Genomic DNA, 109,195 nt, shown 5'->3' with positions numbered 1-109,195 from the left:
TGCTTGAAAATATGGAGAGTGGTACTCAGTAATGTGTTGTATTGGATTTGCTCCAGACATAACACTTTGTTCAGGACAAAACGTTAACTGCTTTGCCACATTTTTGCATTACTTTAGTGCCTTGTTGCAAACAGGTTGCATGTTTTGGAATATTTGTATTCTGTACAGGTTTCCTTCTTTTAAATCTGTCAATTAGGTTAATATTGTGGAGTTTTCTCCTATCACAGCCATTAAACTCTGTAACTGTTTTAAAGTCACTATTGGCCTCATGGGGCATTGAAAAACCTCGCTGGTCTTTGAGGTTGAATCTGTATTTGAAATTCACTGCTCGACTGAGGGACCTTACAGATAATTGTATGGGTGGAGCAGTGACGATTTTAGAATGTAAATCTTGGTGGAGAAAACAAACAATAAAAATGTTGGGAATGCATACGAGCAAAGACACTACACTACACAACACTAAACAATACATTTTTGCACTATAACGGTGACAAACGGTGTCCACAAACTGTTAGGGCGTACAGCAGTCCCAACACCTTACCCCTGCTACACCTGGCTATCAGAGGAGCCTTGTCTGGAAGTGAAACAGTTAATTCAGCCTCATTTACTGCCTTTAAAAAAAACATAGCTGATAATTGAGATGTACAAATTATGGTATAAGGGGACGACAAGCGCATTAGAGGCAATCTGTGAGCGAGCTAGGACGAGCGTAGTCAATATAACTATTTGTTAAGCACTTTTGAGCGACAGAATTCAGAACATGGGCCATTCTTCAGGTATTCTCTCTGTACACCAAGTCAGAACTGTAGGATAAATATAGGGAGCATATAAGCAGACAGTGAAAGCTCTTACAATATTTGATGATGACATTTCTCTAAAACAAGTTATAGGCTAAATGTGCACCACCAAGTCAGAACAGTTGGCGGAATTAAGAGGGGAAAATATACCTAATTATTAGGGTGAGGAAAATGGGCTAATAACAGCTTACTACACAACATACACTTAATTTTACTTTCACAGCTACAGTATACTGTACATATATCCCTGGCATATTACATCATTATGCAGCTGCAGCATAAAATACATTTTTGGACTCACCTAGCTGTGCTGTGCTCACTTGAACAGGAAGGTGGCGCGACAGTCCTCCATGGGCAAATTTTGTCATCCAACTTGGTCATCAAAGTCTGACATTCTCTGGATTTATGGTGCTTTCAAGACAACCGAGAGCTCGGATAAAAACAAGTTTGAATCATGATGACGTCAGTGATCTTCACGTCGTATCTCTAGAAAGAGGCCCGAGTTCCCAACTTAGAATTGCGAGTTGGATGATCGTTCAAAGCATATTTTCCCAGTCTGAGATCTTTTTTTCCCAAGTTCCCAGTTGTCTTGAACTCACTAAAGTCAGATTTCCCAGTTCGGAGTTAACAGTTGTTTTGAGCGCGGCAGAAATCATACTGGAATGACAGCATGGCCTATGTCAAATGTTTATCATTTTAAGCTTGGAAAAGAGACTCTTAAACCAAGAATTGGGACCACACACCCACTCCCCTGAATACAAGCTAGTGATTGCTTTGTGATGCTTGCAGTTAGCCACTGATTCGTTCCAATCCACTCATTGTTGAATTTGCGATTTCCAACTTGTTGTGTAATGTTTATGGCCAATGAGCACGATACGTTTTATCTAGAATTTCTCTTCATTATTTCTCTTCTTATGACAAGGATTTGCCAGTAGATTGTTGACTTGATTCATGATGATGACTGCTGCTAAGATTTAGAAAGTACGATGCTGATCAAAGCTAGTGTATATATAATGTGATTAGATGTAATTTTATCTGTGGCCAATGACCTTGAGCCTTCTTGGATGGGCACTTCTAATGTAACTCTATGGCAGCACCCAAGGGTCTTGAATTTTAGAACTCTTCCCTTAGATTTGGCAGTGACATTGCGTCCCCATGAGTGACAGAACACTGAGCCAATCACGGCGCAACTAGAGAACATTACCAACCGCTACATTTTTCGCTGGCTGCCCCACCATCACAGAAAGCACTGAGCTAGGCTGAAACACCTGCATTTTGGAGCTGCCTCCCGGGTGGCGCAGTGGTTAAGGGCGCTGTACTGCAGCGCCAGCTGTGCCATCAGAGTCCCTGGGTTCGCACCCAGGCTCTGTCGTAACCGGCCACGACCAGGAGGTCCGTGGGGCGACGCACAATTGGCCTAGCGTCGCCCGGGTTAGGGTTGGTAGGGATGTCCTTGTCTCATCGCGCACCAGCGACTCCTGTGGCGGGCTGGGCGCAGTGTGCGCTAGCCAAGGTGGCCAGGTGCACGGTGGTTCCTCCGGCACATTGGTGCGGCTGGCTTCCGGGTTGGATGCACACTGTGTTAAGAAGCAGTGCGGCTTGGTTGGGTTGTGTATCGGAGGACGCATGACTTTCAACCTTCGTCTCCCGAGCCCGTACGGGAGTTGTAGCGATGAGACAAGATAGTAGCTACTACAACAATTGGATACCACGAAATTGGGGAGAAAAAGGGGTAAAAATTCTAAAAAATAAAAATAAAAATAAATAAATAACATGCAAATCAGCAAAAATTGCCCTGAATGATGGGTCGCCACTGGTGTGGAGTAGAGAGATGAGGTAGTCATACATGTAATCGATTTTAAATGCAAACTGTAACACAACAAGATGTGGTAAAGGTTGTGAATACTTCCTGAAGGCACTGTATGTATAGTGTAATTGTTGTTAATTGATGTGCTGTTTATTGATGCTTTACAGGTCATCATTGTAAATAATAATTTGTTCTTAAATTGACTTAACTTTATAAATAAAGGTGAAATCAAATGGCTCTCACTACACAGATTCATATCTGTTCAGTATTATTTCACTTTTACTGTACCCTTTATGATGAACACACTCTGCATCCTTTGAGAGGTTTAAGAGCAGCAACTCCATATTTCAATGGAAGGAAACCCAGTTTACATAATTCAGAGGCTCTGCAGGAACTGCTCAATAGTGTGTCAGCCAGTAAATCATGGGAACTGTCGCAGAGCGTTAGAGAGCCTGTTTATCACACACCCTGCCCACGTCAAGGGAATGTTTTCTTCATTACTATGGAAACTTTTACCATGATCAAATTAGTTAGTGCTCTCACACAACTGGTGTGTGTCTGTTCTTAGATGATTTACTAAAGTGGCCAATGGCAATGGATAAAAAATATTGTAAAGCAGATTAGAAACCTGGGAAGAAAAGAGATTTTCATGAATTCATGAATATGACATTTTCTAGGCTTCCATGTGCTTGACTCAAGTTTGAGTGAGTCTTATGTTGCAACTAGATTAACGAGACATGTGCTTGTCGGCATGTTGTTGTCTTTTACTGAAAAGGATATTTCGTCATACAGCTGGAGAAGCCAAAGAAAATAAAAAGGGGTATTTTCATACATGTAAAATCTGATGTAAATGTAGTTATGGTATTCTGGGGTGTATATCAGGCAATGCAGGTGTCCTAAAACATGAAACTGACGTTTCCAGTTGTGCTTATTTCTCAGGGAGACACCACCCCAAAGGCCTACAGGGAGGCTTTAGGCTTAAACTCAGTCAAACAAAAATGAAATTGAAATCACGTCATATAACGGATTCAGTATGAACAAATTGGCCAATAGGGGGTAAAGTTTGTTATTCTTCATATGTCCAATTTATTATATCAAATTCCATCAGTTCACCATAAATTAAAAAGTAATCCCACTGTAGGGATTCATGTAATCCCACTAGCAGGGTTGGGCAACTCCAGTCCTCGAGGACCTGATTGGTGTCACACTTTTTCTCCATCCCTAGCAAACACAGCTGATTAATCAAATTACATTCTAAACTGAAGATCAAGATTAGGTGATTATTGGAGTCAGGTGTATTAGCTGGGGCTGGGGCAAAACTGTGACACCAACCAGGCCCTCGAGGACTGGAATTCCCACCTCTGCTTGACTATAGAGATTCCCATTGGTTCAAAGACAGGCTTGATTTATCCAGGACAATCCTTCCGCAATTCTCGAATGTCGTGACTTTGCTGTTTATCTGAAGTTTACAAGTTTGTTTGATTGTTTTTTTAACAGGAAATTCTCCATTAGCATGAGAAGCTAATCAAGACAACAGCCGGGAAAGAGGAAACTGCTACTGCAAAACAGTCTGACCCTCCCACCCTGATCTGACTACCACATCGGAGGCCTCACCATTTATCTGCCATGATCAGAGCATAATAACACGGTCTTTGCACCACCAACAGAGATACAACAATAATTCTCTGTGACATATGTCTGTATGGTCCCGTTTAACCTGACGTTTAACCTGACGATTCTGGGAAGAAAATGTTTCATAAATGCTGACTACTTACGTAACTTAGATTTGAACAGCATGGTTATTGTTGGGTTCATTGGACCATGGAGTTCTGATAACCACCAAAATGCATACATATGTTTTCATGTTTATTTATTCTTTATTTAACTAGGTAAGTCAGTTAAGAACAAATTCTTATTTACAATGGCGGCCTACCCTGGCCAAACCCTAACCCGGATGACGCTGGGCCAATTGTGAGCCGCCCTATGGGACTCCCAATCACAGCCGGTTGTGATACAGCCTGGAAGCAGGGTCTGTAGTGACGCCTCTAGCACTGAGATGCAGTGCCTTAAACTGCAGCGCCATCCGAGAGCCCTAGTTTCTCTCTGGATCATACAGGTGTAGGACCTTAGTTGAGACAGTTTGCTACAGTAGGAAAATCATCCTACAGCAACAGGAAATGTGAATTATTACGTGGATTATAATTCATGAACATTTTGTAGGGGTCGATAAATGTTTTTTTAGAGCAAATCAAGTCTAAAATTTCAAAGTGTAAATTATAAACTCAAATGCGTTACAAGTTTGTATTTCCTGCTGTGCAGGAAAATTCTCAGTAACAAAAGAGTGATTCAATTACATGTTGAAGTAGGGTGTTCCTGTTATTTTAAAGAAGAATCAAATAAGAAAAACATCATTTGACCACAGTGTATGCTTGTGTTGGACTGTGCATGTGTGTTTCTGTGCATGCATGTATTTATGTGCATGCATGGACTGCATGTTTCTGCACAGTATGTATGTGGAGGAGGGCTAACCACCTGCTAATGAGCTGGGAAGTTGCTGTCAATCAAGTTGTAATCAACTCTAGAAAGCCCTCCTCCACAGTTTGACTCCCTTACCTTGTAATTAGATCTATAATACGTGGGGAGCTGAGCTTATATTTTTCTTGGGAGTAACAAGGTATGACAGGCTTCCACAGCTTCCAAGTCCAAAAGAGGCCCATGGGCAGTGCATATTAGACATAGAGCCAGTAAACACAGTCATCATCAGGAGGAAATAAGAGAATGCTTCTACTCTAGTTTCAAAAGAAAACACATTGCCACATGTCATTAAAAACACCCAATGTGGGCAGTATTATTTGGCAAACAATGCAACATTGACCTGTAATGCACTGTGATATAATCTATTGATATGTATGTGCTACATGTTTTAATTTCACCCATCCAATACAAGCATTTACCCCAAAACTAACTCAAGGACAGCTTCAAAGGCTATAGTCGATAAAACTGCAAAGATACTACAATTAACTGTGGTTATTAAAATGTTATATTGTAAACACGGGTGAACGTAGATTTCATTATTCCCAGTAATAATAATTCATTCATTATACAAGAAATCTTATGATGGTAAATGTTATGTTGGTGCTTTTCTATTTACCAATTCTGGCGTTCTATGTTAGTGCTTTTCTAATAACTGTTTTCTGTGTTCATGCAACTGATTGAACAAACCCTCACTATCAGTATCTGCAATTTGTCAGTATGCCCAGACCCTTGTTTTGAGAATGAAAGATATCTCTGTTTCAATGTCTCAGTTTAGAGAGAAGAAGCCTTGTGAGGTACTGGTCTGTCACATGCATGATCCAGTATAGGTTGGTCACATGAATGAAGCAAACGTGAATGATTAATTAATTTTAAATAAGCTAAATCATGCAAATATGACTTGTCTGCAATATAAACTCAGCAAAAAAACAAATTTTTCAGGTCCCTGTCTTTCAAAGATGATTCGTAAAAATCCAAATAACTTCACAGATCTTCATTGTAAAGGGTTTAAATGAACCATAAACAATAATGAACATGCACCTGTGGAACGGTTGTTTAGACACTAACAGCTTACAGACGGTAGGCAATTAAGGTCACAGTTATGAAAACTTAGGACACTAAAGAGGCTTTTCTACTGACTCTGAAAAACACCAAAAGAAAGATGCCCAGGGTCCCTGCTCATCTGCGTGAACGTGCCTTACGCATGCTGTAAGGAGGCATGAGGACTGCAGATGTGGCCAAGGCAATAAATTGTAATGTCCGTACTATGAGACGCTTAAGACAGTGCTACAGGGAGACAGGCCGGACAGCTGAATGTCCTTGCAGTGGCAGACCACATGTAACAACACCTGCACAGGATCGGTACATCTGAACATCACACCTGCGGGACAGGTACAGGATGGCAACAACAACTACCCGACATACACCAGGAACGCACAATCCCTCCATCAGTGCTCAGACTGTCCGCAATAGGCTGAGAGAGGCTGTCCTGAAGGCTTGTAGGCCTGTTGTAAGGCAGGTCCTCACCAGACATCACCGACAACAACGTCGCCTATGGGCACAAACCCACCATCGCTGGACCAGACAGGACTGGCAAAAATTGCTCTTCACTGACGACTCACGGTTTTGTCTCACCAGGGGTGATGGTTGGATTCGCGTTTATCGCAGTTGACAGTGAGAGGACATTTCTTTTTTTGCATGATGTTTATAAGAGATCTAAGGGGACTGCCCCGTGAGGGCTCCTGACAGACGTTCACTATGGTGCATCAAGTTTGTTGGAACATATCCAGTGCGCTGACAATAAACAATGATTAATTTAAGATTGACTTTGAGTGGCCCTGTGTAAGAATCTCCACAACAATCTCAAAGAAAATTAAATAAAAGTTTAAAAAAAAATAGTTGTATGAAAACAATTTGTTGGAAAAAACAATTGTTGGAAAAATGACTTGTGTCATGCACAAAGTAGATGTCCTAACCGACTTGCCAAAACTATAGTTTGTTTACAAGAAATTTGTGGAGTGGATGAAAAACGAGTTTTGATGACTCCAACCTAAGTGTATGTAAACTTCCGACTTCAACTGTAATTCATATTCTGTCAAAAAGAGCACATGCTCAACTTCATAAACATGTTTTCCCATCTCAAGAGGTTAAATATGTATATATTTTAAATACTGTAGTAAGTGACAAATAAAGTAACAGGGTTGATGAAATTTCCTCTTAAATCAGCCATAAATCCCTTTGTGACAGGGGGAATGGAAGCTTGTTGCGTGGAACAGGGAGTGGCAATGGAATGCAAGCTTCACAAAAACAATTAATACAAAAATGTCCGTGTTCACATCGAACCACACTGCAATTTAGAGACATTTTTATTTCACCTTTATTTAACTAGGCAAGTCAGTTAAGAACAAATACTTATTTACAATGACGGCCTACCCTGGCCAAACCCTCCCCTAACCCGGACAATGCTGGGACAATTGTGCATGTACCACCCGGCTCATGTTTTACCGGTAAGGCGTACCCCTACTATTTATTTTGCCAGTACTCCATACCAGACTGTACCGGCTTGCTTTCACCCCTGTAAATCACCTGTACAGTAAATATTTGTTTTGTTCTCATCTATTTTAGTGCCTGGTTGAAGGCAGTAGAAAAGCTGGCTCAAAGGTGGGATATAGAACCACCACTTTAAGAGAGTCATGTCCCCCCTGCACTTCTGCTGAACACGTGAATGTGTCATAGAACAGAGGACAGGCTAAGAGGCCAGGGTTTGCTTGTTCTGGAGAAGCAGAGAAAGAAGAGAAAAAGAGGTGCTTCAGTTCATCATTGTGTCCTCTGGGATAGATCAGTGGGGATAGTGTCAGTACCCTGCTGACCGGCTGCAGTCACACTGACTTTAGTACACGTTCATCATTGTAATTGCTTATTAACATCCATGATCTAGCTGAATTATGGCAAGCAATCTGAGTCAAGGTGAGATCCAGGAGCAATACATCTGCATCAGGGGAAGATGACAACCTAATAAGTAAGTAAAAATGTCCATTTGGAAAATGAAGTTACCATGACACAAGATGACTGCAATGTACACGTGAGGAGAATTCTAATGTCAACATGAAGTAAGGAGGGGCTGAGCTGAAGAAAAACATTTTTAATTGAGCGGGGAATAGCCTAAAATAGGCAACAATAATGGCATTAAAGTAATGCTGGCAGTGTTGTATGTGGGAGTTAACGTATGATGGGAGTTAACGTACAATGTCAGTGTTGTTTTCAACAGTATTTCACAACCCACTGGTGTAACAGACAGTTGATGTGATCAAGACTATGAAGAGGTTAGTTGGGTTCAGTTGAGGTTACAGTATTGAGAATCCAATGTATTGCAGAAGAGAAAGCTCAGTGTTCTCTTCTACATGAGATCCAACTTGGTTTATTGTTTAACACAGTGGTCACTGAAAGGAAACTCGGGGGATCTTGAGGATTTTCTGGCTCTTGCATGAGAAGGGTGGAATGGATTTTGTCCATATTCCCAAAGGCCTGACAGTTTGCTCAAAACATCACTACAGTGCCCTAGTTCACAAATAGCTACTTCCCTATACTGTAGCAGTTTAAATGGTTTTCCTCTTAGAACACATCTGTAAATCCATTGAACTGAGATGATCAATCCATAAGGTATTTAGTCACAAAGTGATCAGATATGCCAGAGCAGTGAAGTGTCAGTTTAAGAATCTTAGACAGGTTCAAACAGACATGTTCAAGATGTCCAGATAAGTGGAAAGTTCTAGGAATTGTCTTGTAAACACTTCATTCTTCCTCCTCCAGTGTTCCAGATCTCCAGATAGCCGTCATATTGTGTTCAACTGCAGTTGTTCATTATCAGGTGTGTATCTTACTCTATCACGCTGTTCGGTTCTAGACCAGTTCAATGTTTTAGTGACTTAAGCAGGGAACCACACCCAATTCATGTATTTCTAGCTCTCTAAAAATTAAATATGATGTGTTGACATGCTCCTCTACAAAATGCAATGAGAGAGACTTAGACATAATGTATTTTCCAGTCCAATGTCAGTCCTCAATATAGTCAAAGCCTACAGTACATTACAGTCTGAAATCACAATTATTCACTGATTCCTATTAAGACTGGCCACACCTTTAAATCCACCCCCACCCCTTCCTGTTTCAATGACCCCCCCCCTTCACTTTCAGCTGAAGTAATATGTGGGAAGCCCCTAGATGTTTATACAAAACAGCAACAAAGTCCCTTTATTCAAGCCTCCAAAGATCCTTTTAACTGGCCTCGGTCCTTATTGACCATACTCTCCAGGGTTGTATGTGTGTCTGTGTGTCAGGGCCGCCGACAAACGTGTGGCGAGCACTCATTTGACACAGCACTGGAATTATTTGTAGTTTGGTTGTTTTCAGTTTTTTAAATCCCCTGCCCAATTGGACAACCACAGAGCAGGCCCGACTGCCTAGTTCACTTGCCCCAGGCAATAGGGCAACCCATAGCCCTTTACACTTGTACCCATATTTGGGTTGAAAATGGAAAATTTGGACACTGATAAGAGCTTAAATTGGAACACAGTAGCTGTACAGTAACATGTTAATACATGATGTCTGGGCCGCCTCTTTACAGCGCTGTATGGGTTTTGACTGACAGCCATTCTGAACTTGAGTACCACGAACGACAAGAAGCTGCCCCCATCCCGCCAGCTGACTGGGAAACTTTTGCATTTTTTTGTTGTCTGAGTGAGGGAAATGCTGTAAATTACGAGGACTCTATGTATTTTGAAAGATGAGACGTTGAGGATTATAATAAATACCGCTTTGATGTCATACATGCAAGCCAAACACCAGTGAGTCCAAATGTGTATATCACATTTCCATATCATAAAACACATGTAATATACAGTGTCAACGTTTATGATCACTGTTTGATGTACAGTTCCAAAATGACATGGCGTTATACCCTGGGTTGTCCTGAATAGAAGTTGCCGATTTTTGTTGTATTGTGAAAAACATTGCAGCTGACCACGCATCTAAATGCACTCAAGACTCCATTCTATGCGCACCGAAATGATCTATTTTCTCTGAATTGCCTAGTGAAATCTTAACATAGTAAGATCGTATTTTATAATTTTGTCTTGTCATGTTGGCATTCAAATTATGCCCACCTGATCCAGATTGTGATTTACTGTGTAATGGACTGTTTTTGGACTGTGTAAACAACCACCGTAATTGTGTAGATCAGATTACTTTCAGTTACTTTTCCCTTAAGAGTCATTAGAAGAAGACAAAAAGGATCCATCAAACACATTTGGTGTGTCATCATAGTGGTCTCTGACTTGTGGTCAGACTCTCTCAGGTTGAACAAACTTAAACATGCACCTTTTTTCAACGTTGAATGTTATAGACAAAACAAAAAGATGTCATAATGTATTTATTTTTTCTTTCTAAATGTAAAAGTAATCCAAGAAGTAATCATGTAGTCTTTCAAATGTATCTATAATCTGGTTACAATATTTTTGCTGGTAACGTAACAGATTACAGTTTTTTGGTAATTAGAGTACATATAAGCGATTACATGTAATCAGTTACTCCCCTACGTGCATGTCATGGGGATCACCAAGGTGGGGCATTGTAGTTTCTTTACCCAGCAGAGCAACACACCTCCCCCATTAAGTGGCCCAGCAAGTTATTTATAATCATTGCATTTAAAGAGGCCAATGCAGAGTAACTACAAATAACCAACTCAGATGGGATGCCAGGGCTAACCCTAACCCTGCTAATGCAATGTCATATGAAAGGAGAGATCATATGTGGTTGATACAGGGACTCTATGTAAGAGTCATATAAATCACACTTGTTCTACATACATAGTCATATGAATTACAGTTCTACATAGGTTAACCTGACAGCAGGTACAATTAATGAATCACAGCACAGATCTCTATGTATTGATATAGATATTGTGGTGGAGATAAGTAACTAGCGTAGTATAACCACTGTGTACCTCATCATTCTTAACCGCCTGTAACCCAAATCTGGCAGTAAACCCTGTCCAGCCAGTGGAGCATGCTTGTCCTTAGTCGGCCTCCTCCACCCACCCGGTCCTATCTACCTTTCCATCGCCACGCCAGAGCCTTCCTGAATGCCCTGTCTCTGTCTGCCCCCGTGGGCTCATACCACTCCAGGGATAGGAAATTCACAGGGCGGCTTCTCACAAAAACTAGTTCAGACAGTCAATAGTGTGTATTTACGACATAGTTTCTGTGAGACTGGGTGTAGGTAGTGTGTGGATGTGTTTGTGTGAGGTGTATATAGTTTGTGGGTTGCGTAGTAGTTATGTGTATCAGATATGGAGATACTGGATAAGGCTTTGGCGTGACCTCTGACCCTGAGTCACTGGCTTACTAGTGCTCTTCCATGCCGTCCCTAGGAGGACTGCGTCACGTCGTGCCAGGCTTTTTTAGTAGCTATACTCGACTTGAGCGGGTTGAGTCACTGACGTGATCTTCCTGTCGGGTTTTCCACCCCCTCGGGCTCATGCGGTTGAGGACATCTTTGTGGGCTATACGGTAGTAAGTTGGTGGTTTGTTGATATACCCATCTAGTGGTGTGGAGGCTGTGTTTTGGCAAAGTGGGTGGGGTTATATCCTGCCTGGTTGGCCTTGTCGTTGAACAGTGTCCCCCACTAAATAACTATTGATTTAGAACCACGGAGAGTTACCTCAAGTCACAAAGAAAACAGGAGCTGCCTTTACTATTCCAGCAACATTTCAACATCATCAAATCACCTCTGCTTATTCTAATACAGTGACAACTAAAAGATAACAAAACAATTTAGTCCAATCAACCAGCTAAATATGATGTGGCTGTCCATGGTTCTGATTTCTGTGTGCATGTGTGCGTTTGCGTGCGCGTTCGTGCAAGTAGAAAATGTTGACTCCCCCTACTTGTAGAGAAACGCCAATGCCATCCTCCTCGATTTCATGTTAACGAAACAGTCCATCCCTGTCATACAGTAAACACGTGTATTTTTCTGTCATCCGGGGGCTGGGATTAAAAATATAAGACAAAACACACATCATGGCGAGAGAGACCACAACACTACGAAAGGAGAGATAACAACACAGCATGGTAGCAACACAGGATTGTAGCAACACAACATGGCAGCAGCACAACATGGTAGCAGCACAAAACATAGTACAAACATTATTGGGCACAGACAACAGCACAAAGGGCAAGAAGGTAGTGACAACAATGGGTGGGCCAGAGCAGCGAACAGTTTTGACTGGGCTGAGCGGGAACTGTACTTCCTCAGTGGTAGGGAGGCGAGCAGGCCAGAGGTGGATGAACGCAGTGCCCTTGTTTGGGTGTAGGGCCTGATCAGAGCCTGGAGGTACTGAGGTGCCGTTCCCCTCACAGCTCCGTAGGCAAGCACCATGGTCTTGTAGCGGATGCGAGCTTCAACTGGAAGCCAGTGGAGAGAGCGGAGGAGCGGGGCGACGTGAGAGAACTTGGGAAGGTTGAACACCAGACGGGCTGCGGCGTTCTGGATGAGTTGTAGGGGTTTAATGGCACAGGCAGGGAGCCCAGCCAACAGCGAGTTGCAGTAATCCAGACGGGAGATGACAAGTGCCTGGATTAGGACCTGCGCCGCTTCCTGTGTGAGGCAGCCACAACTGTCAATAAGAGTGTCCATGATTGAGTCTTTGAATGAAGAGATGGAGATAAAACTATCCAGTTTGAGATTTTTTACAGCTCATTCCAGTCGCTAGCTGGAGCGAACCAGGGATGTGTGTGCTTTGGGGACCTTAACAGAATGTGACTGGCAGAACGGGTGTTGTATGTGGAGGATGAGGGCTGCAGTAGATATCTAAGATACAGAGGAGTGAGGCCTAAGAGGGTTTTATAAGTATCAACCAGCTGGTCTTGCGATGGGTATACAGAGATTTTACAGAGGAGTATAGAGTGCAGTGATGTGTCCTATAAGGAGCATTGTTGGCAAAACCGATGGCCGAATGGTAAAGAACATCTAGTGGCACGTGAGAACCCTTACCTGCAGATCTATAAATTACATATCCATAATCTGGCATGGGTAGGATGGTCATCTGAATCAGGGTTAGTTTAGCAGCTGGGGTGAAAGAGGAGCGATTACGATAATGGAAGCCAAGTCTAGATTTAACCTTAGCCTGAAGCTGAGAGAAGGACAGTGTGCCATCAAACCATACTCCCAAGTACTTGTATGAGGTCACTACCTCAAGTCAATAAAAATAGCAGCACAACATTTCTTAGAATCAAGGGCAATAGTGCCATCATTTAAGGTTGCAGTGACACATCCATAACCTGAGTGGAAACCAGACTGCATACCAAAGAGAATACCATAAACATCAAGAAAGCCAGTCAGTTGATTATTGTCAAGTGTTTCCAACACTTTTGATAAACAGAGTGAAATAGAAATTGGCCTATGACAGTTAGGATCCGCTTGATCTCCCCCTTTTAAATAAAGGATGCACTGTGGCTGCTTTCCAAGTAATGGGAACCTCCCAAGAGAGGAGAGACGGGTTAAACAGGTCAGAGATATGCTTGGCGACGATAGGGACAGCAATCTTAAAGAAGAAAGGGTCTAAACCATCTGACCCAGAAGTTTAAGGAGCTCCTTTAGCACCTCAGACTCAGTGACCGCCTGCAGGGAGAAACTTTGTAGCGGGGCAGGGTGAAAAGGAGAAGCATTGGGTCTAGTTGCATTAGAAGGGGTGGGAGATGGGGATATGTTGGATGGGCAAGGAGGCATGACTGAGTCAAATAGGAATCCTGGCTTAATGAAGTGGTGATTAAAGAGCTCAGTCATGTGCTCCTTGTCAGTTACAACCATATCATCAACATTAAGGGACATGGGCAGCTGTGAGGAGGAGGGTTTATTCTCCAGGTCTTTAACCGCTTTCCAGAACTTCTTGGGGTTAGAGAGAACTGCTCCTTAAAGTAACTAACTTTGACGTTCCGGATAGCTTGAGTGCACTTATTTCTCATTTGCCTGAACGAGAACCAGTCAGCCTGAGTATGCGTGTGCCGAGCGATTTTCCAAATGTAATTCTTGAGGTGGAGTAACTCTGCCAGATTACGGTCGAACCAGGGGCTGAACCTCTTTTTAATTCAAATTTTCTTTATGGGCACGTATTAGTAATACTTCTGACAATATCAAAAAAGAAGGTCCAAGCGTTTTCGACAGAGGGGATCAAGCTGATTCTATACCAATTTACAGAGGCCAGATCATGAAGGAAGGCTTGCTCATTAAAGTTTTTTAGCAAGCGTCTATGACAAGACAGGACAGGTCGTTTCACTGAGCAGCCATTATGAACACAGGCTGTAAAACAGTGATCACTAAGGTCATTACAGAAAACACCAGACTGATACCTATCAGGAATAATTATGAGGATAACATCAAGGAGAGTAGCCTTTTCTGGGTGTTTGTAGTCATACCTTGTGGGATTGGTAATAATCTGAAAAAGATGTAGGGATTCCCATTGCTTTGTCCAAACTCAGGTTGTAGGTTTGGAGTTTTGATTTGGAGTGAAGGTTATGTTGTGGAGGGTAGAATCCTGTATATGTCCTTGCGGAAAAATCCAAGTTTATCTAACTCTAAATCTACCTTTTTGTAAAAACGTGGAAATGCAGGATCTGTTCATGATCTCTCTCTCTCTCTCTCTTTTTCCCCACATCTAGCTAATGTACATACTGAACTTCCATCCTCTCAGGCCAGGGGCTCAGCATTGCTTTCTGTTTGGGCTTTAGGCTGCGTTTCTGTACACTGTAAAAAATTACAAAAAAATGATTCAGCTGGTTAGTAAATTATACTTGAAAATATTATTATTCTGACATAAAAAATATAAATGTAACATGCAACAATTTCAATGATTTTACTGAGTTCACAGTTCAAAAAAGGAAATCAGTCAATTGAAATAGATTCATTAGGCCCTAATCGATTGATTTTCACATGACTGGGCAGGAGCGCAGCCGTGGGTGAGACAAATACATCAAGCTACAATGCTTGCAGCTTTATCTCCAGTTCGTGCTAGTGAAATGAGCACCGCGCTCAACAATTCCTGCTAAAGTGGATCAAAATGTCAAGAGATGAAATATATAAAGCCATGTATAGAAATGTTTTTATGCTGGACTTAATATATTAGTGTTTGTGAAACACTACATGTCAAGTATATTATAAGTAAAAATACATCATGTTGGAAATACCCAAAAAACAAATAGTTGCCTCAATTTTTTGAAGTGGAACGAGCACAATATTTTTTACAGTGTATAAGCACTTTGTGACATCTGCCGGTGTAAAAAAGGGCTTTATAAATACATTTGATTGATATGTGTCCTATGTATGTACTATAGTGAAATCCCTTTTACAGGCTGTCTTCATAAGAATGCTACAAATGTTTGCATATTATTACTACAGGTAACACTTGGGTTGTTGTTCAAAATGTCCTTTACTGATGCTGTATGTTTCTGCTGTAATAGAACTTGAGGCCATGTGGCTAGGAAGGGGCTCGGAGGGGGCCTTATCTCTCCACACTATGTGCACTCGGATTATCAGGCCGTCTGAGACACTGTCAGGCCTCTCCTCTCACAGCAACAATGCCTCTGGTGGTACTCATGGTGATCCAAGGAGGGCTTCGAGATAACGGGAGAGGAGAAGGGCTGGAAGACTTCCAGACATCTGCCTTCTTTTGTTGCTGAATGCTTTCACTACACGCAAGTCCCTGAACATACTCACCTTCTTAACATATTAAAACAAAAAAAAGAGCAAAATAATATTTGTCCAGCCTTTGCTGCTATGCTTGCAGATGTGCATAATATGCTGCGACCCTAATCAAAAAGTATTTAATAACTCCAAATAACAAAAACGTAGCTATAGGTTTGTTGTAACAAACTTAAAACATGTTTTTTTTGCACTATATGGATCACCGTTGCGGTTGAATGCAGCATTGCTGTATGGTGCACTCAAGATGTATTGTAGTTTAGTAGCCACTCTGCTGTAATAGGCCTACATGTTTCTCCTTTGCACAGTGTTTTTTTGCAGGTTTAGTTGTTTTCGTTATTCATTGTCAAGCTTTAAAAACCGAAGCCAGACTGCAACATTTTAGTAGCCTAGCTAGGACTGTGTCAGTGCACTTTCCCTCCGCTGAGTGCTGTAAACGGGACACACGAAAGCAGCGCAATTGAAGTTGAATTCACCAATGTGAACGCATCAGGCTGTAATGTCATAAAGTAGCTGACTCAACTGGTGACTCATTTATACTCGCTTGTGTATCCTATTCAGCCCACGGGCCTTGTGTTTGACACATGTGGGCTAGCCTATTAGCCACGTTATGACTGACTTGTGATCATTGCCCTTGCTAGTTTGATTGTATTGACATTCCCAGCCTTAGTTATAGTCATCTGTTTCTTTCAAAATATTGAGTCATAGAAACTGAAACAATGCATCCGGAATGGGTGGAGGCAGCAAACAATGTACCAGGCCAGCTGTGATTTACATACAACCTGATAGCAATAGTTTTGGGACTACCAAGAAATGTATTGATTAATTATATTAATCATGCATTGAACTGCATCCATTGATTCTGGCAACAATGTCTTACTGTACTTCATGGAATTTTGAGTAAAATATAACCTATTTTTAAAACCTCTTTTTAAAGTTGGTTTTGAAGCATAAACTGGGAATTTTATATTTTGACTGATATTGTCTGTTTTATATCCGCAAAGTAGTTAAAACCCTGTCAGTTCAACTTTAATTATTTAACATTACAGTCCACAAAAACCATACAAACCTAAAACATGAAAAGATTGACATTCAATTGCTAGATGTTGTGATATTGATATTTGATCAATTAGCTCTCCTCAATTTTTATTTTTATTTATTTCACCTTTATTTAACCAGGTAGGCTAGTTGAGAACAAGTTCTCATTTGCAACTGCGACCTGGCCAAGATAAAGCATAGCAGTGTGAACAGACAACACAGAGTTACACATGGAGTAAACAATTAACAAGTCAATAACACAGTAGAAAAAAAGGGGAGTCTATATACATTGTGTGCAAAAGGCATGAGGAGGTAGGCGAATAATTACAATTTTGCAGATTAACACTGGAGTGATAAATGATCAGATGGTCATGTACAGGTAGAGATATTGGTGTGCAAAAGAGCAGAAAAGTAAATAAATAAAAACAGTATGGGGATGAGGTAGGTAAAAATGGGTGGGCTATTTACCGATAGACTATGTACAGCTGCAGCGATCGGTTAGCTGCTCAGATAGCAGATGTTTGAAGTTGGTGAGGGAGATAAAAGTCTCCAACTTCAGCAATTTTTGCAATTCGTTCCAGTCACAGGCAGCAGAGAACTGGAACGAAAGGCGGCCAAATGAGGTGTTGGCTTTAGGGATGATCAGTGAGATGCACCTGCTGGAGCGCGTGCTACGGATGGGTGTTGCCTTCGTGACCAGTGAACTGAGGCGGAGCTTTACCTAGCATGGACTTGTAGATGACCTGGAGCCAGTGGGTCTGGCAACGAATATGTAGCGAGGGCCAGCCGACTAGAGCATACAAGTCGCAGTGGTGGGTGGTATAAGGTGCTTTAGTAACAAAACGGATGGCACTGTGATAAACTGCATCCAGTTTGCTGAGTAGAGTGTTGGAAGCAATTTTGTAGATGACATCGCCGAAGTCGAGGATCGGTAGGATAGTCAGTTTTACTAGGGTAAGTTTGGCGGCGTGAGTGAAGGAGGCTTTGTTGCGGAATAGAAAGCCGACTCTTGATTTGATTTTCGATTGGAGATGTTTGATATGAGTCTGGAAGGAGAGTTTACAGTTTAGCCAGACACCTAGGTACTTATAGATGTCCACATATTCAAGGTCGGAACCATCCAGGGTGGTGATGCTGGTCAGGCGTGCGGGTGCAGGCAGCGAACGGTTGAAAAGCATGCATTTGGTTTTACTAGCGTTTAAGAGCAGTTGGAGGCCACGGAAGGAGTGCTGTATGGCATTGAAGCTCGTTTGGAGGTTAGATAGCACAGTGTCCAAGGACGGGCCGGAAGTATATAGAATGGTGTCGTCTGCGTAGAGGTGGATCAGGGAATCGCACGCAGCAAGAGCAACATCATTGATATACACAGAGAAAAGAGTCGGCCCGAGGATTGAACCCTGTGGCACCCCCATAGAGACTGCCAGAGGACCGGACAGCATGCCCTCCGATTTGACACACTGAACTCTGTCTGCAAAGTAATTGGTGAACCAGGCAAGGCAGTCATCCGAAAATCCGAGGCTACTGAGTATGCCGATACACATAGTTATTTTTCTGTTTGTCTGGTAGGTATTTTAGTTCTGATTTTGACTTATTTGCCTTGAACAACAAGAAAAGTTTCTCTCCTGAGCCATCATGATGCCAGTCTCCTGCAGCCAAACTCCCAAGACAATATATAGTCCTCCCAGCTAACACATAACGTTCTGAGAACCTTGTGTTTTTTAGAGCTTGGTGAGATCGTGGTTGTCCTATGTTGTTGTTTTGCATACAACCTTCCCACAAAGTTCTGGGAATGGTGCAGGACAGTTGCTTGACTTTGGAACATTCTCAGGACATTTAAGGACATGACAAAAAAACATTATTTTCTTGGTATTTCATTACTTTAACAGAACGTTTCCTTAAAGTTCAAACATGGTTACATTTAATTAAAATGTAATATTCTAGGAACGCTCTCCAACTAGTTTGACATTGGGAATGTTCTCAAATAGTTCAGAGAATGTTAAGAAACAAAGTTCTTCAGTGGGAACTTCAGTACTTCAGCATAATGTTTCCTACATGTTTCTTAATAGTTCTATTTAAAGTCATGTTCTCAAATTGTTCTGAGAATGTTAAGAAAACTTTCCATAAAAAAACACAATAAAACATTAGTAAAGTCCAAAGAACATTCTATGAATGTTATTTAAAAATATATACATTCCGTTCTCAGTATCAACAAAACGCTTTCTATCCTCTATCTTGTTAAGTATGTTCAAGTGTGTTGGTCGCGCCGAGTAAATGGCTACACCTCATCTTAATGAGTGCTTGTTTCCTTTGAAATTGGGTTTGTTTGAAAAGACTAAAAGGAACATCTTTTTATGAGTAAAAAATACATGGCATTCTAGCTCCATCCTGGTGGCGCATTGGACTAATTCAATGGATAGAGAACAGAATCAGAAGATTATAGGTTTGAATCTAACTGATGACGTGTCACACACACAAAAATAGTTTCATGTGATTAATGCCTAAGCAAATTAATTTCCATGTGTCCTATCTGTGGTTGGAGTTTAAAAAAACAGTTAACCTAAGCTACCAGCAGTGTTATTAAAAGTTCTCAGAACATTATTTAATTACCTTCAAATAACCTCAAATTTCTGTTAATAAAACCTCCCAGGAAAACTTTCAGGGAACCTTAGTAAAACGTTCTCAGAACTAATGGGAAACCAAAAACATACATTCCCACAACTTCTAAGGAACCAAATGTGCTAGCTGGGCTCCTTCAGTACACTGTAATGGTTGGTGCACTGGTCTCATCACCTCATTGTGGCTAAGTGGTCTACAACAAAGGTGCAGCATAATATAATCGTTTTAATTTAATCTGCAGTGCCTCTGTTCCTGGGTGGGAGGTATTGGCTTGGAAACTCGCACAATGGCATACTAAACCTGGAGATTAGACCCCGAGACATACCTCCCCATCGCTCCCTCACTCCCTCTTCCTCCTCATCTCCATGCACGTCTCAAGTTTTCCAATTCATGGCTAGGCAACTGTAACTGAAGATGGAAAAGTGGCCAGTGGACAAATATTGGTTTTCACTTTCTCTGCTTGTATCCCAAACTTTGTCCACATCCACACACATGAAATCACACTGCATAAGTCCTCACTACAAAACCAATTCTGCAGATGTGGCTTTTAGCACACACACCTATGCATACCCACACATGTACACACACATACAGACCCACGTGCATGGTTGCACTCTTATGTCCGGCTGAGGCCAAGAAGGTGAGCTTAAGCCCTGACCAGAATGCAGAATTATATATTACCCTAAATGAGCTCTTCAAGCCCCTATGTCAAGTGTGAAAGGAAACTGTGCAAATGTCCAATCTCAACTGGCCAGAAGCAGAAACCCCACAGTTAAATTCCACATGTTGAATTTCCTACCACTCTTCCCTGGTAGCGCGTAAACAGGCCAGAACAAGGTGAGTGAGATGGACATGGGAAAGCACCAAACTCAATCTAAAGTTTCAGGTAACTCTGGTGAGTCATTCCAGCTCTTTCAGATTGCCTGAATAGATCTAATCGAGTGGATGTATTGAGCAGCCTGTTGTGTCTATTTTCAACGGCCAAACGTGGAACCAAAACATTTTTCTGATGGCATGCAACAAAAACAACAACAATAACAGTAAATCAGGCAAAACAGGGCCCACATCACAAGAATGGGAAATTGCCAACATCATAAACATACTGTATCACTTAGACTATCAAATTCTTGTGATGCGTCAAAGCGGGAGACCCTTTTTACAGTAAAACTTCTACTGCAGACTGATAAGCGTAAAGAACACAGCGGGAGTTGTCAGACTGGCAAAAGTAAAAGCAATTGCTCTCGTATCTCAATGAACAACTTCCCCTTGGCTCCAATGAACCCATTCCATTTTTCTCTGCTATTTGGCATCATTACGATATGCATTTAAAGGGACCAGCTTCCTGGTGACCCTCTGTGTAATCTATCATCACACAACCGGTGCAGCAATTGGAAATGGCTGCAGCGTACAGACAGAAGGACTGATTGGGCATCAAGCCCACAGATGGAGCCTTGAGAAAAAACAGTCTGCTAAAGATTTCTGACACTCTCTCTGTCTGATTTTATGCCACAGCTAGTATGACAAACAGTAAGGATAATGTAGGTCGACAGCATTACAAAAATGAGCTGTGTACGAATGTTTCTTCTCACTTAGTAATGAGAGGACATAATGGTAAGACCCTTATCTTAACAGCCTTGGTGCATATTATGAGCACTCAGATTTCCATCTCTGGTTCATTCAATACCCTAGGCTACCAGCTGACCTGTATTAAGCCCACCTGTCTGCATTGTCATTAGTCTGCTGCTGATAAGACCTTGATTAGACAAAGCGATAAAGGTTTTAGTGACATATAATTGAATTACTACTTTGCAACCATTGGTGTTCTTACCCCTAATGAACATTGGGAAATCCTAGATTGTTCCATGAAGCCAGTTCCAAATCCCAGTGCACCAATTTGTGCCGGGCTCCAATGTCATCACTTGCGTCACCCCAATTGGATAGGAAGGAAAATTGTTTAGCTGGACAAATTACATATTGTTTGCTCAATCTGCATATGAGGGTCTGAATGACAGAACAATGTCAGGGAATCGATCAAATCAACTCATCCTGAAATGTGATTACTGGCAATTCAACCTTGGGATTCCAACCCCATTCTCTCCCGGCTGGAATTTGGACATGATCTGCATAGAGGACCGGCTCACTGCTTCTGTGTCACTCTGTATTCTGAAAGAAATACTCTCTATTTATTATGGTTTATTTTTAGAAATGGTCACTTTCTATTCTTTCTGGTTCAGTGGACCTCTCTGTACTGTATGTAGTAATGACTGATGAATGGAGTGGCATGTTTCTGTAGTGCTGTTGTTGTTTCCAGATAATGAGGACCTTTCCCCTGTGCTGCACTGAGATGTCCTGTTTGTATTTTTGGGCTGGCATGCTGTCTGCTCTGCTTTGCTAGCCTCTATAAGGGCTGGGTCAACCACAGGCGCAGAGACTAGCTGTTCTATTTTAGAAGTCAGAAGAACAGGTCTGAGCTCGCCGCCAGCCTTTATATACCATTAGCAATGTGAGTAATGTTCCAAAGCAAAGGGAAGCGGGCTGCAGAGATGCTATCACAGGCCAAGATCTCATGTTTTCGCTCCCCTCTCTCTCACCCCCTCCTGTCTCAACACACAGTAGGCTATAAACCTGGCTGTCTCTTCCTCCTCTGCCATGCCTGAAAACTCCCCACCCCCAGACAACCCAACCTTATGACACCCTCCTCTGTCTCCATTTTACTCTCTCTGTCTCCTCGGTGCAACTCAAGCATTAACTGGCCAGGCCAGATTCTTCCGTGCTTGCAGGTTAACATGTTGTTACACACAGCCCTTTATCAGTCTGACCCATGTTAAAATGCTATAGACAGCATCTTATATATATATACAGTATACAGACTCTCTCATATTTTTAAGTGGGAAAACTTGCACAATTGGTGGCTGACTAAATACTTTTTTGCCCCACTGTATATATATATATATATATATATATATATATATATATGTGTGTGTGTGTGTGTGTATGTGTGGACATTATAAAGAGCCATATATTTTCTAATACAACCATTGCCAGTTTCGGTAGCAGTTGCACTTTTTTTTTATAAAACAAAATAGGCTATGTCTGGACTGTGAATTTCTTGTGTTTTTTCAATATGGCCCGTTGATCTGATTGGGTTTGACACCCCTGGGCTAGCGTTTCTATTTATGTAGCTAGCTATTTATTTAGCAAAATAAGAACACAGAGCCTAACATTAGCTATCTGCTGGGAGGATGTAATGTCATTGGAGGAGTGGATGAGTGACCAACTTTTTACCCTCATATCGTTTTTCGGTGACTACAGCTAGAGATGCAGGTGTCATTTGGTTAACTACCAAGAAATGTGAATCGCTTTGCTAGCTAGCGGCGACAGTTATCCATAGTTAGCATATCTATTAGTTGTCAATCAAATGTATTTAACATCGATCAAATGGGCGGGGCAGGCAGGTAAGTTCCCAATCTGTTGTCAAAACGTGGGTTGGGACAAGCATCCATTGTCAGGCAAGCTGCAGAAGGATGAGCAGGCTACTATTGTAGCCTGCCCCTTGTTTCAGTGCAATTTTGACTGCCAAATAGCTTAAAAAGCTTGAGAGGGTTTATCTAATTTTCCCTCATTAGATGTAGCTTATCTCGCTCTGGCTATCATTAGTTGTTGATCTTGTTGTTGTTGATGTGCATAGGCAACTGAGGGAGAACAAGAGTACCTTTTCAAGATTGTTTGATCAATAGGAAGTTCCCAAATGCAAGAGGACTCCAATTGTATTTACATATTTGCAGATATCTATTCAGGTGTATTTTGTGGCTTTTGAAAGCGTTCTAATGATCTAAAGTTGTGCTTTTGCTACTGCTTATAAACACACAGTCCAGTTCAAAGTGAATGATGGCAAGCTCGTGTGACAAATGGCTTATTTGCATATAGGCCTACTGTAACTCTGATAGGCTATGGCATTCCTGTCTGCATAGTCTCCCGTCCTGGACAAGTCAGATGTTTTTTTTAGGTTTTATTTACTGCAGTGTCTATTAATTGCCCAAACGCACAGCCGCTTTCCCACTCTATATTGCTATAGAATTTTCACAAATGCCTTACTATACATCATTCCCAAACACTCTATGAATTTATGAAAATGTGAAAAGGACCATTTCTAAGTGCTTTGTCTGATTTTTTAAAGGTGTAATATTCTTTCTGGGGTGTATATGAACAGATTTGAATAAGATGTCATGTTGCTAAAATGCTGTCAGTTCACTTTAAGCAAACACTGTGACCTAGATGTATGTTAGATGGGGAGTATTGGTCTCTGTACCAGACAGTTACACAATGTCCTCTTCTATTCACTCCATGTGGTGGATAGCTGCAGGGGAGAGCTGAAATCTTACAGGTTCCTGACCAATTCTGCTATTTTGTGTGTGTGTGTGTGTGTTTTAACACAGCCATCATTTCCTATGACCTAAAACAGCTTCTGGACATCAGGACAGAAATCACTGATGTCGATTTGGGTGAAAATGTATATTTCAACGAGTCGGGAGCTCTGTATGTTATACTTACCCAGGATCAGGCCCTGATCCCCAGGATCCGAAGGAGGAAGCAGCGGCGAAAGAGAGGCAGCATCATGAATAGACTACGTTGGCGAGCATCTAGACCGCCACTGCCTCTGTTTTGTTGGCAAACATACAATCACTAGAGAACAAACTGGACAAGCTCCAGTCGAGACTATCCTATCAAAAGGACCCTATGTTTTTCGGAGTTGTGGCTGAACAAGGACATGAATAATATACACCTCGCTGGCTTTTCCATGCATCGTCATCATTGGACTGCAGCCTCAGGTAATCTGAGAGGGGGAGGGGTGTGTATCTTTGTTAACAGCCAGTGAGCCATCTCTAATGTTAAGGAACCTGAGTTAGAATATCTCATTATAAGCTGCAGACCATACTATTTACCAAGAGTTTTCAACTATATTTTTCGTAGCCATCTATTTACCATCACAAACCGATGCTGGTACTTAGACCCCACTCAACGAGCTGTATAGAGCCATAAACAAACAAGAAAATGCATACCCAGAGGTGGTGCTTCTCGTGGCCAGTGATTTTAATATAGGGAAATTGAAATCCGTTTTACCTCATTTTTACCAAGCAGGTCACCTGTGCAACTAGAGGCAACAAAACTCTAGATCACCTTTAGTCCATGCACAGAAATGCATACAAGGCTCTGTCTCACCCTCCCTTTGGCAAATCTGACCATAACTCGATCCTCCAGATTCCTGCTTACAAGCAAAAACTCAAACAGGAAGTAAAAGTGACACGCTCAATACGGAAGTGGTCCGATAAAGCGGATGCTAAGCTACAAGAGTGCTTAGCAAGCACAGACTGGAATATGTACCGGGATTCATCTGATAACATTGAGTAGTTCATCACATCAGTCACCGGCTTCATTAATAAGTGCATCGACGAAGTGGTCCCAACAGTGACCTTAAGGACATATCCCAACCAAAAGCCATGGATTACAGGTAACATCTGCACTGATCTAAAGACTAGAGCTGCTTCTTTCAAGGAGCAGGACACTAATCCGTACTCATTGATCAGCATGTCCAGCCCTTATATTTAACCTCACAATTAAGTGTTTTACCATTTTCTTTTCAGGATAACCAGGGCTACAAGTAGAACACAAAACAATTTGACATAAACAATTGCATTTATGAGTTATATTGACAAATGTACATGTTTTTAAAGACTGATAAAAAAAAGAATTCATATGAATGCTGTATAAATTGTTTGCTCAGTGGGAAATTAATATCTAACTAGTCAGTGGCAACTGTGTGGAGTTTGAAGTTTGTGATAGTGTCTACTGTAATAAGATCACATAGTAACTATGTCCTGGGATTTCCTATGGCCTTCTACAGTATGTAGAAGAACCCCTTACCTTCTAACAAAGCAAAAACATGTTACTGTGTGTGAGAGTCTCAGCTTTTCATAGATAGCTTTGAATAGTTTGTAGCACTAAAGACATTTTGTAAAACAAAACCCCGGCCCTGGGCCCCTTTGGGATCCGCTCTCGTCTCACAAACACTGCTCTAGCTCAGCCCCTCTTAATCACACAGACTAAACAGATGAATCCAATGGTACAACCAAGAAGTCTGTAGTTCAAACACACCGTGTTCAACAATCCTAATTCACGCCAGTGGTGGGACTCATTGGGTTAAACAGGTTAACATTCACAAGGCTGCAGGGCCAGACGGATTACCAGGACCCTTACTCAGAGCATACACTGACCAGTTGGCGGGTGTCTTCAATGACTGACATTTTCAACCTCTCCCTGACCCAGTCTGTAATACCTACATGTTTCAAGCAGACCACTATAGTTCCTGTGCCCAAGAACGCCAAGGTAACCTGTCTAAATGACTATCTCCCCGTAGCACTCAGATCTGTAGCCATGAAATTCTATGAAAGGTTGGTCATGGCTCACATCAACACCATCATCCCAGACTCCCTGGACCCACTCCAATTTGGATACCGCCCCAACAGATCCACAGATGACGCAATCTCTATTGCACTCCATACTGCCCTCTCCCACCAAAATTGTCAAAGACTCTGGCTACTCAACTCATAGGCTATTCTCTCTTCTACCTTATGGCAAGCGGTACTGATGCACCAAATTTGGAACCAACAGGAACCTGAACAGTTTTTACTCCCAAGCCATAAGATTGCTAAATAGTTAGTTAAACCAAATAGCTACCCGGAATATCTGCATTGGCCCTTTTTGCACTAACTCTTTTGACTCATCAAATACGCTGCTGCTACTTTTAATTATCTATCCTGATGCCTATTCACTTTATCCCTACCTACTGGATATGTACAGTGCATTCAGAAAGTATTCAGACCCCTTCCCTTTATCGACATTTTGTTACGTTACAGTCTTACTCTAAAATGTATTAAAAATAATAATAATTCTGATTTAAAAAATATCCAATACCCCATAATGACAAAGCGAAAATAGGTTTTTAAATTATTTTTTTTTGCACATGTATAAAAAATAAATAAAAACTCATAACACATTTACATAAGTATTCAGACCGTTTGCTATGAGACTCGAAATTGAGCTCGGGTGTATCCTGTTTCTATTGATCATCCTTGAGATGTTTCTACAACTTCATTAAAGACCACCTGTGATAAATTAAATTGATTGGACATGATTTGGAAAGGCGCACACATGTCTATATAAGGTTTCACAGTTGACAGTGCAAAAACCAGGCCATGAGGTTGAAATAATTGTCCGTAGAGTTCCGAGACAGGATTGTGTCGAGGAACATATCTGGGGAAGGGTACCAAAACATTTCTGCAGAATTGAAGGTCCCCAAGAACACAGTGGCCTCCACATTCTTAAATGGAAGAAGTTTGGAACCACCAAGACTTATCCTAGAGCTGGCCGCCCGGCCAAACTGAGCAATAGGGGAGAAGGGCCTTGGTTAGAGAGGTGACCAGAGTTTCTTTGTGTAGATGGGAGAACCTTCCAGAAGGACAGCCATCTCTGCAGCACTCCACCAATCAGGCCTTTATGGTAGAGTGGCCAGACAGAAGCCACTCCTCAGTAAAAGGCACGACAGCCAGCTTGGAGTTTGCCAAAAGGCACCTAAAGGACTTTCAGATCATTAGAAACAAGATTATTTGGTCTGATGAAACCAAGATTGAACTCTTTGGCCTGAATACCAAGCAAGAATACCATCTGAAGGAATCCTGGCAACATCCCTATGGTGAAGCATGGTGGTGGCAGCATCATGCTGTGGGGATGTTTTTCAGTGGCAGAGACTGAGAGACAAGTCAGGATCGAGGGGAAGATGAACGGAGCAAAGTACATAGATCCTTGATGAAAACCTGCTTCAGAGCACTCAGGACCTCAGACTGGGGCGAAGGTTCACCTTCCAACAGGACAATGACCCTAAGCACACAGCCAAGACAAAGTAGAAGTCGTCTGAATGTCCTTGAGTGGCCCAGCCAGAGCCCGGACTTGAATCCTATCGAACATCTCTGGAGAGACATGAAAATAGCTGTGCAGCGACGCTCCCCATCCATCCTGAGCTTGAGAGGATCTGCAGAGAAGATTGGGAGAAACTCCCTAAATACAGGTGTGCCAAGCTTGTAGCATCATACCCAAGAAGACACGGGGATGTAATCGCTGTCAAAGGTGCTTCAACAAAGTACAGAGTAAAGGGTCTCGTTACTTATTGTGTATTTATTCCCATGTTATTTCTCTATTTTTCTCTCTGCATTGCAGTAAGCATTTCACCGTTTTATTTATTTAACCTGGCAAGTCAGTTAAGAACAAATTCTTATTTACAATGACGGCCTACCCCGGACGACGCTGGGCCAATTGTGCGCCGCCTTATGGGACTCCCAATCAAGGCCTGATGTGATATAGCCTGGATTCGAACCAGGGACTGTAGTGACGCCTCATACACTGAGATGCAGTGCCTTAGACCGCTGCACCACTTGAGAGCCCAGGAGTATATGAGAATATGGTTAATTGACTACAGCTCAGAATTCAACACCATAGTGCCCTCCAAGCTCATCACTAAGCTCAGGACACTGGGACTGAACACCTCCCTCTGCAACTGGATCCTGGACTTCCTGACGGGCTGCCCCCAAGTGGTAATGGTAGGCAACAACACATCTGCCACACTGACCCTCAACACAGGGGCCCATCAGGGGTGTGTTCTTAGTCATATCCTGTACTCCCTGTTCACTCACGACTCTGTGGCCGCGCAAGACTCCACGCCATCATTAAGTTTGCTGTCAACACGACGGTGGTAGGCCTGATCACCAACAACAATGAGATAGAGAGAGGTCTATAGAGAGGCCTATAGAGAGGTCAGTGACCTGGCAGTGTGATGATGGACTACAGGAAACGGAGGGCCAACCATGCCCCATCCACATCAAAGGGGCTGTAGTGGAGCGGGTTGAGAGCGGCAAGTTCCTCGGTGTCCACATCACTAAGGAATTAAAATGGTCCACACACCAACACAGTTGTGAAGAAGGCACGACAACGTCTCTTCCCTCTCAGGAGGATGAATAGATTTAGAATAGGCCGTCAGATCCTCAAAATGTTCTACAGCTGTACCATTGAGCGCATATTGACTACACCTTGCATATAGCCAAGTTATTGTTACTCATTGTGTATTTAGTCCTTGTGTTATTATATATATTTTTAAATCGTTCTGAATTGTTGGGAAAGGCCCTTAAGCATTTCACTGTTAGTCTACACCTGTTGTTTATGAAGCATGTGACAAATAAAATTAGATTTGATTTAAATGCCAAATCCCTTCAAAACACTTTGTCTCGCTGCAGCTGCATGTAATTATCATTCCATCGATAACACAATTATGTAAATGTAACTCTTTTACAGTTTCCTTAACTTAGATTAGTGAGGGACACTTCACCCTATGAATTCCTCAATATGAACAGAACATTCCCACATACGTTAGAAAAAAGATCTAGCCAACAACCATGCATACTGAAATCTTAGTTCAGTGTTATGAGATCTGTTGAAGTGGGGGTCTCAGTTACAGGCTAGAACACAGTGCCAATGCTAGCCTTATATTATACACCCCCTTAATGAAGACACATATTCATACTGTATGTCTGCAATGGCATGGGACGACTGTATAGGAAACATAGTTCATCTCACGCAGGTTACCATCATGTGTGAAGTAATTGTCTCTGAATTGATCACTTTTCCCCTGCAGGGCCTTGTCTCCAGTCTAGCCTGGGAGAATGTGGTGGTAAGTCATGACCATAGAGTCAGGTCTGTGGTCTTTTAACACAGCTTAGCATTTATTGTGTGGGTTCCTTTTGGCAGGAGGTCATGTTATCTTTTTGGCTCTTGTCGAATGATCGTGTTGCTCTTTGCTATTTTGGTTCTGTGCTGGGCCGGTTGTGCTATCAGTCTCTGTCTGTCAATGCCCCTCGCACTGTCCCTTAATTGGATTTCTCTTTTATCTGAATACATAATCACACTTCCTGCTTCTGCTGCCTCCCGGAGGCTCCTGGAAACTTAGTGTTTGGCCTTTTCCAGCATTCCCTTATCCTGCATGGCCCAATCCCAGCCCCCTCTCCTCTGCCAGGTACAACAGGTCCAGGCTTGGGCTGCAGCCATGAGGTGGTGCAGATAGGGTTTAATGTTATCCAGCATTCAATCATAGAAGAACTACAGTGGTTTCCCACTATCTGGGTGCTAACAGTAGTGGGTGTATAATCCAATGTCTGTCAGGAAGAGCTCTCTAGAGACTATGATTAATGGACTGGCTCTGGGCTTGGAGAAGCGTGTATGATGGTCATCAGCAGGTCTGGAGCTCCAGGTCTATCTATCAGTAATGTGAGGAATTTAAGCCATCAGGACATCAGGCCACGGCTGGACTGTGAGTCAGGCTGTTGCTGACTTCACCTTGACCTTCTGTCTGTCTACTGACTCCAGCATGTTTTACATTGATCTACAGTTGTGTTTGTGACAGTTGATCCAATCATATATTGGGGGTCATCTCCCTTCCACATACCTCACAATTTGAGCATTGGTCATGTTGTGCACTGTACCTGGTTGCTTTTTAGAGAGCTTTTATTTTCTGGGTGATTAATTTTTCAATGTATAGAAAAATCATTTTAACGGCCGTTTGAACAGGACGCAAACAAACAGTTATTGTAGTTGTGCAAAGATAAACACGGTCTTAAGTGGCTTTGAAATACTTTGAAATGATCACAAATACAATATTTCTATATTCAGGAAATGGACAAGTAGCTGCATCCAGGCCAGGCGGCAGGATTAACTCCGCAAGGGGGCATCAGAAATGACTAAGGGGGCACAACTATCTTCGCTTGCTGACACCACACGATGGATAATAATTAATAGTACAATTACACACATTGTATTTGCAGCCACGCGCGGCTGTCTTGACGCAAGAATACAGGCTACTGCACCGCTTTACAAACATGGACAATTAATAATGTCACGACTTCCGCCGAAGTCGGCCCCTCTCTTTGTTCGGGTGGTGTTCGGCGGTCGACGTCACCGGCTTTCTAGTCACCACCAATCCATGTTGCATTTTCGTTTTGTTTTGTCTGTATTACACACACCTGGTTTCAATTCTCATATCATGTTCCTTATTTAACCCTCTGGCATACATTTCTGTTCTGACCTCCCTAATTAGCCCCGACCCCAAAGGACGACTATCTAAGGCATGTACAGGGAAGGGAACATCAACAGGAACAATAGGAATCCCTAATCTATGTGCCAAGGAGCGGTCAATAATGTTCCCAGCTGCGCCTGAATCTACTAGCGCCTTATGCTGGGAATGTGGAGAAAACTCAGGAAATTCTATAGGTAACCACGTGTGCAACAGGGGGCTCTGGGTGAGTTGTGTCACTGTTTCAGTGTGTGCTGGGTTATCACCCGATCCTGGCACCATGGCATCAGAGCCAGATCGAGGCTCCTGCGGTGGAGAAAGGGGGGGTGGGGGGGGGGGGGTACTGTCACGACTTCGGGGCCCCTCTCCTTGTTCAGGTGGTGTTCGGCGGTCGACGTCACCGGCTTTCTAGTCACCACCGATCCATGTTTAATTTTCGTTTTGTTTTGTCTGTATTACACACACCTGGTTTCAATTCCCATATCATGTTCCTTATTTAACCCTCTGGCATACATTTCTGTTCTGTCCGTGATTGTTGGTGTCTTAGTGGTTGTTGTAGGTGTTAGTGTATTGTATATATTTTCCTATTTGGAATATTGCTTGAATATTTGTGAGTAAACTCAGTTGTGTTGCTCAAACCTGTGTCCTGCGCTTGACTCCGCTACATCTCTGCACCCAATCCTGACACATAACCAGCTCGAGAAATTGCAAGTTATGACAACGCTACACAGCTACATGCACAATACCCAACAATGCAATGCAAAACAGTTGCTAAGTACCATAATACACTTCCCCATGCCAATACAATGCATGTCCCATCGCGGAAAGCAAACAATAATGTACAATGCACTACCATGAATTACAATGTAGCTTGGACGCAGTTACCAAGTTGTCTTCCCACAAGAGTGCCATACTACTCCATATGATAACAGAGAAATTTGTATTCCATAGCAATGATTTGTTTATGGCAACACTATAACTACATTGTTACTCAACCATTGTTCAAGGTTTGCCCACCCTCATCAATGTAATGCAAAGCACCTCTTCTACGATATAGAACAACATCAATCTGATTATGCTGTAAACCAAACATTTCCAATCCAATCACAACGCAGAAAACAAGCAGTAGACTTGGCAGCAATGCCAATAAAGAAAATCACGTCTATGCCTATTTCTGACATTTGCCACGCATTCCCAAAAGCTAGCAAATAACAAAATAATACAAGCCCAGCCAGGCTGTATCAGGTATGAAGATAAGACCCAGATGCAGACCACATCGAATAAACAATAGTTTAATATAACAACAGGGGCAGGCAATAGACAGGTCAAGGCAGGCAGGGGCCAGTAACCAGAGGCGGGACAACGGTACCGGGCGACAGGCAGGGTCAGGGTAGAGGCCGCTGGCCGTGTTGAAGGCAGTCTTCCACTTGTCCCCCTCTCGTATCCGCACCAAGTGGTAGGCGTTACGTAGATCCAGATTGGAGAACACAGTGGCCCCCTGGAGCGGCTTGAAGGCTAAGGAGATGAGTGGTAGCGGATGTCATTGAGTCATCTGCACGGGCAGGGTTCTTCTTTGTGGAGGAGAAGGAGTGGACCCTGCGCCAGCGGAAGAGGGGCAGATAAATCCAGTAGCTAGGGAGTCCCCAATGTAGCCCTCCATAGTCTTGGTTTTAGGTCCCGACAGCGAGTACAGATGCCCCCGGGGTGGCGTGGTGCTAGGGAGAAGGTCAATCCAGCAGTCATAGGGGCGGTGTGGTGAAAGGGAAATGGCCTGGGACTTGCTGAACACCTCCCGGAGATCCTGGTGCTCCGGGGGAATGGCAGAGAGATACGAAACTACCTCTGAGGACCCAGGAAGATGTCCCGGGGCAGGTTGCGCCGACATCAGACAATGGGGGTGGCAGAACGGACTCCAGCCCATGATGGCACCTGTAGACTAGTTGATGAGCGGGCTGTGTTGCTGGAGCCAGGAGAATCCCAAAACCACAGGGATCTGGGGGGACTTGATGAGCAGGAACTGACTGGTCTCGCTGTGATTCCCTGACACCCGTAGGTTGATGGGAGTGTTGTTATGGGTGACCCGACCTATAGAGCGTCCGTCCAACGCTCTCACAGCCACAAGAAAGGAGAGGGGCTGAGAGGGGATGTCCAGATCGGAAGCCAGTGTGGCGTCCAAAAAGCTCTCATCGGCCCCAGAGTCAATGAGGACCCGGAGTGATTTGGACTGGTTTCCCCATAGCAGAATGACATGAAAGGGGTGCGAGTAAGGGAAGCAGAAAAGTTCCCCATATGGCTCACCAGAGTATTTGCTCTTTTACCGGGCATGAGGACACAAAATTCCCACAATACAGACAGCTCTTTGAGCTGATCCGGTGTTGCCGTTCCGCTGGTCCGGCTCTGCTGGGTCAGTCATGGCCAGTTCGTACTATCAGGTATGCAATCGGCCATCGATGCGGATGGTCAAATTGACCAGGGAATCAAAATTTGTGGGTAACTCCCGAGCCGCAAGCTCGTCCTTAACCTCCTCCGAGATGTCGTGCAGGAACATGTCGAACAGCGCATCCGGGTTCCACGCACTCTCCGCTGCCAACGTATGGAAATCCACCACATAGTCGGCCACCGTGCGGGTGTCCTGCCGGAGCTGGATTATCTTCCGGGCACCTTCTCTCCAGGAGAACGGGGAATCAAAGACCTTCCTCACCTTTCCCACGAACCCCTCCAGGCTCGCGTATATGGCTGGCTGCTGTTCCCATAAAGCGGTAGCCCAGGTGAGAGCCCTTCCAGACATCAGCGTGATGAGGTAGGCTATTTTGGAGCGATCCGAGGGGAAGGAGGAGGGCTGAATCTCAAAAATGAGGGCACACTGAGCTACAAATGCCCGGCAGGTGTTTAGCTCTCTATTAAATCGTTCCAGAGGAGGTAACCGGGACTCCCGGGAAGGTGGAGTGGCTGGTGGGGCGGCGGTGCAGGCCGGTGGGGCGACGGTGCTAACCGCCAAGTTTCTGATGGGCATTGGGGTTACCACCGTGGCAGCTGCCCCCCCAAACGACCCACGGAATTCCTCCAGCAGCATGTCCAACGCCCGGTCATGGTGCTCAGCCAACATTTGGAGCCCCTCCATCAGCCCACAAAGCAATTCCTCATGCCTACCAATGGAGGCTCCTTAGTAGGAGATGGCGTTGAGCAGCTGGTCCGGCTCTGCTGGGTCAGTCATGGCCAGTTCGTACTATCGGGTATGAAGGTAAGACCCAGATGCAGACCACATCAGACTAAACAATAGTTTAATATACCAACAGGGCCAGGCAATAGACAGGTCAAGGCAGGAAGAATCAGTAACCAGAGGGGGGCAATGGTACAGGTCAGCAGGCTGGCTCTGGGTCAGGGGCAGGCAGAGTGGTCAGGCAGGCGGGCTCGGTGTCAAGACAGGCAAGGGTCAAAACCAGAAGGGCGAGAAAAGAGAGACTGGAAAAAGCAGGAGCTGAGATACAAAACGCTGGTTGACTTGAACAAACAAGACGAACTGGCAACAGACAAACAGAGAACACAGGTATAAATACACAGGGGATAATGGGGAAGAGGCAAATACCTGGAGGGGGGTGGAGACAATCACAAAGACAGGTGAAACAGATCAGGGTGTGACAGGCTGACTCTTCTTACCCAGATTCAAAAGCGTTGCAGCCACCTTGATGCTGTGTTGAACGTCCTCAGCCGTATCTCGTTCCACTCCCCACGGAATTTGCTTGTAAGATCCCTCTCAAATGATAGTTGAAATCAGCTGCACTTTCCCACTTTAAGTGTGCACCATGAATCACCTACTTCCTTCACAATTTCCTCTGTGACTACCTCACTCATGAGCCCAATTATTTAGTTCTGGGTCATGAGATGTGCATGTGGCATTGCGGGGAATTGTGCTTAAAAGGCACTAGCAAGTTCTTTGTCTTTCCTGAGCATAAAATCTAACATCGCCAGGAATAGAGGAAGCTCATTGGCAGCAAGAAATTTCACAATGTCCACAATCTTTGACAAATACATACGATTTCTTGCAACCTTTGCAGAATACACAAGTGTTGAAATCTCCGCTCCTTGTGAATTCCTTGTTTGTCTTTCTGTCCAAAGTACCATGCATTTTAAATGTTATTTGCTTGATGCGTGGCTCTCTAATCCCTTGTTGCTATCAATGGCATATCACCAGTTATTATATCCAGTTTGGGTGAAAGCCTTATCAGCGTTAGAATTGAAGCCGAATTGTTACATTTTCAACAAGGATAGCAGAAATCTGCATCTGCCTTGCAGGAATATTCCAGCCACACACTACAAAATGTCAGTTTTCTCCTACAGTACAGGCAGGTTGGATATTTCCCCAGACAAACCTGTGCTGGCTCCTCATCACTGAGGTCGTTAGGCACTAACAGAGGCATCAGTGCTTGTAATATCCTGGTGGTGCTGCTGCTAGTTTCGGTCTTGGCGGCTGCAGGTCCCTCGTGTTGATTATCTCCTATGTCACCAGGCTGCAAGACAGTTGTGCAGGTGCCTTTGCTGCTGGGCTCAACTGCCTTGGCCTCGGTGTTTAGCGTCGGCTCAGCGGCCTTGGCCTCTGGCAGGCCTCCCCCTCCCCGCCGCTTTGATCCGATGCTGCCGTGGTGCCCTGGCAAAGCCAATTTCTAATATCCATCATGCTATCAGCTACCTACCTACCTGTTAACATTAGCTAAATTCCAACCAGCTGGGCAGTGAAACTTTTTTTTGTAGTTCTTAACTTTGAAAGTAAACCTAAACGGTCAAATTCACCCCGCCTTTCTACTGTGACAGCCAATCAAAATGTTTTTTTTTTTCAACTGGTAAAATGTGTATGACGTATGTATGATGCGTACAAGGGAGTTGCATGAATGAAGCATACACAACAAATCGTTTGGGCATGACGGAGGAGGCAGATTGTGGGACAGAATAGGGATACAAAACTGAGGGGGCACAATATTCCAACTAAGGGGACATTGCCCCCTTTTGCCCCCTCGTGGCACCGGGCCTGGCTACATCCATTTCCTATCTCTACAGTCTACATATTCAGTGATCAACAGTGGAGGTGTACAAATTGATTTATTGATTGTTTTCTTTGTGTTTGAGTTTGCTAGGAGAGCGAGGATGGGCAGAGAGCAGATAGTGTACAGGAAGAGTTTGTGGGGCACGGAGACTGGCACAGGGTAATGGGCTAAACTAAGCTGCCCAAGAACAGGGATCCTTTCCCTAAAGTCCTTGAACAAACCACCAGAGCTGCTCTCTTCTCCACAACAGGAACCATATCTTCAACAATCCTCAAACCCACGCACACAATACAGTAATTAATATTATGAATTAAGTTAATGCTGTAAACATGTACCTGCGCCTCAACTCCACATGCCCCCTCGGCACTCACCCATTCACCCACTCCCTGTCTGACTGCAGGCATGGTTCATGTACACACTGCACATGTTTTAAATATTCAACATACAGATATGCATAGGTAAGTCTAGGATCAGAACTAGGGATAACATTTATTTATTGACTGTTGAAAAACTGCACGTCAAGAGAGATAAGGCATGCAGACAGTACACGACTGTCTGCATGCAGTAGGGTAATCATGAGGTAGCAGTAGGCAGCAACAGAATGTGAAGTTTCACAAAATGATGTGCTGTGTGGGGCAGTGATTGATACAGCTTGAGTAGAAGAGATGGCTGTGCCTATGCTAATTGTTCTGTTTGCAGACTGAAGTAACAAGGCTCAGTGAGATAGTGTCTGAAAAGGTTTTTTTTCTGATGAAATTAGTTCATAATGCTGAACAAACAATACTGCACTTATTCCTCTAGCATTATCAGCAATTCAAGATATATCACATGCTGTTTTTATTAGAGGAGACAATGGGAAGTGGGGGTGGGGATGCATGAGGCAATTGTGAACTTGGAGAGGTCTGGGTTTCATTTTGTCAACATGATTGCGGCCATGTGCGGCCGTGACCAATGGCAGCCTGTGGGAACCTGGCCCTAGCCAATAGGAGATGTCTGTATGAGTGTGTGATTCAAGTTAAAAGGCCCCATTCTCTTGAGAGATACAAGTTATGGTTTCTAAACAGAAAAACAAGATATTTGACTTAAACCTATACAATTATTTATAATTCCTGTGCTGATATATTTTGAGCTCAACTGTGCAGTATACATCACTAGTGTAATCGTATTTGGGACAGACATTCCATTCTTTTCTCAGGCCCTGCATCTAGTCCCCCCACTGTGTCCCTATGGGTCTGTTCCTGCCACAGAACAAGGCACAGTTGAATCCAATTCAAATACACTGAGTGCTGAACCAACTTAAAGAAATTGGAGCCAGTTGTTGGAGAAATTGAGAGGTCTCAGCCGCTGAGCAGTTCTGCACTAGTCACACAAATAAGGAATAGATGAGTACCTTGCAAGCAGAGGAACAGTGTGGATCAGAGATTTATTGTGTGTTATTGTTCTACTTTACCTTATTTTACAGTACTATATATTGATATTGATTACTGCATTGTTTGGAAAAGAGTTTGCAAGAAAGACATTTCACTGTACTCGTGACAATAAAGTTTGAAACTAGAACTACAGTGCCTTCAGAAAGTACTGTATTCAAACCCTGTGACTTTTCCCACATTTTGTATGTTACAGCCAGAATATAAAATTGATTAAATTCAGATATTTTGTCCAGACCTGAAAATGGCCAAAGGCGCTTCTACAAAGTATCGACTCAGTGGTGTGAATACTTATGTAAATTTCATTTAAAACAAAATTCACATATTTCTAAAAACATGTTTTCACATTGTCAATATGTGTGTGTTGTGTGTTCATGGGTGAAAAGTATTATTATTTTAAAATCCATTTTCAATTCAGGCTGTAGCACAACAAATGCAGAATAAATCAAGGGGTATGAATACTTTCTGAAGGTACTGTGCCTCCCCAGGTCAAATTGCATGCTGTAAGGATGAGCAGGTGCTACCTCATGTCAAATGTGTAATTGAACAGGCAGGTGTTACTCTGTGTGCTAAGTCTATATATATACACAGTGCCTTGCGAAAGTATTCGGCCCCATTGAACTTTGTTCAGGCTTCAAACATAAAGATATAAAACTGTATTTTTTTGTGAAGAATCAACAACAAGTGGAACACAATCATGAAGTGGAACGACATTTATTGGATATTTCAAACTTTTTAACAAATCAAAAACTGAAAAATTGGGCGTGCAAAATTATTCAGCCCCCTTAAGTTAATACTTTGTAGCGCCACCTTTTGCTGCGATTACAGCTGTAAGTCGCTTGGGGTATGTCTCTATCAGTTTTGCACATCGAGACTGAATTTTTTTCCCATTCCTCCTTGCAAAACAGCTCGAGCTCAGTGAGGTTGGATGGAGAGCATTTGTGAACAGCAGTTTTCAGTTCTTTGACTTGGCCATTCTAACACCTGGATATGTTTATTTTTGAACCATTCCATTGTAGATTTTGCTTTATGTTTTGGATCATTGTCTTGTTGGAAGACAAATCTCCGTCCCAGTCTCAGGTCTTTTGCAGACTCCATCAGGTTTTCTTCCAGAATGGTCCTGTATTTGGCTCCATCCATCTTCCCATCAATTTTAACCATCTTCCCTGTCCCTGCTGAAGAAAAGCAGGCCCAAACCATGATGCTGCCACCACCATGTTTAACAGTGGGGATGGTGTGTTCAGGGTGATGAGCTTTGTTGCTTTTACGCCAAACATAACGTTTTGCATTGTTGCCAAAAAGTTTAATTTTGGTTTCATCTGACCAGAGCACCTTCTTCCACATGTTTGGTGTGTCTCCCAGGTGGCTTGTGGCAAACTTTAAACAACACTTTTTATGGATATCTTTAAGAAATGGCTTTCTTCTTGCCACTCTTCCATAAAGGCCAGATTTGTGCAATATACGACTGTTGTCCTATGGACAGAGTCTCCCACCTCAGCTGTAGATCTCTGCAGTTCATCCAGAGTGATCATGGGCCTCTTGGCTGCATCTCTGATCAGTCTTCTCCTTGTATGAGCTGAAAGTTTAGAGGGACGGCCAGGTTTTGGTAGATTTTCAGTGGTCTGATACTCCTTCCATTTCAATATTATCGCTTGCACAGTGCTCCTTGGGATGTTTAAAGCTTGGGAAATCTTTTTGTATCCAAATCCGGCTTTAAACTTCTTCACAACAGTATCTCGGACCTGCCTGGTGTGTTCCTTGTTCTTCATGATGCTCTCTGCGCTTTTAACGGACCTCTGAGACTATCACAGTGCAGGTGCATTTATACGGAGACTTGATTACACACAAGTGGATTGTATTTATCATCATTAGTCATTTAGGTCATCATTGGATCATTCAGAGATCCTCACTGAACTTCTGGAGAGAGTTTGATGCACTGAAAGTAAAGGGGCTGAATAATTTTGCACGCCCAATTTTTCAGTTTTTGATTTGTTAAAAAAGTTTGAAATATCCAATAAATGTCGTTCCACTTCATGATTGTGTCCCACTTGTTGTTGATTCTTCACAAAACAATACAGTTTTATATCTTTATGTTTGAAGCCTGAAATGTGGCAAAAGGTCGCAAAGTTCAAGGGGGCCGAATACTTTCGCAAGGCACTGTATGTATATATTTTTTTATTGATATAAAATTAGCTCTTCATTGTACTGTAATGACTGTTTCCTAACCAAATACCACAAATACTCAATGCAAGTCAAGTGAAAGGTAACACAGTGTATCACAATCTGCTGTCAGTTTGATCTGGCAATAACAGGCAACTGTCAAGCACTTCACAACAAATCCACCAAAGTGACCATACTGTTTCTGCAGAAATTTGATAGAAATCGTGTCTGTGACGAATTATACTGGTCAGTGAAAGTATAATTTTGCATACCAATATTACTTGCTGTGCATCATGCTGTACCTATATACAGTACATACTCAATACAATATTTTCTTATTTTCATTTTATGGTGTTGCACAAACTTGTGGGCCAAGCGGAAAACTCCCTGGGATTACATAATGCTCTGTGCCATTATCAGCAGAGATAATGTGATTACATAATGCTCTGTGCCATTATCTTGGCCCTAGTACTTCTCTGCTCTCCGCTCCCAGGGGCTAGCACTTCCCCATGCTAATTATGGTAATTACTAGACATTTAGACGTTCTGTACTGGCAGTCGCTTATTTGAGGCATTTTAAAAATGCTCTGTGATCACACTCATGCCGTTGCCATCAGGATTACTAAATGTAGACTGAGCAATATGTCAACTTTTTGTTTTGGTTAAAGCATCATGAAGGCTTTGTGATTAGATATGTACATTTAATAGTGACTGTTGCTGCCATTCTTTTGACCCAGAAGCATCAGATACTCTTTTAAGGAACTTTGTCAAGTTTAAGCCATAAAAAAGTTTGTTTGACTAGAGCTGTCTATAAGATTATAAATCCATAAATGCTAATTATGACTCTTTGTCTCCCATTGATATTCGAGACTAGAGGATGGAGTGAAGCAGAGGGAGAGATGTTTCACTGGAGTTTCCTTGGTGTCTGGACAACTGCGGGGCTGTGTGATAGGGAGCCAGGGGCAATAACCTTGGGTCCACTGCCCAATCTCATACCTCTTTAATCCTTTCCCAGCCTGCCTCTGCCCACTATGAATTGGGAGGGTAATTTCAAACAGTCACCACTCACCCATCTGAGCAGAATTGTGATTAATAATCCACCAGAACCAAAGAAAAGCACAGGGAAATTTCTTCCATGCAGTTAAGTTTAGAGTACCTTGTTGACTAATTAACGCCCAAATAATAACTCCATTCGGCCAAATTGTGTTGATAGTTTGATTCAGTCTTTCATTGTATTGACTGACAGAGACACTAACAAAATCACATATCCCTTTCCCACCTGTAAGAAGTATCTGAAAAATCACCTCTCCCTCCATCTATTGATCAGAGCCAATGCTTGTAATCCATATCTCTCCTGGATCATACCCATCTTCCCTGAAAAGGAAGAGGAGATCATTGGCAAATATCTCCACCAAAGCTTGGAGACACAGGCTGGCTGACAAAACCATATATCGTCCCTAGGAATTAGTGTCATATAAGAGCCAGTATGGTGGAGATAGATAATAACTTCTCCAGTTCATGCCCTACATTAATCTCATTAGGACACAATCATTTGTTTCCTTTCTCTTTAGTAACCAATCCTTTAGTAGTAACTCTCTATGCCGACACTGCCCAGTCAGACTGACACAATGACAAGGCATTATGATCTGCAGGTTGGTTTGTTGTACGACTCTACATAAACCTGGTCCAATTGTAAACCAATTGTAAACCTGGTCCAATTTTCCTCAAAAGAACAAAACCTTAGATTAACATAATTTGTCCTAGTCTGGGCCCAGAGCTTTATCATAGAAATTTCTAGACATGCCTGGCCACTTCCTTACAATCTGATCAGCTTTATGTGTGGAAGGAAACATACAAGACACGGTCTGAGTAAAATCTCCAATATAGCATAGAAATGATCATTTTACCGTCTGGGGCTCGTGCAGACCAGGTTTAGCCTTTGAGTGAGATAGTCAGCCAGTAGTATTTCAGAGGCTGGCTCTGCTGATTGGGACACACTGCCAGTGAGTGAATCTGATTCTCATTACTCATCTCTGGGCAGCTCAGCTGAATCCTATGGTCTAGAGATCAGATCTAGGGTCAGTAGCCCCGACTCCTGTCTACAGGACACAATTGGTAGGTGACTGACTGTTCCTAAAAGACAATAATAACAATGTAATAAATCATAAAATCAGCTGCCATTTGGTCCAGGAATGCCTAATGGAATTAGGCACTGGGATAGGAATGATGGTCAACATCTGGCCCTGTTCTTGAAGTATACTGCAAATACTGACACAGCGTGCACACTATTAAGATCTAAATTCTTGGCCCCCTAAAATCTGAACTCAGCCCCTGAGTGAGTTCCAAGAGGTTAAGCATCATCATAAAGCAGAACCTAGTATCCTAGGTGACCTCCCTGAGGCCAAGGGCCAATGGCTGTAAATTCAGCCATCAGTGTTTTCAAATGATAGAAACTATCATCTAAAATATGATTATAGTGTAAGATACGATTCCTACACATGCTGAACAGTATTCAGTATGCAAGTATTCAGATTGTCAAAAACACTCAAAGCTTGATGTTGGTATTGAACTCTTCCTCAGTTCAAGAAAAACAAAAAACATAATGGAAAAAGACCCCTCTCTAATGCATCAAATGTAATACTGGCCCTGAGCAACAAAAACAATATTACCTTTTCAAATTGTATTTCGATCAGAAAGCAATTAATTAAAATACAATAGGCATGAGGGAAATTAATCTCACCACGTCACTGATCACACAGACTTAATCAGTCAATAAAATATTAAAATCTGAATGTGTTTTGTGCACAATATTAAGTGTTAAGAATGGTGCTAAAAAGGTTTTTAATTAGTAGGCTATTAGGCAAATGCACATAGTGTGAACGTGAAGAAGCATTTTTATTATACCCTTGAATGAGTTTAATTGTTTCTAAGGTGTGTGGGACAGACAATACGAGATAGATGGGAAGAACAGAAAGAAAATAGCGTTTTAGCTTTATAGGAATACAGGAAGATTTGAGCACTTCTTCCATCTTGGGGTCACACAAGTGATTGACAGATACTGCCATAAAAAAAAGCACTGAGCTTGAAATGTATTGTGCACAATGTGCAATGAAAAGGTTCTATATGACTAATGATCTGGAGAAAGAAGGCACAGTCTCTGAAATAGAATCAGAGGGAGAAAGCACAACCTCCTACAGCTTGTTATTTGAAGTCGGAGCTCTGTTTTGTCTGCCAGTATCTTTTGTGTTATTTTTGTGCGTACAATTAATGAAGTTCTAAGTTGCTGGGCTCACAGTATAGGAGCCGCAGTGCCGACATGTATGACACCCCTTCTAATGGCGTCTTTAGTTCACACTTATCTGCTCATTTTGCAGTAGCTGGTCATTTGTGTTTGTCAACGTATGGTCCTCAGCCAGGCATACAGTGTGTTCCTGCATGCATTCATGGTGCCTCTGTGCAGTTGGACGCCCTCCTGAACCTCTTTGCCTCTTCTTTTGTGATGAGAGAAGTTTATGCTTTGTCTGTGACCTCTAGAGGTGAGGACTCTCATGAAGGACTTATCCACACGGTTAACAGCCTGTTTGAGTATTAGGTTACTTCCTGTGCCTCTATAGACTACATTCTATTCCACTCTAGCTGTGGAACACAGGTGTGAATCATTTAATTCTGGGGAAAGATATTTATGTAACCCACAAGGGGCTCGTAAACCGGATCTGTTGCTACTCTGAACATTACTTAGACACATGGGATTAGGATAAAATCACATAACTCTTGATAAGTCGCTCTGGATAAGAGCGTCTGCTAAATGACTTAAATGTAAATGTAAAAAAACTACACAGATGAATATCAACAATGCTGGTTTCCACAGTGTTTTATTGCTAGCCTATTCTAGTTGATTTCTTTGGAGAGGCTTGTAACCATGTACTTAATGAAGCCATCCGTTGTGGTCATGTCAGCTCATCATGTCCCGGTTTATGCTGCTCTCCAGCCCTGAGGGAGCCACTAGTAAGATCCATCCGGCGTCTTTCCTGCTCCACACAATACTGTGGTATTAGGGTCCACTGAGGTTGATGTATATTTGGTGACATGCCAAAGTCTGACATGCCAAAGGATGGAATGAAAGCATCAGGGATATCTGTATAAGTCACACAGGGGTACAGGCAGCTTTACTCTAAGTAAAGTGGAAACTTTTTGTCCATGTCCCATACCGGGCTCGAACCAGTGGTCATCTGATTGCAAATACACGAGACCGCCCTCCTTGACAAACAAAATGATCTATAGAAAATAATCAAATTTGCTAGCTCCATCAGCAACATTTTAAGCTACAATTGAAGTCGGAAGTTTACATACACCTTAGCCAACTACATTTAAACTCAGTTTTTTCACAATTCCTGACATTTAATCAGAGTAAAAATTCCCTGTCTTAGGTCAGTTAGGATCACCACTTTATTTTAAGAATGTGTAATGTCAGAATAATAGTAGAGAGAATGATTTATTTCAGCTTTTATTTATTTCATCACATTCCCAGTGGGTCAGAAGTTTACATACACTCAATTAGTATTTGGTAGCATTGCCTTTAAATTGTTTAACTTGGGTCAAACGTTTTGGGAAGCCTTCCACAAGCTTCCCACAATATGTTGGGTGAATATTGGCTCATTCCCCCTGACAGAGCTGGTGTAACTGAGTCAGGTTTGTAGGCCTCCTTCCTCGCACATGCCTTTTCAGTTCTGCCCACACATTTTCGATAGGATTGAAGTATAGGATTGAAGCCATTTTGCCACAACTTTGGAAGTATGCTTGGGGTCATTGTCCATTTGGAAGACCCATTTGCGACCAAGCTTTAACTTCCTGACTGATGTCTTGAGATGTTGCTTCAATATATCCACATAATTGTCCATCCTCATGATGCCATCTATTTTTGAAGTGCAGCAGTCCATCCTGCAGCAAAGCACCCCCACAACATGATGCTGCCATCCCTGTGCTTCATGGTTGGGATGGTGTTCTTCAGCTTGCAAGCGTCCCCCTTTTTCCTCCAAACATAACGATGGTCATTATGGCCAAACAGTTCGAACATTTCTCCAAAAAGTACGATCTTAGTCCCCATATGCACTTGCAAACCTCAGTCTGGCTTTTTTAATGGTGGTTTTGGAGCAGTGGCTTCTTCCTTGCTGAGCGGCCTTTCAGGTTATGTCGATATTAGACTCGTTTTACTGTGGATATAGATACTTTTGTACCTGTTTCCTCCAGCATCTTCACAAGGTCCTTTGCTGTTGTTCTGGGATTGATTCGCACTTTTCGCACCAAAGTACACTATGTTCATCTCTAGGAGACTTCTCCTTCCTGAGCGGTATGACGGCTGCGTGGTCCCATGGTGTTTATACTTGCGTACTATTGTTTGTACAGATGAACATGGTGCCTTCAGGCATTTGGAAATTGCTCCCAAGGATGAACCAGACTTGTGGAGGTCTACAATTTTTCTCTGAGGTCTTGGCTGATTTATTTTGATTTTCCCATGATGCCAAGCAGAGGCACTGAGTTTAAAGGTAGGCCTTGAAATACAGGTACACCTCCAATTGACTCAAATGATGTCAATTAGCCTATCAGAAGCTTCTAAAGTCATTACGTAATTTTCTGGAATATTTCAAGCTGTTTAAAGGCACAGTCAACTTAGTGTATGTAAACATCTGACCCACTGGAATTGTGATAAAGTGAATTATAAGTGAAATAATCTGTCTGTAAACAATTGATGGAAAAATTACTTGTATATGTAGATGTCCAAAACCTACCTACCAGAACTATTGTTTGTTAACAAGAAATTTGTGGAGTGGTTGAAAAACGAGTTTAAATGACTTTAACTTAAGTGTATGTAAACTTCCGACTTCAACTGTAGGTGTGAAGTGATCTCACGGCACTTTAACTACGTTACACCTGCGTGAACTACACATGACCTTAAGGTATCATTTTCATTGTACTCAGATTTACTGTCCTCAGACAACATATTGTTGTCATACATGTTTGAAGGGGAATACTGAAACTGATACTAAATGATGAGTAATTATGCATTTGTGGAGTCATAAGACAAAATGGAGAATAAAGTGTCATTATGAAAATATGAAGGTCATTGAAGGACGAAACTTTAATATTTTAACCTTGCTTAAATAAAACAAATAATTAATGGTGAGTGAGTGTTGAGCCTTTTCCTTTTCAAATGTGTCACTGTCAAAAGCAACATCCAAATGGGCACACCATGCCTAGTTAAATAAAGGTAAAAAACAAAATAACATAATTCAATGTGGACATTTGGGTCATATTTGGTTGAGACATTACTCACTGAGATTTCAACCTACCTTCACTCACTGAAAAAGACAGCCAAAAGTTTGATTCCCAATGTGTTATCACTATGCTTTCAACGATCTAAAAGCACAAACAAATTCCACTGGAAAAACAATGACAGATTTTTTGGTTTAGTTGTCGTCTAAATGTGCTATCACTGTGCTTTCAACCATGTACAAGCACAACACAGTTCAAATGGGAATACAATGTCACATATTTTGTTTATACAATGTATTGTGTTATCAATGCAATTCATCTTCTAGAGCACAGCCAAATTACCTTGATTGCAGTTGATATTGCATTAAAAGTAGGTATACTACTATATGCATAGTGCAAGTAAACAATGCGGTTTGACATTCTTTATTATAGCAATTGTGAAGATCTCCACATACTTTTCTATTATTATTTTTTTTAAATGTATTCTGCATTGTTGGGAAGTGATTGATTTGATATCTGCAACCTTTGAATGCTATCTTGAACATGCATGCTTTCTATGATTACATAAGAGGACGTTATAGTTACAGTAACCTCAAAAATGTGGCAATGGATGTGTTACTCTTTTGACCATTTACTGTATTACAAAAGTAATATGGAATATTTGGTTGACAATGCAATCAAATATCGACATTTAACATGTTTTTTTGAATTACTACCTCATCTCTGTACCACACACATTCAATTATCTGTAAGGTCACTCAGTCGAGCGGTGAATTTCGAACACCACAAAGACCAGGGAGGTTTGCCTCATAAAGAAGGGTGCCTATTGGTAGATGTGTAAAAATAAAAAAGCAGACATTAAATATCCCTTTGAGCACGGTATCAATACACCCAGTCACTACAAAGATACAGGCATCCTTCCTAACTCAGGTGCCAGAGGGGAAGGAAACCACTCAGGGATTTCACCATGAGGCCAATGGTGACTTTAAAACAGTTACAGAGTTTAATGGCTGTGATGGGAGAAAACTGAGGATGGATCAACAACATTGTAGTTACTCCACAATACTAACCTAAATGACAGAGTGAAAAGACAGAATACAATTATTCCAAAACATGCATCCTGATTGCAGTAAAATACTAAAGTAAAACTGCAAAAAGAATTGGGCAAATAAATTAACTTTATGTCCTGAATACAAAAAGCGTTGTTTGTGGCAAATCCAACACAACACATCACTTCATATTTTCAAGCATGGTGGATGCTGCATCATGTTCTGGGTATGCTTCTCATCGGCAAGGACTAGAGTTTTTTTCAGGATAAAATAAACACAATAGAGATAAGCGCAGGCAAAATCCTAGAGGAAAACCTGGTTCCAACAGACACTGGGAGACAAATTCACCTTTCAGAAGGCCAATAACCTGAAAACACAAGGCCAAGTATACACAAATCGGCTTAAAAGACTTAAAAATGGCTGTCTAGCAATGATCAACAACCAACTTGACAGAGCTTGAATACTTTTTTAAAGAATAATGTGCAAATATTGTACAACCCATGTGTGCAAAGCTCCTTACCCAAAAAGACTCACAGTTGTAATTACTTCCAACGGTGATTCTAGCACTCAGGAGTGTGAATACTTATGTAAATGAGATATTTCTGTATTTCATTTTCAAGACATTTGCAAAAAAATCTAAAACATATTTTCAATTCATTATGGTGTATTGTGTGTAGATGAGTGAGAAAAAAATATATTTAATACTTTTTTAATTCAGACTGTAACACAACAAAATGTGGAATAATAAGTCCAGGGTTATGAACAATTCTGAAGGCACTGTATCTACTGCTTGGATAGTTTAATCTGAGCCACTCGCTCTTATTGAATTTACATTTTTTTGGTTGAGTTAGAGATGTGAATCCAACATATAATTTGTTAACTTGTCGACAAGTTAACAGGCTATTTACTCTATTGCAAAACTTATATTGAATTGTGTTTTGTTGTCAACTCAACCAAATATCAAAATTGAAAGGAGATGAATCTTCTGCTTGGATAGTTCCATCTGTGCCACTGACTTAATCTGTCTTTAATTCCAGTCTACAAATTAATAATTGATATGTTGGGTTTAGTCCTATTCTTTAACTTTGATTTTTGGATGAGATGGAGATGTGAATCCAACATATGAATTATTAACTTGTAAATTACATTTTAAATCAACCAAAGCTTGAAACCCTAGGCCTATATGTATTGTCTATTTTTAGTTGAATCTTGGGTTGAATTGAAACAATAAATGTTGATTACTTCGAAATTGCTATATACAGTTGAATTCGAAAATTTACATAAGCTTATGTTGGAGTCATTAATACTAGTTTTTCAACCACTCCACAATTGTCTTGTTAATTAACAAACTATAGTTTTGGCAAGTCGGTTAGGACATCTACTTTGTGCATGACACAGGCAATTTTTTCAGCAATTGTTTACAGACAGATTATTTCACATATAATTCACTGTATCACAGTTCCAGTGGGTCAGAAGTTTACATACACTAAGTTGACAGTGCCTTTAAACAGCTTGGAAAATTCCAGAAAATTATGTCATGGCTTTAGAAGCTTCTGATAAATTATGTCATGGCTTTAGAAGCTTCTGATAGGCTAATTGACATAATTTGAGTCAGGTGTACCTGTGGATGTATTTCAAGGCCTACCTTCAAACTCAGTGCCTCTTTGCTTGACATCGGAAAATCCAAAGAAATCAGCCAAGACCCCAATTGTAGACCTCCACAAGTCTGGTCCATCCTTGGGAGCAATTTACAAATGCCTGAAGGTACCACATACATCTGTACAAACAAGAGTACGCAAGTATAAACACCATGGGACCACGCAGCCGTCATACCGCTCAGGAAGGAGACACGTTATGTCTCCTAGAGATTAACGTACTTTGGTGTGAAAAGTGCGACTCAATCCCCGAACAACAGCAAAGGACCTTGTGAAGATGCTGGAGGAAACAGGTACAAAAGTATCTATATCCACAGTAAAACGAGTCCAATACCAACATAACCTGAAAGGCCGCTCAGCAAGGAAGAAGCCACTGCTCCAATACCGCCATAATAAAGCCAGACTACGGTTTGCAACTGCACATGGGGACAAATATTGTACTTTTTGGAGAAATGTCCTCTGGTCTGATGAAACAACAATAGAACTGTTTGGCCATAATGACCATTATGTTAGGAGGAAAAAGGGGGAGGCTTGCAAGCCGAAGATCACCATCCCAACCGTGAAGCACGCATCATGTTGTGGGGGTGCTGTGCTGCAGGAGGGACTGGTGCATTTCACAAAATAGATGGCATCATGAGGTTGGAAAATTATGTGGATATATTGAAGCAACATCTCAAGACATCAGTCAGGAAGTTAAAGCTTGGTCTCAAACGGACAATGACCCCAAGCATACTTCCAAAGTTGTGGCAAAATGGCTTAAGGACAACAAAGTCAAGGTATTGGAGTGGCCAATCCAAAGCCCTGACCTCAATCCTATAGAAATTTGTGGGCAGAACTGAAAAAGCGTGTGCAAGCAAGGAGGCCTAAAAACCTGACTCATTTACACCAGCTCTGTCAGGAGGAATGGGCCAAAATTCATCAAACATATTGTGGGAAGCTTGTGGAAGGCTACCCAAAACGTTTGACCCAAGTTAAACAATTTAAAGGCAATGCTACCAAATACTAATTGAGTGTATGTAAACCTCTGACCCACCATGTGATGAAAGAAAGAAAAGCTGAAATAAATCATTCTCTCTACTATTGTTCTGACATTTTACATTCTTAAAATAAAGTGGTGGTCCTAACTGACCTAAAACAGGGAATTTTTACTCGGATTGAAAGACAGGAATTGTATTAAAAAAACTGAGTTTAAATGTATTTGGCTCAGGTGTATGTAAACTTCCGACTTTAACTGTATACCTAAATAGTGTTATTGATGGTATATATTTTTTAAGTGGAGGATTCTCAATAATAATTTCCACGAAAACACATTGGTAGAAGTCAGTGACAAATATCAAAACTAAGCTGGGCTCGGCTAAAACCCTGGATGGGAGAACAAAGTTCAGTTGTACATAGATTATCACGTAGGAGGTGCTGGGCCCCAGCCTAATGTTGAAGATCTGACGTTGTTTCAAAAGTACAAATTCAACATAGTTTATACAAGGTTTGTCTATGTTGAAAATTGGTTACCAAAATGGCATAATCCTGTGGTTGAAATTTCACCCTCAAAACAACATCTTATGTTGGTGACTTTTTGCGAATCCAATGTATTTTAAACAAAGATTCCATGTAACAATACATTAACAAATTACATTGAAACCATGTTGATTCAACCAGTTTGTGCCCAATGGGATTTGACTCAATGAACAAAGCGAACTAATGCAGTCCCACCATTAATGATTACTGATTAGTGATGACTCTTGTTAGTGATCTTCCATCACAGAATACCGTCTGTTTTTAACTTGATTCAACATAAATAGATTGTGCTCTGCCCTTTCGAACATAACCATCCAACCACATTTCTAATCAGGAGCATGTTCTAGATACCCCACCCCCAACCATTCCTTAAGCAGGGACCACAGCCATAAGTTAAATCACATTAACGTTTTAGTATTCTCTTCGAAACATTTATGACGACAAGATGTATGAGAACAGAAACTTAACGTAGCACAGATACAGTAGCACAGATACAATGTTAGCCATGAAGTGCTTTGAAAGGCCAGTCGTGGCTCACATCAACACCATCATCCCAGAAACCATAGACCCACTCCAATTCGCATACCGCCACAACAGATCCACAGATGACACAATCTCTTTTTTTCCCCACCCCTTTTTTCTCCCCAATTTCGTGGTATCCAATTGGTAGTAGTGACAGCCTTGTCTCATCGCTGCAACTCCCGTACGGACTCGGGCAAGGCGAAGGTCGAGAGTCATGCGTCTTCCAAAACACAACCCAACCAAGCCGCACTGCTTCTTGACACAATGCCCATCCAACCCGGAAGCCAGACGCACCAATGTGTCGGAGGAAACACCATACACCTGGCGACCTGGTCAGCGTGCATTGCGCCTGGCCAGCCACAGGAGTCACTAGTGCATGATGAGACAAGTATATCCCTGCTGGCCAAACCCTCCCTAACCCGGACGACGCTGGGACAATTGTGCGCTGCCCCATGGGCATCACGGTCGCGGCCGGATGCAACAGAGACTGGACTCGAACCCAGAATCTCTGGTGGCACAGCTAGCGCTGCGATGCAGTACCTTAGACTACTGCGCCACCCGGGAGGCCCAGATGAAGCTATCTCAATCGCACTTCACACTGCTCTTTCCCACCTGGTCAAAAGGAACACCCATTTGGCCGTTCTAGGGAGTTTTTCCTAGCCACCGTGCTTCTACACCTACATTGCTTGCTGTTTGGGGTTTTAGGCTGGGTTTCTGTACAGCACTTTGAGATATCAGCTGATGTAAGAAGGGCTATATAAATAAATTGGATTTGATTTGATGTAAGAATGCTGCTCATTGACTACAGCTCAGCGTTCAACACCATAGTGCCCACAAAGCTCATTACTAAGCCAAGAACCCTGGGACTAAACACCTCCCCTCTGCAACTGGATCCTGGACTTCCTGACAGGCTGCCCCCAGGTAGTAAGAGTAGGCAACAACACATCTGCCTCGCTGATCCTCAACATGGGGCCCCTCAGGGGTACGTGCTTAGTCCCGTCCTGTACTCCCTGTTCACCCACGACTGCGTGGCCAAGCACGACTCCAACACCATCTTTAAGTTTTCTGATGACACAACGGTGGTAGGCCTGATCACCGACAATGATGAGACAGCCTATAGGGAAGAGGCTAAAGCTCAACAACCTCACCCTCAACGTGAGCAAGACTGGGGGGAAGATTGTGAACTACAGGAAAAGGAGGGCCGAACATACCCCCACTAACATCGAAGGGGCTGCAGTGGAGCAGGTGTCCACATCACCAACAAACTATCATGATCTAAACACATCCATTGCTACAGAAAGTCATGAAGAGGGCACGACAACACCTTTTCCCCTCAGGACCCCAGATCCTGAAAAAGGTCTACAGCTGCTCCATTGAGAGCATCCTGACCAGTTGCATCACCGCCTGGTATGGCAACTGCTCGGTATCCAACCGTAAGGCGCTACAGAGGATAGTGCGTACGGCCCAGTACATCACTGGGGCCAAGCTTCCTGACATCCAGGACCTATATACTAGGCGGTGTCCGAGGAAGGCCCCAAAAATTGTCAGACTCCAGTCACCCAAGTCATAGCCTCCATAGGCTCCTTAACAGCTTCTACTCCGAAGCCATAAGACTGCTGAACAATTAATCAAATGGAAACCCGTACTATTGGCATTGACCACAACCCCCCACGCCCCCTTTGTTTTTACACTGCTGCTACTCACTGTTTATTATACATTTACATTTACATTTAAGTCATTTAGCAGACGCTCTTATCCAGAGCGACTTACAAATTGGTGCGTTCACCTTAAGACATCCAGTGGAACAGCCACTTTACAATAGTGCATCTAAATATTTTATCTATGCATAGTCACTTTACCCCTACCTACATGTACAAATTACCTAGACTAACCTGTACCGCCACTCATTGACTCGGTACCGGTACCCACTATTGTTGTTATTTTATTGTGTTATGTTTTTAAAAAACTTTCGTTTATTTAGTAAATATTTTCATAACTCTATTTTCTTAAAACTGCATTGTTGGTTGAGGGCAGGTAAGCATTTAATGGTACGGTCTACACCTGTTGTATTTGGCGCATGTGACAAATAAAATTTGATTTGATAATTGTGTAAGTAAGGTGTTAATAATCGGTGTTAATCTCTATTACACACTGAGCCTTGACCATGATCCCAAAGGGGCTCTGTTGTCGAGGTCATCTTTGAAACAATCTGCTATCACCTAAACTTCAGTTTCCTCTGCTGTTCTAAATCTCCTTCTGATCCATCTTCAAACAGACATAGACAAACAAGAAAAATCAATCCCCCTCCAGCTAAGTGATTAGAATTGTTTATAGGACGTGAGCTGTGTATGTGCTTACTAGAAAGGCTATGATATGGTTCAGTTCTGAAAATAGTTTATTTTTAATAGTAAGTCTTTCTATCATTTCACTCCTTTATCAATTCAAGTAACTGCTATTAATGAAAACACGTTTGTGGGACTCTGTGATCTTTTGTAATCTTGATTTTCTCCATAATGATCATGTAATTTCTTATATTACCAGAGTTAGTGATGTCTTGTAAGATTTCAAGCGTAAACAGTACTGCGAGGAGCACATGTTTCTATACAGCCATTTGTCTATGGAATAGCCTCCCCTCAGAGATCAAGCAAATGAATAATAGAAACAGCTTTAAAAAGCATGCAAAGTTATTCATTTGGATGAGGTTGTCAACTAAGAGAAACCACTCCACTGTCCCTTTGCCCCCTTGTGTTGCTGCTACTGTTGATCAGGTTGTATTTTGTAGAGATAGGGATGATGTGCAATGAAGTTGTTTTTTTTAACAGTTAGGAATGATGTGCAAATGAATTTATATATTTAAGGTTAGGGTGATGTGCAATGAATTAGGTTTTATTTTTAAGGTTAGCGATTGTGCCACTTTTTTTTGCATTTTTAGGAACTTGCAGTCTGGTGCTTGCAAAGTTTAATTCTATCTACAGTACCTTAAACCGCCTCTAAAATCTTTGCTTCCATTTATGTAGCGATTTCACCAAACATAGAAATGTTCTAATGAGGCTGCTCTCGAATGGGACAAGATCTGACCCTCACGATGTTGGCTCAGAGTGGAAAGCCTTTGTTATCTGTGCATGTGATTGCAACCTAACGAAGACTAAAAAGGGCTTTGTTATGTGAGCCAGGGCTGATATTGATCAGCAGCTAGGTAGGCAGCTGTGATTGTGGAGTGGAGCTGGGGGGCCAGGGGTGGTCTACATATTAATCACTAACAGAACCTGTGGTTGGGCTGCAGATGGAGAACCATGGCACTGGCTCTATTTGTTCTCTGTGCATGGCTGATGACAATCGAAGGCAGATCGTCTTGGTATAGGCCGATTTGAGAGCTCCTCACCTCACTGTCTTACTGAAGGCTGTATGCTGGTGTTTATATCCAAAGTTTCTGAAGGCTCAGGTGGAGACATGAGGTTACATTATGAGCTCAACAGTCCTGTGGAAAAGAGGTCATTATTTTACACTCGGTTGCCTCTCCTTCTGTGGGCAGTCTGTTCAGAGAGCCCCACCCTGTGCTTGAGGAGAGGCACATTCCAAAGGAAGTTTACTCTTCCCTTCTTCCCTCTCTCTTCCTGTCCACCCTTTCAGATTTGTGCTGATTGTTGTGGGCTGATAAGAGAATGAGTCGGGGAGACCCCTGGCCTGGACTGCACACATACAGTAATGGTGTGAACCAACGGTACACTGTTCTGAAGTAAGCCACAATGAATCAATGCACCAAAATAATCTGTGTCTATATTATAAATGAGAGGTTATTGCATCAGCATTGATAAAGAAATTGAATAGTGTTATCAGGGATATACAAATCAATTCTACCAGGAAGCTGTATCTAAATTAAATGGCTGCTATAAGTGCTTACAATAGATAGAATCGCTGTTCTCGTCACCCGTGCTGGCTTTGTCACAGAGCCCATCTACACCGTCACCTTCCTAGTCAATGCTGTCAGAAGCAGCCCACCAGTTGAGGAAGCATTGTGTGGGTCTAACAACTTGACTCCAGTTTTTACTGGACTCCTGTGACAGAGAGCACATCCCATAGCTTGGACCAATAAACATGCACTGACATATTCCATTCACATATAAAATTATTACACAAATATATAAACCACAACTCAGAGTATAAATATTTGTGCAAGCAGAGAGATGTACATCTATTTTTGGATGCAGTGTATTCCCTTATGCACCTTGCTGTTTCTTTACATTAGGCCAGAAAACTGAAGACAGGCCTACTCTGCTGTAAAGGAAAACAGCTGAAATAATGTGTACATTTTAGTGTCCTAACATGTCATTTCTGTGGGATTAGCACTCGGAGGAACAGAGGAAAACTGAGGAATGAGCTTGTGTTGACTACTGAGGATTATTTAAAGTATGCAAAACAGAACACTTAAACATCATGGTCTTTCTTTTTTTAATTTTTTTTTAATTTTACCCCTTTTTCTCCCCAATTTCGTGGTATCCAATTGTTAGTAGTTACTATCTTGTCTCATCGCTACAACTCCCGTACGGGCTCGGAAGAGACGAAGGTCGAGAGCCATGCGTCCTCCGAAACACAGCCCAACCAAGCCGCACTGCTTCTTTAACACAGTTCACATCCAACCCGGAAGCCAGCCGTACCAATGGAGGAGGAAGCACCGTGCACCTAGCGACCTGGTCAGCGTGCACTGAACCCGGCCCGCCACAGGAGTCGGTAGTGCGTGATGAGAAAAGGATATCCCTACCGGCCAAACCCTCCCTAACCCGGACGACGCTAGGCCAATTGTGTGTCGCCCCATGGACCTCCCGGTCGCAAGTCAAATCCATCTGCTCAAGTATGTGCTGATTGGCCCTGCTTTAGAAGCATTGTATTTATTGTATAAATACAGATGTAGAAGAAAGCATTCTGATTTCCTGACAGGGAATTGGTCCCTAAATGATATCAAATAAAATAAAATGTTATTAGTCACATGCGCCAAATACAACAGCTGTAGACCTTACAGTGAAATGCTTACTTACGAGCCCCTAACCAACAATGCAGTTGAAAAAAAATACGGATAAGAATAAGAAATAAAAGTAACAAGTAATTACAGAGCAGCAGTAAAATAACAATAGCGGGACTATATACATGGGGGATACCGGTACAGAGTCAATGTGCGGGGGCACCGGTTAGTTGAGGTAATATGTACATGTAGGTAGAGTTATTAAAGTGACCATGCATAGATGATAACAACATTACCCTCTGTAGTGCCTTGCAGTCGGAGGCCGAGCAGTTGCCATACCAGGCAGCGATGCAACCAGTCATGATGCTCTCGATGGTGAAGCTGTAGAACCTTCTGAGAACCCATCCCAAGTCTTTTCAGTCTCCTGAGGGGGAATAGGTTTTGTCATGCCTTCTTCACAACTGTCTTGGTGTGCTTGGATCATGTTAGTTTGTTGGTGATGTGGACACCAATGAACTTGAAGCTCTCAACCTGCTCCACTGCAACCCCGTCGATGAGAATGGAGGCGTGCTCAGTCCTCCTATTCCTGTAATCCACAATCATCTCCTTTGTCTTGATCAGGTTAAGGGAGAGGTTGTTGTCCTGGCACCACACGGCCAGGTCTCTGGTCTCCTCCCTAGAGGCTGTCTCGTCGTTGTCTGTGATCAGGCCTACCACTGCTGTGTCATCTGCAAACTTAATGATGGTGTTAGAGTTGTGCCTGGCCGTGCAGTCATGAGTGAACAGGGAGTACAGGAGGGGACTGAGCACGCACCCCTGAGAGGCCCCTGTGTTGAGGATCAGCATGGCTGATGTGTTGTTACCGACCCTTACCACCTGGGGGCGGCCCATCAGGAAGTCCAGGATCCAGTGGAAGAGGGAGGTGTTTAGTCCCAGGGTCCTTAGCTTATTGATGAGCTTTGAGGGCGCTATGGTGTAGAACGCTGAGCTGCAGTCAATGAGTAGTGATGAAACATAAACATCAAACATCCTCTCTCCATGTTATAGTTTACCAGATTAAAGGGTGTATATGAAACATTTTAACAGGGCAAACTGTCACGCCCTGATCTGTTTCACCTGTCTTGTGCTTGTCTCCACCCCCTCCAGGTGTCACCCATCTTCCCCATTACCTCTGTGTATTTATACCTGTGTTCTCTGTTTGTCTGTTGCCAGTTCGTTTTGTTTGTAGAACCTACCAGCGTTTTTTTACCCTGCTCCTTGCTCCTGTTTTGTAGTTTCCGGGTTCTGACCGTTCTGCCTGCCCTGACCCTGAGCCCGCCCTGGATTACCGACCTCTGCCTGACCCCGCCTGCTGTTCCGGTGCCTTACACCCTCTCTGGATTATTGACCCCTGCCTACCTTGACCTGTTGTTTGCCTGTCCCTGTTTAAAGAATAAACTTTGGTTTCTTCAACACTGTCTGCACCTGGGTCATACCTTAAAACATGATAGCAAACAACTGTTACAAAACAACTCAACAACCACCCAGTAGCCTGTTCACAAACAATAGTAATCTAATGAGAGTGGCTCCTAATCCGTGACTGGATCTTTTATTTCTGAGGCTCCTTAGCCGTGAGTGCGCAAATTCTTGAGGGAAATTGGGACTTCACTCATTTCCTCCTGCCGAAACCGGATTAGATACAAACCGGTAGTTACAGCCGAGTTAAATATCCCCAAAATGCTATTCGCAAAGTACAAGCAGAACAAGCAAAACATCAATAGCCACTATAATGTCAAAACATGATTTTGTCATGAGTTCCGTACTATACTATTTGCTTGATTTTGCAGACCCACGAGTATGGTGTATCGGCATTAGCTAGCTAGCTAAGAACTGTGTTGAACACTTAGCTGTAATTAAATTAGTTTTTTTGAGGGGTACTTAAGAGGGACATTTTTTATGATCTCATCAACTGAGGGCATGTCATCGCACCATTACAGCATGTCAAATGTTCTCCTAGTCCAATGGAAACCGATAAACCTGCTGGCTAACGGCTAGCTAGATGACCAGTGGTGCTCTAAGGCTCTAATAAGTGCCATCGTACAGAAATAGCAAATAAAATACTGGTTGATGAGCTAGCTAAATTAGCTAGCAAGGTAGCTATGACAGTTATCAGCAGTCTGCATGCATAAATGCATGACGACACATTGTATCAAAGTCAAGAAGGCATGCAGAACGGACTGCCTCTGGGACTGGACTGACCCATCTACAGTAGCTAGCTAGTAGAGGGGTAGATTTGTTCGATCTACTCAATGAAAATACATGTTGCAAAGTAAATACCTGCGTCAAATATATCTCATTGCATTTCATGCAAGTGCATACAAATGTTTGCATAGGAAAGGGGACACGCTCAAAATCGAGCTTGTGAAGGGGGATACACTTTTATGATAGCTAGTGACTGAGGAAAACCCTATGACCCCAAGATGTCCTCGTATACCCATATTTAGATAAAAACGCACTTGGTGTTTCATCAACACTGTGAGAATGACAAGCCCATTCAATTTATTTAGGGGTATCTATAATAATTGTTGTTTCTTATAGTCAGCTGGTAAGGGCCTAAGTACTTCAGATCATTTGTTTTCATGAATGGTTTCACGTGGGCATGGTTGCGCCCCCCATCTTAAAATGTAAGAAGGTATTTGATATCACAATGTATGTTGTATTTCCATTTCCCCTTGATTGCCATTTCTCATTTAGTTAACCCCACCTCAATCCAGAAATGCAAATCAGTTGTCAAATCAGTTTACAGAGAAAATACATAGATGTATGCATGTATGTGTCTAATAGATCCACAAGTGTTCTCCAAAATGTCCCAGATATATTAATATACAAATGATATGCAATAGTGACATTTTACACCAGTGTAGAAAACTAGTGGACTCTATCGAGTACTGTTGAAATCAATTTGATTTGATCTGTGGGTATTCATTGACACCTAGTGGTCGGTCGTATGGTTGTTTCTCCCAAACCATCTCCTCGCTGTTCACTGTTTATTGTGATTTGGTAGGTCCCTGAAAACGGTCTCCACTTCTTTCCTGTGCAAGAACTACGAGCCAAATGTCAGAGATGTTGTGGACTAATACGCAATGTATTGAGGGATACACTATATGACCAAAAGTATGTGGACACTTGCTCGTCGAACATCTCATTCCAAAATCATGGGCATTAATATGGAGGCACACCGGACCCACTCCAATTTGCCTACTGCTCCAACAGGTCCACGGAAGATGCCACTTCCATTGCTATTCACGTGGCCGTAACACATCTAGACAAGAGAAACACCTATGTGAGAATGTTGTTTATTTACCACAGTTCAGTGTTCAACACTATTATTCCCTCCCAAGCTCAACACCAAGATCAGAGACCAGGGTCTGGACACCACCAACTGCATCCTGGACTTCCTAAACGGGCAGACCACAGGCTGTATGCATTGGCAACAAGATCTCCTCCACACTGACTCTTAACACATGGGAACCCAGGTGTTTGTCTTCAGTCCTCTGCTGTACTCCCTGTTCACCCACGACTGCGTGGCTTTGCACGACACCATCTCCATCATCAAGTTTGCTGACGACACATTGGCTGCAAGCCTGATAATGAACAATGACGAGTCAGCTTATAGGTAGGAGGTACAGTGCCTTCGGAAAGTATTCACACCCCTTGACTTATTACAGATTTGGTTGTGTTACAGCCTGAATTCAAAATTGATGAAATTATCATTTTTTCCCTCACCCATCTACACACAATACACTATAAATATTTGCAAATGTATTGATAATTAAATACATAAATATCTAATTGACATAATTATTCACATCCCTGAGTCAATACATGTTAGAATCACCTTTGGCAGTGATTACAGCTGTGAGTCTTTCTGGGTAAGTCTCCAAGAGCTTTGCATACCTGGATTGTACGAAATTTGCACATTATTCTTTTTTACATTCTTCAAGCTCTGTCAAATTGGTTGTTGATCATTGCTAGACAGTCATTTTCAAGTCTTGCCATAGATTTTAAGCTGATTTAATTAAAAATTATAACTAGGCCACTCAGGAACATTCAATGATGTCTTGGTAAGCAACTCCAGTGTATGTTTCACCTTTTTAGGTTACTGTCCTGCTGAAAGGTAAATGTGTCTCCCAGTGTCTGTTGGAAAGCAGACTGAACCAGGTTATCCTCTAGGATTTTTCCTGTGCTGAGCTCTATTTCTTTATATTAAAAAAATCTCTCTGGTTCTTGCCGATGACAAGCATACCCATAACATGATGCAGCCATCACCATACTTGAAAATACACTGCTCGAATGAGGGACCTTACAGACAATGGTATGTGTGGGGTACAGAGATAAGGTAGTCATTCAGAAATAATGTAAAAACTATTATTTTACACAGTGAGTCGATGCAACTTATTGTGTGACTTGTTAAGCACATATTTTACTCATTAACTTATTTAGGCTTGCCATCACAAAAGGCTTGAATACTTAATGACAAGTCATTTCAGGTTTAAATGTTGCATTAATTTGTAAACATTTCGAAAAACATAATTCCACTTTGACATTAAGAGATATTGTGTGCAGGCCAGTGACACAAAATCTCAATTTAATAAATGTTCAATTCAGACTGTAAAAATTAGGGGTGCGAACACTTTTTTATTTAGGTGTTTGATCAGCTTTAATATTGCAGATATATTGTGCCTTCTAACAATGTAATTGTCTGCATCTTTTCCAATCCCCGATATATATATATTTTTAAACATTTTAAATGTATTTTTCTTCTTTATTATTTTCCCCAAAACCAGCGATCAAGACGACACACTGAGCATAAATATATATATTGATTGCAATTGTTCCCGAATGAGTGAGCGTTCATGTGCAAAGGATTAGCACTTCAATTGTTTTAATTATCACTTTGTCGTGGCTTCTTAGTCGACCCCCACTTCCCCTTTTGTCTAACAAGCCGCCATGCCGGTTTAGCCCACTAGGGCACATTCTCATTTCATGTAACCACATTTACCTTGTTTGTTAGTTTGTTTATACATTTCTGTGAATTACTTAGTTAGTAATAAATAAATGATTTAAGACAATTGATGTATGGATGACTCATAGTGAAGACTGAGTTCGTGCAGATAACCAACCATTTATGACGTTTGGAATAAACCCTTTGGTAAGCACCCTGCTTCGCAGATCCACATGACACGTTCCAATCTGATATATTTTTTTAAAGTGCAAAGCACACTCCTTCTGCTCCTTGGACACACAATAATAATAAACCCACTTCTTTTATCCCCACTGACGCAAACTCATACAACAGATCTATGATTTTCATTGAGATGTCAAACAGATCTCCCAGATAACACCATCAGTCCAAAACCCTCACTCCAACAATAAAAATTGTCAGAACAAGGCTTGGATTTACTAGATTCCACAACCACTTTACTTCTCTTATTTCCCTTCTTGTTTGCCACTGTAATCCATTCCTTCTCACTCTCATCTCCACTCGATATGCCAGCCGTTTCTAACAAAACATCAGCCATCTTCCTCAGCCCTGACCTTTAACTACTGGTATCTATCTAATCTGGTTTCAGGATGAGAAAATGAGATCCCAAATTCCTGGGAGAGGCTATGAGAATTTGTGCAACTCACGCATAGAGGGTTTTCACTAGTTACCACAGCCACAAAGCTATATCATAAAAATGTATGAAAATAAACGTTATTGTTTTTTTGTTCTTAATTTAAGGTTACAGTTAAGCATAAGATTAGCAGTGTGGTTAATGTTAGGTTTAACATCTGCTTTTAAGAAGAGAAAAGGTAGAAATAGGCAGGGGTTATGACTTTGTTGCTGTGGTAACTAGTGATGACCAATATGGAGCCTCAGAAATAAAATCTCCAATCGTGGATTAAGAGCCACTCCTTTCTAAAAAAAAAAACAGTTGAATTTCTATCAATTGCTCTGTGACATCACTTGGGGATAAACTGGTTGCATAGGAATCAATGTGTGGCACTGCAAACATTGCGCACTTCTGTCACAAGTGAAATGACACTGTGAAATGCTTGATAATGTATGTGATCAACAGAAAGGTATATTTTCTGGGTGATATAAATATTGACTGGCTTTCATCTAGCTGCCCACTCAAGAAAAAGCTTCAAACTGTAACCAGTGCCTGCAACATGGTTTACAAACAGCACAGGAATGAAATCATCCACATGTATTGATCATATCTTTACTAACGATGCAGAAATCTGCTCTAAATCAGTATCCAAATCCATCGGATGTAGTGATCATAATATAGTAGCCATATCAAGGAACACCAAAGTTCCAAAGTGTATAAGAGGTCAAGATGTACAAGATGTTTTCGGCGAATTTTGCCGAAAGGTGACTAGTTTGCATCCCTGTAAGTTGTAGAAGATTCTAAATGGTCTGGTGAGCTCAAACATCCACAATTGATTTACGGCCTTGGACTAGTAATTATGAAAAGATGCCTCCTAAGATCAGATAAGATCTCTAGCTGTTTGGGGAGACAGGGCCATAAATGCTGACTGTCAGCTAGACTCATCAGTGATTAGCCCCTCTCTCCGCTGAGATGTATCTGTAGTAGGCCTACTGTGTTACCATGCCTAATATGTGTGTAATGGAATGCTATCTAGGCTATGTACAAACTTGATTTATATAGCTGCATTACCGGTGTTAATATGCATGTTTATTTCCTTTCTTTCATAGAACCACAAAATAACTTCTGATGTGTATGTGTGTGTGTGTGTGTGTGTGTGTGTGTGTGTGTGTGTGTGTGTAACTGTGTGGTGGTGACTAAGATAATAAAACTCTGGATGTGGACACATCTGCCTGGCTCTTACCGGAACCCCTCTAGTGGGGACAGACCACTAGTTTAAGTCACTAGTGGGTGAGGGCTCAGAAGAGCCAACCACTCAAACGGATCCAGCTAGCAATTTTTACATGATCCTTCGAGATGGAATTGAACCTGCTGTAGTTGAGATGTTGGGGTGCCCCGAAGAGATACCAGCCCACACCACCACACGAAGCTGTCATGCACCTGAGGAAGATGAGCTGCAAGGCGCTACACACCTCTCTCATCTAAGAGACTACCAGCCCTTCTCCAGGTCCTGTCTGTGGTCATTGAGTAACCACACCCTCTCCAGTTGGGAGCTGCAGAGGGAATACAAGGACCTGCATCATGAGCAGGAAGAGCTCAGGAAGGCGTATTCTCTCAGCCCGCCTGAATTGGGGAGCCACGAAAGCGCTGCGTCCTCTTCTGCTCCCCAAAGCAGCCAAGCTCCTCAGCATATTGACACAACTCCAGAGTGCACAGTCCACCTCAGCCAGCTCCTCAGCCAGCTGAGCCAGCTGTTGTGGATTCTTTGCCCGCTCCTAGGATGAAGCTACAGCCTGCTGCTCCTGCAGATGTCAAGTACAGCCCAGACGTTGGTTCCCCTCCAGTCACAGCCTGGTGTGATCAGCCCCTTCGTGATCTTTCAAGTTCAACCTGCAGCCACAAGCGTTCAGCCCGCTCCTGCTGGCTGGCCCCGTGAGCCCCTGCCTGGTGAGAGCTGACGGTCCCAGGCCTGGGGTCACTGCTGGCCCTGCCTGCTAGCACCCTGCTAGCTCCAATACCTCCAGACCTCGACTTAGGGGACCCTCCAGTCCTCTGCATGCGGGACCAACCCGGCATCACCCCGCGTGACCCACCAGAAGTCACCCCTGGTGTCCCCCATGACCTAGATGTCCACTTCCTCTCCTTGGTAGGGTCAGGTTTAGAGTTATTTGCCTTACCAGTAGGCCAAGTATGTCCTGACCCTGAAGGATGTCTAGTGTATCCTGCCCTCATGGTATGTCTAGAGTTCCTTGCCTTCCCGATAGGTCCAGTCTATTCTGCCCCCTTGGTAGGCTTTCAGTTTACAGCAGTACAAGGCCTTCAGTCTATGGCCCTCGTTGCAGGTTCACACTGTTCTGACTTAGGTTCCCAGATGCCTGTCATAGTGCTAGGCCCCCAGTCCTCTGCCGCTCTAGGTTCATAGTTACCTGCACTAGTAGCCCCTAAGTTTGCTGCTCTGCCAGGCCCTAGGTATCCTACCCAGTTAGGACCCACATTTGCTTCTCCGTCATATCTGCAATCTGCAGTCTCCTGCGCTGCACGGATCGCAGAGCCCCACCTTATTGGGTATGCATTGTCCTATCCCACCAGGCTTAGAGCCCCCTGCCATACTAGGCCCTAAATGAGCTACGCCGTCTGTTGGTCTGCAGTCTCCTGCCCTGCTTGCAGACCCATTTCTTATTGGGTAAGCGGCGTCCTAGCCTGCCGGGCTTACAGCCCCTTGCCCTGCCAGGCTGTAAGTTAGGTGCCCTGTCTGCAGTCTCTGGCCCTGCACGGATCGCAGCCCCCTGCCTTAGTTGGTAGACAGTCGCCTAGCATGTCAGGATTAGAGCATCCTGCCTTACTAGGCCCAAAGTTGGCTACATTAGGCTTGCTGTCTCCAGACACAGTCAGCCCATAGCTCCCTAGGTTCTCAGTCCTCCGCCCTCTTCAGCCCTCAGTCCCTAGCACTAGGTCCTCAGTCTCCAGTTATACTGGGTCTGCTGTCTCCGGCACTATTTGGGCCCTCAGTCCCTAGCCCAGGTGGGCCATCAGGCTTTTACCCGACTAGGCTCAGAGTTACCAGTTCCTCTAGTAGGCCCAGAGCTCTACTGGTTTTCCTGGCAGGTCTAGAGTCAGTTTTCCTAGCAGGTCCAGAGTTACTTTCTATGATAGGTCCAATGTTATCAGCACTATGCTCCCAGACCTCACCCATTCTAGCGTTTCTGTCTCCAGCTTAAGTCAGACTTATACAGTGTCTTCAGAAAGTATTCATACACCTTGACTTATTCCGCATTTTGTTGTGTTACATCTACAAACAATACCCCACTTGTGAAAACTCTTCACAGTTGTGTTCTGTGAGTGTCACTGAGTAGGCTGATACCCCATTTCATGGACCCAAAATCTATAGGTAAGGCCGTACATTGCAATATGAATGTCCAATATGCACAATAGATTCAATTGTAACTTAATTTCCTATTAATGAACCCAATATCCAGGTTATTGTAGGTACATTGCAATATTAGTATGCCCCCAATGCAATTCTAAAGTCTAATACGCCCTTACAAAAAATATTGCAGTTTTAAAACTGTAGTAACTGCAGTGGACTGTGGTATTATGGATGCAGTAATTAGAGAATAACTGCAGCGTACTGCACTAGTGTACTGCAAAATTACTGCAGTAAAAAAACGGTGTTATTTTGGATGCACTATTTGCAGCATACTGCAGTTATACTACACAATGACTGCAATCTTTTTCATAAGGGCATCCACAGTACGATTTTAAAATATTTTTTTGTTGTTGGTCAAATTAACTAATTGTCTTTTGTTGAATTTATATAACACCATTCCAGAATTGTTTAGCATTATCTAGTCAAATTGGGTCATGATTCCACAATGTTTAACTGTTTGCATCAGTTTCAAAGGGGGAGCCTTTATTTTGAATGCGACCCGCCGATTCCACAACATACTTTGTACGGACTACAATTCCCTGGTCTCATTTAGGTCAACGTCACTCAGATTAGTGTATTTATTTTTATTTTCAAAATTTAGCATAGTACACGGTCATTCGCGACGAAGAACCAAGTAAAGCTAGAAAGATTTTCTCAGATATTTCGAAGGTGCAAATATTATCTACGGTGTCACTTGCCTGACCTAAAGCCCTACCGAATCTAACTGACAGTAGCGCCGATCTGCACATTTTGTCATTGACGTTGCGCCCAGGCAGATCAGTTGTTGTCCACCGGAGTAAAGCTGGCTATGAATTAGTAGCTACTGGGACACCAACGTAGCTTACGTTGGTCAGCTAATTAGCCAATGCTCGATGAGAAAGCAGGGAGTATTCAGGAGTCTACACCAAGAGCTCTGGAGAAACGGGTGAAATAGCTAGCTAAATGCCTTTACGCTGAAAATGGGTGATGACGTTTGTAAATAACTAGAACAAGCTGGCCAGAGTAGCTAGCTAGCTTAGCAGTTTGCCAACACATCTGTCAAAGCCAGCTAGATAGGGATTTATTTGCTACCACTAGCTAACTGATTGTCCATTGCTAATGTTATATCAATAACCTTAGTTAATAGCTAGCCCGTGTCAACGCATATGCTGATAGTGAGTTAGCTAGTTGGCTATTTAGCTAGCTAGCTATTATGACAGTCGACACCTTGGTAGCTAGCTAGCTAGCGCCTGGAAATCGAACGAGGGGTCTCTCCAACAAGATAGCTAGCTTGTTAACTAACCTAAATTGGCTACGGTCATTCAATTATCCAAATCGAATAGCTAGCTAGGCGTTCTTGTGGATAGGTATTGATTGCAAACCAATCGGCACTTGGCTTTCACCACCGGAAAATGAAGAAGTTCTTCGATTCACGCCGGGAACTTGCGAGTTCCGGGCCTGGTTCTGGAGCAGGTGGCATTGGGTCGAGCAGCAGCGGTGGCAGTTTTATTGGACGGGTTTTCACCATTGGACGGTATCAAGTGACCGTTGATGAAACTGTTGCTGAAGGTGAGTAAACGTTAGAGTAATTGATCAGCTATTCAAACATTGCCCGATATCACTAGTGCCAAGTTGGAAGCAAGTTTGGGTTAGAAGCAAGTTTACCCTGGTTTCAATACATTTAAAAAATAATAATTATGTACGTAAATCGAGACACCTCATTTACGATATGTAGCGTTTTAAAAATTGACATTTTAAATCTGGGACACTGAAATTCGTATATGTTACATTGTGTATGGTTATGTATTAATTTACAGATCTCCATCCATTTCGCATGATCTATTACGAATTTTCAAAACTTACAATATGTTGTGAATGTGCACAACGTATATATGTTACGAATTCCACTTTCTGGGTTAAGGTTAGGGGAAGGGTTAGCTAACATCCTAAGTAGCTAAAAAATAACAAGTAGTAGTATAAAAGTTGCTCTACTGCTGAAGTTGTCTGTAATGAGATTCGAACAAGCAAACCTTGGGTTGTTATACGCCCACCTATCCACCCCAATCAAACAGTCTTAAGTAACCTTCTGTCTTATGTAACCATACACAATGTAACATATACGAATTTCAGTGTCCCAGATTTAAAATGTCAATTTTAAAAATTATTTTACCTTTATTTAACTAGGCAAGTCAGTTAAGAACAAATTCTGATTTTCAATGACGGCCTGTTCAGGGGCAGAACGACAGATTTGTACCTTGTCAGCTCGGGGGTTTGAACTTGCAACCTTCCGGTTACTAGTCCAACTCTCTAACCACTAGGCTACCCTGCCGCCCTATGAGACCAAGCTGTGATATGGCCTCCATCCTATGATTGCAATCTAACATAAACATTAGCTGCTTTTGTTTGCAAATAGTGGAATAACAGATTGGCTTTGATTTTAATTCTTGGCGATATCAAGAATTCTGTCATCATGGTCAATAATAAGGACTTAGGCTAGCCTATGCCTGGGGGCCTTGGAAACTCGGGTATGGTATGCAACTGCTGTAACAGCTGTGAGCGCCCTAAAACAGCTGTGGTGTCACTGGTAGTGTCAGGATTAATTTGGAATGTGACCACCAGACGGATGGTGATAGGAATCTAAAAACTGGACAGTCTCCATCCTGAAGCAGATGAGGCATCTAGGGCATGGGCAAGGTTGTATCAAGCATTTCTATCATTCAGGATTGTCCACCTGGTTGGTCTTTCACAGGAGGAACATGGCCCTGGAATTGGTATCTCACCTCATCATAACTGACATACATTATAGGCTACCATTTCTACCCCCCCATTCCTCAAGAATGGAGGAACAAGGTATTAATTTAAGTCTGCTCAGACATTATTACCTTCACAACTCTTAATGACAAATGGAGGGGATAAAACAAGTAGGATTTTAGATGAGGGTATCAGTACAATTTGCTACATGAGGACTGTAGGAGCCAAACGGGTCATATTGTTTCCAATTCATTTCTGTTGTATGTGTGTTCACCATTAATCTCCAGTCAATGGGGGATGGAGAATACACTTAAAAGGCATAGATGCTCCAAGGCCTACTGGGAGTGACTGGAATGGCAGCACACAGTGGTGAGGTCTATCACTTAAGGCAATACATCAGCACATGTTCCACACAATACATTATATTTCAGATTAGATTGGGAGAGTTGTGTTGGTTTGGCCTCGCGGCTTGTCTTTGATCACTGACTTTTGTGGGTGTGTGCATTTGCTTCACAAGGTTGGTTGGAACATAGCTCAAGAGGTAAGGTGTGTCAATGTTCTCCTTCACATGATGTTGATGATCATCTGGTGTTGTCATTGTCATTTCTTAATATGTTTGGTAGACCAGAATTTGAAGTCATGATGAGGGGCCACAGTTGCTCGCGGGAATGCGTACATTTTAGTCCCCCCCCCCCCTCTTTACAGCGGAGATACTTTTTTTGTATATTTTAGAGTTCAACTCAAGTAGACTACGCTGGAAAATGGTATATCAATGGGAAAGTAATTCTGCTTTGAGAGTTGATAAACTTGTAACCCCACTCTTGAGAAAATTGTCCTTGAATATTTTGTTACACCTACTGGAGAGCATGTTGTCTACACCCATTGTTCACACCCTCTTAAGCCTTAGCCCCACACATCTCTTTAAGGATTCACATGTGAGGCCATGTACTAAACCGAGTGAGTAGTGTAGAAAACAACCAAAGATATCAAGGCTAAAAATGGTAAAAGTAGTAGTCTACAATAAGTGTGAACTCTGTTTAAAAAATATACAATCTAGTCCTTGGCCTGTATCCTAATCTGACTTTGGTGCTGGTCATGTTGTTGTTCACATTACCGTGTCTGTTAAAAGCACTGTATCAAATGAAATCTGTCACATGCACAAGATACAGAAGTTGTAGAGGGTACAGTGAAATGGTTACTTGTGTAGCAATATCAAAAACAGAACGTGTCTAGATAAAATATTTTATAATGATTAAATTACGCTTACACAGGTGCACTTTTCTAAATTGATGTATCATGTGAAAGAAAGGCTTTACCACCCCCAGCCACATCTAGCTAGTGTAGCACCCCGTATCGGAATATTCAACAGTGTTTTAAGAAATATATGACCTTTGTCGTGTCTGTGACTATCATTAAATGTGAAGACTTATTTGATCAAATAAATTCTCTGTTATTATTAAATGTATCATGTAAACTTTAACTAGGAAGTTGGGACACCACAGAAAAAATGTTTAGTCTCTATTTCCCGAATCGACTCTTAATAACCTCTTAGAGCTACCCCCTACTTTTTTCAATTTCCGCCTGAAGACCTACCCAAATCTAACTGCCTGTAGCTCAGGCTCAGAACCAAGGATATGCATATTCTTGATTTCATTTGAAAGAAAACACTCTGAAGTTTGTGAATTGAATGTAGGAGAATATAACACAATAGATCTGGTTTAGATAATACAATGAAAAAACCAAACGCTTTTTCATTTTTATTGTTGTATCATCTTTAAAATGAACAAGACAAAACAAACATTCAGATAGGATGATTGGGACAATTTCAGTGAAAAACATATGAGGCCAACAGTACTTGTGCAATGTTTCAGAATGATAACTTCCAAAATGAGTGTGCTATATGACATTTATCATGAAATCACCCAGGTGTCCCACACAAGTAGCCCAAATGTGCCCAAGTGGCCAAATTGGTGAAGTTATACATTTTGAATGGAATAACTATATACAAAATACCAAAATGGTATTCTAAAAATATATACATTTACAAAATAACACTTTCAATATTTGGAAGACCCTCTACACAATATTGTGCTGCTGATGCCAGGTTCCATAGCAGTCTCTTTCTGCTGTAAAGCAGAGGGTCACCAAGCATGTGGTGCAGGTGACGGGGGACATTTTGCAAAGAACACAGCGACACCTCCATGCTGTGCCCTTTTGGCCCTGAGGCACATCCATGCCTGCAGAAATACATTTGGGAAGATGAACACCACTTGTGGCACGAGCTGGATGAACCAGCTTCAGTGGGGGATGGACACCTTGGCACTGGGGGCTCCCATCCGGAGTCAGTGTCACTCTGAAAGAAAATATTCAGTTAGAATAGTTTCACATATGAGCCCTGTATCAACAGGTATAATAAACAGATATATATAGAGTACAGGGAACATAAGGTTGAATATATTAATATAGACCTTCTAGATCTACTGCTGTTTATATTACAACAGACCAGCTGTATCTACTGTCTCCATTTCACTTTGGCCATTGTTGTGGGCCTGCCCTCCCCTCAACAGCCTCAAATAGGCTATTTTATTCCACAAATAATATTTTATATTATTAATTTCAAATAACGGCATTGGCATGAGAAAAACTTACCAGTCCAAAATGATGTCCTCTCCGTTCAAAAAATATTCCTACATTTGGGAATCGCTAAATGAATCGTCCTCCAATCATCTCTGTCTCACTTTTGGAAAAGTTACGTTTCGTGTGTGTATTTACATCGAATGTGTCGTTAAATGGAATGAGACGGAATTCACGACACAAGCGGTTCACAAAATGTTTCGTGTTGGGCTATAAAAATGGATTTTATCAAACAAAAGACCATTCACTGTGTAACAATGAGCATTGGGATTGCAAACAGAGGAAGATCGTCAAAAGTAAACAATTTATTTTATTGCAGTTTGTGATTTTGTTATATTTTTAATTAGCCTTCCATTGATTATTAATTGTTACCTCATTAGTCTCGTTCCAAACGTCGTAAAATTATTGGTTATCTGCACAAACCCTAGTTTCCATAATGATTCAGCAATATACAAATTGGCTTAATTATTTATTAACTAACTAAATAATCACAGAAATACATAACAAACAGTAGATATTGGTTACTAACAATGATAGGAAAGTCCCTAGCAGGCTAATCCGATATGACTGCTTGGAAGACAAAAGGAAAGGGGTGGGGACTGGGAAAGACCAATTGGATTCACTACACACAGTCTAGAATAATATTCATTGAAATGCTAATCCTTTGCACGTTAACGGCCGCTCATTCAGGGATGATTGCAATTTATATATTTACGCCGTATGTTGTTGTCTTCTCTGTTGGAATATTCAACCCACCTTCCATTACCGAAGTTTGCATCTGCACAGTTCTTCCACTAAATTTATTTTTGGAAATTAAGTAGTCGATGTGTTTTGTTTGTTTGGCATACAGTAGCATGCCAGGGTGGATTGCAGAGGTCTTGAAAAATAATGTTCAACACTGCAAATATTGACTCTGCATAAACTTCATGTAATTGTCAATAAAAGCCTTTGACACTTGTAATTATACTTCAGTATTCCATAGTAACATCTGACAAAAATATCTAAAGACACTGAAGCAGCAAACTTTGGAAATTAATATTTGTCATTCTCAACTTTTGGCCACGACTGTACATTTTAAAGTGATAGTCAAAGCATTATCCTGTTACTGTGAAATACTTACTTAACCTGTTAGTGATCCCTTCGCGTGCCAATTCCTTTAGCGGGATCGATTTGACAATATCCAGTGAAATTGCAGAGCGCCAAATTCAAACTACAGAAATGTCAAGATTCACGAAAATAAGTGTAATACATCAAAATAAAGCTCAACAACTTGTTTAATTCAGAAATACACCGGTTCCAACTCGCCCAACATGACTACAAAGTATCTAAATGACCTGTAAACTTGGTCCAAACACCTAAAATGTAAATAATCAATAAAATTTAAGACAGGATAAACTGTTTCCAATATCGGATAAAAACAACGTGAAGCGCATTCCAGTTCACACGCACCAAATAGTAGAGTCCACCTGGAGTGACACTTACAAAGAACAGCCATGCTACTTAATTTCTCAAAAGAAAAACATCAAACAATTTCTAAAGACTGTTGCTTTCTAGTGGAAGCCATAGGAACCCAACCTTTTGGGTTTCGCCTGCCAAATCAGTTATGTTATACTAAGACATTATTTTAATGATTTTTGAACGTTTTTAGAGTGTTTTCTATCAATCTACCAATTATATGCATATACTAGCTTCTGGGCCTGAGTAACATGCAGTTTACTCTGGGCACGCTTTTCATCCGGACGTGAAAATACTGCCCCCAATCCCTAAGAAAAGCCAACTGTCAAGTTCAAGAAGAGTTAAGAAAATATTTACCAAATAGACTGAAGTAAAAAGTAACACAATAAGAATAACAATAACAAGGCTATATACAAGGGGTACTGGTACCGAGTCAGTGTGCTGGGGTACAGGTTAGATGAGGTCATTTGTACATGTAAGTAGGGGTAAAGTGACTGCATAAATAATAAACAGAGAGTAGCGGCAGTGTACAAAAGGGAGGGGGGGGCTCAGTCAATGTAAATAGTCCGGTGGCTATTTTATTAATTGTTCAGCAGAGTTATGGCTTGGGGGTAGAAGCTGTTGAGGAGCCTTTTGGTCCTAGACTTGGCGCTCTGGTACAGCTTGCCGTGCGGTAGCAGAGAGAACAGTCTATGACTTGGGTGACTGGAGTCTCTGACAATTTTATGGGCTGTCCTCTGACACCGCCTATTATATAGGTCCTGGATGGCAGGAAGCTTGGCCCCAGTGATGTACTGTGCCGTACACATGACCCTTTGTAGCGCCTTACGGTCAGATGCTGAGCAGTTGCCGTACCAGGCGGTGACGTAACAGGTCAGGATGATCTCGATGGTGCAGCTGTGGAACTTATTGAGGATCTGGGGAACCATGCCAAATCTTTTCGGTCTCTTGAGGGGGAATAGGTTTTGTCGTGCCCTCTTCATGACTGTCTTGGTGTTTGGACCATGATAGTTCGTTGGCAATGTGGACACCTAAGGAACTTGAAACTTTCGACCCGCACCACTACAGCCCCGTCAATGTTAATGGAGGCCGTTTCGGCCCGTATACCATTCTTCTTGATTGATGCTATTGGCTCAGTGTGCAGCTGTCTGCATTGTTTTCTACACCATTAACCCATTAGGCTGCTTTGCTCTCCACACCATATCCCTATGCTCTACACAGTACTATCCTGTCAATGAGCCATCTACACCCACAGTCTAGTCTGCTGAGCCCGACGCTGTGTCCCCCAAACACTAATGCTCTGCTTTAGAGACAATGCTACGCTGATCCACACGACCATGGTCAAAGTGAATTTGACATTCTGTCAACTGAGGGCCTGTTGCTGAATAATAGATGGACACCATGTGTCGGTCCGTACCACCCCTGGTTGAATGCCTGGATATCTTCACTTTCAGTTATCAGCAGGCTTAGGACTACTCCTCTATGAAAGTGAGTGTGTCATTCAGAGGAGACAGTGCTACATGGGGGTTGGATGACATAGTCAAAGCACAGTAAAATCACTCAGTATAACTAACTGGATAACTTTCTGAATATTCTCAAACCATGCATGAAGAGGCTGCCTATGTGGTTCACTGGTCTGGGACCAGTGGGAGAACCAGCTGAGATGACCCTCTCCCTCAAACCACTCTTGCCCTCCATTAGAAATCACACATTTTGACGAATGTTAGTTAATGTTTTTCCATCGATACATTTTTCTGGCTGTAGATTTGCTTTCCTTTAGGCTATTTTTGTTCAGCTGGTTTTGAGGTATTGCAGGGTCACATTTGCAGGATATGTCAAAGCAGTTTTGCCCCTGTTCTCTCAGCAATCCCAAAACCAGAAGCATTTAGCTGCAACACTTTCTCTTTACAGTATCAACAAGGTGGGTCATTTTCTCCAGTTTATAGGCGTGTAACGTTACTGCTGGTATGGTAACACTAGCCCTCTACTACTGACATTGTCATGGCGGAAGCCTGCCTGTCCCTCTCACTCCACTGTCAGAGAGCGCACACACAAACCACTGGGGCATGCTGGGAAAACCAACTGTCATTTTTCGAATCATCAACGTGTATCAGCTGGCGCAAGCTGGTTTAATATAATATTAATGCCTTCTGGAGACTCGACAGTGCCAGTAGAATTGTCTTCTCCATGCAGGATGCAGCATAATGCAGACGCCTCAGTGAGCATGATAATTAACCATGTAGTAGTCGTGTTTATTTATAGTTTGCTGTTTGTCGTCACTGCAATGGAGCTTGTCTGTCATTGTTTCCTGAACTGTATACCAAAACACTTAAGGATACATAAAAAAATGTATTTGTGTTTGGTTGAGTGGACAGCGGGGTATTATACTGGCTGTCATCAGTGTTAAGGGGGAATGTTTATAATGTAGTTGTTGTTGGCCTGTCCAGTCTGGTGAAAGTCAATGTGCTGCTTTCAGCATGTTACTTAAGAAGGTGGTTAATCCCTCTAATTACACGTAGGTGCCTAAGATTAGACGGTGCAAACTAGCAGTGGTTTGGCAGGACAAACCCTAGCTCAGACGGGACCACCCACACACACACACCATGTTGTGTGTAGGTCTACATGTTTGTACTTGCTCCCACAAGGTATTCTGATATTAACAGGTTTTGAAACAGGGTCAAGATAGGCTTTGCTGGATCCACTCTATTTTGCATATATTTGAGTTGATAACAGATTTAGCTTGGCCCTCCACTGGTCGTATATATACCATTCTACTGAGTGTATAGGCCACACTGATTATTTGAACTGAGTCTCATTGTACAGCAGTAGCTCCTATGGAACTGAAGGCTGTGGTCCAAAGCCTCTGATGATCAAACCCCAAACAGACAGATCACGTGGAGGGGAGCTGTCCTTGGCTTAGTGATGTGATGCAGGCTGGATGACTCCGCCCAGGGCATGGCTCAGCGCAAGCAGCTACAGACAGCATGCTGGAAGAGCACAAGACTGGCTACCAACAGGCCTCTCTGAGAAGCAGAAGCAGGCTCCTCTAATAGGCCTGACTGTGTTTGTCCCAGTGAGTTCACTGCAGGGTTGAAATGCTTTAGGCCTAGCTGTGTCAGCAGTGAAAATAGACAAGGAAGCAGTTGTCCAGTAGCCTAATGCTCTCAAAGGCTTGATTTAGACCTCACTTGTTGTACAGGCTGCAGGTGCTCTGTAGTGCCTTATCTTCTGCATTCAAATGTACAGCCACCTCTCAGTTTGTATTGATTCTTCCCAGGGCATGCAGGCCCCTCTAAATAATAATCTACAAGATTCAGGAGGACAGACCAGCCTTGTTTCTGTGGTTTATGGTGAGGTGCTGAAATGCCACTGCAGTACCAAGCCACCTGCACTGGAAAGTGTCTGTTTATGGTGCTTGTGTGTGCAGCAGAGATAAGAACCAATACGAAGTCAATCTCTTATTCAGATTAGTGAAACTTGGTCCTGGCCCATATCTGTTTCTGCTCTGATCAGAACCTGGAGGTGCTTATTTAGCGTAGTGCATGTTAATGCAGCAGCACAGCAGAGCTCTCAACCAACCCTTCCGAGCATTAGCTCAGCTACTACTAGCCTATACTTCTTAATCACAGACACACATACTACTCACACCTTACAGCATTGTGCTGCTACAACACTGCAGAACCACCAATCCTTCAAAACACCAGCTCTGCATCACTGACATAAATGCACTACTATTACCTCTCTTTGAACAATGTGAGATAAGTCTAGCTGAGATACATGCACAGTATGTTAAGTTCCAGACAGTGCTTCTACTAAACCCTGCCCATCTGATGGAATTATTCTTTATGGAGGTAAAGGCCAGCCCCCTTGCTGTGTGTGAAAGGTGTGTAGATGAAAGAGCCCAGTGTTGTACCACACATGGAACAAAGCAAGCCAGCACTGCCTCCTTGTTCAACAGAAACAAATAGTGGGCACAGCCAGCCACATACACAATCACTAGTGGTTTTATGCGTCTGAATTAGCAGGTGAGAGAGATGGAGAGACCAACATAAGGGCCCTTTTGGAGCCTTGCCAGTTGCCCCGTGTCAGTACAATGTTCTTCTAATAGCCGGATGATGGAATCTCACATTCTTCACTGTCTCCAGTCAGTGCTGCTGCTCCAATACCTCCAGTCTGTCTCGGCTCTACTGCTGACTCACCCAATGCTATTTTGAGCCGTCCTTTATCACAGCTCCCTCTGACTGAACACACATTTCACAACTTATCTTCCCAGCTAACTTTGCCACCCCCACTGTTTATCCAGGGTCATGGAGTGTGTTTGAGTGTGTGTGTGTGATTCTGCTCACAGTCAGCCTCTCAGCAGCTAAGATTCATTCATTGAGGCTGAGCAGAGAGCCTGGAGGAGGCTGACTCTGACTGGGCTGATTCAGTCGCTGACATTTGAAGGTCAAAGCTCATTTGGCTTAAGGGGGAACCAGTGTCACGAAGCGAACATTTGTCGCAACGTATTTAGCCATTTTCATGTTTATTGTATTCCGTTCTTGTTAAATTGGCTGACATTGCAGCTGATTTCATTGGTGACCTGTGCTACCCAGTCACAGGTCAATGCAGAAATGTAAGCATCCTCTGCATTCTTTCTTACTCTCTCCCTCCACAGGAGGCTTTGCCATTGTGTTCCTGGTGCGGACCAACCAGGGGGTGCGCTGTGCTCTGAAGAGGATGTACGTCAACAACGAGCACGACCTGCAGGTCTGCGAGCTGGAGATCCAGATCATGGTGAGAACAGGCTCTGGGCTGGAGCCCTGCTTAGTCTGTCACTCAGTCCAACGTAGAATGCACACCTAGCTCATAGCTATATGGTGAGGCTCTTAGACAAAGGGGGCTAAGGATTGTGTGAGGTCACTGACTTGTTGGAAACCACAGGATCACTGTGCTAGTGAAGTGGATGTAGAACCATAGAGCAACATTACACAAATCAAAGAAGAGGGTTGTTTTTATTCTGGAAGAGATGATATGGGAGTGTGTCAATTGCTGACTATGGAATGGGAGGGTTGACAAGACTAACTTAAACATATACAGAGAGGAGATGGAGGGAAGGAGCAGGAGGGTGGCTAGTAATAGTTTAATTCTTAGTCCAGTTGGAGCCTGCTGCTGAATATGTTGAATTGGCATTCATGCAGCTAAACTCCCCCGCCCCCTTGGGCCTCCATTGCCTAACTGGAGGCCATGCTGTAAGATAACTAGCCCCTGCAGCCACACCCTGGGGGGCATAATTGGTACAGGATGGCTATCATTATTACTTCCAGCCGTTTGGCAGATCCTCATAGGCAGTAATCTAGAGCAGAACAGTACACTCAGTCAGTCCAAAAAACAAACAAAGATCACCATTGTTATGGCAGCCTGTTTGAACTTGAAAGCCAACCAGAGATGTATGAGTTTCTTTATATTCTCTAAAATATTAACCAATTGTGTGTGTTCAGAGGGACCTCGTGGGCCACAGGAACATTGTGGGTTTCCTGGACTCCAGTATAACTGCAGTGGGAGCAGGAGATGTCTGGGAGGTCCTCATCCTCATGGACTTCTGTCGTGGTAATTCTGCTCCTCTTTCCTTCTCTAGCGCTTTAGTGGTTTCATAAGTGCACAAACCTCATACCTATTCTTTTTCCAAACCCATTGTAAGTCCTTCCTGGTTTGTTACAGGTGGTCAGGTGGTGAACCTGATGAATCAGCGTCTGCAGACAGGCTTCACTGAGCCAGAGGTGCTGCAGATCTTCTGTGACACCTGCGAGGCCGTGGCCCGACTCCACCAGTGCAAGACGCCAATCATCCATCGAGACCTCAAGGCACAAGCACTTGTCTTCACACACACACCCTCAGTCTGCACTTTACTTACACTTTAATGGCCTCATTGGCATTATCATGGCCTTTTTAATCTGTTTTTCTTTAATACATGTCCTAGCTGCATATGTGTGTCAGCATGAGAAGTGAGACATGACGTGTATAAATATGTTAAACGCTATTCAAAGATCGTCTCAGGAGTCATCTGTGTGTCTATTTTCTTTGCAGGTGGAGAATATCCTGCTCCATGACCGGGGACACTATGTGTTGTGTGACTTTGGCAGTGCCACCAACCGCTTCCAGAACCCTCAGACAGAGGGCGTTCCACTGGTGGAGGAGGAAATCAAGAAGTGAGTGATTCTGAAGAGCTTCACCTCAACTGGAATACTGAACTCATGAGTGGTTTGATAGTTTTAGTCTAGTGAACCAACAAGTACAACAGGTTGGGATGTTGTGAGTTTAACTGTGCCAAGTGAGCCCTGTTGAGGACATTTATCTGTGATTGAAGTCCTTCCAAAATTGGTGTGCTCCTTTCCTTTGTAAGGTACACTACTCTGTCATACCGAGCCCCAGAGATGATCAACCTCTATAATGGCACGGTCATCACTACAAAGGCAGACATCTGGGTGAGTTGGCATGCTGCTATATCACCATGAGAGATGATTACTGGTAGGGCGTTCACTCACTGCTCTAGAATGTGTGGAGAAATGGGGCAATTCAAGAGGGTACTGCAAAATGCATGTAAAAGTACAGTTTTCTTTCCCTATGTCATCTTAAATCACATAATTAATCATTAGATTGTTCTCTAAAAAAGGATAACCTTAATATACTTTCACTTGACAGTGTTGATGAAATAAGAACATTAATTTGCTGTGACCGTTGCCAGTTTAGACCTCGCCGCTCTTGGTTGTATCTCTTCCATACAGTATTTCGCATTATGTGGTGGTACCATTTTGGAGGACTTTCCACGGGTTGGACCAATCAAAATCAACTTGATACCCTTATCATTTTCATCTTCAGATCCTTGGCTTTCATTGGCGATATTGGGGATCAATCTACTTTGGGGGGAGGGACTTTTCTGTGCCAATTTTAAAGGGAAAGACTCAGAAATACACAATGAAAACAGGAACAGATTATATTTGTGGATAATGAAATTCAGTCTGTTAGCTTTGTATATAAATATACAGTACCAGTAAAGTTTTACTATTTTCTACATTGTAGAATAATAGTGAAGACATCAAAACTATGAAATAACACAAGGAATCATGTAGTCCAACCTGTTAAACAAATCAAAATATATTTTAGATTCTTCATAGTAGACACCCTTTGCCTTGATGACAGCTTTGCACACTCTTGGTGTTCTCTCAACCAGCTTCACCTGGAATGCTTTTCCAACAGTCTTGAACGATTTCCCACATATGCTAAGCATTTGTTGGTTGCTTTTCCTTTACTCTGCGGTCAAACTTATCCCAAACCATCTCAATTGGGTTGAGGACAGGTGATTGTGAAGGCCAGGTAATTGTGGAGGCCAGGTCATCTGATGCAGCACTCTGTCACTCTCCTTCTTGGCCAAATAGCCCTTACACAGCCTGGAGGTGTATTGTGTTTTTGAAAAACAAATGATAGTCCCACTAAGCGCAAACCAGATGGGATGGCGTATTGCTGAAGAATGCTGTGGTAACCATGCTGGTTGTATGCCTTGAATTCTAAATAAATCACAGACAGTGTCACCAGCAAAGCACCATCACACCACCTCCTCGCTTCACGGTGGGAACCACACATGCAGATATAATCCGTTCACCTACTCTGCATCACAAAGACACGGCGGTTGGATCCAAAAATCTCAAATTTGGACTCATCAGACTAAAGGACGGATTTCCACTGCTCTAATGTTCATTGCTCGTGTTTCTTGGCCCAAGCAAGTCTCTTCTTATTGGTGTCCTTTAGTAGTAGTTTGTTGGCAGCAATTTGACCATCAAGGCCTAATTCACACAGTCTCCTCTGAACAATTGATGTTGAGATGTGTCTGCTACTTGAACTCTGTGAAGCATTTATTTGGGCTGCAATCTGAGGTGCAGTTAACTCTAATGAACTTATCCTCTGCAGCAAAGGTAACGCTGGGTCTTCCTTTCCTGTGGCCGTCCTCATGAGAGCCAGTTTCATCATAGCGCTTGATGGTTTTTGCGACTGGACTTGAAGAAACTTTCAAAGTACTTGAAATGTTCTGGATTGACTGACATTCATGTCTTAAAGTAATGATGAACTGTTGTTTCTCTTTGCTTATTTGAGCTGTTCTTGACATAATATGGACTTGGTCTTTTAGACCTATTTGTTATCTTCTGTATACCACCCCTACCTTGTCACAACACAAATGATTGTCTCAAACACATTAAGAAGGAAATAAAGTCCAAAAATGAACATTTAACAAGGCACACCTGTTAATTCAAATGCATTCCAGGTGACTACCTCATGAAGCTGGTTGAGAGAATGCCAAGAGTGTGCAAAGCTGTCATCAAGGCAAAGGGTGGCTGCTTTGAAGAAGCTCAAATATAAAATATATTTTGATTTGTTTATCACTTTTTTCCCTATGTGTTATTTCATAGTTTTGATGTCTTCACTAAGATTCTACAATGTAGAAAATAGTTAAATAAATAACTTGAATGAGTAGGTGTGTCCAAATGACAAAAGACATGGGGTTTGGACAATTTGTTTTTCAGATGCAATTCTCTATCGAATGGACATATTTGTATAAATCTTCAATGAATGAATATTTTTATGGTTGAACACCCTAAACTACACAGTTGGCTTGATGCCAAGTTAATACAAGGTGTGCTGATGCTCACTGTGCTGTGGTTCTGCAGGCTATGGGATGCCTGCTGTATAAGCTGTGCTACTTCACCCTGCCGTTTGGGGAGAGCCAGGTGGCCATCTGTGATGGCAGCTTCACTATTCCAGACAACTCCCGCTACTCCCCGGACATGCACTGCCTCATCAGTGAGTAGCCATCCTCCCCATCACCTTATACTCACTGGTCCATGTGTGTGTGAGCGAGTCTAGGCTCTGCCCTTGTTTTCTGTCTCTTTTTTTCTCTGTGCCATTTCTCTCTTACACAGTCCCAAGTATTTTAGTCCAGTGAGTGACATGTATTCGTATCATCATTACCAACCATATGTTTTCTTCCATTCATCAGGATACATGCTGGAGCCTGACCCTGAGAAGAGACCAGATATCTACCAAGTGTCCCACTTCTCCTTCAGGCTTGCCGGGATAGAATGCCCCATCCGGAACGTACATGTAAGTCACCTCACCATCAGTAATGACAACTGTACTAGAAAATCTCCCTGGAGACAAAGGTTACAACCAAATATTTCAAAGGGTCATAAAGTTAAAAGGTCCTCTACATTCTCTGAATTGTTATCTTGCCCGTTCCTAATGTCAGGTGTAAATACATCATTGAAAGTAAGAGATATGTAAGGCACTGTACTAGAAGTTATTGATTTTTAAACGTAAGAAGCTTTCACATTTTATTAAGATGTTTTATTAATGTCTTATCGTTTTGGAAAGCAACATAAGTGTAGTGTAAAATGCCAGACGATGGGGGAGCAGGGAGCTTTGTGATTGTTGCCAGTTGGCTGCCCTCCATCCCCTAGGCCCCTTTGCTATGCATTGATGGTGCAATGTCAGCACTCAATCATCTGACACAGCACAATTCAGACCACATTCCCAGAGAGGCATCAAAGTGGACATTCAAAGCTGATTCATGAAATCTGTTACTGATCATTGAATTGCTGCAATCATGTGTCATGCAGAAGTTTATAATGATAAAGGGTCCTTGTTCCTGCTCTGTGACTGAAGGAAAACTTTTAAACTAGAAATGTGAGTGACTCTTATTGATTTTAGTTGGGTAGGTTATCCAAGCATAGTACTCTAACTCTTTTCACCTTCTCAGAACTCCACTATTCTTACAAAACTCCCCGAACCAATCAGAGCCAGCGAAGCTGTGGCCAAAAAAAGTCAATCCAAAGCCAGGTGAGTGAAGAGCATGAGTATCTGGGCTTTTTTTTATAGTTAAATATGTCAAGCTCCAGCAATGATAACCTGCCTTTCCTTTCCCCCTCCAAGGCTCACAGACCCTGTCCCCACAATGGAGACCTCCATCGCACCCCGTTCACGCCCCAAAGCTGGAGGGACCCAGCCCATAGGCATCCTGCCCATCCAGCCAGCCCTCACCCCACGCAAGAGACCCAACGTGGCTGCAGGAGGGCCCCAGCCCATAGGTACGCATACAGTACACTACCCTCTATACCGATCGCTGCAGCTGTGCATAGTCTATTGGTAAATAGCCCACCCATTTTCACCTACCTCATTCCCATACTGTTTTTTATTTATTTACTTTTCTGCTCTTTTGCACACCAATATCTCTACCTGTACATGACCATCTGATCATTTATCACTCCAGTGTTAATCTGCAAAATTGTAATTATTCGCCTACCTCCTCATGCCTTTTGCACACATTGTATATAGACTGCCCCTTTTTTTCTACTGTGTTATTGACTTGTTAATTGTTTACTCCGTTTACTTTACTATGTGTAACTCTGTGTTGTCTGTTCACACTGCTATGCTTTATCTTGGCCAGGTCGCAGTTGCAAATGAGAACTTGTTCTCAACTAGCCTACCTGGTTAAATAAAGGTGAAATAAAATTTAAAAAATTCCACCTCTGCTTCTCAAAGCTTGAACCGTAAGGATCTGATGTGTGAGCTGAGGCCTGCTAGCAGTGAAAGTCTCTTATCCTGTAACAAAGCACTCACCAAGATGGGCATCCTGCATTGAAATGTCCCACATCTTTGGCTGACATAACATGGCCTTGTAATCCCAGTGGTTCAATTTATTTGTCCAGCAGGATAAGGTTTGAATTAATGAGCCCTTGGTGACATTCATAGTCTATCTGTCCATATGCTTGTATGGAGACCGATAGGAGCTTCAAGCTTGTCTGTTTCAGTCCCATTGTTATGAAGTCATCCTTACACTTGAGCTCCACTACGTATTGCTTTGCCATCAGCGTCGGTTCAATGTGACGTATTACCTACTACACAGGGCCATGCTTTGAGAGCGGAGAGGAGCAGAGGGGAAGGGCATCTTATTCTATTTTCCCCTACTGTACCATGTTCATTGATTATGCATAAGTACAATATCTTTGGTCCAGGTTTTTTTGCAAATACTCGTTCAATTGTTGCTAGTGGGGTTGTACTGAATGATCCTTTAATTTTGCAAGTTGCTTTTGTTTACACTGTGAACATAGTCATTGTAGCTAGTTAGAGTTTCTACTAGCTAGTATCTTCTTGACGTCATAAATCTGGATAAAAGCCTCTGCTAAATGACTAAAATGTCAAATAAGCAGTGGTGTATAGTCAAGGCCATATACAACCACAATCAACTTTATTTCAATTCACAAGATAGATTTGAACCGCAGCGATTCTTGAGCTTGGACGCTGCCATTGGATGTGACGCAACGCGAGCGTGACATCGGCAGTATAGCAGCTTTCATTGATTTCAAAAGAAGCATTCCCTCAATGGCTGATGGCAATGCCAGCTGTCCAATGGCTGTAGTTTAGCAGGGCTGTTACAAGACGACCATCTTCACTGTATTACAGGTGTTTTATCCGCCGCCCAGCCTGCTGCTGCTGTCCAATCGGTTCAGCAGGCACCTGCTGCACAGGCCACATCCCCACTGGCGCAGACCACCTCTTCGCAACCCATGGCCACGCCCCAGCACCAGCAGGGTCTCTTCATGAAGCAGCAGGCAGCAGCCTTTTTCAGCCCACATCAGCAAGTCAACCAGGTGGGCATATCTCATATCAGTCTGCTGAAGGCACTATATTACATTGTGTTGACAATCTTGTTGCCATTTGCCAATAATATGAAGTAATTTCACAATATTCCATTCACTTTCTCTAAATAGTATTAGTTGGAGACTCCTTGGTCATAAACATGGTCCCCTGTATGCTCATGCTGTGTATGTAAGGACGCCATTGTTTGTTTTGTATCCATTTATTGTCTTCCAACTTGTTTCTATACAGAGTGCACTTTTATCAGGACCTCTGAATAACCTTGCGGTTTTGAATTAAATTGAATCAAATGGAATAACTTTGACTTTGCAGAAACTCTCCTCTGATCTGTTAAACCAGTTCACCACATGTAAATACTGTAAATGACACATTTCATGAAAAACACAGGGCTAAGAAGGATATTTACATGTGGCGAACTGGTTTGCACTTCTCAGAGCAATAACTCATCCCAAACTTGGCCAAATGAGACAGTAGGGAGAGGTTCTCCTGAGCACTGGTTGTGTTTTTCCCACTCCTGTCCCTAAGCAGCATCAGCTTGTGCAGACCCTCTACAAACGGCAGCAGCCTCCCATGCCGGTCCCCCAGAGCTCTGTGGCTGTGCAGCCCAAAGCTAATCCTGTTGCTCCTCTGCTGCCACCAGCCGGCCCTGTGCCCCCCTCCCCCCAAACAGCAGCTCAGCCTGCAGCCACAGGACCTGCTGCACCTGATTCCGACTCTGACTGTGACTCTGAGCCCACGGTAACCTCCCTCCCCTCTGGCAGCCTGCTGCTCTTTGGGACAGGGGGGCTAACGGGCCCTGTCCTTCTGTCTGGGGCCTTTTGAATCTAGCTAATCACCTAACACGGTCTTTGTATACATTCTACATTTTAATTGGATTAGTTCCCTTTAAAATAACTGCATGTTTTATTGATCCATGTCAAAACATTTAGAAATACTTGCTCTTGGATTTGTCCTGTATCCTGTAAACATCAGGGCTGCAATAAGGTGCAAACAAACAATGTAAAGACTGTCATCTTTTAATATTTTTAGTAGTTTTTTCTAACATCAAAGACAGATATTTCATGCTTTGCATCGTGTTCAAAGATATCCAACCAAAAAGATGAGTTTTAGAAGCTGTCTGGCTGCTTTTCCTTTCACTATGGTTAATGTCTAAGGCTGTCATGAAACATCTCTGTCCCTGGAACCTGTCACCACTCAGTTCTGTCCCTTGATTCCTGTGTTTTGTTATTTATTGTTCTGAATCTTCTAAATCCAATCTCTCAACAACAACAAATATAATCAATAACTGATCATCCTCAAGACCCTACATTGGCGCTTTGCCACTAATCAACCATGTCTTTTCACTAACCAGTAGAAGTTGTTTCAATGTGGTTTTGCAATTGTTCTGTATTTTGGGATGCAAAGAAATAATATCTTCTCTTAGAGAATGGCTTAATCAACCTGTATATCCCCTGTAATTTTCTTCCTTCTCTCCCTGATTTTCATATTCCGTGTGATATTTTTCCTAATCTTCGTGAGTCTTTCCTCCCCAGCCTCTGGCATCTGGCCGTGGGCTCCACAAGGTTGGCTCCCTGACGCCCCCCTCCTCCCCAAAGATGGGCCCCCGGGGTGGCCACAGGCGCATACTGAGCGATGTCACCCACAGTGCTGTGTTTGGGGTCCCAGTCAGCAGGTCCACCCAGCTACTGCAGGCGGCTGCAGCCGAGGCCAGCCTCAACAAGTCCAAGTAAGCTGAATTAACTAATCTCAATGAACTAACAATCAACTGTCCAATTATTCTACTGACAGAGAGTGTGAGATTCAGGCCAAAGAATATACAACAGGCAACTGTATAAACATCCCCTTTATAGCCCAGTTTAACACAGGAATAAACTGTCTATTCAATCTACAATGAACTCAATAGACTTTTAATTCACCCATATTTGCTTACATGCTCTTATTTGCACAGACTCATTTGTACCTAAGATAAATGAGATGGATGATTTCCTCTGTAACCTTTGTGTTTCCGTATGTGTGTTGTAGGTCAGCCAGCACCACCCCCTCTGGCTCCCCCTGCTCCTCCCAGCAGAGTGTGAACCAGCCATGTGAGGGTGGTGCCCAGACAGCTCCCTTTGCACCGTCTGGCAGCTGGAACCCGTTTGGTGACGACAACTTCTCCAAGCTCACTGCTGAGGAGCTACTCAACAAGGATTTTACCAAGCTGGTCGAGAGTAAGACCACAATGCCCAATCTGCGTATACACATCTGCAAGTGCAATGGATAGAAAAAAGCATCACCTCTGTTCATTTACCTAAATGTGTATGTCTTTATGACAGCTACAACAGGGGAGAGGGCCAGCCTCTCCACAGAGAACCTCATTCCAGGTCTGCAGCCTGTCTCTGCTGCTGGTGCTACAGGCAAAGGCTTTCCCAGGTAAGGCTGTCCATGTTTTCAACAGCTTCCCTCCCTCTCTGTGTCATACCTACGTTATTATCCCTCCCTCATCTCTACATATTTCCCATGAGGTGTCCTCATGTGTTTTTAGGTGTTGGCTTCGTCTCTAAATCTTTAAGACAAATGTTTTCTAAATTTTTCCTCATTTACAATGTATTAATATTGGTTTGTGTAGTTGTTGGTCTAGCTTCTGTAACTTTGTAGCAAGTACGGTGTGCTTTATGTTGCGTCATGATTAGGTGTGCTTGACAATCTGGACCCTCTATTTCTGAAACTGTCCGCCGCCATTGTCGCAACCCCTATTTACCAGCCTGTTCAACCTCTCCTTCGTATCATCTGAGATCCCCAAGGATTGGAAAGCTGCCACGGTCATCCCCCTCTTCAAAGGGGGAGACACCCTGGACCCAAACTGATACAGACCGATATCCATCCTGCCCTGCCTATCTAAGGTCTTTGAAAGCCAAGTCAACAAACAGATCACTGACCATCTCGAATCCCACCGTACCTTCTCCACTGTGCACCTCCGAGACGGTCACGGGTGTACCTCAACCACGCTCAAGGTACTAAACGATATCATAACCGCCATCGAGAAAAGACAGTACTGTGCAGCCGTCTTCATCGACCTGGCCAAGGCTTTCGACTCTGTCAATCACCATATTCTTATCGGCAGACTCAGTAGCCTCGGTTTTTCTAATAACTGCCTTGCCTGGTTCACAGTGTGTCAAATCGGAGGGCAAGTTGTCCGGTCCTCTGGCAGTCTCTATGGGGGTACCACAGGGTTCAATTCTCGGGCCGACTCTTTTTTCTGTATATATCAATGATGTCGCTCTTGCTGCGGGCGATTCCCTGATCCACCTCAACGCAGACGACACCATTCTGTATACTTCTGGCCCTTCCTTGGACACTGTGCTATCTAACCTCCAAACGAGCTTCAATGCCATACAACACTCCTTCCGTGGCCTCCAACTGCTCTTAAATGCTAGTAAAACCAAATGCATGCTTTTCAACCGTTCGCTGCCTGCACCCGCACGCCCAACTAGCATCACCACCCTGGATGGTTCCGACCTAGAATATGTGGACATCTATAAGTACCTAGGTGTCTGGCTAGAATGCAAACTCTCCTTCCAGACTCATCTCAAACATCTCCAATCCAAAATCAAATCGAGAGTCGGCTTTCTATTTCGCAACAAAGCCTCCTTCACTCACGCCACCAAACTTACCCTAGTAAAACTGACTATCCTACCGATCCTCGACTTCGGCGACGTCATCTACAAAATAGCTTCCAATACTCTACTCAGCAAACTGGATGCAGTTTCACAGTGCCATCCGTTTTGTTACTAAAGCACCTTATACCACCCACCACCTCGACCTGTATGCTGTAGTCGGCTGGCCCTCGCTACATATTCGTCGCCAGACCCACTGGCTCCAGGTCTTCTACAAGTCCATGCTAGGTAAAGCTCCGCCTTATCTCAGTTCACTGGTCACAATGGCAACACTCACCCGTAGCACGCGCTCCAGCAGGTGTATCTCACTGATCATCCCTAAAGCCAAAACCTCATTTGGCCGCCTTTCCTTCCAGTTCTCTGCTGCCTGTGACTGGAACGAATTGCAAAAATCGCTGAAGTTTTTTTTATCTCCCTCACCAACTTCAAACATCTGCTATCTGAGCAGCTAACCGATCGCTGCAACTGTACATAGTCCATCGGTATATAGCCCACCCAATTTACCTACCTCATCCCCATACTGTTTTTATTTAATTTAATTTTCTGCTCTTTTGCACACCAGTATCTCTACCTGCACATGTTCATCTGATCATTTAGCACTCTAGTGTTAATCTGCTAAATTGTAATTATCCACTCATATGGCCTATTTATTGCCTACCTCATGCCTTTTGCACACAATGTATATAGATTATCTGATTGATTTATTCTACTATGTTATTGACCTGTTTATTGTTTACTCCATGTGTAACTCTGTTATCTGTTCACACTGCTATGCTTTATCTTGGCCAGGTCGCAGTTGCAAATGAGAACTAGTTCTCAACTAGCCTACCTGGTTAAATAAAGGTTAAAATAAAAATAAATATATCGGTCCTAGAGACATCCAACTGTCCTGTGTTCTAGAAAGCCCTTCTAGACAATCAGAAACTAGTGTTCAATGTTGTTTATTGTGTTATCCTCAGCTCTGTTGTCCTCAATGACATCTTGTTGACTTCAATTAGATCAATAACTGTTAAAAAATATATATATAAAAAAATCAACATCCATCCTCCCCCTATTCTCCTGATAGCTCTCATTCTTTCTCTCTTTCTCCCTGTGTGATGTTAAGCTGAGAGATCTGCTGACATCCTGAGTTTGGATGCAGGCTCAGAGATGTTGAGTGGCCCGGACCCCTTTAACACACACTCCCTCTCTGACACCCCAGGTAACGCCCTTTCCCAGCATGCAACATTGTTGTGGAATGAAGTGGCAGCTGTCTTTTTCAATTCTTGCACATATACGTTCCTGAGACACTCATGTTGGTGGATTGTATACACTACATGGCCTAAAGTATGGAAACCTGCTCGTCGAACATCTCAATACAAAATAATATGAATTTGTTCCCCCTCTTTGCTGCTATAACATCCTCCACTCTTCTGGGAAGGCTTTCCATTAGATGTTGGAACATTTTTGCGGGGACTTGCTTCCATTCAGCCACGAGCATAAGTGAGGTCATGCACTGATGTTAGGCAATTATGCCTGACTCGCAGTCAGTTTTCTAATTCATCCCAAAGGTGTTCGCTGGAGTTGAGGTCAGGGCTCTATGCAGGCCAGTCGACAAACCGTTTATGTATACACCTCGCTTTGTGCATGGGGACATTTGTCATGCTGAAACAGGAAAAGGCCTTCCCCGAACTACTGCCACAAAGTTGGAAGCACAGAATTGTCTAGAATGTCATTGTATGCTGTAGCATTAAGGTTTCCCTTCACTGGATCTAAGGGGCCTAGACTAAACCATGAAAACAGCCCCAGACCATTATTCCTCCTCCACCGAACTTTACAGTTGGCACTATGCAGTCAGTCATGTAGTGTTCTCCTGGCATCCGCCAAACCCAGATTCATCTGTCGGATTGCCTGGTGGTGAAGCGTGATTCATCACTCCAGATAACGCATTTCCACTGCTCCAGGGTCCAATGGCGGCAAGCGTTACACCACTCCAGCCGATGTTTGGCACTGCGCATGGTGATCTTAGGCTTGTGTGCGGCTGCTCTGTCATGGGAAAACCATTTCATGAAGCTCTCGGCGAACAGTTCTTGTGCTGACGTCACTTCCAGAGGCACTTTGGAACTCGGTATTGAGTGTTGCAACCGATTTTTGCGCTAAGTGCTTCAGCACTCTGCAGTCCCTTTCTATGGGCTTGTGTGGCCTACCACTTCGTGGCTGAGCTATTGTTACTCCTAGACGTTTCCACTTCACAATAACAACACTTACAGTTGATCGGGGCAGCTCTAGCAAGGCAGTTTTGATGAACTGACTTGTAGGAAAGGTGCCATCATTGAAAGTCACAGGTCTTCTTCAGTTGGGGCGGCAGATAGCCTAGTAGTTAGAGCATTGGACTAGTAACCGAAAGGTTGCAAGATCGAATCCCCGAGCTGACAAGGTCAAAAATGTTGTTCTGTCCCTGAACAAGGCAGTTAACCCACTATTCCTAGGCCGTCATTGAAAATGCTTGATTTTGTACACCTGTCAGCAACTGAAATAGCCTAATCACTATTTTCGAGGGATATCCATATACTTTTGACCGTGTAGTGTATGTCCTATAGCTCATGTCCTTTTAAAGCCATTGTTTATATAATGACTCTGAGATTACATGGCTTTGCTCTGTCATGCTATTGTTCCTGTCCTGTTAGCGCAGTAAACACACTCATTGATTCCCTTTCAGCTCCTATGAATAGAGACTGGATCGCCTCACACTTGTGGACCCGTGCCTCTAACTGCACTGTTGCCTGCTTACCAGAAGGACACATTCAACTTTATTAATTGGATTGCTGTACTGTAGCCTACCTCTGGAGGTGCCGGCTTCAGAATGCCCTTGTCACTGAGAAAAGTGGGAAAGTTTCCCATCACATCTGAGCTCTTCCTTCAGTTGGTAGTTGACTGCTTTTCCAAATGGCACAGGAGCCATACACTGTCATAGCTCAGTCTGGTCTGTGCAAAGGCCCACAGAGTGGCTCCAGTGACAGTCAGTCAGTCGGGACTGAGGGGATAAAAGGCAGCCTGTGGCTGTTACATAAGCAGGGTGTGGTTAATCTTCTCTGTCCTCTCCCCACTCACACTTTCTTCTACACAGTGTTCTCTATCCATCAGTGCCCTAAGGAAGAGTCAACAACAGGAACTGCATCACTGCTTTTGTAACCTTTATTTATTTGACTAGACAATTCAGTTAAGAACAAATTCAAATTTACAATGACGGCCTACATCGGCCAAACCCGGACGACGCTGGGCCAATTGTGCGCCGCCCTATGGGACTCCCAATAATACAGCCTGGATTCAAACCAGGGTGTCTGTAGTGACGCCTCGAACACTGAGATGCAGTGCCTTAGACCCCTGCGCCACTCGGAAGCCCACATTTCTCTGTTGGGAGAGCACTGCACAGTGTCTGCAGAAGTTCACATAACCACAGGCCAAATGTAAGGACCTCCAAGCCTGTTGCGCCACAGCATATTTCAGAAGGGATGGTCCTATTGTCTAGCTATTCAATTTTCATAGTATGTCATTCTTAAAGGGGATTAGAAAGAGAATCTGTTTCCTCACAGATCAGTGCATGCTGCTGTCTTATTGTGCCAAACGAGGAGTACACCAGAGCCATACATCTTAATATGGCTCTGGAATGCACAGCTGTTGTCATAGCAGTTTGTTAGCATTGACCTATGACCTTTATCCCTTAGTGAAGGGGGCAAATGGGCAGCTGTGCTGTGTCATGTTCTGAGCCCACACCCCCTGCCCAAGGTCCTCTGTCCCCCCCATAGCAGCCAGTCACCTGTAAGTATGTATGGAGAGGAGGTTTTGACCCAGAAGATACTCCCACACGCATGCACCTGGTTTGCACTCAGGCTGTTTGGATGTACTAACCTGCTGGAGAGGCACATATCCTGAAGACAGTTCTCCTGCTTTGTCTGTGACACACCTGGCACACCCAACAAAGCTGACTTAATAAGGATGCCATCAGTCCGATAGTGCTGGGTGATCCAACACTTTTTCAGTGATGAAAGTGAAGAGTCATGTAAGGGACAGTCAGTGATGTCGGCCTAGTCTGTAACGGCACTATGGTAGCTAACCCCTGGTATGTTTTTTTTGTATAGGCTGACATTTTGCTCTTTGAGACTGTTTGGCAATGCTTGTCTGCCATATTGAAATTAATCTGTCAACTAATGACCAAATACAGATGAGATAATGACACTAGCTGCTAGTTGTTTATCTTTGTCTGTTTGATTGGATGGATTTGTGTTTTGATGGTTTAAGACGATCAGGGTACACACTCCCTTTTGAAGGCATGTTTCGCCGCTTCACTACCAGTTTGACATGAATGGTATTAATACAGTGGGCCCAGCTGAAATAAACCTGTCCTCTACTCAAGCATGGTCTGTGATCTCTAATATCACACTAGGGTTGATTTGATTTTTTCCTCCTTTTTTTTATTCCCCTCTGCTGAATAGGAAAGCAAGAGGGACAGGGCTGCCTCATGGCAAAACATGACGCAGCCAGTAGAATAATGACAAATCCAAGAACTAACCGTTACTACCCCTTGTGAGCGTTTCCCTTTACCAACTAATGCTCATTTTGATAGCATAATTAATTACCATGTTCTAAGTGGTACCTAAATGAGCCTTCATCTCTTTTCTCCCTCTACTCCTACTTTGCTTATGCAAATTCTCCCTTCCTTTCCTCTCTTTCTATGCCTTTCTCACTCCTGGTCCTCCCTCTCCTCTTCCTGTCCCTCTGTTTGGATGGCTCACAGAGAAGCTGATTGAGGGACTGAAGTCCCCTGAGACTTGTCTGCTGCTCCCTGACCTTTTGCCCCTGGCTGACCCCTTCAGCAGCTGTGGAGAGGGCAACAGCAATGGTATCAGGCTATCCTGTTTGCATGCCTGTCTCTCCCCTTCCTGTATCCTCTCCAGATATGAGAGATGCTTCTGGTTGTTTATGAACTCATATCAGTCTCATATACTTTATTACCTGGAGCTTTTTTAATTCCTTCTGTCCTTCTCGTTCATTTCTTTATCCGACCATCTCTCCTGTTCCATTTTCAGCTGCAGCTAAGGCTGATACGTATGTGGACTCTCTGATCCTGGGTCTGGACACAGCCTCCGCCAGCCTGCCAGGTTAGTTTTTACCACTCCTCTGTATCAGCCTTGAATTATAGGTAGTGTTATTACATTATTGCCATACATCAGCTGGCGTTCATGAATGAACACTCTGTGTGTGAGGTCTGTGTGTGTGCTCTGTGTGTGAGGCCACAATGCATTGGGATAACACAGAGGGATTTGCCTTCACTAAGATTGAGTGAGTGTTATTTCTGCCATCAATGTCATACCGGCATATCAGTCTTGATTCAGGAGCTTAGTTGTGGTTTCCTTTGTTTTAACTATTGCTTGGTGTTGAAAGGATCGGGTCATTTATCAGTAGCCTGCTCAAACATGCCCTGCCAGGCTGTGCTGACAGGTTTGCTTGCAGCAGAATATGATTCCCTGTCACCATTTTTTTTATTGCTGTTAATTAACAAGACCGTCTGGAATGGTTGTGACAGCGAGCGTCTCGGTTTATCGCAATGAACCGTTACTATGACGTACTCTTTTAAGGGTGAACAGGAAAACATTTGCAGTGCACTGTTGATTAGCAGTGCTGTTCTGCTCTAGATGAACATGAGCAAAGTGTGAATGTTTGTGTAATGGATGACATTTCCGACAGCCAGTGAAAATAGGCTGGAGCTGGGGACAAGGCTACTGCTGAGCAATAGAGTATGTCTGCTGTCCCTGGGTTTGCCCACTCCAGATCATTCAGTGGGCAGTTTTATTTTGCTCAGCTTTTGGTTGTAGTGGAAATCTGCTCCACTAGAGGACACTAATGGACCATGGTCCTGTCATTGGTCCAAATATTACATACAGCACAGTACCATTACTAGTCTGGGGTTTGAGCAGGGTAGTACTTGGAGGATAAATTTATATTAGGAACACCTAATATTAAGTTGCAGCCCCCATTCTGCCCTCAGAACTGCCTCAATTTGTTGGGGCATGGACTCTACAAGGTATCGAAAGCGTTCTACAGGCATGCTGGCCCATGTTGCTGCCAATGCTTTCCACAGTTGTCAAGTTGGCTGGATGTCCTCTGGGTGGTGGATCATGCTTGATACACACAGGAAACTTTTGATTGTGAAAAACCTAGCAGCATTGCAGTTCTTGACACAAACCGGTGTATCTGGAACATTGTATGATAGTAGGTGCCAAGGCACTTAAATATTTTGTCTTGCCCATTCACCCTTTGAATGGCACACATACATAATCCATGTCTCAAGGCTTAAAAATCCTTCTTTAACATGTCTCCTCCCCTTCATATACACTGATCTGATTTTGAAGTGGATTTAACAAGTTTCATCAATAAGGGATCATAGCGTTCACCTGGTCAGTCTGTCATGGAAAGAGCAGGTGTTCTTAATGTTTTGTATACTCAGTTTATAAGAGGAAGCTCAAATTTACTTTTGGTCTGAACTTTTTTCTGTGGGAAGAGGGTGAGCAAGCTTATTAACCCAATGCTTTTTTTCCCTGTTTGGGCTAATGGCCTGTTTACTTTCTTTCGTTCTTCCTCCCTACATCCTGGCCCTTGTGCCCTGGCCTCTCCTCCCTCAGACCCTCTAGCTGGGGAGGACTCTCTGCTGGGCTGCTCTCTGCTCTCTCACACCTCCACCCCTGGGGTTCAAACTGTCTGTGTACCTCCATCCTCCTGCTCCTCTGCCTCCTGTCTGGATGAGCTGGCTTCTGTCTCATTTGGCACTGCCCAAGCACCTGCTGGTAAGACCCTCTCACCAGCTGTCATATACTGTACACTGAGTGTACAAAACATTAGGGACACCTTCATAATATTGAGTTGCACCCCCTTTTGCCCTCAGAACGAACAGCCTCCATATGTCAGGGCATGGACTCTACAACGTGTCAAAAGCGTTCCACAGGGATGCTGGCCCATGTTAACTCCAATGCTTCCCACAGTTGTCAAGTTGGCTGGATGTCCTTTGGGTGGTGGACCGTTCTTGATACACACAAACTGTTGAGCGTGAAAATCCCAGCAGTGTTGCAGTTCTTGACACTAAAACCTGTGCGCCAAGCTACCATAATACTACCATACCCCATTCAAAGGCACTTACAAAAATTATTTTGCAGCGTTTGCACAAGGTGCTTAATACATGTTAATATAAAAAATATTAGAAAATGTATTGGTCGTGCAAATTAATTTCCAGGCAGTCTACTGAGTTTTATTTCCTCAAGTTTTGCACTCTAGTTGCCAGGAGAGCTTGCTTATTCTACCTATACTGCCACTCAGCCAGGCAGGTACAGAACTGACTGATTAGGTTCCACCAAACATCCCATCAATAGCTAAAATGCTTGTCAAATGTACAGTAGATTCCTCCTGTCTGGCAGGATATTGATTTTTATGAATGAGTTTTGCCAGACTCAACCAAGGATGTAGTGGAGGGTGAGGGTAAACACCGTTTACTTACCTTTATATTTGGGAAATGCCGTTTAATCTCCCGGATTTGCCTTGTTAGCAGCGCGTTCATTCACTACTCTGTCCAACGGGAAACTCTGCCTATGATGTATGATGCCGAGAGGTGAAACGAACTACCTCAGCCCAGACATAGTGGCAAGTAGCAGAGGGACGCCGCTGATAGTGGGAATTCTTTTAACATCCCTTTGACTCCTGCCGTGTCAACAGACATCCCCCCCCCCCAGTGTACAACTGGTAAATAGTCGCTTATATTTCAGTCAGGTGTCTAGCTAGCTAGGTAGTTCAAAGGCTCTGGCTATTAGCCAGGTAGCTAGCTGGCTAGAAGGATGAAGTTAGAAGCTAATGTTGAATGAAACCTGACCTCAGCAGGGGTAGTTGACTGAAATGAAGCTAGCTGTAATCCAAAGATGGGCTACTTAAAGTTCTCATAACAAAATACCTTTTCTTTATAGAGTAGTGAGACAGACAGTGGTGTGTCAAGCTGCAAAGGAGATACAGAGAGGGGGGAAGCATTGAAGCAAGCAGGGAGAGAGGTTAGTAGTACAGTGGTTCCCAAACTTGGGGTCCGGGGACCCATGTGGGGTGTAAATGATCTTATCAAACGCACAATTACATTTTCTACGAATGGCTTTTTACACCATCAAAATTCACTTTCATGTCATTTAGTGAAATATAAAGACAATTTAATAATATGTATACTGAACAAAAATATAAGTGCAACAATTTCAAAGATTTTACTGAGTTAGAGTTCATATAAGGAAATCAGTCAACATCAGTAATGACTTACCACTCATATAGTAAATAAAGTGAAACCCGTATTATTGAGTTGTACCTGTAAGGTAGTGATAACTGCGACTAGAAACAATTGCATAATAGGAACTATAACAAATTGATGATCCTTGAAAGTAAATATTAGTGCTTGAAAAAGTACTTGAATTTGACTTGCACTGTCTATATGAATCCTGATCTTGCCCATTCACCCTCTGAATGGCACACATACACAATCCATGTCTCAATTGTCTCAAGGCTTAAAAATCCTTCTTTGACCTTTCTTCTCCCCTTCATCTACACTGATTTGAAGTGGATTTAACAAGTGACATCACCTGGATTCACCTGGTCAGTCTGTCATGTTTTGTACACAGTGTGTTACCTGTGTGTAAACGCCCCTCAGCAAGTCTGACCTCCGACTTATGTTCAGCCAAAACTAAACCTCACGCCTGCAATATCTCTCAGCTTTAACGCCCAGTCAAAACACTAAAATACATGTTCAAAGGAAAGTGACCTTTGAATGTATGATGTTAAACTATCATATTAGTAATATCAAGAGAAGCCAACTGACCTGTCGGCAGCCTGTATCAACAGCCCTTCATAGTTCAAACAGTGAGGTATTAATTTGTAGCGCTATACAGCAGCCACAGCATTGTGGGATCTTCTGCAGACCCTTGACTCATTTACAAAAGCCACATCAGATGCATGGCTTAGTACTAACGTTGTGACTGCTCTGGCCGCATCTATCTCTGTACTCCCTGCACCCACTCGCACTCTTCTGGGCTGCGCTAACCTTCCCCCTCCATCACCCCTTCACCTCCTCTCCTCCACCTGCAGACTCTGCTTACCTCATGTCGGGCTTCCAGCCACCCGAGGCTGGGAAGAAGGGCACTGAGGACGAGTTTGACCCCATCCCTGTGCTCATCTCCAAAAACTCCAACAACCAAGGTATGTAAGGTAGACCAGCAGAATGTAGATAGGGTATGGATCCACGTGTCTCGTTGATCCACACAGATATTCTGAAGACCAGAGTACTGTTCTGTATGAGCTGTCTCCCTCAACCCATATAACCCAAGGTGACCATGAATGAGCACAGCCATCGCTGAGAAGACCCTAGCTAACAACTTAGTTCATCACTTACACCTGATGAGAGCGACTATAGCTGGATTGTGCTGTAACCTTAGCTAGCCCTCATCCTAGCATGCTCTCACATCGGTGGGTTTCTCTTAGCTTTCTCTCATTCACTTTTCATTGGTTGAACGTTGTCAATAAGAATTGGCAGTTCCGATCAAAGGGAGGCACCGTTCTGCAGTTGTTTTGTACAGTCGGTCAGAACAGAAGCACCAAAGGCAGAGCTTGAAGGAGTAGTTCTTCTAGAGGGTAGGACGACTTACAATATGTCCTCCCAGCACGCTTTCCCTGAAATGCTGCGGCTGCATATAGATAACCTCAGCTTACTTTCTGTATATTTATTTTCTTCTCTTCCCTGTCCCTCATTCACCCCTGTCTGCTCCTGTCATTCTGCTTTCTTCTCCGCTCTCTTTCACCGATTCTCAATTATTTGCCATTATGTTCTGGCCTCTGTTCTGTTAAATTCTTTCTCTAAATATTACTCTCACTCCCGCTCGTTCGCCTTTCTCCCTCTTCTCTCTTCCTTGCTCCCCCCATGTCCTTGTCTCCCTCTCTCTCTCTTTCTGGCACGTTTCAGGTGGTCACTCGCGCAGCAACAGTGGCAGTTCAGAGTCCAGCATCCCCAACATGGCCCGCTCCCTTCTGCTGGTGGATCAGCTCATCGACCTCTAGGGGGGTTGGGAGAGAGAGGTCGAAGGGGCGGCGTGCAATCGTAACACGTAGGGGATGGAGAGGGGGCAGCAGAGGCACTTCTGTAGCACCTTGTGAGGTGAAATGGACTAGTGAAAACTTTCTCCGGTGTGCCTCCTTGCCCCCCCCCCACCATCTCTTGCTTGCCTGATACAATGGTGGCCGTTGGCATTCCCATGTTGGTGTAACAACTTTGCATTAACCCCCACCCTGACACATTGTCTGCTTCTGTCTTGGCTGCACTAGGGTCATTATCATGCTTTCAACAATCTGTCAACATTCCTAATTGTCCTTCCATGCAGATTCAACCCCACCTCATGCACATACTGCCTGGCTTGCCCATAACCCGATTTGTCTTTGCTGGGTTCTACAATGTTTGATCACTTATACAATCCACCCCTGGCATACCTATTTGTCACAGGTCTGACCATGTAACACAACTGTACAGTGCTTCTAGCTCTCCTGGTTATCTGTATGCACTCTTCCTGTAGCAGCTATGACCATGTATAGTCTATAGAGCAAAGCAGTTGCCCTTAAGAAAAGCATATGCTAACTGAACTATCTAGAGCTGCTTGCATTGGGCATACAGGGGGGACTAATAATGACGATAAGCTGTCAGTCCTTGGTCTTCTCCGGTGTGTTTAACTGTTATCAAACTGCTGTGATCCACTGCTGCCCCCTGGGAATGTTTGGCAGTCTGTTGTAAGATGTCTGCCATTGTAAGCTCATAAGCGCTTGTGCAACGTGCACCGTTACAGTAGACATCTGATCTCTACAGGCGTCGCCAGCTGCCCCCAAACTGGAGCTGATATTCAGGTCTGGTACAACAACCATCTCCTTTACTGTGCAACCATGTTTATCTTGGCTGTGCTTTACGTAAGAGCTACAATCTGTTTATCTGAAGGTTTCCTGGGATTATTGTTCCTGTGCTGTGAATTTCCTGTAGTCCTCCTTTAAGATTATATTGAGCTGGTGCATTTTTATCCCCCTTCCACTATGCCCTTAAGTCTAAGAATTGTCTGGAAAGATTGATGCAATCGTGGTATTATTCTAAATGTGTGTGATTCATTTGAATGCCCTTTTGATCATGTGTATTTCAATAAGAACTTTATTGGGTATATTTGGGTTTGTTTCTATCCCCGGCACATTGGCAAGGTTAGCAGCTGTAAATTCAGAGTCTGCGATAGAAAAAGGGTGCCATATTGAGTATGGGAATAAGCATGAGAATAAGACTCGCAGGTACAACAGAAATGTGCAATGGTTATTTAATGAGTCGGTTGATATTCACCAGTGAGCCAGCAGAGCGAGAACTAGCTGCAGCTTGGGTTTTGTCTGTCTGCTTGTGTTGTGCTGGTGTAGCCATACAGTACAGGCAATCCGTTTCTCTATTTGTTCCATGTGCCTCTGTTGCACATGTTCGTAATCATTCATATCCACCTCCCTTTTGTCCGATCTACCCATCCATCCATACCACACAAACACACACACCTTGATGTTGCTTGCCTATGATGTAATGTCCAACTTAAATCTGGACAACTCCATTCCCCACCAACTCTTATGTATATAAAACCACTGTTTCAATGTCCTCATTCTCCCTTTAAAAATGTACTGTAACTACTACTTTGAAAGTGTTTTAATATTTTAAAAAATATATATGTTATGAATAAATGTGACTATTGATGGTACTATAGAATGAATGTATGAAGTGAGTCAATATGAAATATATAAAGTTCATAACAAGTACATATACTTGAATGAAAAAAATGTATTTCTGTGTATTATTTATGAAGCTGTATTTAAGAGTACTACCATCCTGTCCCTCCATTTTGTTCACAGTATTTTTGTCTATCCTTCTTGGTCTTGTGGAAGACTATTTTAGCATAGTTAAAACCATGGGGCTAGTTGCTTCCCTATCTTAATTTGGTTGTGTTTCTGAGGATAGCTCTGCTTGTTACTTACTGTACCTTATTGAGGTATTGTCATCACACCTCATCCCTGGTTTTGACTTTTTTCTAGTTTGATTTTCTTTATCTGAGCTGTAGTTTATTTAATAGCTTGAAGGGAATATATTTCTTCCAACTGTTAGAGCCCTCCTGCTGAAAACAGGGTTTATGACGGAAGAGTCTTCCTGAGATCTCTGTTCCTTATTGTCCTACTCCTTTACTGTTAACCCCTAAATGTATCACAAAAGCTATCTAGCCTACCTACTTACAAGTTACAGTGCAATTAGTATCATTTGTTGGAAACAGAACACATTTATCGTGACTCATCTTTATCCTCCTCCCAGCAAGCATAATCAGTGGATGTGATGCACTACATTGTACCCACCCTTGATTGATCTTATGAGGCATATAAAAATTATACAATATTTCAGAAACTGAAATGCAAACCCGTATAATGCATGTCAAAAAGTTGTTTCCATACTTAGAAAGTATACAAAGCAAAATGATACATTTCCGTTGATGGTACTGCTAGTGTCTTTGAGACAAAACATTGTTTTACCCCTCACCAAACCATATATTGTACAGAAATTGGCCTGTGGAATCTGAAGTGTATGGACAGATAATCAGTAAAGCTACTCTTGTTTATTTTTTATTCATTTTTCTCTCTGATCTACTTGTTGTACAGTTCAGTCTTCTGCAGGTTTTAGTGTAGCTAACCTATGCAATTCTACAGTAGTGCTCATATTGTTCTTAGACACCACAGTGTTGTATTCAGTAGAGGTCTAGCCTTGCCAGTAGAGTTTCAATTGCTGTGAAACGGCTGTACCTAGTGTGTTTGCTAGGGGAAACGGTGACAAGTATAATTTGATTAGATGTAAACTGTTGACATGAACAGCAAATGTTAATATGTGAAAGCTAAGAGTTATCTAGTGTGTACCTTCTATTTTTATGAAATAAGAAAAAAAGAAAACAAAGGGACCTTAAATAAACATGTAAATGTGGATATAACTAGTCTTCTTGGTGTCTTTCAGTTCACCAGTAGGAAATGTAGTTCAATATATGCTAGTGTTATGAGATGATTGGACGAGCAAGTAGCTATAGGCACAGTATGCATCCTTTGGCTGGTTAACAGTCTGTTGCTTAGTCACACACCCACATAATTCACTTCCCTAACAATGTCAAGGCTCACACTTCAGACAGCGAATGCTCTCAGTAAGGCAGCTCATAAATGCGCTAATGGCTTTCAGAGGCCTCCGCGTTTTGAAACAAAAATAAATCATTTTGCCCTATTGATCGAAACACAGTTCTCATTGATGCTACAGTATGGAAGTGCCCAATCATCCTATTACACCTTGGTGCTCACTCAGTTAAGCAACTAACACACTTAATTAACACACTGCACTCTTACATGGGGTTGAGGGCTCTCACTGACTAGAACTCACACACCTAGCTTCTTGCCTTTCAATCCAGTGGAAGGTTGAGAAGCTTAGAGCTACAGTTCTACCTCTTCTCTTACTCACACCCTGCCCAGCTCTTTGCCTTCTGAATGACTTTGAACTTTGCCCTACAATGGCTGCCACTAACCCTATACCTCTGGAGCTGCCGGCTAACTCCTGCTACCTGCACTACCAAGGTAAGACTGCCCCTGTTTCTGCCCCCCTCTCTCTTTGTTTCTGTGTCTGCTCCTGTGAGTCCTCTCACTCCTTCTTTCCATAGCTCTACTTCCTTCTTATCAAGTCCCTATATATTTACATAACTTACTAATTACAACCCTAAATCTGACATCATTACTTGCTCTGTAATGGTACATGGGATTGTTTTGATGAGGTATTGAGTGTATATGCTTAGAGAATGTTGCAGGTCTGCTGAAATCAATTAATGGAAACAATGTATTTTGTTGTGGTGATGGTGCTGAATAGTCTTGTCTGTCACATTGTGTTGTACAGAGTAGAACATGTTGTGTTTTTGATGTAGTCGTGCTGGCTTGCTGCTGTTGGACCATTGTGCTGTTATTTCTGTTTCCATGGTGTTTACTTGTTTGCAGTAGAGCTGTAGTACTTGTCATTTTTGGGATTGACCTAATTGATGGTCCGTTAGACCAAAGGACCACAGACCGTAGTGTTCAGAGCTGCGAGAGGTTTCTCAATGTCAACTCAGTTGCTGTATCATCTTGTCTCCATTTACACATCTCAAGTCTTATCCATTACTCTGTGCCTTCTCTCCTCTGCAGAGCTGAAAGGGGTGAGTAATGGTTACGCTGTGCTGGACGAGGGGGATTCTGAAATTGAGCTGCCTGGAGAAGGTCACAGAGCAAACGAAGGCTGTATCCACTCCAGCGATGATGATGATGAGGAGGAAGACGAGAGAGTGAAGGAGGAGCAGGGCAGGAGGGCCAGTGAGAGTGACGTGGTTCATGACTGCAGTGGCTCCAGACCTTTGCTGCTGGATTCAGATGAAGAGGAGGAGCAGGGGTCTGAATTACTCCTCCCATCCTCCCAGCCATCCCTATCACACCCACAACTCTCCACTTCCTCCCACCAACCTACCCCATCCCTCTGTGCCCCATCCCTGAATCATTCCCACCAGATGCCACAGCAAGCCAGGGTGGTTGAGGTTGTCTCTGATGTCTTCTTCAAATCCCCCTTCAGGATTGAACAAGAGGCAGGCGACGTGTTCGCAAATGCCCCCTTCCAACGTCCCCCTGTTGTGGCTCAACAGCATCCAGACGTCTTCCTGCAGGCCCCCTTTGTGAAGCCCAAGACCCAGCACCTTCACCCAGCTGTGGTTCACCCTGTGGCCCCTGAACCAGCCCTCTTGAGCCAGGTGGCCACACAGCCTTTCCGCCCACAGGCCCTGGCCAAGTACTCCCGACACTTTGAGGGCCCCTTGCCTCACCAACCTGTGACAGCTCAGAGGGTGGTGTCCAATGTGAGCAGGCAAGCTGCTGTGGGCCCCTTACACTCCTGGACTTCAGAGGTGAACTCAGTAGACCCCTTTGTCTCTGCGCCCTTTCACATCAAGGCCCCACAAGAAAAGCCCTGAAAGATCCCATCCTTCCCTACAGGGAAGCGGAGCCAGCATTGGAGCCCACACCTGTGCACACTACACTAAGGCATACACACTGCATGCTGTCACCTGCACCGGGGCTGGACTGCAAGGCAGCATAGAACTCTTAAGATCTTGTCCTTACAAACTTCGATCATTCTAGATATTGAGCAAGGTCATCAATGTGTTTTTTTGCTGCAGTAGAATTGAGGTGGGTCCTCATTTATAAATGCTGTGTATACACAAAATATGCCCCAAAACATGCATGCAGCAGTTTAAGCAAAAGTTGTCATTTATAAAAACTGAACTTGACGTGAGAATGTGATTATCCTGCCTCCATGCGTATGCAGTTTCAAGTGGTTGAATTTTTGCAATGCAATTAAGGGAAAAGTAGCATAGTAGCCTTGTGCATGAATACAGTGGCCTTCAGAAAGTATTCATACCCCTTGACTTATTCCACATTTAGTGAATTATGTGAAGCCTGAATTCTAAATGGATGTTTACCCATCTACACACAATAACCTATGACAGTGAAAACATGTTTATAGAAATGTTGCTTATTTATTTAAAATTAAATACAGAAATCTCATTTACATAAGTATTCACACCCCTGAGTCAATACATGTTATAATCACCTTTGGCAGTGATTACAGCTGTGAGTCTTTATTAGTAAGTCTAAGAGCTTTGCACACCGTAAATGTACAGTATTTGCACATTCTTTTAAAATTATATTGTTTGGTGATCATTGCTAGACAGACATTTTAAGTCTTGCCATAGATTTTCAAGCTGATTTAAGTCAAAACTGTAACTAGGCCACTCGGGAACATTCAGTGTTGTCTTGGCCTTCTGAAAGGTGAATTTGTCTGTTGGAAAGCAGACTGAGTCAGGTTTTCCTCTACGATTTTGCCTGCGTTTACCTCTAGTATATTTTTATTCCCCAAAACTCCCTAGTCCTTGCCAATGACGAGCATACCCATCATGATGCAGCCACCACCATGCTTGAAAATATAGTCATACTCAGATGTGATTTTCCTCAAATATAACGCTTTGTATTCAGGATATAAAGTACATTTCTTTGCCACATTTTTGGCAGTTTCTTGCAAACAGGATGCATGTTTTGGAATATTTTTATTCTGTACATGCTTTTGTCATTTTAGGTTAGTCTTGTGGTGTAACTACGATGTTGATCCACCAGGCTCAAAGGGATATTCAATGCTTGTTTATTTTTACCCATCTACCAATAGGTGCCTTGCTTTGTGAGGGATTTTAAAACCTCCCTGGTCTTTGTGGTTGAATATGTGTTTGAAATTCACTGCTCAACTGAGGGACTTTACACTTATCTGTATGTGTAGTGTACAGAGATGAGATGGTCACTAAAGAAAATCCTGTTAAACTATTGCACAGTGTGAGTCCATGGAACTTGTGACTTAAGACTATTTTTATTTAGGTTGCCATAAAAGAGATGACTCAAGACATTTCAGCTTTTCATTTTTTTATTTGTTAACATTTCTAAAAACATAATTCAACTTTCACATTATGGGGTATTGTGAGTAGCCCAGTGAGACAATCTCAATTTAATTCATTTTAAATTCAGGCTGTAAAATAAAATAGCCAAATGTGGAAAAATTCAAGGGGTGTGATTACTGAATTCTGAAGCCACTGTATATAATAATACTCGAATTCATAACAAAAACAGGTAGCTAAATATAACAAGATACAGTAATTTGTCATTAGTGAGATGAGCAAAAATCTATTTATTTTCTTTGCATTCTAAAATAATTAGAAAAGTAATTTTTCATTTCCATGATCATTTCATAATTAATTCCTCACCTTTTCTGACTAATGGCTTCATATTCACAAAATTGCCTATAGGCCTAAAGCAAGTTATTATAGGCTACAATTTATCCCATTTCTCACTTAATTAAACCCACTTTACAATAGTAAATAGATGAGCTATTGCAAGTATTTTGCTCTATGCAATCTGACGTGAAGCTCAGTTTAACGGTAGAAGAGACGGTTCCTTTTCCATTAACGTTTGTAGGCTACCTGAATACTGTGCTGTCAAATTGCTTGGGTAGACAATATTTCATTTATAAACATGCATACACCGAGTACACGAAACATTAAGAACACCTTCCTAATATTGAGTTGCACCCCCCTTTTTGCCCTCAGAACAGCCTCATTTCGTCGGGGCATGGTCTCTACAAGGTGTCGAAAGCATTCCACAAGAATGCTTCCCACAGTTGTCAAGTTGGCTGGATGTCATTTGGGTGGTGGACCATTCTTGATACACACGGGAAACTTGAGTGTGAAACCCAGAAGCGTTGCAGTTCTTGACACATTTGTGCGCCTGGGCTGGCACCTACTACCATACCCCGTTAAGAGGCATTTAACTCTTTTGTCTTGCCCATTCACCCTCTGAATGGCACACATACAAACCATGTCTCAAATCCATCTTTAATGTGTCTCCTCCCCTTCAGCTACACTGATTGAAGTAAATGTAATAAGTGACATCAATAAGGGATCATAGCTTTTACCTGAAATTCACCTGATCAGTCTGTCATGGAAAGAGCAGGTGTTCTTAATGTTTTGTACACTCTGTGTATAGGCTTATCATAATCATTGCAGAATGCATTCCTTACCTTTTCTGTCATATTCATATTTCTGACACAACCATACAACAAATGCATTTAAACGCAGTTTTACACAATTCCTGACATTTAATCCTAGTAAAAAATCCCTGTCTTAGGTCAGTTAGGATCACCACTTTTATTTAAAAAATGTGAAATGTCAGAATAGTAGAGAATTGTTTCCGCTTTTATTTCATTCATCATATTCCCAGTGGGTCAGAAGTTTACATACACTCAATTAGTATTTGGTAGCATTGCCTTTAAATTGTTTAACTTGGGTCAAATGTTTTGGGAAGCCTTCCACAAGCTTCCCACAATAAATTGGATGAATTTTGGCCCATTCCTCCTGACAGAGCTGAGTCAGGTTTGTAGGCCTCCTTGCTCGCACACGCTTTTTCAGTTCGGCCCGCACATTTTCTATAGGATTGAGGTCAGGGCTTTGTGATGGCCACTCCAATTCCTTGACTTTGCTGTCCTTAAGCCATTTTGCCACAACTTTGGAAGTCTGCTTGTGGTCATTGTCCATTTGGAAGACCCATTTGCGACCAAGCTTTAAATTCCTGACTGATGTCTTGAGATGTTGCTTTGATTTATCCACATAATTTTCCTCCCTCATGATGCAATCGATTTTGTGAAATGCACCAGTCCCTCCTGCTTCAAAGCACCCCACAACATGATGCTGCCCACCCCCGTGCTTCACAGTTGGGATGGTGTTCTTCGGCTTGCAAGCATCCCCCTTTTTCCTCCAAACATAACGATGGTCATTATTGCCAAACAGTTCTATTTTTGTTTCTTCAGACCAGAGGACATTTCTCCAAAAAGTACAAGGTTTGTCCCTATGTGCAGTTGCAAACCGTAGTCTGGCTTTTTTATGGTGGTTTTGGAGCAGTGGCTGCTTCCTTGCTGAGCGGCCTTTCAGGTTATGTCGATATAGAACTTGTTTTACTGTGGATATAGATACTTTTTTGTACCCGTTTCCACCAGCATCTTCAAAAGGTCCTTTGCTGCTGTTCTGGGATTGATTTGCACTTTTCGCATCAATGTACGTCCATCTCTAGGAGACAGACCATGTCTCTTTCCTGAGCGGTATGACCGATGCGTGGTCCCATTGTGTTTATACTTGTGTACTATTGTTTGTACAGATGAACGTGGTACCTTCAGGCGTTCGGAAAATTCTCCCAAGAATGAATCAGACTTGTGGAAGTCTTTTTTTTTTCTGTCTTTCTGATGTCTCAGTGCACAACAATACAGCCACAGGTACACCTCCAATTGACTCAAATGATGTCAGAAGCTTCTAAAGCCATGACATAATTTTCTGTAATTTTCAAAGCTGTTTAAAGGCGCAGTCAACTTGGTGTATATACATTTCTAACCCACTGGAATTGTGATAGTGAAATAATCTGTCTGTAAACAATTGTTGGAAAAATTAGATGTCCTAACCGATTTGCCAAAACTATTAGAAATTTGTGGAGTGGTTGGAAAAACAAGTTCTAATGACTCCAACCTAAGTATATGTAAACTTCCGACTTCAACTGTATACTGCATATCCCGTTCTGGGCTCAACCGCTCAGATTTGACCCTCTGCTCTTATACTTAGTCCATTCCCCATTGCTCTGAGATGCCCAGTAAGAATTCCCATGACAGCTCTGGTCTCAGGGTGATGAGAGGAAGGCCTCCTTTAGTGGTTCCTCTGTGTCTTTACTTCCAAAATATCAGAAGTATATCTGATGAGCATTTTAGCCCATTGAGTGATGTACACTTTTTTTACTAGGTAGGTTAAATGTACCTCTAGCAGGGCGGTCATATTTGATAATGTATTATAATGTTAATCAGATGCTGGATTGTTTGAGTTTTAGCCTTTTTTTGATCCTTCACTGATTGCTATCTTAGTCACTATTAGTTGTTTTAAATGGTCACGTGACTGTCAGTGCTACAAAAGTCAGCCTTATGTATCTACATGCAGGGCATACAGTACAGAACATACCTTAGAGGTGAAAGGTCAGAGTTTCTCCTTACGCTTGTCCTTTCTTGTGGGTGCCTCTGCTGTATTTGTTTGTTGGTTTACTTTAATTTTGGACTGAGCAGGTTGCTAATGCTGTAGAAGTGAAGCCTTAAGTCCTCCACTCTCACAATCAGCACTATCGGCAAAGTCACTCCCAATCAGCACCTCTGCTTCACTCCCAATCAGCATCTAATGCTACGTTCACTGGAACTCTATACATTCACAATCATGTTCTCAATCCGCACTTCTACATTATACCTGCACTTGAGTCACCGATTCAAGATTTGTAAATGTGATGTAGTTAAGCCTTGTTCACACTGCAGGACTTTGGAATACGGACTGTCCAAACAGCAAGTTACAAGTGACCATGTGTTCAGATAAGTCATTTCCTGACATGGCTATGCAAGTGTGTGAGTGCACAGTGTTATAGGGTGATTGGTGCTCGTGCTTCTATCACTCAGAAGTTATGTAGCAAGCGAAGGTGACAACAATAGATGCAGTAAAGAGATCAATAGAATTTGACCAAAACAATGGAAAACGCGTAGGGGGGGTGCCGTGGGGGAAAGATCCCACACTTTATTTGATTTATTAGGATCCCCCTTAGCCGACGCCAATGGCAACACCTAGTCTTACTGGGGTCCGACACAACGAAAAAGCCATTAAATTGTACATACATTTAAAAACATTAACATGTATTGTATCAGTTACACACATGTCAGTACATACACACAAGTAGAATCACCTCATTTACTGCATGTAAGCCTGCCATTAACATTTCCCGTTGCTTTGAATGTTAATCATAATGTAGGAATACTTTTAGAGCTGCAAAGGATATAAGATGAACCAACTTTCAAAACAAGTCCTTTTTGGCTAGCCACAGCAGTCAGCTAGGTAGCAGTTTAGCGTTCTAGTACATTCACTCATTTGTTTGTAAACAACAAGCTAGTTAGCTACCACATTCTTGTCATGTCAACAGTAGCTAGCAAGTAACAAGATATGCCAAATAACAGTAAAAACCACTTGATGGCAAATTAGATTTGACCGTTCTGACTTAATTCGCATGGACAGGAATCAGATTTGTATCTGATTTCAAACCACCTACGAATGTGTTTTCAAATGTGGCTTGAAATATGATTCCATGTGCTTTTTAGCTGTTCAGACTGCAGGAAAAATAAAAGATTAGAATTGGATATGCCGAAAAATAGGATTTGAGTCATTTCAAACTAACTAGTGTGAACAAGGCTTTAGTTTAGACCGATGGCACCTCACACTATTTCTACCTTTTAGAATCAGCACCCCCTAGCAGAACATACCAGAATAACTACAACCCTTGTCAAGCACCTCAAGCGAAACACAGTTGAACTGTAACTTTCACATGCTCAAAATACACTTCCAAGTAAATGGTCAACACATGGTTTCATCATAAACCCGTAAGGGTTATCTTTTTGCTCTTCTACACCAGATTTTGCATTCCTTCTGTTTTTGTTTTCTCCATAGCCATATGAAATGCTGATATGGTCTTCTGCTGACTATTCAATAACCTCAAAAAGCACTTTTCAATGTTTGCTATCCACGACTCTGCATATTACCTGGTCATGGTGGGGACCAATAGAGGTTTTAAACTACTTGATCCAAAGTAAGAACCGCTGTCTTAAAATTAGTTGTTAATTATTTGTTTTATTACTTTGTACAACACTTGTATATGTTTGTTAATCTGCAGTGCAAATGAAGAATGCACACTGCATCAGCAGTAATAATTTACTCGACAATAGTTTATTTTAGCAACTATAGTATTTACACAGTAGCTTTGATAGGAATTAGCTTGCAAAAAAACAAATAGTGTGCCAGAAGTTAGATATTGTAATTTACTCTGCCAATTGTCCATAGGGTTGGTCATTGTGCAACAACAAAAAACAAACATCTAATAGAACATACATTTAAAGACTTTCCAAACGTGGGTATGTTGTAGTAGACCCGCTTACCTCATGTCAAAATATAATTCCTGCAAGTGCACCGCCACACTTGCACACAAAAATAGCATGAACTTGTGGGCAACTTTTTATTTTGACATGAGGTAAGCAGAGAGTAACTGACCTCCAAGGAACTGCACGGATCTACAAAGACCCACGTTTGGAAATGCTTTTTAATTATACGTTAAATTCATGTTCTTTAATTCCCCCTGCATAAAGACTATGCCCACAGACAATCGACAGAGTAAATTGAATTTTATTTAACTTCTGTCTTCCGGCTGACTAACATTTGTTTGCCAGCTAATTGCTATTGTGTGAAGTTTAGTTGTTAAAATCGTTCTTTTGTATGTCAATTCCTGAACATAATATCAAGTCTTTGACTGTCTTTGATTTATGACTGACTTGTATAGGAAAGAACAGTGGCTGATTTATACAGCAAGCCTCACCTGCTGAAACCTAAAAGCACCCATATCAAAATACTTGTCATGAACACGAATTTGTTATATGTCCTTATGTAAAGATAAATTAATTAATGCAAAGCAAGTCATTTTAATAGTTTTAATTTATGTTGCATTTGTTTATGATCATGAGACACACCCATATGTAATGAATGTTATAAGATGCACCTTTCATCTACCTTGTGGTTGTGTATCATTATAGGAAGGCAATACACAATTTGCTTACATAAAAATACAAGGACGGTTTCCGCCCTCAGCGGAGTTTAAGGAAATTGAGTCACTGTTTAGAAACATCACAAACATGGTGACTTACAGGCAGGTCAGGAGGTTGTTGGGCATTTCTCTAAGAATTTCAAGTCTAAGTTTTCCTCTCTGTGGATTCGTTGAGTACTGAAGATATCTATTAAGCTGTAGGAATGCATGTTTTCACGTTATTTCTATCACTTCGTGTTTCTCAACTGATTAGTAAGTAAGCCGCTAGCTAACGTTAGCTAGC

At 42.6% G+C, this 109,195-nt stretch overlaps 1 protein-coding gene and 1 long non-coding RNA gene across 2 annotated transcripts; both read left to right on the top strand.

Annotated features, from left to right (window-relative positions):
* The first annotated feature begins 24,843 nt into the window (after positions 1 to 24,843).
* Positions 24,844 to 56,758, top strand: LOC115111036 (uncharacterized). The gene is made up of 3 exons (XR_010461499.1): positions 24,844 to 25,052; positions 29,283 to 29,318; positions 56,581 to 56,758. It is a non-coding gene; the product is annotated as an uncharacterized LOC115111036 (long non-coding RNA).
* Positions 56,759 to 64,943: 8,185 nt separating this feature from the next.
* LOC115111593 (AP2-associated protein kinase 1-like) lies at positions 64,944 to 108,873 on the top strand. Its single transcript, XM_065011550.1, is given in 21 exon segments — positions 64,944 to 65,917; positions 75,846 to 75,964; positions 76,669 to 76,777; positions 76,889 to 77,031; positions 77,255 to 77,376; positions 77,571 to 77,652; positions 79,888 to 80,020; positions 80,217 to 80,320; positions 80,976 to 81,055; positions 81,149 to 81,303; positions 82,679 to 82,866; positions 83,402 to 83,611; positions 84,406 to 84,599; positions 84,896 to 85,083; positions 85,189 to 85,293; positions 87,635 to 87,730; positions 91,304 to 91,408; positions 91,596 to 91,667; positions 93,189 to 93,350; positions 95,668 to 95,778; positions 100,825 to 108,873. Coding segments are annotated over 21 exon segments (3,447 nt in total). The 5' UTR covers positions 64,944 to 65,760; the 3' UTR covers positions 101,637 to 108,873.
* The last annotated feature ends 322 nt before the right edge of the window (positions 108,874 to 109,195 follow it).

The sequence above is a fragment of the Oncorhynchus nerka genome, linkage group LG27, assembly GCF_034236695.1.
Source record: "Oncorhynchus nerka isolate Pitt River linkage group LG27, Oner_Uvic_2.0, whole genome shotgun sequence".
Lineage (NCBI taxonomy): Eukaryota > Metazoa > Chordata > Actinopteri > Salmoniformes > Salmonidae > Oncorhynchus > Oncorhynchus nerka.
The sequence above is the reverse complement of the archived record's forward strand: the minus strand, read 5'-3'. Positions and strand labels throughout refer to the sequence as shown.